The 142085-nt window shown below is 45.5% G+C and overlaps 7 protein-coding genes, 1 long non-coding RNA gene and 1 pseudogene across 8 annotated transcripts; 4 read left to right on the top strand and 5 right to left on the bottom strand.

The window, feature by feature from the left end:
• Positions 1–26025: 26025 nt before the first annotated feature.
• LOC149359029 (uncharacterized) lies at positions 26026–27940 on the bottom strand (annotated as a pseudogene).
• LOC149359028 (uncharacterized) lies at positions 27535–29858 on the top strand. The gene is made up of 2 exons (XM_089571202.1): positions 27535–27672; positions 28260–29858. The coding sequence occupies exon 2, from the start codon at positions 28294–28296 to the stop codon at positions 29416–29418; it is 1125 nt and encodes a 374-aa protein (XP_089427328.1). The 5' UTR covers positions 27535–27672; positions 28260–28293; the 3' UTR covers positions 29419–29858.
• Positions 29859–33441: 3583 nt separating this feature from the next.
• Positions 33442–41796, bottom strand: LOC149359027 (U3 small nucleolar ribonucleoprotein IMP4). The gene is made up of 9 exons (XM_089571201.1): positions 41637–41796; positions 41433–41541; positions 41260–41343; positions 40872–40981; positions 38962–39094; positions 38705–38859; positions 38213–38307; positions 34965–35035; positions 33442–33603 (listed from the first exon to the last, which is right to left on the bottom strand). Exons 1-9 carry the CDS (start codon positions 41637–41639, stop codon positions 33461–33463), a joined length of 903 nt encoding a protein of 300 aa, XP_089427327.1. The 5' UTR covers positions 41640–41796; the 3' UTR covers positions 33442–33460.
• A 250-nt stretch (positions 41797–42046) lies between these two features.
• On the top strand, positions 42047–56765 carry LOC149359026 (G-patch domain and KOW motifs-containing protein-like). Its single transcript, XM_089571200.1, has 10 exons — positions 42047–42226; positions 42410–42588; positions 43574–43808; positions 45527–45698; positions 46872–47004; positions 47465–47627; positions 51598–51694; positions 51876–51945; positions 54706–54791; positions 56487–56765. Exons 1-10 carry the CDS (start codon positions 42069–42071, stop codon positions 56616–56618), a joined length of 1425 nt encoding a protein of 474 aa, XP_089427326.1. The 5' UTR covers positions 42047–42068; the 3' UTR covers positions 56619–56765.
• A 1651-nt stretch (positions 56766–58416) lies between these two features.
• Positions 58417–68025, top strand: Prosalpha5 (proteasome alpha5 subunit). The gene is made up of 8 exons (XM_089571196.1): positions 58417–58508; positions 58828–58923; positions 59004–59130; positions 60244–60311; positions 61412–61578; positions 63027–63129; positions 66776–66862; positions 67872–68025. Exons 2-8 carry the CDS (start codon positions 58828–58830, stop codon positions 67947–67949), a joined length of 726 nt encoding a protein of 241 aa, XP_089427322.1. The 5' UTR covers positions 58417–58508; the 3' UTR covers positions 67950–68025.
• Positions 68026–68200: 175 nt separating this feature from the next.
• Positions 68201–81014, bottom strand: LOC149359024 (nicotinamide phosphoribosyltransferase-like). The gene is made up of 10 exons (XM_089571198.1): positions 80874–81014; positions 79656–79769; positions 78851–79081; positions 76752–76880; positions 74758–74916; positions 72991–73121; positions 72302–72533; positions 71424–71684; positions 70071–70193; positions 68201–68400 (listed from the first exon to the last, which is right to left on the bottom strand). Exons 1-10 carry the CDS (start codon positions 80958–80960, stop codon positions 68293–68295), a joined length of 1575 nt encoding a protein of 524 aa, XP_089427324.1. The 5' UTR covers positions 80961–81014; the 3' UTR covers positions 68201–68292.
• Positions 81015–88482: 7468 nt separating this feature from the next.
• Positions 88483–91071, bottom strand: LOC149359023 (fibroblast growth factor receptor 3-like). The gene has a single exon (XM_089571195.1). The coding sequence runs from the start codon at positions 90821–90823 to the stop codon at positions 90074–90076; it is 750 nt and encodes a 249-aa protein (XP_089427321.1). The 5' UTR covers positions 90824–91071; the 3' UTR covers positions 88483–90073.
• Positions 91072–95439: 4368 nt separating this feature from the next.
• Positions 95440–120227, bottom strand: LOC149359021 (cell adhesion molecule Dscam1-like). The gene is made up of 15 exons (XM_089571194.1): positions 120076–120227; positions 117035–117319; positions 114309–114428; positions 113993–114160; positions 112934–113081; positions 111930–112078; positions 111312–111434; positions 110149–110313; positions 109644–109714; positions 107639–107873; positions 106537–106629; positions 105175–105360; positions 103799–103945; positions 100177–100334; positions 95440–99220 (listed from the first exon to the last, which is right to left on the bottom strand). The coding sequence occupies exons 1-15, from the start codon at positions 120185–120187 to the stop codon at positions 99083–99085; spliced, it is 2298 nt and encodes a 765-aa protein (XP_089427320.1). The 5' UTR covers positions 120188–120227; the 3' UTR covers positions 95440–99082.
• On the top strand, positions 100523–104224 carry LOC149359022 (uncharacterized). Its single transcript, XR_016288748.1, has 3 exons — positions 100523–100648; positions 101053–101122; positions 103808–104224. It is a non-coding gene; the product is annotated as an uncharacterized LOC149359022 (long non-coding RNA).
• Positions 120228–142085: the final 21858 nt, after the last annotated feature.

Genomic DNA, 142085 nt, shown 5'->3' with positions numbered 1-142085 from the left:
CGAAACGCTGCTTGTATCGAAGCGCTTTAGTACGCGCAGCGGTGCAACTATTCGACTCCAGAAATCGCTGTTAAACAAGCACACTTGAAGAGCGGACTAAGTACCTCCCTGACATGTACAAAAAGAACAAAGACGGACCCTGATCCTTAGTTATTTAACCACCAACCCCGAGCTGTACTTTTGATAGGAGATTGTACCAATAGCGCCAATGACGAGTGGCACTCGTCCGGCTCGTTGTTGCGCGGCTCCCACCGCCAAAGACGAGTTACTATGGTCAGTTGCGCTGGTTGTAATTTTCAACACTATGTGGTGGTAGTTGTTCATGAAAAGCGTTTTGCGCCTTCAACGTATGTTTTAAGCCTGACAATAGTCAGTAACGGCAATAATGATCAAAACAAAATGGCAATTTTGGCAATATTTTCAGGAATTAATTAATTTAGCGGTTAAAGGGTTAATGCAGGGAGAGAACTCGAGTCAATTACAGCGAAGAAATCGAAAATTATTGTATTGCGGTATTTAAAAGCAAAATTAAATACTTTTTGAAAACAAGAAATAAATAGCTAGATGAGGTGCTCGTGGGTAGGTGATGCCGGCGGTCATCGCAATCAAAGAAAGCAGAACGTGAAGACAAGTTCTCTTTTCTTTATCTCTTAAAACATAAAACAAATTTTTGTATTGTTTACATTGTATTTAGCAAAGCAGAAGGCAAAACACTAGCGGATGTATCCAAACCAACGACATTCATATGCCGCGTGCGACGCTCTCCCAAATGAACTACGGTGGGGAGTGTCCGTCCACATATTTATCTGGGTCCCCAGTCGCGCTGCAACGGCGTGCGACGCACTAGCGATAGTGGGACCTCATTTCGTGCGGCCATGCGCCCTGTCAGGTGCATTAATCAGGCTGGAAGTTGAAGAGCGAGGGCGTTTTCGGCCTCTTTGGCCCCGCCTTGCGCCGCGCGTTTGATCACGACAAACGGGAACGCGCTTTGCGGTTACTTTCGCCATGTTGGAGGCAATACTGAATGCTAGTACACGGGCGAGAATATGCGCAATCCTGAAATAAGGCTGTTGACCAATGCCGCGTTTCCCGCGCATGGCAGCAAACCGCGAAGCTTAACCGGCAAAGAAGGCGACCTACGCGAAAGTTGGCTGCTGTGCCACGCAAATAATGGTTTATATCGTTTTTTGCACCATCCGTCAACATTCTCATTCATCGTAATATTATGACAGCTGCAAATGTTGACGCGCACATTTTTTTTTCTTCTCTTACAAGTGTATGCACATGTGCCGTTCGACCCATGATCTACGAGGGACATTCTATAAGGTCCGAGTCTAAATTAGGAGCGGGAGCTATGAGACCGAAAATAACTTTTTGTAGTTCTTGTTGAACCCAGCCCTTGTCCAAATGTCACTGCACTTCGCAGATCGCTTTCGAAGTCATCCGACTGTTGAAGGGGGGAGGGGGGCGGGAATCTTTTGCAGTGTTTTTGGAAGCTGCGTTTGCCTGACCGTTTCAGGTCACTTGTCGTCACAGAAACCTGGTCTCTTGAAATATTTATTCCAATGACGAACCTGCAGAAGATTTCAAGATGCAGAGAATATGGAAGGTTGATGTTTGATTCATTAATTTCGCTTTATTGAACACATAAATCATAAATCATCGTAAAACTTCTGATTCTCGCATATGAAGCGTACTGGCCTCATAGACGCCAATCATGGCCCTACGAAAGCCTCTCGGCCGCTGTTTTCTCTTTTGCCGAAAATTTGATCACAGCGCAATGTTTGATGCTGTCCTTCGCTTCAGCTACTGCCACCTAGTGTCATTCAGCACCACCAACGTTATATCAAATGGACATGGACATGATAACGTTGCAGACCAGGCCTCACGTGGCTAAAAAAAGAACCAAAATTACGGGAAGATCATACATCTTATGCGACAATTCTTCTGCGAAAGCAGTTGGGTTTACCGCCGAGAATTAGATTAATGTTTTTTTTAACTCTAATTTACGTTTTTACTCTAAGCCAAGGCTTCACGCACGCGACAGAATCTTAACACGTGAACATTAGAACGTCCGTGGGTACGAAAACCCAGCGTCTGTCTTTCCGTGCAGAGTGCAGTGGAGAGGGGGATAAGTACAGTGACGAGGAGGTTTCCTGAGGTGAGGAAGGAGGAAGCGCTGAGAGTACAGGTGCGTCGCCACTCGCGGCGCTGATACAGGGAGGAGAAGTCAACGAACCCCCAAAGAATTTGAAAAATTGAAATTCTAATTACATTGGAATTAAAATTACACTTGAAAAAATTTGCATTGGAACTAAAATTGTAATTTGTAATTGGGCTCAGAATAGGAAGAATTGGAATTGCAATAAGTAAATTGGAAAACATGCAAAGAAATAATTTGTCAAAGCGAAACTTTAATTGGCAGTGCTGTGAATGAATTCAGTTTAACACAAATCGCCTACAAAATCGGAGCCCACGTGCTAACGCATGCCCTTCTGTATTATTCACATTGATCGCCCGTGATTTTTTTTTTTTGTGAAGTATAGACATGGGTGGCGCATCTGGTGGGTGGAGGCCTCCTTCTCTGAGTATAGAGACAGAAACGCGCCGGCATTTTCGTATTGTGACACTGGTACTGCTTTCTCAGTAAAAGGACGAGAGGCGTTCAACAAGAAGTGGCCCATAAAGAAAAAATATGACTAAAAGAAACTGCGTATCAACAGTGGCCGTGATAGCACTATAACAACAAGGTCTTCATGCATGTCTTCGATGCTCAGTAACATCGGGAACCCAACGCGTTGCCGCAGCAAGCAAACCAGTATTCTGTCACCCAACGTTACTGTACGCTAAGGCGAAAAAATAACGTTACACTGGGTTGAAGAAGGAGACAGAGAACAGCCAGGTGCTGCCAAAAAGAATAGAAAAAAAATTACGAACAAAGTCGTCGCGTAGGAATAGACCAACAAAAAAACAAGATAAGAAACGCCATGGTGACGACAAATATTGCCCTCTCTGAACCGCTCACTCCCAGAAAAAAGAAAGACCGAGATATCGGGTGATTCGACGTGCGTTAAACAATTCATGCATTTTCTTTTGCCCGCTGACGTCCGTATAAACACAAACAGCGCGCGACACATTAGCATACTTGATGGCGCACCTATGGAGAGATGGATCAATGAAAAGTGCATGACGCGGCCTCGAGCTGCGCCACCGTCGCCGCCCGGCGCGCCTATATTTCCCGCTGAGCGCTCATGGGTTATTCAACGCGAAAACGTCATTTCCGCTCGCACGCGGTGGCCGTTGTTCAGAGGCAGCTTTGTCGAAGACGTCGCGTACCCTTCCCCCTCATCCCTTCCGCCCACTAACGCAACACCACCGCCCGGTGTCTAACGTTGGGGGCGCATGCATATGTATGGGCGTAAAGCACATAAAGTCCCTCCCTCTATACCAACCCCTCAATCCCGTTCGGTCCTTTGCCTCTACATTGCCCACACCTGTTGTTATCACCCCCTTCTCTCTAACGTCCGCGCGTGTTATCCCCAAATGCGATGAAACTCTATGCGACTTGCCGTTCGATTCAGCTGGGCCTTTGTGGGTTAAGCTCTTTTCCGCTTCGTCTCAGTCGAGAACCGTGGTTGTAGCGGACACTTCTTCCGACCGATCTGACAAAGTGCATTCCCGCTCCGCGACGGACGCTTGTCGCCAGAGATGTTTGGTTTGCTCTTCTGTGAATGAGCGTCCCAGAGAGGAGTGTTTACTGCGAACAAGTGGATGATTCGGCCGAGACAGCGGGTATAGTACTGGTTAATCCCGTTGTTCGATGACAGTTGCGAAAAACCGCGACCAAATAGAAAAGGAATGAATGAATGAATGAATGAATGAATGAATGAATGAATGAATGAATGAATGAATGAATGAATGAATGAATGAATGAATGAATGAATGAATGAATGAATGAATGAATTGGTGATTGGGTGGTGCCCCTAGTCAAGGGCTCCTACAGAGACTGCAGCAACTCTCCCCCGGCCCACCAAGCGTCGCTAGTCTGAAAATGTTTAGAGAGAGACGACGCTGTGAACTACATTACATCAGTTATAGCTGAGTCTTTTAGGAGCGACGATAGGGTAATATCTCCCCAAATGACGGAGCAACACGGGGCAGCATAACAGAAAGCAGCTTAAACCTGACTAATCTTAAGTGGAAAATGGCGGAAACAAGTATTCCTAAACGCGCAACCACAAAGGTAGACAAAATTCCAATCGAGCTTATCAATGAATTTCTTCCAAGAAGCAAAGAAAGGTTGTTAAAAGCATTGGAAACAGTCCCAACAAATAATCAAATTCCGCACAGCTGGCGACAGAGCATAATGAATTTGATTTATAAAGAGAAAGGAGATAGGATACACATAAAATGCTTCAGACCGATTACGATAACATCAGTTACATGCAGGCTGACAATGCAGGTGGTGAAATTAAAAATTCAGTCATGGGTAGAAAGTAATAAGATACTCTAAGAACTTCAGAACGGGTTCAGAAGGGCTAGGCGCTTAGATGATAGCCTGTTCGTGTTTACCCATGCATAGAAATGGCTAAGGCAGAAAACAAGTCTCTGTATTTAGCTTTCCTGGAGATAAGCGATGCATACGACAACATGAACAGGGAACTCGTGTGAAACATATTAAAATATGACGAAACCTGGCATGAGATAATTGATTTCCTACAGGAAATATACCGAAAATATTAAGTTGAACTTACATGGGAATAAAGTAGTACGACAACTGTTGAGGTACGCAAAGGATTAAGGCAAGGTTGTCCTCTATCATCGCTGCTGCTCATGCTTTATATGATAAACATGGAAGGAAGGCTACAAGAACGTAATCTAGGTTATAATCTGTCGTACAGATTAGGCAGAGAGCTCGTTGAGCAACGGCTCCTCGGTTTAATGTATGCGGACGATATTGTACTGCTAGCAGATAGCTAGAAAGGTTTGCAAACTCTGGTTATAATTTCTGTGGAGACAAAGGAAACGCTCTAAATTTCAGTTTTAGCGCAATTAATTAAGGTCTGATGATCTTCAACGACACAGCTGATAAGGTGCTTACAATACAAAGCCATGAAATAACTAGAGTGGCTGGATGCAAATGGGGTATGGATAAACAAGCAAAGATCTACACGGAGAAACACGAACAGTCTGTTAGGACAAAAGGGCGAAGAGGTGCCAGTATAATGAAGCATTATGGGAGTGCAACAAATATGAAGTACTGGGAAGTATTTGGAAAGGAATAATGGTGCGCGGCTTCCTTTCGGGAATGCGGTTTTGTGCCTAAGAGCAGAAGTTCACTCGAGAGTGGAAATAAATAAGAGAGCTGTTGGAAGATTAGCACTAGGTTCCCACGGCGAAACCACGAACAAGGCAGTGCACGGGGATACAGGTTGGGCATCGTTTAAAGCACGGGAAGCTCAGAGTAATATATTAAGATAGGACACTGACAGGTGGGCATTTGAGGTATTTAGAGAGAGCGTTGACTCCTAATTGCGGAAAAAGACTCGGAAACTAACCAGTAAGTCTGCAGGACACAAGGACGGAGAAGTAAAGGCTTTAAATGGCAGGTAAGAAACGCAGAAGGTCTCCTGCTTGGACATACAGCATGTCTGCAGTATTCAATAAATAAAAGAAATAAAAAACTGGATTAGTTCAATGGAAAAGAAGTAGACTAAAACTATACCAAAATTGAAAAAGGTAGATCAAGAAGGAATTGTTCTATGGAAACCGAAGAGGCAGTGCCCAACTCTTTGAAGCTAAATCAGGGTGTCTTAGAACGTGCAGCTGCAAAAAGAAATATAACCAAGAAGATGATACATGAGCAGTATGTGGTAAATCTGTAGAAACAATTGAACATCTTAGCCTCGAATGTGGTGGGATCCATCCCGATGTTGATGCAGACACAGACACTCTCACTGAGGTTTAGATAACAATGGTCATGTGAATTAATCTGTGGTGGAAGTTAGCAAAAGGCGATTGAAATATTGCTGGCTTAAAAGCAGACAAATGATATTAGGGTAGAAGTGTACGATTAAAAATATATTTAAAGGAAATGGCGAATATATGGAAACATTTATAACACAGTTAAATAAATATAAAGAGAAGATGAATGAAAAAAGGCCGAGCATGGTGGAAACTGCCACCACTCCGTTTCAAAGGGGACGCTGCTATCTTCCATCCATCCATCTATACATTTATGAGGTACTTACACCGATGCAGTATCCATACTACATGGAGGCGTAGAACTAGATGGCTTGCTAATAAATACTAATCGTCAAAGGGAAGAAACTGACAGTAAGACAACTTTAAAACAGAAAGTACAATCCTCAAAAAATACTCACTGGCAAAAGAAAATGCCTGATAAACCGACGTTGGAGCTCTATAGGACGGCTGAATCTAAGATTAAAAAGGAACATTCTTTTTTTTTTGACAATTTCAAAGGAAGGAAGTCTTTACCTTTCTGGGCTAAGGCCGGGTGCTTGCGGACGAAGTGTTACCGGCAAAAATTTGTCCCCACGGATGACGTTTGCTGCTGCTGCATGCAAGACAGGGAAACGATAGAAATTCTTATTCAGTCTAAGACCTTCCACCCTCAGTGCACGATGCCGCCGCAGGAATCCACAAAGCACTAGTGTTTCGGGATAGCCAGAGCATGCTCAGTTTTCACAAAGTAGAAACAGGTAAAAGACTACTAGAGCATTGTAGGAGAAGGTCAAGAGAGTTGTGTAAAAATTGGGAGAAAATTGGCAGTTAATCCGAAGATATTGAGCATGCAAAGGAATTATTGGATAGGCGACATTTGTCCCCACCCCAGTACAAAGTGGGCGCTAATAATTATCTATATCTATCTGAATTGGACAAAGCCTCCTCCCACTGTTAAAAGGAAAAGAATGCGGATTATTATGGCAAGGAAAGTACGCGGCGCAGTAGTGCAAGCTTTGTTCGAGTAATCCTAAAACGCTGCGCATGCATTCTGGTGAGACCACAGTTTTTTTTTTTTTTTGTTTTTTCTATGAGGACAGCCAACCAGTTATATGTGCAGTCGAGAACGCCTACCCGTGCATCGCATCGGGGATAAGGCCGGGACAAAGTTGACGGATTTCAAACCGCGGCGTAGAGTGGCATTAATGCACGGAATGTCTGAAATTCTTTCAGGCAAGAAAAACTATAAACTTTGAATTTCGACGCTACAGGTGAGTGGCAGGTCTGGAAGTTAATGCAGCCTCGTTGAGCACGTTAAAAACTTATGCCATGGCGTTGGTGCAGTGATTTAGAATAGCACGGGTAGGTTGTAAGCACATTGCGCACGACAACGTTATTTCGTCGTCAGTGAATGCGCGCAGCACCGCACGAGTGCGTATGTTTATTTTTGGAAAGCGTACATTTCGACTCGTCTACGGTACCACATAGCGTGGCAATGTTTCGTGTTTTTCTTATTTGTTGTTTTGACCGTTAATATACAGCAATATTCATTAGCAAACGAGGAAGCTAATGCACTGCACAGGAAAAGCATTTACGATAAGCTGCATCGGTTCAACTCTCCAGGATTCTATTGTCTCGCTGATGTGATACGTGCTTGGTTCGTCGGTACGTTTCTAATAACATAACGCTAGACAGGGAGAGACGGGTGTACTGTTAGGGTGCAAAGAAGTTCTGGTTCCCAAACGGTAACTGTCTTATTAAGGGATAAAATGGGAAAAAGTACGTTCAAAAGAAGGTTCTAGAATGTCCTTTTTTTTCTACAGCAATTCACCTTACGGTATATTCTCCACCAGTGGCAGTGTACCTTCGCTATCGGTGCCCTAGCCTATGAATGCTGTCCTAGAAGAACGTGAGCGGCTCTTCATAATCCCGATGGCGCCCTGCTTCGTGGCAAGGGGTGGCACGGGGTCCGGGCTGTAAGGCGAGTAAGGAAAATCAGTCCCTGTCGTCCTTCAGCGACGGTACGCAGAGACTCGTGCACATCCAACGAAAGTGCATCGCTGCTGGTGAGGAGTGTTTGAAAGAGTGATGTGCTCTAAGGGGAGATGACGCCCCAAGTCTTGATTTGAGTTCGACATTTTAGTAATAAACCCAGCAGCCCAGGAGACGGGACCTATTGAAAACTCATTCGCAGTCATGTAATATTATTCACTGCTGGAGCTCACCAACGGAGCTGTATAGGTATACTAAGTGCATGTAGCTTTTACAAATCAGTGAACATTATGCACGGGATAGACTAGTAGTAGTAGTAGTAGTAGTAGTAGTAGTAGTACTAGTAGTAGTAGTAGTAGTAGTAGTAGTAGTAGTAGTAGTAGTAGTAGTAGCAGTAGCAGTAGCAGTAGTAGTAGCAGTAGTAGTAGTAGTAGTAGTAGTAGTAGTAGTAGTAGTAGTAGTAGTAAATGTTTTATTGCACATAATGATACACAGATCAAGGAGCGGGCCTGTCAAAGCCAGCAGTGGCTTGAGGGACTAGGCCCGGCTAAGTCAGCGGACGAGGGTGCAATAATTCAAATCGGCATACAAAAAAAGTGTTGAATGATGGTTAACAGTTGGGACGATTAATGTCAACATGTGGTGAACCGCACACACATATACAAAAAAAACAACATAAAAACAGACAACGCGTACAGATTACAGAAATTAGAACATACACACTACTTTACAAAGATCCAAGCATGCTTTTTAATACATTTTTTGATGTTACCGAAAATACCTCATCTGGCAAATCATTCAAAATTTTCGGCAAATAAGCACAACGCCTAGCTTCGCCGAATCTTGTTGAAGATCGCGGAACAACAAAACGAACACTGTTACGAAGGCTTCGGGGGGCAGTGTAACTTATTTTAAATTCACTAAACCAGAGATGCCGAAAAACCACAGTTTGTACGGACAGATTCCAGAAGCATGGAAGACGAAGTGCAGAAAAGATGTTAGGATTAGCGATTGTTGAAGTATTGTAGGCTATATTTCTTAATATGGTCTTTAATAAAGAATCAACACGGTTTTGCCATCGAGTGGAGCAAAAAGCAAAAACAGTGATCCCATATCTGAGAGTGCTGTAGACTAGAGCATGCGCAATAGTTTTTTTTATTTGAAACGGAACGATAGATTTAATGTGGAAAAATAACCAAGCAGCGCTCCTAAGCTTATTGCAGATATGCGATAGGTGATTGTGCCATGACATATCACTATCGAAGATTACTCCCAGGTATTTCACCGAGTTCGTGTAGGCGACCGGCGTGCATCGACAGGGATGACAGTTGTGGCTATGTAGAAAAACTGGTGCGTTTATTACTGTTAATTTTAAAGGGGATCTGAAGCAAACAAGTTGGGTTTTTGAGGCGTTAACCTTTAAACAGTTATCACTGAACCAGGTCATGGCTTTCTGGACACTATTCTGCAGATTAAGGATGGCCATGTCGTAGGAAAAATGTTTTGAGAGCAAAACTGTGTCATCGGCGTACTGAAATACTAGACATTTTGAGATTACGTGCGTAAAATCATTAATAAATATGGTGAAGAGTAAAGGTGATAGTATAGAGCCCTGAGGTACACCAGCCTTCACAGGAAGTTTACCACTTGCGTTTTTAATCTCGTCTAAAACAACCATTTGCGATCGCTCGGTGAGATAGTTCTTAAGGACATCGTAAAATGGACCCCTAAAACCGCTAGAATAGAGTTTCTGTAGAAGAATTCCGTGATGAACTGTATCCAAGGCTTTAGATATGTCTAGAAACAAAGCAACGGAAAACAAATTTTGATCAAAAGCCGAAAACAGTTCATCCGAGAATTCCTCCAGAAGGGCTACCGTACCACGACCAGTAACGAAACCGAACTGTCGAGTTGACAGAATCGAAAATTTTTCAACAAAGGATGACATGGTTTTTAAAAGAAATTTTTCGATAACATGGGAAAGAAATGGGCAACATCGAAATGGGTCGATAGTTCTTCATGTCATCTTTTTGTCCCCCTTTGAAAAGCGGCTTAACTATCGCAGTTTTAAGCTCTTTCGGGATGCACGCGGTATCGAGAAAGCCGTTTAACATGAAGAGCAAAATATTGGATATCGCTGCAAAGTTCCTCTGTAGTAGACTAGCTTATAAACCGTCAATACCAGGAGGCTTATTGCGCTTAAAGCTGAAAATTATTTCATAAAGTTCATTTTCTGAAATTCTAGGAAGAAAAGCGGACGCTGGGAGTGAATTTTCAAGCGTGGAATGGACGGCCTGACACGAGGATGCGTTTTCGGAAGGAAGTGCAAACAAATGGTTGAATCTATTTGCGACCTCGACCGAATTGCCTGGAAAAAAAGAAACCGGGGAAAGGTTTGCAGCGTTTTTACCACGAAGGTGGTTTATTAGGGGCCATGTTTTTGCAGCATTCCTCGACGAGGAGGAGGAGGAGGAGGAGGAGGAGGAGTAGTAATGTTTATTAATAGTAGTAGTAGTAGTTGTAGTAGTAGTAGTAGTGTTAGTGGTAATAGTATATAGCAGCGGTATAGTAGGAGTAACAGCAGGAGTAATCACAGAAAGAGCGGGAGTTGTGCTGGCAACAGTAATTCGATGGTCGTGGTAGTCATCGCAATTCTCCTAGCCGATTTCGGCGCCATGGCATTGCGTCACTGGCACTACAATCTGAACATAAGGCCGTGTCGTCTCTGTTGCCCACTAGCGTGAGGACATGCCGTAAGCGTCTGGCCAGAAATTAAGTTAAGCTCTTCTTTTTTTACACATCTTGCCTTCTGCAGAACCCTGCTGCATGACTGCCTACGGCACTAGAAGGCGTTATTACGACATCGTGCGAGCGGCGGTCTATGAGTGCTGCGTAGAGTCGCAGAAGCAGAGCTAGACAATTTTATTTTCATACTTGTCCAACTGCATACGATCACTGCTAGCCATAGCAGCAGTTTTGTTTACGCAGACCAACTCTTGCACAACATGTGTTGATTGACCAGGCAAACCTTTCAGCCATTTATATCTCTGCTCTGTTTCACAGGCTTAAATTCAATAAGTGGTCCCCAGCGGCTATTTTATTTTCATCGTCTTTAGGTTGCAGTCGGCATTGTCTTGACTAAAGTAGTAAAGACTTGACTAGAGTAATAACAATATGGCCTAATGCGCGCAGACTTGACTCATTGTGCGTGCGTGCGTGCGTACGTGCATGCGTCATATCAACGGAGCACTGTCCGGTCGTTACTGGCAAAGGGCACTCCTGCTTCGTGCTGTTTAACATTCGCGATCGATGACGTTTAAGACAAAAAAAAAACTGAAAGTCTATATCAACTGACTGTGTTTAATTGTCAAACAAAGAATCATAAGAAAGTGTCTGCAAGCTTCTCGTGGCTGAACGCAAGAGGATAAAAACATGTCTGGCCTAGAGTGGACGTAATGGCGCTACTTTCTCGGGCTCTAACGACGAAAGCGCTGCGTACTCTAAGCGACAATTGCATCTCTCAGGCTTTGTCGGCCCCCGACCTTCAAGACGAAAATGATCATTTCCGCTAAGCCCTAAAATGGGATCTTTCTTTCTCACTTTCCTTCTTTCCTTACTACTTTTCTTCATTCCATTCTAGCTTTATTTTAGTGACCGAAAAATGAAAGAGAGAAATCTTTATTTAGTTATTTCGGAGGTAGAAGCAAATGTAAAAGAGGTGCGTAAAATATAGAAGTCTGAAAACCTCTCAAGGTCGAAACAGAATTCAAAGCCGCTGTTCGCGCAGCTGAAGTGCTCGGCTTACTTATTTTCTTTTTTACCTCCAACGTCCCGGCTTGCAACACTCAAGGCGCTTGCACCGCAGAATGCGTTGTCTCTTACATTTTATCTTTTTCTGTGTCTGTGCTCGTGACGTCATTACACGGTCCTATCTTCTCGTGATGCAGAATTCCGAATGTCGCTAGGCATTCTCGACAACGTCACATACATCTGGAGACGCTTTGAATAACAACAATTTATATTCCTCGTGCTTCTATGTGCACATAAAGTTATTTCTTTTTTGGTGGTTTATTTTTCTCTTCAAAAGAGCACGCCGAAATCCTCTCGCTTCCCGTGAAGGCGCACAAGTTTTCAAGCACTTCGCTTTGGAAGCGGAAAATATGAAACACGAGTGCACTGCTCGCTTGGGAAAGGTGTAGAATATCTCCGCTATATAAGAAAATGTAACAGAACAGGAACCCGAGGATTTGTTTTAAAGCCATTATTTGTTATTGAACCGAACGCAGGGCGTCGGTCGGTCGGTCGGTCGGTCGGTCGGTCGCGTTCAGGAACAGGCGGAGTTAGCATTACATTATTGACTGGAAATATCTACACCTGTGACGCACAGTCTAAAAGAAAAAAAATTAATACAGACACGTAATTATATCATGTGCCGGCAATATGGGAGCATATTAAGATGTTGATACCTTCACCGAAGTGACGTCACTTCCTTCCAGCTAATGGTAGAATTTCATGACCAACGAAGCATTTTTGTCCCATGACGCCTTTAATGCGACAGCATTTTAAAAAAAACGCCTACCTCTGCCACAGGAAACTTGCGTCAAGAAAGTCAAAAGGGGCTTCATTATCACGTGCCTCTTCGTTCGTGGACCTTATTCGGTGGCTCAGTGGTTATGGCGCTCGGCTGCTGACCCGAATGACGCGGGTTCGATCCCAGCCGGTGCGGTCGATCTTCGATGGACGCGAAATTCTGCAGGCCCGTGCACTGTGCGATGTCAGTGCACGTTGAAGAATTCCTGGTGGTCGAAATTTCCCGATCCCTTCACTACGGCGTCCATCATAGCCTGAGTCGCTTTGGGACTTTAAACCCCATAAGCCGAATTAAACCAAACCTAACAGCTCGAGCACATAGGCGATGCTCCCCGACGAATTTTGCGCAGCCATGCCGACGTGTACGCAGACTTAGCGCGCAGGCGGTGCAGAAGAGTGGCTTTCCCTCGTGAGGTACCCCGTGTCTCAGATGAGGATCGTAGATCCGGCCTAAACAGAACAGTGTTGTGACACACAATGCTTAGCAAAAGCATCACCTTTTGGACGTTTCACGTATGGTAAAGGTTCTTGTCCTTGTTCTAGGCACCCAGGTGCGGAGCAAGCCACACCCTCTGCCGTACTTCTTGGGAATGCCAGGACAAACCAGACCAAACGTAAACACACGTAAATACCCGGCACACGAACAGCGGTAGGTGGCCCTGACTGGCGACAACTTGGACCAGCTAGCCCGGATAATCCAACTGTAGCCTGCAAGTCAGCTGCCGCCAGCGCAGCCCTGGACCAGGGGCTGTGATCACGCAGCTGCTGCAAATTTTTTTGGCTAAACAAAAGTTTTCTCTCTCTCAGGAGCGCTCGAGCAGCGGGTTTCGTTGAGCGTTAGTGACAATCGCCGCTCCCTACTGTTTTCTATGCCATTTGTACTGGCACCGCATTGCGCAGCGTAATAACGTCGCCTCTGCACGTTTCATAGCTTCGGCAGCGCTGCACGCAACTCCTGAAATAGTTGTTAAATGCCATGATGAGCGTTTATCTATTTCAAACTCCTTCCGGAACATAGCGTGGTTTCCAGCTGACGTCATGCTGCACTGAATGTGACGTAATTGCTCAGACAACGGCCTGTCGCCTCACTTGACGAGCGCACAGCCACCACAAAAGGAGCTCGAAGAAAATAATAGAAACGGGGCAAGAAAGGCGCCAAATTGAAGTCTTACATAACGAATAACATTAGGTTTCTTTCTTCTTTTCTGCTGAACACGGTTTTTCTCTGGGCTAATGAACTTCGATAAAAATCTCTCTGGCTGCTGTAATCAAGGGTGCCGCGGGGCACCTGTCGTGTTAATTGACCCGAGCTGCAGAAACATGACGCGTAGCCTAATTCATTTGCATCTCGCGACGTGTTCTTAGCGCTAAGTGGGTCTCGTGAAAGCGGAATGAGTTATGACAGGACGGCAAGAACTTGATCGTAGCGAGCACATGGTGGCTTTTCGCGTTTTCGGAAGCGAGATACCCCAGTGACAAGGCCAGGAGCGGAGCTAATGAGAGAGCCAGCTCTTTTGGAGATGACTTATGACCTTCTCGTTTCAATTCCTTATTTGTGTTTAGTTATTTTTTTGCGCTCATAAGGAGAAGTGTTTCCCAGGCTCTTATGAACAACTCAACACGTTATGGTTAGCAAATCCGACAAAAGATCTCGTCATGTTCTAAGTGTAAATAACAGTTCCTTTATTTTCAGCACGAACTTCAAGTTACACACCTCCTTTTGAATCTGCATTTATTCAATTTTCCACTTCTGTAATAACCTGCAAAGGCTGACAGTATGAATGAATGAATGAATGAATGAATGAATGAATGAATGAATGAATGAATGAATGAATGAATGAATGAATGAATGAATGAATGAATGAATGAATGAATGAATGAATGAATGAATGAATGAATGAAAGTGCTCGCCAGTCATCACTGACCACAGTTTAATTGCTTAAATCTACGTCACTGCCTCAAAACTTGCTCGCAATGGAGTCAAAACTAGAGACAATAGGCTTACATGCAAAAGATGTTTAATTTCTTTATACATATTTCTTTAACTTTTGCTTCCATGTCTTGTGTGGATGGCTCACGGACACTTGAAGTTGTGAGCGTCCGCTTTTGAACGCACATTGCGCGTTGCGCGATTGCCAACCGCATCGAATTTTGCCGGCTCTTCAGGTCTTTATGTAAGGAACTGCTAGTCGCGACTTGTCCCAGAATATTGCTGTCCGCCTATCCTATAAGTTTTCATGCTGTAAAAGAATTTTAAAACTGCTGTACATGCTGCTTATTTGGTAATAAACAGTAGTTCTGTTTATTATATATTTCTCTTGCAACAAGAACGCCTTTGCGTGGCAACCAGACGCGATGAAACGTGGCTCTGGGCTTGGAGTAAATGCTGAGATAATGGTTTGCGAAAGCCTCGCGTTAACGGTGTCGGCTTTCTAATTCTGAGTAATTCTCGCTCCATTTCGAAAGGACAGAGACGATGCGTCCTTTTGTTCAGGAAGAAAAGTCGACGCACCAGCCGACGCCGCAATTTCGCAAATGCCTTCATGCCTCGCGCACAATATCGGATTTCGGTCGTTTTGCTGTGCTATTCTGTTGTACAGCGGTGTTTCAAAGCGTATTCTAATAATAATGACAATAGCATCAACAACAGACACAGAACTGTTTCTTAGGCTCTTATGAACAACTCGACACGTTATAGTTTCCAAATCCGACAAAAGATCTCGTCATGTTGTAAGTGCAAATAACAGTTCCTTTATTTTCAGCACGAACTTCAAATTACACAAAGCTGGAAGCCTGCTGAAACAGACGGTACTCGTGAGGCTCCAACTGTTTCTGCAGGCGTCCGCAAAAAAAAATTCGCAGTAATGGCAGCAATTGTATCCACACTGCAGTACTTTTCGTCCTTTCGCGTATATTCACTGCAGTCCCGGTGCAAATAAAGCAACCGCTCCGCAAGCTGCAAGCGACAATAGCAAACCTTCATTAGAATGCAGTTGTCTGTCGTCGTTCTAATTACCATTGTATTGAAATTCCTTTACGATCTGGCAATGCTACCGTTACACCCGCAGCAACTTCGCTGTTACCAAAACTTCTCTTAATCGACTAGAAACAACGTCAGTCTACTAATTTTTTCGCGACCAAAGATCTACTGCTATTCGCTCGTACGAATCGAAAGTTCTCGTTGTCTTGCAAAGAGCTATGCGGGCTCTTCCGCTAATATGTTCTAGTTGTAGAGCACCCAGATTTTTACTGACGAGGAAGGTGATCATGACTGTGGCGGCGGTGTTGGTGGTGGTCTGCGTTGCCATGCCATTTTAGCTGGCTGTCTACGAATTACCCGGCCTGTGCGGTGCTTTATAAAAGTTCCCAAACCACTGCGCATGTGGCTTGGACAATCGCGCACTAGACCTTGGGTCGAACATTTGGGACTCTGAATATTAGCAATGCAAGCAGCGAAGCTAGCTGGTACTGCGTGGTAGTCACCGCTTAGTAGACACGAGCGTACGTCAACCGAGCAGGCCGAACAGTGGAGAGGGATTGCGCGCGGGACAGACTAATCACCTACAATGAAATCACGCTACACTACAGAGAGGAAAGGCTCACATATCCACCACCACACCACACCCTCACGAAGGAACAACAGACTATATGGAGGCAACTCCAGTCCAGAACGTTTCCTTCACCGGCCTATCTGGCACTAATACACCCGAATCAATACAAGCCCGAATGCTCTCTTTGTGGGGCTCCGAGAGCAAACTTTGAACACATACTATTCATATGCCGAGAACTCCAACCACCATCTCGCTGGAACCTCACAGACCTAGACGGTTGGGAGATCGCGGTCTCTAGCTCCGAGCCGGCCTCACAGAAGAGGCTGGTGGAATGGGCGGAGAAGGTTGCCAGAAGTCATGGACTGATGGCCGCCAACCGGGATTAAGAACCAAGCCAACCAAACCTCCCCTACTTCCTTCCCTTACTTGGTTCATCAATAAAGTTTTTACCTACCTACCTACCTACCGAAGAACACGTAAAGACAGAAACGGATGTATACGAATGATTGTCGTCTTCGCACACAGGACAGCCATATGCCTTGATGTTCGCACCGCTTTTTGCTATGTCGCATTGCTAAGAAACTTGCACCGGCCAAAGGTAAAGTTGCCCGAGCGCTTACGAGCAGCACTGACTGTGCCCTCACTGTCCTTCCGGCAACGTCAGCAAGCTCGGTGATCTGATCGCGTTGTGCCGCCCTGTCCCCAAGCGGGACTCGTATCGGCGCGTGATGCTTCTCGGGTAAGCGAGTACCCGCTCCCATCTGATCACGGCGCTTGGTCCCACAGTTCGGGTCTTCCCCGGGGATGGAGGCGGCGACCACGGATCGACACGCCTGCTATATATATCTGTGTCGCTGGCTGTAGCGCGACCTTACACGCCACCACTCGGACGAGGCCCCGCGCGGTCTGGTCGCACGATTGAGGTTGGGGGGAGCCGCATTACGGCGCCGGCTCTGCGTAGTTGCGCGCAGTACTGGCGCAAGCCTGGTCGTGGGATGGAATCCGTCTGCCGTAGCGGCTGCACTCCTGTGGAGGCGGCATGCAAAAAGGGCAGTGCGCTGTGCGATATCAGTCCACGTTAAAGAACCGCACGCTGTCGAAAGCTTGCCACAACAGCGCCTCTTTCTCGCTGCCTCACCGGTCGCGATAAATGTGTGGTGACGGGGCTCGTCTCCCGAGCTGGAGGACTCGGGTTCAGTCCCAACCACGGCAGCTGCGTTTCCATGCAGGTGAAACACCAAAAGAGCCCGTGTGCTGTCCGATGTCGGTGCACGTTGAAGACGCCCAGGTGGCAGAAATTGGTCCGAAGATTACAGTGGTATTTTTTTCAAGGAGGGGGAAGGGGGGGGGGGACGCTGAAATGAAGCAGCAGTTTACGTAACACGTTCTGCTGGGCGAGTTGGTTCATCTTGGTAAAGTAAATGCGCTAAAAGCCTTTACATTACCAGCAGTTTACGGTCTCACTTCTTGGTGGACGCCTAACCGCGTCTTGAGGGAAGAGCTCAAGGTGAGAGTGAAAGAAGAAGAGAGAAATACGCGCCGTAGTGGAGGGCTCCGGCGTATATTTCGACCACCTGGGGTTCTTTGACGCGCACTTACATTGCACAGCACACAGGTGCCTTTTCCATTTCGCCTCTATCGAAACGCGGCCACCGTGGTCGGGATCGAAACCGGGTACTTCTGCTCAGTAGCCGAGCGCTCTAACCACTGAGCCACCGCAGCGGGTAGTCCAGACCTCTCCACTGCGGCACTTCTTTCTCTCTTTCAATCCTACCTTCCTTCCTTCTTCCCCGCCCCGCTGTTTGTGCGTCCACAGAGAAGTGAGACAGTTATTGCGCCTTTCATTCCCCGAAAACCAATTTTCAGGTGTTCATCGAGCAGCCCGCCGCGGTGGCCGAGTGGTTATAGCGCTCGGCTACTGAACAGGAGTACCTGGGTTCGAACCCGGCCGCGGCGGCCGCGTTTCGACGGGCGAAACGGAAAAGACGCCCGTATGCTGTGCGATGTCAGTGCATGCAGCCAGGTGGTCGAAATTATTCCGGAGACCTCTACTATGGCTCCACTTTCTTGTCCCACTCTCTCCTTTGTCCCTTCTCTTATGGGGTGGTTCAGGTGCCCACTGAGATGTGAGAAAGATACTGCACCGTTTCCTTACCTGAAAAAATGGTTTTTGAGGAAAGGAAATGCGCAGTTTCTGTCTGCGATTTCACGCTAGCAGGCCCAAGGGGATCGGTCAAGGGGGAAAGGAAGGAATCGGTCGACGCCATTTGCAGGACGGGCTCCTTTGAAAGGCATTTGCTGCTTCGTTCTTGAGTTACGCCCGATTAAAGTGGGCTATAGCAACCGTTCTTAGCTTAATGGGTTTATTGAAACATTAAATGATTTAACATTATTTTTAGCGAGCAAGTGAGACCCAATTTGTTTCAGAAACTGCGTGTTGAACGAGATTTACACGCTGTCGGCGCCACTGGCGCAATGAAAGCTCTTAGAATACAAAAAAGAAGCCTTCACCCAGCATTTTCGCCGTTTTTTTTTTGTTTTTTTTTAGCGCGAAGCACTACTTCACTTCACTAGCGATCCTGAAAAAGCCGATGGGTCTCTGAAACCTCGGCCGTTGACCTTTGAGATGAAATGACTTGTATACGGTGTGGCTATGGGAAGGTCACGTGGTACGAAAGTTTAAAAGAAATTGTCTTGGATGACAATGTTTTAAGAAGGAAGGGTTACTAGACCCCTTAGAAAAATTCCGTCGGCGACTGTTGTTGAGGTCGACATATAGTCCCAAAAAGATGGCGTCGCAACAGCCATCGTCTAGCCACCGAAGCGGCAAATGGGACGACGGCGTGCACAACAGATACCAGGAGCAGCCAGCTCACCTCTCCTCCCCACCGCATTCAAGCGCATTCCAGTCAAACTTTCTGACCTTCCTGTTTCAAGAAAGTGTTCAGATATAAAGATGATTAAATTGCTATTTTAAGCTGGTCTGATGTAAGAAAGCAGGTTGGCGTATATGAAGGAAGCACTGGGTATTTTCTCCAAACAGGGTGTCGGGTGAAAATTCACTTGGGAATTACTTACAGATGTCCGCATCCAGTTTTTAGACATTTCACTGAATTTCGCCAACCATAGCATGAAAGGGATGTGCCAGAACGTGTTTATTGCCCTTTGACAGCGCTCACTCTAAGATTGTTAAGGGATCGTGTCTTCTTGTTTGCACAGAGCCCTAACAAAATTCTGCAAGCGTCGGATGGGCACTAGCATTCAAGGGCATATCGGCCGACTGCAAGACGCAGGATTCGCCCCGACGTGGTATTAGTTGTCTGTGAAAGCCTTTTAGAAAAAAAATGGAAGTTTCAAATGATCAGCGTATGATGCAGGACACAAAGAAAACAAAGGCGAGACACCTGTCCAGGTCATACCATACTTCCACAGGGTTTCACAATTTTAAATAGGTGGCGTCGAGGTATGATGTTGAAGTTCTATTCTCGGCCCCATGCAAACTCTTAAGAATCAGCACTATAAAAAAACAAAATCAAGCAGATTGCGTCCATCATCATGAAAAGCAGTTCACTGCATAGTGGTGGTGGTGGAAAACATTTATGTACAGATACACTTCAGGAGGTTAGGTATGATCTGACCCAGAGGGGGCCAGCCCTCACAAGTACTAGGCGGAGGTCACTAGCTCGGGACCCCAGTGGCGTCGGCCGCCGCCCGGGCTCGCGCGACCAGGGCCCGTTGGGCCTGCAGGTCAGAACGCCAACATAGTGCGCAACATGCCTATCATCTTCGGTCTTCGACATCGGGCAGACAGGACGTTGCTTCGGCGAGAGGGGGAGGGATACAGACAATGCGTGAAAAAAAAACATATCACGAAGCAACCTTGCCGACCATTGCTAAGCACATGAAACAAAGCGAAAGAAAATATGCTATCCAAAGACAAAGAACACGCGCCTAAAGATAAAACCGGATGCGGAGTCTATGAGGCATATATTGTTAGAAAGATCGGGCAAAGTGTGCCAGCGCACTTTCCATTAACTTACACGACAGAGTTGAATTTCTGGGTGGTCATCTGTAAAGATGTTTAGCGCTGTTGCAAGCTTTGCTTCACTTATGCCTTATATCATCCAGTCCTATCCAGTCTGAATTTTCTGAATAGTTTTACATTTCCGTTCCGAACTTCTAGCTTTACATTTTCAACTGTTTGCGTATTTTTATAGGCTTTTAAACCTCTTGTTATTCACATGCACTGCAATTTCAAATCCATTCTCTTTGTCTTTTCAGTCCCTTTTAAAGCACAAGTTTGTTTTGTGTGTGTTTTGTGTACACCTGTTTTATTCTTAGCGTTTTCATTTTTGTACTCACTCTAGCTCTTAACTTGTTTTTACAGCTTTACTTTTCTTATAGCCGTATTAATTGTTGGTCTTTTGATATTTCAGGTTCATCTTTTCCTGGACACCTTTTGACGCTTCATTGCAACAGTGACTCTTTTTTTTTAATCTTTATCTTGCCTTTCCACTTCCTCTGTTTTCTTTTTTTAATTTTTATGTTTCCTCGGCACTGTTTTTGCATTTCCACGCATTGTACATCTTGATTTTCCCTTTTCGTTCAATGCGCATGCTCACCGACTGATTGTTGCTCGGTGCCTATGTAATCCGCCTAGCATGCGTGAGATGCGGGTTCGATCCCCAGTGCCGCCGGATAACCACCGGTGGTACAATGGGTGCAAGCATTCCATTGCTTAATGCTCGGCTTCTTTGCGGTGAAATGCTTGGGAAATGGGTCTCCGGCTCCTTGAGAAGCCGAAAAATACCTTGTGCCATGGCACTCTTTGGATGCAGATGCCTTTGCACCATAAAAATTCACAATCATCATCCTATGCAATCCAGGTGGTGACTTTTTTCCAGTTGAAAAATTTGAAAGCTAGCGCTGGACCCATCTTGTTCTGTGCCGTCCTTGCGTCTTTTTTTTTTTGCGCTCCGTCTACAATAAACTATTAAACCGCCTTCTTTAGTGTATGTGGGGGACAAGGCCATCAAAATCACACAACCAGGCCGCTTTCACGACACCACATTCCTGTCAGCTGAGGTGTGAGGGGAGGGAAACAGGCTGAGGGTATTTACAGCCTTAAATATTTACAGCAGGCGGGGAAATGACAAAAACAGATAAAACCATCTCACCTAATCAAACAGAAATTTTAAGTCAATGGAAGAACACGGCGGTACAAATATACTATTCCACCGGGCAGCATTTGAACGTGGGAGTTTTCAGTTACGGCTCACCATGACGTCATTTGAGTCACGGAATTGAGCCCCTCACAGATGACGGCAAAAAAAAAAATGACGTGCCAATGCAGCAGCTGAGCTATCAAGCGCGCCACAGCGTTCTCAATTTAATTAATGCGCAGGATTGATGTAAGAATTGCAATACGCAGTCGTTCTCTGCGCTTCATTTCTGCCGCCACGCTGCTGCTTGCTTCACCCGGGGATCGCACCCGCGACCACTTGCGCAGCAACAAAGCGCCACAGCCGCTGGCTTCCGCACAGCGGCTCTAAATGTCGAACCTTCACAATTGCCATGGGTATGTGATGCCAGTTTTTTATTTCTTTTTGCGCGAAACAATGTGACGGGGCATGCGCACAGACGAAGCGCGGTGACGTAATCGAGCAGAATCAGCTAAAGCGACGAACGCGCGAGAGTTGTTCCATACACAACGCCGCACTCCGCCTGTACAGCGCACATACGACGCCGTGTTGGAGGGGAGCGGTCGCGGATGTCCCCGTCCGGTCGACCGCTCCCTTATCTTCCGCCGCGCTGAACCGAACTACGTGCGCTCCGTCACGGAGCGCTCGCACGTGGAGCGCGCGTCGGCCCCCGGCCGCCGCCCCCTTAGCTGATTAGGGACCGCGCGAGCTCCGATTAGCGCCACGCCGTCGCCGCGAGCCTGCCCGACTTTAGCCTGCAGCGTCCCTGATTGCCTCCGCCCCAGAGGGTCCACCGCTGAGGCGTTTAGCCTCGCCGAGCCAGAATGACAGCTCGCCGCAGTCGCCGATCGACGCCGAAGATCGAGGCCACTTGGCTGCATGCTGCCTTCTGGCGCGGCGGGGGCGAGCCCCCAATAGGGCAGGAATAACGTCCGGCCGCCTCTTGTTTACGCACGCGATGTCAGCCAGCCTCTGACGTCGTCCGCGCTGCCCGATTTAGACGCTGCGAGACGCGTGCCCGACCCGATATGCTCGGCAGATTTAACTTTATGTGTACACCCGCAACAAATGCTGTTGCCTCCACTCGAGGTGCTCACCCCTCACTGACACCGTGTTATTGAACTATACTAATATATGGTTCAGTCTTTAAAGAGCCATTTATCGTTATATAGTGAACAAATACAAGAGAATGGATATTATAGTGACAAATAAAACAGTTCTTGTTGCTGCAACTGAAAGAAGGGTGAAAAGGAAATTGCACGGGCCTGCTGTGCCACAACCGCTGCCACGTTCAGACAGAGGAGAGTTGAAAGTTATGAGGGGAAAGAGTGAAAGAACAGACGCGCGTCGCAACAACCGCGTCCGCCGAAGCGGCGACGCTGGCTGTAACAGACACCCCTGTCAATCAATCCCCGTTCCCTCCCCTTCAAAAAAAGTAATAAAACAGCCCAACACGTACTATCAGCTCCAAATGAAACGCAAATACGGCAGCTGGAATGCGAACACAACAACGAAAAAACAATAGAAGCTGGATATGCAGTACAGGCCGGATCCACTAACGATTCCTCGCAAGGGTCTTCATGACATCGACTTGAAAAATCACTTCCTTTCACCTGAAATATTTTATTTTGACTTGTTCCTGCTTCAATAGCTTCGTTCGAACTTCATTCGACTTCGATAGAACTTAGAGGCAGAAGAATGCGATATCCCCCACCGCACAAATCTCTCAGCAGAGAGGAAGCTGTCACTTGGTGACAATTCCAAACAGGCTCTTTCCCAAACCTACATATACTAAACAAAATGCACCCTACGATATACACGAACAAATGTCCCTGGTGCGACGAAAAACCTACACTATACCACATCACATGGGCCTGCCAAAACATAGACGTGGTCCCCAAAATACAAAACCCGAGTGCGGAGCAGTGGAAGACTCTGCTGTCCAGCGACCGCTGCGAAGACCAACAAGGTCTGGTACAGCGAGCTCAACGGGCGGCAGTGGCCAGCGGAGCCCTGGACTGAGGGCAACCGACCACTGATTAGAGGCGGACGACTTCGACAGAGAAGGCTCCTGGGGGTAGAACCAAGACGTCTCTGAAGATGCCCCCAAACCGCAGGAAAAACCATTAGTGTAAATAAAGTTTTCCCTTCCCTTCCCTTCGTCGAAAACTTCTATGCCTTCTCTCAATATAGTGGCAGGAGCATTCACCTGACTGTAGCTTCCTCCCGCCTGACGTTTTGTACAGTCTTTGTCAAAAGTTTAGAGCCCAGGGGGTTTGCTTCTAAGCCTCGCAGTGGGACTCCTGTCACATTCGTGGTAGTCCTACCCATCGGAGGAGGCAGGACCAGAAATCTTCTTACCTTCAGCAAATTTTGAGCGCTGGAGCTGCATTACGAACCAGACAGTGTGCTTCAGAAGCAAACCCCCTGGGCTCCAAACTTTTGACAAAGGCTGTACACTATACTACGTCCTGAGTAATGCGAGAAAAATAGACAGATTATAAACACTTTAAGCTATAGTTAAGAGGGCCAAAGCCGAGCAAAGTTGCCCGCTGCAGGTTTGAGCATGCAGTATCTCCAGAGAAATTAGTATACGAACGAATCCTTTGGTACGCTTTAACCAGCAATGCGACAGTTGTAAATTCGTCTCTGCATACGTTCATAGTTCAACCGTTTGTCATAATTTCAATAGCTTGTGGGTGGCGGTAAGGGACGAGAGAAGTTAGCCTCGACTCGCACGCTCGCACGCTCACTCACTCACTCACTCACTCACTCACTCACTCACTCACTCACTCACTCACTCACTCACTCACTCACTCACTCACTCACTCACTCACTCACTCACTCACTCGTTCAAGTTACAAATAGGACGGGATAGAGTTTCCTTGCTGTTAAACGCTTAAACATCTGGTTCGTGGTGCCGGTCAGAGGGACGCGGTGTGCACGTTTCCAATTTGGTAGTCTGTGTGCCAACTTTCAGGACCAATAAGCAGTGTTCGTAATTCCACGCTGAGAGAGACACGAGTGACATGAGATATGGCCTCATTCACGCACAAGATCCAAATTATTTCTGCGTCAAATTTGAACAGGCATATACAAGATCGTGGCACAACTTTGGTGCCGTTGCTTTAACGAAAAGTAAAAGTACTTTCTCACTCATTTTTTGGGAAGAAGTCGCTGACTGCGTGCTAATGTGGTGATACTCGAATACAGCACGAAATCGTGCACGAATACACCAGCGTTCCATTTCAAAGTGCTTCGCTTGAGCGCCATATTGTGCTGCAGGATCCAACACTGTTAACGCCGCTGCCGTGGCAACAGCTGACCATGTGCGCACTGCAGCCTACCAGTAGCACAAAATGGCGGGTGCTGTATTTTCTGAGACCTCCTACCATATAAGTGGTGTTTTCTCTACTCCCGAGAGCTGCCATTATGCCGCGGTCTTTTTCCTCGGAGTGATTCCGGCTACTGAAGATATTTTTTTTTAATTTTCGGCACCGATTAGTACTAAAATTTTAATACCGAATTGGTTTTATGAACTTGGCAATCATAATTATGTTACACCTGCATTATTTCGTTCGTGATCCGAAGGTTGGCGAGAGTTCAAACTGAAGTTGTAGTGTACCGATCGCATATCGCTCGTCTCTTACAAAGACGTTTACGCTTACGGCAATTTTCTTAGCGATCTTCGAATGCAGAATATTTGTTTTATTGCTCATTAGTCAGTTGTTTGAAATTATTTTATGAAATTTCTCTTCCAACGGAGACACGTGATTTAGCCGTAATTTGGTACGACAAATGCAAACAAAAAAATTCTTGCAGGCTTAATTTCGATCAAGTAGCACTCCCTCCGTGCGGAAATCGTTTTCTTGCGCTGAGCACAATGCCTGTTCGCTCACTGCATGTTCAGTGCTCATATTTAATTCACCACTCAACGCTGTGTGGTCAGCAAGGCCGCAGCAGCAGCCGCGGTTGTATTACCAGCTAATTAAGCGTGTACCTTGACAGCCATTAATTTGACTGGTATGAAGGACTTTCTATAGCAAGGGCTTTTTTCCGGATATCGAGGCGCGCAGGTGCGCGCGTGTAGCACGCCGTTCTGTTAACGCTCATTGAGTTCTTGAAAATTTCAGAAACCACCGGAACTAATCACGTGGTAATAGTACTCTTAATTGCTAGTGGCGGTTGCCGCTAGCCTTATGCATTTCTTTCACCATCACAAATGATGTACCAGTTTTCTTTTCACTTTTGTTAAGCTCTGGGTTAACCTTACCAGCTGGAACGTCCAAAACGTGTCGGAAGATGATATATTCGGCACAGGTCAAGCGGCTCCCTCAACTCGTCACCGTTACCTCGTGCATTAACTATATTTTGTTATTGCTAAACGAACGGAAAGCACACGCCATCATTGTTTTATACAAAAAAAAACTGTCAAGCGAGTAGGCTGGTTACTCACGGCGTCATACGTAATGTGACGCAAACGATTAGAAAATAACTAAAAATGGGACACGTCGAGACCTTGAAACTGAGGCAGCAAGAGTATGCACGAGGAACGGCAAGTAACGTGCAGTCCGGCCAGACTAGTATATTCGACATTCTTTACGTATGCTCAGCTCAAACAATACACAAACAAATTAAAATTAAGACGTAGCACCGAAACGTTGTATTGGATTAGATTGCAAAACTTGTATTTCCTACAGTTAGAAGAGGGTCTTTAGGCCCCACGTCTAAACGACGGCCAGAAGGCCTTGGCTCCTGGCGGCGTCTTCGGCCAGTTGGACGACCTTTGTCTGAATCTCCGGATCGGAGCTGTGCAGAACAGCCTCCCATTGGTCAAGCGACTTTATTTTTTTTCCCTCTTGGGGGGCAAGAGGGCATTTCCAAAGAATATGATTGAGATCCGCTTTGTCGTTACAGAGCTTGCACTAATTTGAATATTGTCCCGGATAATAAAACTACACATAACCGGGTTCTGTAATGTATGAGTTTGGAGACGGCGCCAATAGGTGACCTGTCTCTTTGACAGTTGATCTATCAGCCGGGGGGTACTTAGCTCTATCCAGTCTGCAATATTGTGTGATCTATCTCTAACAAACAAGACGATCCCTGTCTGTGAAGCCCCCTCGGTACGCCCACTGGCTTGGAAAGCAAGACCTCGAACCAGTTCATGAGCTGCTTCATTTCCAGCCAGGGATGCGTGTGCAGGTGTCCAGCCTATGTGAATTTTGCGATTCCGTTCGTCAGGGGGGAGACCCTTCCCCTGGCAAGGTTCATCGCTGTAATCTCACCGACTATCGTTGACGCCCCCGTGCCCGCTATTGCGAGCGCGATGGCGGCTTCTTCCGCAATTTCGGGACTGCCCTACGTGATCGAGGTGGTGGTGGTGGTTGAAACATTTATTGCCAAGCAATGCAGCGGGGGCAAACCCTGCCTCCCCTTACGTGGCATGAGGCAACCCTTAGGGGGTTGTCTTTAAATGGCAGAGGACAGTCCTTGGAGGGCTATCCGCTTCAAGGCGTCGGTATAATTATCCGGCGCTGGTCAGCAGCAGAGCTGGCCAGGAGAGTCTCGCCGACTCGGCGAAGTGTTTCGGCGCTAACTACCGCTGTCACCATTCTCCCCTTCCCGCAAATAGCTGTGTCCACGTAGGCCACGCCTTCTAACGGATAGTTTTGAAACGCCTGCCGAGGGCTTCAGCCCATTTCTCGCTGCGATCCTTGTGGTGGACGGGATGCAAGTTTTTGGGTAGTGGCGGGATCATTAGCCTATCACGCACGCTTTTAATAATGTCCACTTTGTGGTCTCGCTGACTCTTGTAGTTTATTCCTCGCCTCGCTAGGATCTTCCTGCCTGTGACACTTCTCGACAACCTTTCGTACTGCGAGATTTCCACGGCTTTTACAGTTTCATCCAGGGTACTGTGGAGGCCTAGTTCTAGTAGTTTTGCAGTGGGGGTACGAATGGGTAAACCCACATCCTGCTTGACACTTCTGCGGATGATCCCTTCGAGCTTGGTCTTCTCCGCCGCCTTGAAATCCCGGCCGCGGCGGTCGCATTTCGATGGAGGTGAAATGCTACCGTGTACTGTGCAATGACAGTGAACATTAAAGGACCCCTGGTGGTCGAAATTTCCGGATCCCTTCACTACGGCGTTCCTCATAGCCTAAGTCGCTTTGGGACGTTAAATCCTCATACACGTTTCATTGCAATGGTTCCGTTTTCGTCTCCTCTGCAACGCCATCGACATCACTCCATTGCCGATGTTGGCGCCATCTGCCAGATCTTGTATTGTTGTGCATTTGTTCCCGGGTGAGCTCCGCTGCCTGCAAGTACTCTGGCATTCAGCGCATGATTCGGCTTTCAGTTGCTTCACGGTACGCTATATCAGACAAGGTCAAGGACAGACAGTTTAGGCGTCGATAGTTACAGTTGATGCGGCGTTTCCGTAAAATTCTATTGGCTTACGTAACCAGTCAGCAACCGCAATGCCGGTTGCGGGACAGCGGCCTGAAAATTATATTTTGATGTCTTTTTAACGCTGCCCACCTGTCTTGCTATTCTATGTTGCCCTGTTTTTCTTAGCATTTCTAGTCAGAACAAGTACAGCGAGGCTGTTGACATGCCACTAACTTTACTTGTCATTTTGTGTTCAACTACGTGGCCGTCTGTGCAAATCGTTAAGACAATATTACGTAAAACAGCTTTGTGTTGCGAACAAACTTTGCACCGGTAATTTGGCTTTTAGGATTAGAAAAGAAATTGAATCAGGCTTGCGCTTCCGTAATGCTAGTCGTATGTTGCGCACTCGTTGTGGGCGTGGACCTTGCCGAAAGTAGGTTAAATTTCCGCTGTCTGCATCTCGCAGTTTTTCCTGCACACTGATCAGAAGCTGTTCTCCGATTCTGCTACTGCGCGCAAGGCAGTGAGTTGAGTGCTAAATGCGGCGTGTTTTAACTTGCAGACCTGTGCTGCTGTGAAGTCACGGAAGACAAGGCATGCCTGATTACAGGGTCATCGGGGTCATGAGCGGCAGTTCGCTCGACGGCCTCGACATCATCTATGTAACTTTTCAAGTCACGGGCGACACGTGGAAGTACAAAATAGAACACACCATTTGCCAGCCTTACGGTAAATACTGGGCAAACAAGCTCCAGCATGCCGTCTCCATGAATGCACGGGAATATCAGCTGTTCCACACAGAATACGGCCGTTACCTCGGGGACTGCATCAACATCTTCATTCGTGACAAGCAGCTTCAGGGGAAGGTTGACTTGGTGGCCTGCCATGGCCACACTGTGTTCCACCTACCTGGACAGCTGACAACTACGCAAGTTGGGGATGGTGCTGCTGTTGCCGCCGTGACTGGGCTGCCCACTGTCAGCGACTTCAGGTCGGTTGACGTCGCTCTGGAAGGCCAAGGCTCCCCATTCTCTCTGGCCGCAGAGAGGAAGCTCTTTGGCAGTGAATACCAGTATTTCCTCAACATAGGTGGCATGGCCTGCCTGACATATGTTGGCAAAGGCAACGAAGACAGCTTTGCAGTTGATGTCTGTCCTGCCAACCAGCTTTTGAACCTCCTCGCTGAACAGGAAGGTCGAACTTATGATGACGAAGGGAAGATAGCAGCCTCGGGAACTGTCAATGCCAGACTACTTAAGGATCTTGACGGTTTCACCTATTACAAGAAACCACTGCCGAAATCTCTTGGTGTCGACTTTGGCCCTGAAATCCTGTACCCACTGATATCTGCCCGTGACCTGGCAGCACCCGATGCCTTGCGGACATTCACTGCGCACATCTGTAACCAAGTGGTGGCGACAGTGTGTACAGTGAAGAACAAGGTTGGTGCCAAGTATCCAGGGCCCTGCAGGATGTTAGTGACAGGTGGTGGCGCCCGTAACCTGTTGCTCGTTGCCGAACTGACCAATATGCTCAAAGGTCAAGACATAACAGTCACTGTGCCAGAAGATCAACTCGTCAAGTTTAAGGAGGCCCTCATGACGGCTGCCCTCGGCGTACTGCGGGTGAGGGAGGAGGTTAGCTTCTTCAGCAAAGTGTCTGGAGCCAAGCATGATTCCGTGGGCGGCGCACTGTGGTGTGGAGCAACAGCACAAGCCTAGCTCAAATGGATGGGCTGTCGCCAAACAGGCCTCATGTCATTCCCCATTGAGAAGACATTTTATTCTGATGCAATGCCATCTTTTACTCGAGCAATTACTCAACTTTGAATCGTGGGACAATTTAGAAAGAACCATCAGAAATGATTGGCGATGACGCCTGGCATATAAGTGCCTTATGCACTTGTTCGAGCTCAGTTTTGTTCCTGGTGAAATTGTATTTAACAGGTCTTATGGTGATTTACATGGCTGGTGGTTACTGTCACAAAAATTCCAAGTGCCTGCCTTGTACCTCCGCTTGTTGCAGTGCTGGTGGAACTGAGCTATGCAATAGCTGATACCGTACAATATTTTTTACAATGCTGAAGATGGGTTGTCTTGTCTCGCAGTTTTGTACTTTAGTGTGCACAAGTTATACCATAGTAAAAGATTTTTCAACGGCTGTTCTTGTTGTTTTCTCTCCAACTGCAATGCCCGCCTCATTTTTGACACTTGCGGGCAATATGCACTTGAGCTTAGATCAATAAGTTGCCTATAGTGGTGGCTTTTATAGCAGTTTGCTGCTTTTAATTAGGCTTTATCAGGTGCCTTTAAGCCTGCTGAAATTTTGTGACTGGTATTCCTACATGTACGGATGTTAAAACCGTTTATAGAGCAATTTGTGTGTATATCTGCATGCACACAAATGGTAAAATTGCACTCAGAAGCACTTTGTAAACTGAATGACGCCGCATTCACGGCGTTTTGGCCACTGGTTTTGCAGAAAAAAAAATGGTGCAGACTTCATAAAACGTCCTCAAATGTGGTGTGTATCTGCAACAGAGTATTGCCAATGTATAAGCTTGCATTAGAAGCGGAAATTGCATCAAGTAGCATTACCAGGCCCTTGACTGATGGAAAAGAGTTAAAAGCTGAAGACAAGTTTTCAGATTTTATGTTTCCTGCCAAAATCTGCTGCATTCCTGTGTTTTTAAAACTGCATGGAACACCAAGGGCACCTATTAGCGAAAAACAAAAACGCGCTCAATTATTTGCTTGACAGTTTAGTATTCTGCTTGTAAAATTGAGGTACCTATGTGAACTGCTGACTGTCTGTAGGCACTTAAAAGTGGGACAACATGCGTCCCACAGTCTTGCAAAGGGTTAATTATGCACTACAGATCCCAGTGTATAAGAGTGGCATTACAAAATGTACGAACAATAATAAACAATTTGGGAACACGTAAGCAAGTTCAAATTTGTACACATCTAGATTATTTGAGGAGCATGCCAAGATCGCAGAGCAAGAGATGCCATGCTCCCAGATGCTTAACTAGGCAGTTTCTGTAGCAACCACTTATCCACATCATACCTCCATATTGTTTTCAGGGTCTCAATCATACTGCCTCCGATTTATTCCTGTCGTAAAAATTCGTCATGTACACACATCAGCACATTTTAAATGCTTCAACCCTTTGCAGTACCTAGTATGGCCCCTCCCGACAACGCAACACTGCTGTTCCAGACTGCTGTCATGCACCACCCGATAAGCTTCAATGGTTGAATTGCACGCCTTTTCCTATATATACATGATGCACTATCTGTTAAACCACACACTGCCTATATATCGCTGAAAGATGGTTTGTTTTATGTGGTTTAATGCCCCAAAGTGACTCTGGCTTTGAGGAATGCTGTTTCAGAGGTCTCCAGTTCGTTTCAACTAACTCTGGTTCCTTAACGTGCACCGACATTGCACAGTGCTTGGGTCTCTAGCTTTTTGATGAAGGCGAAATGCAAGTGCTGCAGCCACGATCGAACTTGCACCTTTCGGGTCAGCAACTAAGCACCATAACCCCTGAGCCACCACGGTGGCTATCATTGAAAGACTTGGGCACATGAAGAAACACCAAACACAAAGATGCAATGAACTGTTCTTGCACAGCTGTTTTCTTTCACGATGCCCAAAACTGGCGAAACAGTTTCGGACCGGAATGGCAGCAAAGTGGGCAAAAGCTTCGGACCGCAAAGGGTTAACCCATTCACTTCCACGGCAACCTACGACGGCACACCAGAGCCTGGGTTGCAGGAAAGATTGCATATGAGAAAATTTTATTTTACTTTGCTCTCAAAACAATTGCAAATCTAGAGCAAGCAATATTTTTGTTTGCGAAAAACCTTGAATCAGTCAGGTATGTGAACTGCAAAGTGGCATTCCTCTCACTCCCGAAAGATTTCGCTGTTCATTCCTGGGCACTGTGCGCTAAACATTTGCTTTATTTTTTCTGCGACACAGTGATTCGGACGTATTTGACCATCGAAATGGTGCCACTGACAAGCCTCTGGACAATTTGGGATGGAGCTACAGCTGATTTCCTGTGCTCTTATATTGGGGCAACACAGCCATGTCAGTGATCCTTCTGACAAGGCAAGATTTTCTCTCGGTGCAGCACATTCTTTTTCAGTCGCTTCTGGTGGAATATATAGCTGGTGGAAACAATCAAACATCACACTGACAAATATTTCCTTGCACACTCTCGGATTTCCAAGCTGGGGCTCAAGCTACGTCTGCGAGGCTCAGAGTCCAAGGAATAATCCTCACCTTGCGGATCAAGCCACTCACTGCTGTCACTATGATCTAAAGTATTGGGTATTTGTAGTCTGCACCCCCCTCAATGCCAAAAAGCAGCGCATGAATTTCAGCGTCCCTGAAACATCAGTCTTCCCGTGATGCCATGGTCATGTTCAAAAGAAGTGACAAGAAAAGCATTTTTTATCTGCAATATATTTTTAAAACTAGTGAGCAACTAGTGGCATCTGGCGTGAAAACTACCATCTAAAAATTAGTGGTCAAGCATCTGGCACCATTTTTTGTTGCACATTTAAAGCAAGGATGACGAATCAGTCTTTACATTCTTGCTAAAGGAACAGAAAATGTGCATAAACCGGGGCCCTACCAGAGCTATCACAAAATACAGGGGCATCAAACTTGAAAGAAAAAAATGTTTATTGTGTCTATTTCTCACGTATGGGTTGAAGTGTTTCTGCAGACGATATTGCTTATTTCGGCACTTTATTATAGTGCCCACATTTCTGTCCACATGGGCACTTCGTTACTATAAGGGAGTGTCAAGCCTGATGCATTTATGAAATATAAACATAATGTGATTCCTTTGGATTTTTTAAAGATGCATAATATTCGACACAGTGTAGATGTACCACGCTGTATGTGCATGCTCTAGCTGTGGCCTAGCAAATGAAAATTAGCGGAGAAGCTTTACATCAGGATAGACATTTTTAAGTTTGTGTCTTGGGAAGTAGGGTTTGGTGAAACCGGGAGAGCACTTAAAACCTACACACTTTGAGTCCTTGCAGGCAGATCTTCGTGGACTCTCCAAAACTCTTAGGCCTAAAAATTTTATGCCTTGCATTACTGCTAGCAATGCCATTCCATAACTCAAGTCATTGTCCAGGATCAAGTGTGAGCCTGAAAGAGCAAAGCTGACAGACCAGGCCAAGATCGCCATAGGAGCCCTGGACTAAGGGCTCCACCTATCCGCAGCCAAAATTTCCGAGTCAAATAAAATTTAGTTTTTTCTTTTTCTCTCACTCTTTCAAGTCATTGTGTTGGCTTCACAGAAAACTTTGAGAAGTCCAAGTGGTTTCAGCTTTTAGGGATGTGTTTCTTGGTCAGCACTTAGAACTTGGAGTTTGGTGAATGACTGCGTGTATCTCAAACGAAGAGAGCCATCATTAATTTGAAGGAGTATTTAAATTGTAGAAACTCATCTCCTGACCTTCGTACCATTCCAAAAGTGCATTTATTTCGACTCCCCCTCTTGGTCAGCACTTAGATCTCAAACGAAAAGAGCCATCATCAACTTGGAGGAGTATTTAAATTGTAGAAACTCGTCTCGTGACCTTCGTACCTTTGAAAAAGTGCATTTATTTCAACTCCCCCTCTTGGTCAGCACTTAGATCTCAAACGAAAAGAGCCATCATCAACTTGGAGGAGCATTTAAATCGTAGAAACTAGTCTCCTGACCTTCGTACCTTTGAAAAAGTGCATTTATTTCGATTCCCCCTCTTTGTCAAATGCATCTTCGTCACTCAGAAACCTTCGTTTCTTGGCGGTGTTCATGTACGGCCGCAGGCTCCATTCGACATCCAGTGCAGCTGTAGCGTCGAGTGTCCCCAGCTTGATCTCGTACACTGCACGAAAGAGATTACGCAAGTGAACAAGATCTGCCAAAAGGTTTTCATTTACTTCCAAGACAAAAGAAAATATGCAGAATGCATGTATTGCGCACAATAATGCGCCTACTGTATTTGGAGACACAGCAGGACCTTGCTCATTTTAATGTTTTAGTGCGCTGAAAATGCTCCCCTTAATTTAATCGAGAGTTGACTGTAATGGATAAATTTTTTATGAGCATTACAATTTTTGTTTTAAGTACTAACAGTGCATTTGCTGCACATTTTGAATTAGAGGGATAAAATTAAAACGAAACTTTAATATGTAGAAGTGGTGGTGGTAGCAGCATTATCAAGGAAATAAAAATAGAAACAGGAGGTGCCAGTCACCATAACTATCATGTTCATGGCTGGCACCTCAACAATATCCGACGTTCAGCTCAATGTAAGAAGAGTTAAAGGACAGACGAAATGAGTGAAAGAGAGAACGCTATTTATAGACTATATGCTGCGCCCACCTAACAGAAGAATTGCAATCACTAATTTACCAGAGTAAAAGCCTGCATGCATACTGGAAAGCTGGGATCACACTGAACATACTGAAATATGTATGCACGAATGTGTATCAAAGCCAGTGTGCAAAAGACAAATTGGTGTTGTACAAAAACTGCGCATCGATTTAGCACCAAAATGCAATAAATAACTTCCCATACATGTCAAATGACAATCCAATAGCAGTTAATACAGTGACAGCTGTACAGAAGAATTACTCCAGTGTAAGCGGCATAAATCTCGTAGTAAGTCATCACTGGAAACTCCGAATTTAACCTGCTGACCTATGTGCATGCTATTCAGGTAGGCCTAGGAGTAGCCACTATCAAGAAATGCACTGTGTGGCCGTGAGATCGGAAGGACCCAAGTGGGCCTTAACACTGGTGCTTTCACGTGGTGGAGAGAGAGGTATTACTAAGCAGCCACTTTGCCTTAACCACCCAGCAGACTTGGACAAGTCAGGCTCATCATAAGCAGACTGGTTCCAGACGAGTCTAGCTTGTCACGTGTTTTCTGGCAATCTGCATCCAGCTAAGGTAAGTATAGGGCACGTCCAAGGCATTTATATTTTGGTTTGCCAACAGATGACGACATGGATATTAAATAAATATTTCTTTATTGTCCACCAAGTTCACCAAGCGCGCCACACCACAGAAGCTTTCGTAAAAAGATGTTAATGGCGCGTGATGTTACCAGCGCACCACATCTTGGCGTGCTGCCAAGGTCTCATCTGAGAATGACATGAAACTGAGGAACATGTTAAAGAAAGCAAATGCTTAAAGAAGTGTAGGATGGGTTCACTACGCAAGTAAATATGGCACACTCACGCTTGAGCTCGAATCGTGGTCCAACTTCTTCAAGCTTGTAGTCCTTGCCCTCCTTCTTGAAGGTGTGGTGTCTGTTTAGGAGAAAAAAGTAGAATGTTGTACTATCATAGGAACAAGGAAGGCCTGCCACTCTGAAACGAAAGTCTCCAGCTACTGTTTTCCCTTTCTGCAATTCCATGTACACAGTTTAGGCATTTCATGGAAGCAAGTACTTAGGAGGAGAGTTTGCCTGAAAACGGCTTCATATTATTTTGAGCTTGCCTTGCACTCCGATGTATATGGAAAAGTAAGTGCTCAACTGAAATCCCAGCATATTAAGGTGGGGTGAGACTTTGTTTTGTAAAAAAATTTGATTTTAAGATTTTAAACACAAAAGCTTTATCTTTCAGAAACTTTGTTTCAGAAAATATATTGCACATGATCAGTTTCCATTTCAAAAATAATTTTTTAAAATCCTTTTTCTTCATCGTGTTGTCTGGAAAAGTGGATGCACCTCGAAGCGGTCTCTTCGTTTCTGATACTTGCAAAAATTAAATGCTCTGAAGTTCTTAATCAGACACTCAGATTTTTGGTTTTGGTTTGTAATCTGGCCTAGTTCATAGAACATTTTTCAGCCACTCAGGCTCCTCCTGTAGCCCTTCTTTCAAGGAAAGTTTTGATGAATAAAACAGTTTCCAGAGACTTTCAAAAACTCACTGACTGGCTTTTTTCTGAAAGCAACATTTTTGGAGGTTTGTGCACCTTTTTCTCGGGCATAAGCAAACATAATTTTTTGCAGACGTTAATTAATGACATTTATATATAACTGGAACTACAATCAATAGCCTAGGTGCATTTGTATTTTTCTGACTAAAGAAAGAACCATTCATATGTGGAAATTTAATTTGCATTGACAAAGATCAAAAAGCATAACAAATCCAGTTTTTGTTAGAAGCACATAATTTTAGTTCCACTAGTGTAAAGCATCAGTTGCTGCTCTCGTACAAGATTGCAACACTCTGCAGAAAGTAGATTTTAAGAAAAAGGTACATTAGCAGGAAAAATAAAAATACTAAACAAAACTTAAAACTAGTTTTGAACTTTAATGCAAGCTGCGTTTACCATTAAGATTCCTTGCAACTTTTATAGCCATAGCTTTTATTACAGCTTCTGTACAGCCAACTTTTGAAACTCATTTTAAGTCTCATACCACTTTAAGCCCCAGTCATTAGCCAGCTTACTGAGACACACTAAGCCATTTGCTGACGCTATGAACAGTTTTCAGTAAGTTTCATGTCACTTCGGATTTATATCGTACAAGGAAGCCCAGGTCTAAAAAACACGATCAACCCACTGTTGAAAGGAGGGCCCACATTTCAAAGAAGCATTAATAATGTAAAGAGTTTCAAGAGTAAAATATGTGTAAGAAGTAAAAGCAGAAGTGTAGTAGGGCATATGAAAGTAATGCGGTATGATGATTTCCACTCGTCAATTTGGAATTAGGTGGTGAATCCGCACCAGAGCAACTGAATCTACAAGGAGACTGAATGCTGATGACGAGTGAAACACGAACATGCTCCAGCAAGGAGTCTGATGGAAGCTCTCATGCGCGACTGGTGCCAGAAGTTGGACCTAGCATCCGTCTGCACACTTTTGCTTGACAAGCCTGAATGATGACCAGCGATGATGACACAGTCCAGTCATATCTTGCACTTAGCTTGTGAGGTGCGTCACATTTTGCCATGCCAAATGGTCAATGAAAGCCATGGCTGAACACTGGGCATGAGTGCATGCCCTGAGTATGTGTCCTAACCACTTTGAATAGTTGGTTGGTTTGGTTTGGTTTATGGGGTTTAACGTACCAAAGCGACTAAGGTTATGAGAGACGCCGTAGTTGCACACTGTGGCACTGATGCTGCCAGTTATTTTTCAACCGCTTGTGAGAACAAACATATGTTAATGATATCCTAGTTGAAATCAAGAGGAAGAAGTGGACTTGGGCAGGCCATGTAATGCGAAGGCAAGATAACCGCTGGTCCTTAAGGATAACGGAGTGGATTCCAAGAGAAGGCAAGCGTAGCAGGGGGCGGCAGAAAATTAGGTGGGCGGATGAGATTAAGAAATTTGCGGGAATATGGTGGCCGTGGCTGGCACAGGACAGGGTTAATTGGAGAGACATGGGAGAGGCCTTTGCCCTGCAGTGGGCGTAGTCAGGCTGATGATGATGATATTTCGCCGTTTTCATTGGTGCTCGTCTCGGCTCCTTCAACTGCCTCTTGAATTACTAATCGGGGTGAGAAGCATCACTCTTCGTTTCGACGATGCATTCAGAATGTAAAAAAATGTCCAGGGCTAACCAGTGATAGTATCTCAAACCGTGCTATACACAAATGTGGATTGGCCATTCTAGAAGTGAAAGCACTGTATGCTCAGATTTCTGGCTATATCCCTCTTCTTGGCGAATTAAGAGGGAGCACTCTGCTACAGAGTGAGTTGCTGTGAAATGACCAATGGAATTTGCATTCCCCACCGTGGAGCAAGAAATGCTCCTTCAGATCACCAGTGGTACTCGCCTTTAGCAACAAAAATAATCCAGTTTCTCAATCTCACAATTAGCAAAGTGGTAGCGCTTGCCGGCAAAATCAGGAGTGCTGTCACGCACCATATGTACCCAAATCCTCTTCAATCAATTAATATTATCCAGTGAAGGGTAATCTTCAGATCCCTCTAAGGAACACAGCTGCCCACAAAAATTTCCACCCTCTCAGATGATTTACTTGTGCCTTTTCTGCTATGTTCGTCCACACTGTGATTGAACACTGCTTTTAGATCCTCTCAGTTGTACACACTTCTTTTGACTCATTCTGTCATTTGTTGTTATGGTAAGAAATCAGCACACTTTAGTCATTTTAGAAAGCTCAAGTTTGTGAAACAAGCCAACAAAAATTTACTTCACTGAAGCCATACCATAGCCACCATTAAACATGGATGTTTTATCTCAAAAGCATTTTCAGTGCACATGCCTAGCTTGAGATGATTCCATGCAAAATTTTTCAGATTTCAGCACATTCGTGCTGCATCTAAATTTATGGACACTGTACATTTTAGGATTTGACGGTGTCCAGGTCGCACTATAAATGCAGATACAGCAGTGGCAGGAGAGGGAATCTGTACCCAGACCAGTGGCTCAATATGGCTTCCTTGGTTTTTCTCTTCCAGTGCTTAGCACATCCCAGAAGACAGAGTCCAGCAAACGTAATAAAGCCCACCTAAATGAGATGTAGTCATCCTGGTTAGCAAATGTGATGACACGATGGGAATCCTCCTTGGGGACAGGGAACAGGTACTTGAGGATGTTCATCACCTGTAGCAATAGCAGAGACACAATATCCATTAAACAGTGCAGGTGAACATTCACAGATGCAAAAGAAAGCAACACCAACTAAAAGCACAGCAGCATTATTGCCAGATAAGTTGAAACCATAAATAATGACCATTCTCTTTTGTCCAACAAAAATGCAGGTGCTTAAAGTGGAAGTCTTTCAGAAATAAATACAAGCAGTCATTTTGCAACAAGTTCTTAAATACAGACTTTTAGACGTGCACGGACTAAATTGAAACGCTGACTGGACAAATGAAAAACCGCATGCGCATGTCATCAACAAGACTACCACAACTCACTGATCTTTGGGAGGATTAAATGAACTCAGTTTTTGCCCCAACCTCAGTACATGCAGCGTGTGCACAAAGGTCTAGCTCACCCTTTTCCCTAGCCTAGTCTTGAAGTTGTGGAAGATCAGGTGGGGATAGGCTTCAGACATGGTACCAATGTTTGGAATGTCATGCCTCATGACTGTGTTCAGTATGGTGAAGTATGCTGTCGGACCATAGGGCAGGTGGCAGATGACCAAGCCATCTGAAAAGAGCACGAGTAGTTTTTGTCCATTATTTCTGTTTTAGGTTAGCTTTAGAACATCAGAGCTTAGATGTTCCAGCAAAAGCCACTGCAAGTCCTCACCTGGATTTCCTCTGGTCTCGTGAACAACAATGAAGTCTGTAACCTCATTTGCGCGGCATGCTTCAATAAGCTGCTTCATTTCATAGCCACCACGGTTCATCCTCTGAGCATTAGGAAAGATTAGTCGGATTTCCTGAGCAGAGAAAAAAGACACAACATTTACGATCGTGCGAAAAGCTCAAGATGCAATCAGATTCTGCTGGATGCTAACAAGGGAGGCTACAGAGCACCGTGAGTTGAGCTCTAACGATAGCTACCTTAGTGCAATAGGAGACGTAAGCTTAGAGCTTCCAATGGCAGTGAAATCTGCTGTGCTCGATTTTGTTAGAAGCAAAACACCAATGTGATATAACTCTGGGAGAGGTTGTGCGGTTGGAAGCCAAAGCTCACCAGCTTTCCTTTTTACAGCGGGAGCTGTAACAGCTTAATCAAAGAGCCAAACAAAGGCATATAGCGGCGAAGTCAGTGCCACAGTTACGTGCAATGCATTTTACAGGTGGAAAGGAGTTTAAACACTCCTTTTAGAAAAAGAAAGGGGCATAACTGCCTCAGTTAGCAAGTGGGCACCAACTCCACCTCAGAGCACAATTGAGGCATCCATCGACCCAATGAGCCAGTTATGTTTCTTTCCTCAAGACCAAAGGAATGAAGGAAAGGTGTATAACTGCCTCGCTATGTAGGTGGATACCACCACCCCATTAGAGGTACTGGTTAATTTTCCAGAGTATTGGTTTGGTTTGGTTTATGGGGTTTAACGTCCCAAAGCGACTAAGGCTATGAGAGACGCCGTAGTGGAGGGCTCCGGAAATTTGGACCACCTGGGGTTCTTTAACGTGCACTGACATCGCACAGTACACGGGCCTCTAGAATTTCTCCTCCGAAGAAATTCTAGCCGCCGCGGCCGGGATCGAACCCGCGTCTTTCGGGACAGCAGCCGAGCACCGTAACCGCTGAGCCACCGCGGCGGCATTTTCCAGAGTACAGCGATCCACTCATCCTCTCCTTGCCGCCAGATCTGGAAGCTTCATGGCTGGCCCTGAGCTCCCTCATCAGTGGTTCCCTGTGTATCCACATTTGCAACGTCATATCATAAGTGTAAGATTAAACTTCTGCATAGTTGGCACAGCTAACTTTGGAGATATGTGAACAAATACACAGAACAAACGGGGAACAAATTTTTGTAAATCTTTGAAACAATGTCTTGCGCATGTATATAGGTCATAGAGGAAACCCCCGAGGCTTTGGAAGCTTGCTGCTCGATGGAAAGCCTGTGCAAATTATTTGAGCCGCGGCAGCCATACTCAGCAGTGCGGGGTACTCTCCAATCTTAACCAGTGACTCTACACCACCTCACAGCGCGACTGAAGTGTCCACTGACCCAGTGAAGTAGTTATGCACCCTTCCTTTCCTCAAACGCATCTGTGGGCTTAGACTGCAAATAACACAACGCTGGGAACTAGACTAATTTTCTTTTTGCAAGCAAGCCCTGGAGTCCATGAAATCTGCCGGGAACGTGACTGAATCGAAGGCCGCAAACTGAAGAAGGCCAAGTATGCATGTGAGCGTAGAGGTGCCAAAATGGAGCAGTGAGGCGCCCAAACAGGCAGTCGCCCATGAAACGTCAAATCGGGCTTGCCATTCCAGACCCCTGGCCGCTAATGCCAATCAGCTTTCACTGATTAATGTGCTAAGCTCACAATCTTAGGTCTACTTTTTCTGATGCCAAAAAAAAGAAATAATTTCTTGCTTGTCAGCTTATTTACTTCAAGAAATTGGCACAACAATTGCACACATTATTGTCTGGAAATTGATACCACAATACAAAACAGACAACACCATTCAGACACGAACAGAATGATTGGTGATTGCCAGTCTTTGTAGTAGTGAAATCAACGTTCACATGCAATTACCTTGGCGAACTGCTTTAACTTTGAACTGGGATCCCTAGACGTGGTGACGACGATCTTGGGGTCACGCACCCCAGCCCACCGGTACTCGTCATCTTCTTGGTTGACCACACCTGCAAAGCGGCCAGGAACACTGTTTACATCGTGCAAAACGGAGCTTTCGGCACTAGTGCTCAAAATTAAAGTCCATGTCAGCATGCATTCACAAAGCATTAGTACTTGAGAGCCTTCGACAAAAGTTGAAGCAGCTGTGATAAAATTAGCCGAAACGATGAAGAATTCAATATAAGATGTTCACGTTAGTGTTCAAGCCGCAACTGGTTTCAAATAGTACGCACACAAACTTGTAGCCTCGAATAGGTGTCAAGCACTGACGAAGTGCTCAACATACCTTCACCTCCAGGATCATCCCAGTCCAAGGCACGTTGCAGATTCAAGGCTTCCTCTCGAAGTTCATAAGGAATAGGCCGGTTTTCTGAAGAAGAGACAGTAATGAACTCAACACATCGACAGTCATACACCATGCACTACAGCAGTTTACCACAGGACTACGGAAAGACAAACCTTCAAGTGCTTGCTTCAGCCGCTCTTTCTTCTCTTCGATGGTTTTCCTTTTGTCCTCGATCGACTTTCTGTACAAGTACTCTCGCCTCTCGCGAGCAAGCCGTCGCAACTATGAAGTTACAACAAGGCAGAAACGGAAAATAGCTGAATTCGGAACAGGAATTTCAAAAAACTAAATTTCAAGCAATGAATCGACTCACTCACCATGTTGTCGTTAACTCTTCACAGGACCAAGAATCCTCAACACCATCCAGAGGCAGCAACACTTGTTTCTTACCAGCAATGGCAAAACTCACGTTCAACAGCGCCAACAGCGCGTTACACACGCACATGCCATACGCATGCTGCTGTGCACAGTTGGTTGCGATTACGACTTGGCTTGCCTTCCAACGGCCAATCAGTTAGCATTTGTTCAGCTTGTCTTGCCTTGTTCCATAAATATATTACAAAGTAAAATGCAGCAAAATATTATTTTTTAATTATATATTTTGTTTATTTGCTCAGGAAAATGCAACACAGCTCAAATATGCCTGTCCCTTCTTGTAAAAAAAATGCTTTCTCGCAAAAGTTTGGTTGCTTCTGGCTTATTTACGATTTCGAAACATACTCGAAACGCAAGCAGCCGTGGTTCTCAAGATGGCAGCTGCCGTTTCAGCTGAGAAAGCTGGTCTCAGCTTTAAATTCACTAAAAAAGTCGAGAACAAAGTACTAAATTGTGACAGAAGTAAAATAGAAGGTGAGACACGCGAAGACAAGGACTACGTTGTTTCTGTAGATGACAGCGGTGTGAAAAGGTAAGAAAACGTATTGTGACATTTGGTTGAATGTTTTCATCATTGTACGGTCGCAGCTCGTCGGAAAAAATGTTAACATTCCGACAGTGGCACGACCAGGCAGCCTGTCTCGCAAGTAATCATTTATGTATGATACATGATTCACATCTTTAAGTAATTAGTAACAATTTTTCTGTTCTTCAGCTCTCAACCGAAAGCAGAAAAGAAGGAATTGGTAATTCCCCTCATAAAGAACAATGTTTGGAGAATCCCCAAGGAGCAGAAATCTGGGACCAAGGAGAACTCTGAAGAGACGGACAAACCAAATAAAGGCGATGCGGAACTCACTTTGGAGCAGCAAGCGATCAAAGAGATACTTGCTGGTATGTTGCCCTTAAATTTCTTGCACGCGTTTTATCAATACCACGCTTGGAAATAGTCTATTTTTCATTTCTTTATAATAGAAAATTAAATGGTAACAAGCCAGTAAAAGCAACAGCATATGGAAACCTCTCTATCTGTTTGTCTTTGTGCTGTGTTCATAAACATATGTTGCTTGCAGCTGAGGGGCGAGCGACTAATGAAACATATCTCTCTTACTCAAGAGTTAAAAAAGAAAAAGAACTAACTTGTGTGAGCAATTTTTCAGCTGTCTCCTGTTCACTAATCGCCATACGTCGATTCTAGTCGAGAACAGGTAATCTAAGAATAGACTGAAAAGCATGGATTCTATTTGTTCTTGGTGCGCATCATTTTCAGATAATTTTTTTACTTCTGTTTCTTCAACTTTGAGCAAATTTTCCAAAAATTTGGTCTAGCTTGATTTAAATATGCAAAAAAAACCGACTTGGCAGTGTAGTCTGCCAGTGGAAGCAAGTGAATGTACCATTTGAAACCTAGGTGGTATCATATACAGGATGGTCTGCTTATCTCTCACTTAACGCTTTCTAGCATGAAACATTGCGTTACTTGAAAAAGATGACGGTTGATTTGCGTAGTTAGGCCAAACCCAAATTAGGTGTGCTGGCACTGTGTGGCCATTGTTTTGCATTGTTTATCATCTTTCCTGCCACCTAGGTCATGGGGCCTTGCGACGTCGCCACAATCTGCCAGAGGTGTGTGTGTGTGTTCATATGTGCTTGAGTGTACACACACACATTCCAAAAAGTTGGGCATGTTGGTTTTTTTTCCTGGCTGCTATTTATTCTGAGCATGGAAATTAAACGCTTTTGTTGCTAGTAAGCACTTTCATATGTCATGTGTGGTCTCTCTTCTGTGCGCTCATCTTTGTTGCGCTTTAATATCTATTATATACTTGCACAGCAGGAATGAATGACATGGAGGAAAAAATTGTGAATTGTTTTCCAGATGCAGCAGGAAGCGGGGACAGCAAAGCAACCACCCAAGATATGAGCATACCCCTGCTGGTGCAAAACAAGGTTCCCGAGGGTTATGAAACAGACGAGAAGGTTGACGTCTCCCTCCGAGCTGAGGAGCCAACAATGGACGATTATGAGAATGTTCCCATTGAAGAGTATGGCCTGGCCATGCTCAGGGGCATGGGCTGGAATCCTGGGAAACCCATCGGAGCTCGTTGCACTCAGTATGTTTGTCCTATTGATGTTTACATTTAGCATAAAATTTATGTCTGTTGGAATGACCTCTAATTCATAAGTGGCTCAATCTGGCATGAGCAGAAATGAAAGAAGGATGCAGCAATATAGAACTGTGGCTATGTTAGAGCAGGGTGCAAGGAGGTAGATGAAGATAGGAAAGCACGTGTTGTTTTTTTGCACTAGCACCTGTCAGCTGTTACGTTGCTCCTCTGCAGAACGAACTTGCATCACCATACTATCCTACACTACATGGGTTACATGATCTCCCTTATCGTTTCCTCGGTAGTGTTATTTTGGCTGGCATTTCTGGTTATAATTGGTTTTGCAGCATTGCATCAGAGGCCTTTGTTTACATGTGAATTTGGGAAACAAATGCAGCAGTGATCTATAGCATCTGTAGTGGTGGTGTGTCATGTAGAACCATCACGCCTCAAAATTGCCCACTGCCTTTACTAGAGTAATTTCTCACGTGCTCTCGTGGGTCCTGTTCCTGATGACACCGATATGGTAACAAAAGGCATCATTTCTTAATCATTTTATTCCCATGAAATAGACAGTGGGAAAAGAAAAAACAAACTTAGTTGCCTTATTGTGCAAGCTAGCGTGGCCATATTAGCAAAGTAAAGGTAATAAATATTTTAGTTTTGATGTGATCTGGGAAGTTTGTGAACAATGAATCTGTGACAAGGGGCAGTCGGCCTATTTTGCATAACTAGCATAAGTTTGCAAAAACAACTCGCAGGGTTCAGTTATTGATGACAAGTTGCTAAAACGCTTTTGTTTCTTAATCAGTCAAAGATACACATTGTATTTATAGGGATAAAAAACTACTTGCTGTTTTGCTTTATACCAGTGTAATGTTTGTTTTTTGTCGTTCTCTTCATACATTCCTTCTTAACATTGGAAAGCCCAAACTCACATTGTCAATCCTCTCTTTTTTTCCTCTGCTATTACCACTGCCACTTCTCATCGAATAAGACCATTTGCAGAATGCATTTACAGTATGGCTAGTCGTTACTCATTTAGGCAACTATTGTCACCCCGTCTTCCGGTGAAACATGCATCCTCAGCTGGTTGTACCTACGATATTTTGTAGTACACATTATCAACCAGGGGAAGCTCGAAAATTGCTGAGCAGAAATGAGTTTCGTTTCATTTTTTCTTTTATGTACACTACTGTGTCGCACAAGTATTTTTGTTGTCGCAAATTCTCAGCACACTAGGAATACAGTGTTCACCAAAAACATACTTTTTAAACATCTGGAAAATCTCAAAGGCACTGTGAGTGAAACCGTCAGTTTATCCGGCACATTTTGTCTCACTGTTCCCGAGACAACCGCTATGCAAAACAAAAAACAGCTAGCCCCAATCAGTGGCTAGGATTTGTTCATTTGCAATCATTCTTATTTCACACAGGCCTCTCAGAGTGGTTCCCCGCCTTTGTGTTTGAAAGCACTGGCTCCTGGGAGCATGTTTACACCACAGTGTGCTCTTAGGCATCATATATTAACAAGAGTGCAGCATATGTTTCATATTTTGCAAATTCACGATGTTGGGTCACAAAGCTCGTGACAGTGTCTTCAGAATCCTAACAACTCGAAAAATGGAGCATAGTTGCTGCTACCAGGCTTTACTGCAGTTTCAGGCCTTTGTGCTGTACACGTAAGAATGTCAGTGGTCTGAGCATTGTTTTTTTTTTCTGCAGGATTGCAAAGCCCATAGAAGCCGTCATGAGACCGAAGGGATTGGGCCTGGGGGCTGAGGGGAAGATGGGCAAGCCCCCGCCCATTGTGGCTAAGGAGGAAGGGGAGCTTGTACTCAAGACTGGAGCCTACGTTCGCATAGAGCAAGGTCCAAACAAGGACCTTTATGGGCAGGTAAGACTCGTATCTGCTGTGTGTAATTGCAAGCATGCTGGTGTGCTCTTTTTGTAGAGCCTGCTACAAGGTTACTAGCACTTGATCTGAGCAAAATTGAGACAATTGCATCAGAAACTTGATCTTGCTGAATTTAACTTAAGCAGCATGACTTGAAGACACTTTTTTTTAGCTAGAAACTACAATTGCGCTTTCACGTGTTGCTCGTGAGTTGGGTATAATATATCATACGAATTAGCGGCGCACTAGTGCAGAGGTTCTCTAACTGTATCCCGCAGAGCTGTTGAGTTTCTTTGAGTGCTCTTTGGGTTCCCAAAGCACTCAAATCTATGCATGTCTTAGCTTTACCTTTCCTTACCTGCATTATTTCTGGACTGATCATAATGTTGTTGTTTTGAGCAGGCTTTTTCACTATGATTGATTGAACTTGTGCAATTTTTGAAGGGCTGTGTGTCTACATGCTCTTTTTTTTTTCTTTTTTTCATTTTTGAAAGTTGTTGGGGCTTAGATTGAGAAAACCTGCACTGGTGACATGCGATAGTGAGTTCTGCAACTGTATTAGTACTTGTCATCAGAGCGCATCATGTTTTCCACTTTTTCTGCCTGGATTTTATAAACATTGGTTTCATGAGCAGGAGTGGTCGGGCCACATTTCTGATAACACATTTTTAGAAGAGTTGACATTTGCCATTCTTGAAATTTTGTTGTAGCTGGCTCTGTCATAACGTCACTGAGGATTGTTCTGAGAGACCACATTTGGGAGTTTGTTAACAGAACTAAGGCTTCCCATGGATGCAGGACACAGGGTGTAACCCCAGTGAAGGTTTCTTTGTATATTTGTGCTTTGTTGTTGCGTCACATTGAGCAAAGGAGCCCCAAGCCGAGGCACAATGAGCTGTCCATTTCATTTGATGTGTAAAGGAACGTATAAAACGTGCACTTGGGTTTTTTGGCCGCATGAATCAACTACCCGCCTATACAATTAACTGTTTTATTTATCCTTAATCAATAAAGCACCATTTTTAACCTGTAGCAAAATCACTCCTTTATTTTCTCTGCTGTTTTCAGGCTTTCTTTATAGTCTGGCCTCTCATGCCTTGTTTAATAGCAGAGCATGTAAGTGTGCTTGAAGCTGGGGATATGGGCTTACTAGGGATGAATAATTTCTTGCAGGTGGAAGGCCTTGACGACGACAATGGTCGTGTCATTGTGAAACTGGCTCTTGGTGGGAAAACCGTATCTGTCAGTGAACTGTTCATTGCCCTTGTCAGCAAGAAAGATTACCAGAGGGATGGCAAGCTTTTAAGTAAGTGTTGGCTGGAGCTTCCAGTTTTTCCATTGTAACGTGGCAGTTTGCTGTAAACTGTATCTGTTGAAGGCCTTTCAAGTCATCTCTATCAAGAACATTACGGTTTCTGATTTTTTTTTTATATGCCATTTTGCTATTGGTTGCTGTTGGCAAAAACTAAAAAAAAAAAAAGAAAGCTTGACGGACGCGTGAAAGCTCATTTAATGCATTTTTTTTTAATCAAATGAAAGTACTCAAGCAGAAAAATATTGCTGCAGGGCTAGCAGCTTCCTGCATAACTCTGCCATTTAAGTGCAAGCTAGTAAGCGTGTAAAGTGAAGTTCTCCAACCTGCAAAATTATTCTTGCACCTCTAATAGCTTTTCTGTGGCTGTAAGTATAGCATGTTTGTGTGGCAGCCGTGTGACTTGTTTAACATGATTGCATCACCTTGGTGCACTTTGTTTCTCTCACATTAGACAAGGAAAAGTACGACGACTACAAAAGGAAGCATGAGCCCAAGGAGGAAGAAGTCCCGGACAGGAAACGAGACAGAGATGACAAACACTCAGCGCACAAGAAGTCCAGGGTTGAAAAGGAGCAAGATTCATCCAAATCAAGCAGCAAACGAGAGCAATCAAGGTAGGAGCTTGCACTATGTGTGCAAACATCAAACAAAATTACCATATTTACTCGCATAATAGGCGCACTTTTTTTCCAGAAAATCCGGCTCAAAGTTCGGGGTGCGCCTAATACGCGGGGTAAAATTTCCGGAAATTTTTAGACTCGCAAAATTGAACATACCGCATAAACGCACTTGTGCACGGGCTGCAACCCGTTTTCCCGAAGAAAATATTAAAAAAAAAAACGTAAGGGCCGCACCGAAACTTTCCACGACCCACAAAACTTTCCACGACCCACGCGGGAATAGCCTTTGAAATGCACGCGTCGAGGCCTCCGTGATCAGCTCCGGCTGCGCGCAAAGGAGCTTCCAGACGCCGCCCACGAAGGGCGCCCAAGGCCAAGCTTATCATCATCAATGTTTTCTTCCGCCGCGAGCGTTCACTATCTATATCGCCATTAGCATCACCAGCTCCAGGTTTTTGTTTTTTTTTTGCTATCTAGTGCCGGGATCTGCGGTAGCGCGTAGTTCATCGTGGTTTGTGGCTTTGCCGCCGAGCGTTGCTGTTTTAGCTCGACGGGCAAGCACCTGAATAGCTGCACGGCTGGGAGTTTGCTCTCGAACACGGCAAGCGTGCGCGGCAGGTCGGAAACTCGACGTGGCCGAGAAGTGCGGCAGTTGCGTCTGTGGCGTGCCTAAATTTTCGTACGTGACTCCAGGCGCCGAGGTTTTCGCGGGCCTAAGACGGGAACGTTTCCAGCTGGAGATGAAACTTTCCAAACAGACGTTTAAAGTGAGCATCCCTGAAAACTGAGTGCGGCTGTTCTACACGATGTCGTTGTACGTGCTGTGGGTCCGCAGCAGCTGCGGCGGCAGCAGCACTAGTGTGGACCAGTAGTCAGTTCAGCAAAAACTTTGTTAAAATAAAGATTGGGGGTGGGGGGCGGCGAGGCGTCGGCTTGCAATCGTGTAAATACAGTATTGATCACAGTGCCAAGTTCGGGGTGCGCCTATTATGCGCGGAAATAAAAAAATCTGTCTTTTCGCGACCAAACTAGGGGTGCGCCTATTGTGCGAGTGCGCCTATTATGCGAGTAAATACGGTAATTTTGCGATGTGAGTGAAAGTAGAAAAGTGCTGTTGCTCTAACCGTAACTGTACCGGTAAGTAAATGATGGTTGATGCATGAATTAGCAGTGGGAGTAAAAGAATATTGCATATATTGCTCCATGACTGAAAGAGGTGACCAGTGCGGTTTTGACTGGTAGTATAGTAAAAGCTCGTTAAGGGGGGACGAGGGTCTTAAAACTGACCTTTTTATTTATGGCTCGAATCTCATGAAATTTTGCACACGGGTGCCTTTTTCTTTTCTGATTCCAAAAATGTCATAATTGAGCTAGTGGTCTTGGATCAAAAGTTATCTTAAATTCTAGAGTGCCGCCGCGGTGGCTCAGTGGTTATGGTGCTCGGCTGCTGACCCGAAAGACGTGGGTTCGATCCCGGCCGCGGCGGTTGAATTTCTTTGGAGGAGAAATTCTAGAGGCCCGTGTACTGTGCGATGTCGGTGCACGTTAAAGAACCCCAGGTGGTCGAAATTTCCGGAGCCCTCCACTACGGCGTCTCTCATAGCCTTAGTCGCTTTGGGACGTTAAACCCCATAAAGCAACCAAATTCTAGAGTGTAATTAGATAATTTCTTACGCAGCTTTAATGAACTTTCTCATTGCATTTTGTTGCTTTTAATTACATGAATTGATAGGTTAGCAAATTCCCATACTGATGACATTCTTGCTTTTTTGTTTAGGCCAAGTATAAATAGCAATTTACAATTATCTTAACGAGTTGCAGTGTCAAATACTGCGACCTTTTACTCTCGACATAGTATATCAGGATGACATGCCTTTAGGGAAAAACAAAGAGTGTCACCGGGTATGGGAACTCTCTGGATATCAATTTATATAAATAAAAGCAACAAATTGCAATGAGAAAGTTCATTAAAGCTGCGTGAGAAATTACCTAATTACATTCTAGACTTTGTAAGATTTAAGACCACCAGCTCAGTTATGATTACGTATTTGGAATCGGAAGAGAAAATTGCATCCGTTTGCAAAATTTCATGAGATTCTAGCCATAAATAAAAAAGTTAGTTTTAAGACCCTCATCCCCCCTTTATTTGAATTTCAAGGGACCGAAAAAAATTTTCATCAAATGGCCCCATAAAAACAGTTACTAGCAGCACGGTAAATTTATTTGGTGGAAGACTGGGCAATGGTCGCCTGATCTACGATGGGAACACTGCGCCAATGACTGTTTCTCACGTTTCCATCAATGCTTTATGGCATGTTTACTGTCGGGAGCATCAAAGCAGAACTGCTTCATAATCATAAAGGCCTCCTACACCCTTCACGGTGCGATGTGGTGGAGCTCCATTGCTCCCATGTCACACCCTTCATAAGCGGTACCATCGTGTGTGAGGAGGATTCACCGCACGAACAGCGAAAGGAACATGCTGAGCGCATAGCTTCAGCGCATTGGAAGAATGAGACCTTGCGGACGCAAGCAGAGGCAAGGAAGCAGTGATGTAGGGGGAGGGGGAAAAGAGGGAGGGAAGAAAACGCGAGTGACACACCAATCAGCGTCGAAACGTTGCTCAGCTGGGTTAGGTTGGCTGGCTGATGCTGGTTGGTTGAGCCGCTCTTGCTGCGGACTGGCTTGAAGCTCAGAAAAGTGAAACCGAAACTAAGCTTGTGTTCTCGGATATGGGGCTTGCCTTTGATCATGACTATGCAGAATGGAATTCAGGTTTTGTGTAGGGATATTTCGACTGTCTCTTGCTACACCAGTTATACTTGGATGTGGCCACCCTTTGGGAGCCCGTAATGGCAATATTACCGAGTGTCCAATGCCATAGACTTACATGGGCGTTGGCCGGTACCAAGCCTGTAGTTTTATTTATCCGGATTTCCAAATTGATGCTGGTAACATTAACGACCTTACTTAAATTATTAATTATATTTGCTTTGTATTTTTGTTAATGATGTACCGTTGAGTTGATTGTAGTAAAAACTGGACTATGGCTACATAACTCACAGCAAGCAGTGATGTTCCATTTGTGGAGTTCTTCCTTTTTCAGGAAATTTTCAGTCCAAAATTGATCCCAAAGGAAAAAAAGAATCTTTACGTAATTTTAGAAATCGGGAGGGAAGTGAGGGAAATTTTTTTGCCTGAAGATCATGGCCAGAGCAAGGTAGAGACCCGGCTACAAATGACGAAAGGGAAGCGAGGGAACGGCACTATTGACTCAGTGCTGAAAGTCTTTTCTTATGGCAGCCTTCTCAAAGTACAACAGGTGCTACCATTGCTACTGTGCAAAGGTTCCACGTGTTCTGTTTTTAAGAGAACCGCGAAAAAGATTCCCGATACAAGGCTGACATGATGACCTGCACTAAGCTCCACTGTGCTGTCACCTAACCAGTAGTGCATTCACATTATCGTTCAGTAAGCTTCATTGTTCAGTAAATTACACTCTCGCTGACGCTGTGGCTCAGTGGTTATGGCACTCGGCTGGTGACGTGAAAGACGCGGGTTCGATCCCAGCCATGGCAGTTGAATTTCAGTGGGGGTGAAATTCTAGAGGCCCATGTGCTGTGTGATATCACTGCACGTTAAAGAACCCCAGGTGGTCGAAATTTCTGGTGTTTTAGAGTGCTGTGCTGGTTGAAGTACATATCGCCTGTTTATACTGTGGATGATATTTATTTTAGCGTAAAAGTTTTAATATTAGAAGGGAGATTACTGGGGCCATTAGGTAAGTTCCCTGTCAGCAAGTGCTTTTAGCATGTATGACTTGTTTTTCAGCGTCATGACCCTTCACTGCAGCAGTGCTAGTGCTATCTTGGCCACTAGTTATTTGTTGCACGTTTTCCCATTCCTTCAAAATTAGTGCCCGTGTTTTCAGTCAAATTGTACATTTTCTTTTCATCCTCAACAGGTCACCCAAGCGGAAAGAAGAGTTCTGGCTTCGACCCCAGATTAGAGTCCGTTTCATCGATCGGAGATACAAGAATGGGAGGTACTACAACACAAAGGTTAGCAACTCTTTACCATAACTTCCACCTTATTTCCCCAGGATTAACCGTTGTTTGAATCTCATAGCAAAGATGCAAGTAGCACTGGGGGCCTAGTAGTCTTTGCATATCATTGCAATGTCATGTTTTTCGCTGTGCCACTGTTCTCGAAATTTATGTTCTGACATTTTATTTATTACAGATGACAGTGGAAGATGTCACCTCGAGAACCACCTGCATGTGCAACACAGAAGATGGAAAGATCTTGGAAGGTGTGTGTCATTTGTTAACGAAATCATAATTAGCATGCAGTCTGAGCGCTGCTCTGAAAGTTCCTCTTTGCGTGTTCTTTGATTTGGCCTTTGCACCTTGCTTTGCATGCTTCTGTGGGTGTGTGGTGCCTGCTCACCTCCATAATTAGTGCTGCTATCAAAAAGGCTAGAGTACTACAACTAATGCCGTATATTTTGATATTGTGCCGTGACATTGCCTTAAGGAGGGACTCTAGTCTTAGGCCTATTTTTCTTATTTTTTGTCCAGTCCTAATGAAACTGCATCACCTTGCTCAGATTTTTTGATACTGTTTTCAAATCTGAAATAACTTCTTTCAAAAATTATCTAGTTCTTGAGATAGTTAATATCAATTTGCCATTAATTAGTACCGTGGTGAATAAAAAAAGGTCCGATAAAAAATAAATTTGAATCCATGGCTACGTAGTGTGGTGAGTAAAGAGTGCAATAATCAAAGCTGTTTTTACATTTTATTTTCATTGGTAATTTTACAGCTCTTGGAATAGCAACATTCAAGGTGCGAATATCATGCATTGACAAACTTTGCAAAATTATAAATTTTTGAAGCGTAATTGAGCAATTGTGCTTTATTTCACTCACTGTGCCTTTAGCTTCCCTTAGCGAACAATATGGCATCTATCTGTCCTAGATAGATGTTGAGCTATTGATATACGAGGACAGCCAGGTGTCAAAAATTTTCAGGCTGTCAAGTCTGCTCCTGCACAACTTCATCCTGCACGATGACCTGAATTTAATATTTATGGTCGAAGTACTGATTTCCGGGAGGAAAGAATTGGTAGAGTTGGAGAATAGCTGTAGATTCCAGAAGTGTCATTTTTAGAAAATCAATTTTTGGGTCATTTTTTTGGTCCCAAAGACTGGTGTCCCCCCCATAAGATCTGCTATACTATTTATCCAACAGTAGGTGTGTTATGAATTTAAGTAAACTGCCCTTAAATTAAAGGGAACGTGAAGGGTAATGTAATTTACTGAAATATTGATGTACCTTTATTTTATAGCAGACAGATGAAACTTCAAAATAACTAGTCTCTGATGTTGAAGGAAGGGAAGCTTGACTTTAGACACGATATGAGAAAAGTTGCAGTCACAGCAAGCATCCATCTGCATCCTTCAACACGTGTGAACAATTGGTCCGAAGTTCAACCCTCCTGAACTAGCCTTTGCTATGCACTCGGCAGTATGTCAGCAATCGATGTCGCTGGCAGTTTTGTCACGTTGAGTTGGCACTCTGTTGTTATTGTACACTTAGTCGGTGTCTTTATCTTGCCAAATGCGGTGTTCCGGCACAGTGTCTATTGTGTTGTAAATGCAGCACTTCTTGGCTCATCTTTGATGGATGTCTGATGCCATGTTCGCACAGGCGACCCAAGGTAGGGACAGTTTAGAAATGGCCAATATTGGTGCAGAAACGTTGGGAGTCATTCTGCTGTCAGGTGATATTGTGTAAAAAAAAATGAGTGCTTTCCTAATTGTGAATATAGTTTGGTGTTCTTAATTATGGGCAGTGTTTCAAAAAGAAAACAAAGCTTGACCTAAAATTCACAGTAGTATGAAGACAACTGAGGCGATGCCATCATTCTGTTCCATTTAGCGTATGTATGGAAAGTGCATGCAGTCACGTCTGTGATGAATAAAAAATGTCAGCAACGTGCTGTGTTTTTCTCGCAACATATAGCTTGTTTACCTCATCAGAGTTCTGAATCATTAATACTGGCTATTTGACAGTCTGCTGATGCAGTCACACCATGTCAAAGTGTTGGTGTAGATAAAATGAGCTTCTAGTATGTAGGTCCTGGAATACTAAAGATGCAAGAGGATTTTTTTTTTTTTTGTACGAGTTGTGTAGACCGATTTCCTTGTTTGCTAAGGACATCACCTATTGTAATGAACTGTTGTAAGGTAACCACGGGCACATGGTCTGCTGGAAAAAATTGTTTTCGTTCTGAAGCCCTCACTTTCTTTATACATTTACCCAATAGACTTTTTTGCATCAAACAAGGGGAGTTTCATCAACTGTAATGCAGAAAGCATTGTGTTAGGAGAAGGTAAGTGACGCCAACCAAGTATATAAGTATATCCGTCTGCCCGGCGTCGTACATAGGGGAAACGAAGAACTTCGCGGAAAGGATGAACCAACACAAAGCGGACGTCCGTCACATGAATCGTCAACGCAGCGCCGTGGCCGAACACTGTGAAGGGTGTGACCACCCAATTGACTTCGACAGCACCATTGTATTGGAAACGGAAGCTAACCCACGCAGGAGGCTTCTACTCGAGTCGTGGCACATACAGCAAACACGAGAGAATGTTAATCGTTCCCTGGGGACTCTCCCCTCATCCTACGTCCATGGGCTGCGGCCATTGACCCGCAGGTCCTCCACACAGGGGCTTAAAAAACCAAGCTGCGCTCGCCCGTAGTCACACCGTGAAGAAGGGGCCGAGCCGGTCCCGAAACGTCGTGTTTTTCCTGTATTTTACTTGGTTGGCGTCACTTACCTTCTCCTAACATTAAATTTCCCAACCAGACAGACTTCTGTCGAATGTTTTCTTTTGAGAAAGCATTGTACTCCATTCACAGTGGTTGCTCAGGAAGAGGTTATTTGCTTGGAGCATACTATATGTGATGAATGTAATGACTTCTGTGCCCAGTTGAGCTTGTGCTACAAAGTGCATATGCTGTGCAAGATCCTTTCTGATCATTGTTGTCTTATTCTTCACAGATGTCAAAGCCTCCATGTTGGAAACCGTGATCCCACGGAAGCCGCAGGCACATGTGCTTGTGCTGTTGGGAAGCCATTGTGGCCAAGTAAGTGGAGCTGGCAAGGTTTGGTTTGGTTTGGTTTGGTTTATTATGGTTTAAGGCCCCGAAGCAGCTCAGGCTATGAGGGACGCCGTAGTGAAGGGCTCCGGAAATTTCGACCACCTGGGGTTCTTTAACGTGCACTGACATCGCACAGTACACGGGCCTCTAGAATTTCCCCTTCATCGACATTCGGCCGCCGCGGCCGGGATCGAACCTGCGTCTTTCAGGCCAGCAGCCGAGCACTGTAGCCAGTGAGCCACCGCGGCGGGTTGAGCTGGCAAGGAAATCCACCTTCGTCATATTGCATACTCGAACAAGTGTGGTAAGCCAGAAAGTTTTACGAAGGAAAAAAGAAGAGGAAGAAAGCAGCATATTTCTCATGTCTTCCTGCTCGCTCTTGTAGAAAACCATAAGCTAGCTTTTCAATGTTTGCTAGCATTTCCAGGTAGCCTTTTAGGCTAGCTTTACTACTAGCATTCAACACCTGCAAGCATTGGCCAATTTGTGAGCAACAGAACGTCATTGAGAGAGAGGTGCTATCGAGGTGACATAGAGATTTTTGCTGTGGCAGGGCCTGACCCACTTTGGAGCAGTGCAGAAGGGATGGCTGATAGACAACACATGCGCTGACTGTGCTGTTCAAAAATCACTGCATTCCAAAGCGTCTGCTTCATATTTTAAAGCCTGGGCTTATTGGCAGTGCATTCTCACATCTCTCCCGAAACAGCATAGGAACTCGACTTTTAGGGGAACAGTCTCTCGCATGCCATAGGTGAGGCACTGTTGTATTGTTGTTTGTGCAGCCTTTGTGAGAAATATGCAGCCCAGCAAGTTCCCTTTTGAGTCATTCAATTGACTTGCTTTGTATCATCACTGTTCTGTATCTCACAGGCGAGATGTCCTCTGGTCTTCACACCTCTGATGCTTAGGAACTTTCAGGGGGTGTTGCCGAGCCTGGGAGCATGGATTAGAAGCAGATACCTTGGGCTGCATAATTTTGATAAAGGCTGTAACTTATGTGCTCTTCAGTTGCATTAGGAGCAGTAAACACCATACTGCAGACTTCCTCTGAGGTGAACCTGATTTGGCTTTGAAAGTCAGTTTGATTTTAGGAAACCTGAACTGAGGAAGCTGAAGAGCTTGTGAGAGCGCATGGTTACTTAAAAGCACTGAATCATGAATGAGGCAAACACAAATGACAATTTTTTGCAAGGAAATATTTTTAAACTGCGTGGAAGAAAAATAGCTCCAGAAATTGTACGTGGCATCTGCATTTGACCATTTAGTAGTGGCTTTCCTGTGCCACATATTCCTGGCCTGGTTGGTTTAACTTAGTATACTTGTGAACAACGGCACACATACAGATTCACTAGTGTTTTGAAGTGACGCTTGAATATCAGTTTAGGTTAACTGTCATGCTGCTTTGGCTTAGCTGAGCAACCACATTTGCGGCGGAGACTTGTGGTGATCGAAATCTGGCATCTTGCATTGCTGTGTAAATTTTCTTGTCGGGTTTCTTGTATACTATCCTGGCTTAAAAGTCAGGCAGAGGTTTGTTTATCTCAATGGAGTGTCCTTTGATACTGTGTCATTACTGGCAAGTCAGTAACGAGCGCAGTTTAGGCAAAATAATGTGCATGTATGAATGACAATGACCTCCCTGAGCATTCCTAACTAGCATTTTTTTGCATTTTGCAGGTTGGTGTGCTGTTGAAGAGAGACAAGGAGCGATGCAGAGCCACCGTGCAGATGCTTTATGATAAAGCTGTGTTGGATTTTGACTATGACAGTATATCAGAGTACACAGGAGATACTTCTCACCATTACTGATGCATTAAGATGTGGATGAGCATCATCTGTATATAGCTCATAAGTTTGATGATGTGAACATTTATTATTCAGCAATTGTTTGCAATTGCTGTCTACGTATGCATTAAAAAAAAAAGCACGGAAATGAATAAAAGTCATTGCCTTTTACCTGCCATCTTTAAATTGTTTCAAGGGAATTGCACTGTCACAGCCATCTCACTAGCTTTTCAGTGATGCTGCCCATAAAGGCTACTGTCCGAAGTGTGGTGTATTGGTCAATGGATAACCGAAAAATGTCAGGTCGATTTGGGTAATTAGGCCAAATGTGGATATGTGCGCTAGCATGACGAAGTACAACCTACTAGGTGGTACCAGGCTGCCACCTAAATAGCACCAAAGCTTCTGTAGTTTAGCTACTGTGCCAAGAATCATTAGAATCGCATTCCCCTCCTAACCACTGCTAATCATTTTGCTCAGCTATGAGTGCTTAGGGGCGGTGCCACCTAATTAGTGCCAAAGGTTGTCGCCTGGTTACCATTGGCTACACCTTTGGAGGTTTGGTTTGGTTTATTGGGGTTTAACGTCCCGAAGCAACTCGGGCTATGAGGGACGCCGTCGTGAAGGGCTCCAGAAATTTCAACAACACCCAGTGGGCAAGTGAGAAGTGGCACAAGTCGGGTGCTACGGCAGGTGTTGTCATCGGTGGGAGTTCGGTTGGGTTGTGACCTAGGTTGCTCTTACCGAGCAGCCTATCACGATTGAATGGGCTGCCGCCTGAAACGGTGCGCAGGTAAGCAGCCTGCCACGAAACCGGCTTCAGACAAACACAACGCCCAAATGCGGGAATGGCTAGCGCACTAAAAAAAAAAAAAAAAACTTTAGGGCATGCCGCTGCCTCGCGTGCATTCCATTTTGTACAAAGTTACATTCTAGCCTTCATCCTCTTCTACGCATAAAGTGTCGCTGCATTTCTGCTTGGTTTTATGATAGGGAAGCCGCTTCTAGAAAACTAGGCAGCTGTAAGGTGTCAGCAGACAATTTCTGGTCGAGGCTAACAACATTTCGGTCCAACATTTCCAACATTTCGCCGGTTCCTCAGACTTAAACTAATGAGTGTGGAGTAAAGGTAATGTGCTCACTGCATCCTCGCACACAGCTTTGTCATCACAGAAACCAGCTTGGTTGATAGCTGCACCCTCAGAAGTAGTTGACATCATGTACGCGATCTCCATCGCTTGGCAGCGAGAGCTCGAGCGCAGTCATCTTCGCCTTAACCTCATCACAGGGTGTGGAGCACAGCAAGGAGCACCTCAGATTGAAAACTTGATCGCATCATCCCAAGCCATATGAATGAATGAGCATGGGATTCATTCAACGGTGATGTCTTCAACGGTGCTGTCGCAAGCCGTGCAATGAACTCGGTGCTTTGTTCTGCGGTGGTGGTAGGGCTCAGTGAAAAAAAAAAAGTACACTAATGTTACCAGTACAGTACAATGCTACAAAATATATCGCCTAAATTTTGCACTAAGCGAACAGTAAAGAAAGATAAAAATAACTAAGCTCACAACTGCCCACCCACCTGCCGCATTACACAAAGCAGCGAGCTCTGAAATCAATTAGTCTTAGCATGACTTGATTCAAGTAATTGTCTACTACTGGCTAAATTCACATATATCTTTCAAAACAACAGCAGCTCTAAAAATTGATTATTTTTATAATAATTAATTTAGCATAATTTATATACATTGTTAAAAACTAAGCATTTTTAATTAAATCACTTACTTACTACTTCAGTTTTGAGTGCTGAAGGTTTTGGAACGCAGGTGGCGCGGAGTCTCCCACGAGCTTGCAGTGCATTCTGTGCCGGTTGTGTTTTGGAGCCTATTCGTGCTTTAAAAAGCGTCTGCGAACGTAAGCAAGGAACTTTTGACCTAAGGAAAGAATCTTTAGGCTCTGCTGATCACATTGTACTCACAGTTACGGGCTAATAATTGATTGTGAACGGGTTAACGAGCTCCGTTTCAGCCGACGCCAAGAGTTGCATGTCATTGCTGCTGTTGCTTGAATGTGACTTTTGCTTGTAGAGCGTTGTTCCAGAAAACAATAAGCCATTCTAATGACCTGTTTTGCTACGTGCATGCACAAACGTCATGTAGCACCTCGCTTGCAAGTGGTGGTCCCTCGCAGGGCTTGTTTCACCGTGACTGACGCAGTGTTTCCTCGTTTCTAGATGTTCATGACACGTTCGGAATACGACCGGGGGGTCAACACTTTCTCCCCAGAAGGAAGGTTATTTCAGGTCGAATACGCAATCGAAGCCATCAAGGTGAGTGAAGCGCCACACGGCTCAGCGCCGCAGCCCTCAGAGCGCGTCGAAGGAACGTCTAACGTGCCTCTCGTTTTCAGCTCGGCTCCACAGCCATTGGTATACAAACCACGGAAGGCGTGGTTTTGGCCGTCGAGAAGAGGGTGACGTCTCCGCTCATGGAGCCTACCACAATTGAGAAAATCGTCGAGATCGATACCCACATCGGTATGCACAACTGTCGCTTGCTATGTTGCCTTTACAAGGGTCATGTGGTAGTTTCTCGCGCCCCTGATACACGTAGGAAGCCGATGCGGTGTCGACATCATGTGTTCTTGTGCACAAATACCTGTCTTGCAGGTGATCGGGCTTTAGTGGTCACAGGCATGCAGAGTTCGCAAATGAGCTGCAGTCATGCTGCAGGCTTGCAAGCAACTGCGGATGTTTTAAGGCTGAAACTAAAAGCACAATGAATGCACCACCTCTTTGAGCAGTTAAATGTGTAAAAAGTAGAAAAACCAACTTAAAATGCATTCAATGCATCCCCAAATGGAGTTAGCTACGTGCAAGCCAAAGGGTATTAAAATTGAGTCTAAGTGATGCTGAAGATTGATGAGCACTTAAATTGGTTGAAAAACTGAAGCTGTCACTGTTGCCAAACTACTGCCTGGAAGCTGAGAACTCCTGCGGCAATGCATTTTTTAGGCATACAGCAAGGTATTGAAATTTAGCGTTTTTTTGTACATTTGGTGGTTCAGATGGGTATGGCTGAGCTGCAGTGAGACGCAGGAGAACAAGTAAGCACGGAAAGTTTAAAGTTTTACCAATACCTTAGTTCTTTGGGCTTTTGCTTTGTAGTGCAACTTGAAATCCAAAAGACTGCGGAAATACCAGACAGTAGATGTGGGATGAAAACTGCATAAATGCTGCTCACTCTTTAATGTTGTCTGCTGTATGCATTTTTGCAGTCTAAAAAATGGCATCAAGCGTACCAGAAAGTGTTGCTAGTTTAAGATGCTGTTTGTGTGTGGCTGGATGGAACTGTCATATACTAATCACACATAAGTGGTATTTCTTACTGTACTTAATTTGTGTCCATTGTTTAAGTTAGTAATGCAGTGTTCACTGTAGAGCACTCCTGCAGGCTGAAAAGAAAATTCAGGGATGTCACTTGATTTAAATTGTGATTGCGTGGCAAAAATGTTTTTCAGAGTTATGAGATAACCTTCGCTCTTTTCGTGGTAAACAGTGTACACAACCACAGTTAAATATTATTTAATCATAAATGAGCAGCATATTCTGATCCAACTTTGTTACATATTTTTTTTGTTTCTTTCTTAGGGTGTGCAGTGAGTGGCTTGATGGCCGATTCCAGGACCATGGTTGACAGGGCCAGAGTAGAAGCCCAGGTGAGGATTGGAATTCAGACTGTCATGCAAACAGCCACTACGGGAAGTGAGTGCCTGCTACCATGAGATGAAAGAAAACAATGTTATAGAAAATTCATGTCTTTGGATATTTATCATGATCCAATCAGATAATGGTAGATTACAGAGTACCATGAGCAGCAGTACTATTATAGAATTGTTGCGCAGTGGATAGAGATTTGAATGCCTCTAGCTTCTCTCTTCTTAGACCTCCTGTCTGCTGCTGAATGTAGTGGTGCACCAGTTTAGGCACAATTTTTGTATGATTGTTTTCGTTCATCTGTATCATTGACTGGCCAAATGATGTTTCTGATGGTCCTGATGGTTCTTGGCTAAAATTTTATAACTTCACTGCTTCACCATTGCTGCCAGGCTCTTGAAGGACTTGAATTTCTCATCATGTTATGAGGTATCAAGAAATACATGTTTGAAAGAAGAGAAAAAACATAATACAGAAATAATACTCATCTTCCCCCAAGTTCTCGTGAAACTTGGAAAGGAAAATTTTTTTTTTTTCTCAGTAGCTGCTTTATTCATATCGTGGTTCATTTTGATGCCCTAGATCGAATTTCCCTCTTGGCCTTTTGTGGCTCAGAGTTCTTATTACCAAAAACAGTCATTTGATAGGCGCAGTGTCTTATGATAAAAAAATAATGATAGGGTTTTAATGCAGTTGTACTGCATAGGACATTGCAAAGCAGTTGAGGCAACACCGCCTCAAAGGCAACCGCAAGCAAGATCTTATCGTCAGCCGCTATTGGCAGCTGTACGCAGGGAGTGGGATGAGGGGTTGTGCCGGTTCCATGTGTTAATGGAGCAGCTGCACAAGGCCTCTGCCGCTGGCACTCCATCAAAAGTTGAGGCTTCAAACATTCCTCGGGTTTTTCGCCTTTGCTAGTGAAGTAGCGCTTTCATGCTAAAAAAGGAGCCATTTCGTCACTGTCCCACTGATTTGGTGCGAGGAGTCCCCTCCTATCGGAGCCATCAGCCATCTTCCCCACTTACTTGCACCTAAAGTAGCACACTTTCTTGCTTTGCGTTTGTATGCTTCTGTATCTTTGCCGTTCATCTTTTCGTACCAGAACCATTGGTTTCTCTACAACGAGAAGATGCAAGTGGAGAGTGTGGCCCAGGCTGTTTCTAACCTGGCCATTCAATTCGGGGACAGTGATGACGACGGGAATGCTATGAGCAGGCCGTTTGGTGTGGCCATCCTCTTCGCCGGCATCGATGCCAAGGGCCCACAGCTGTGAGTGGCCTGTCTACCTGCTGCAGCTGCCTATGTTGTGTCCGTGCGCATGAAATGATCTTTGTTACTTGTTCCGAGTGCTTCTTTTAGACTCTGAGAATGGGGAGAAAAATGAATAGTCAAGTTTTGAATGCATGCATGTCCACATTTAGGGGTGCTGGATCTGTGGTATGACAAACACTTGCATTGCTCAGCACTCCGAAAAAATTGTCATGTTTGATGCTTTGAGGTGCTTCGTATGGAAGCTACCATTGTCATTAATGTATCGGGGACCTCCTGAGCAGTAGTGGCGGATGCTTGCTTGTATTCTTCCTATAGGTCGTGGCAGTCCTGAGAACCAAGGTTACAAGCATTAAGACAGGCTTTTTTCATGGATATCCTTAATGTAGCAATAAAAGTACATAAGAATCTTGATAATTCAAACCTAGTGGTTTCGCGAATAATGTTTGTGTCATCCGAAATGCCTATAATCCAAAGTGAACAAAATTCATATACAGAAACACAAGGGATGCATTCACGCAGATCTGTTCACGGATGAAGGAATTTATACTTGCTCACTACTCGTGGCATGAACCTTGCGACTGACGATTGTGACGTCGGCAATGTATGGGTCACGGGCCACCACTCACGCAAGACATCGGTGGTGTGCGTGCTGCGGGCCACCGCTCACAGTGTGTATCGTGTGACTGGCGATCGCGGCACTGCTAATGTGCACCGTGCTGTCATGTGCCACAGTTCAGTGTTCGCAGTGCGTATCGCGCGTCTGGTAGTTCCGATGTCGGCGATGTGGTGGCTGCGTTTAGCACTCGAAGACGTAGTCACAGCTCGTGCATTTGTATCATCCGTAGTGGCTCGGGAAAGTGTTTGGAGGAGGAGGAGAAGAAAAAGCTTTTATTGAATATGATGTGTTGATGTCTTCCTTTCCGAATGGAACATTCGAAATTCTGCACATTGTATATAGCACAATGCGCTCTGGCCATGGAATTTCGCAAATTTGTGTCATCCCGAAATTCTTATCAACAATGGTCATATCACAGAGTTTCATCTGTAGTACCTGCGCCAGCTCATAATGCTAGCTCATTCCCATGTTGTGCCACCGCATTGCTGCACTCTACTTTTAAGGCATTAGCTCTTGAAATATACAGGTTCCTAAATAATCATGATTGAATTCATATACCATACTTGAAAGAGAGTGCGTGCCTTTGTTGGTCTTGAAGCGAAACAAAAGTCTGGAGGGCATTTATTGAACGATAAAAGCTCCAGGGACCCTAGAAGGGTCAAGAACCACGAAGGGCCACGTTAGAACTGCTGAGGTAGAGCAGTAAAGACAAAGAAACAGTCTTGAGTTGCCCAGCATTCATAATTTTGTGGCGCATTCTTCAAAGTTAAGTTTAACTGTTGTTTCCTCCATGCGTACAGTATCTGATGTGTAGTTATTTTGTGTACAGGTACCACATGGATCCCTCGGGTACTTACGTCCAGTATGATGCCAAGGCGATTGGCTCGGGCTCTGAAGGTGCCCAGCAGGCACTGCAGGAGAAATACCACAAGGTAGGCCACATGCTTAATTCAGAATTGATTGGATGACTGACGAGCTTCACCAAGTATATAATTGCTTTCTGTGAACCTTCGAAAAAAAAAAAAAAATTGGTGATGCCTTATATCCTTTTAAAGATGACATGTTTGACGATTCCTGGTACAGTAAAAACTCATAAGGTGTACTTATTAAGTGGTACAGTAAACCCTCGTTAACTCGAACTCTTATGTCTCGAAATATCGGTTAAGTCGAAAGTTTTCTACGCCACGCCTTCACCCCCCATACGTGCTATGTATTTGCTACCCTTTATCTCGAAGTATTTTTCGGGCTTAGTACGGATATCTCGAAGTTTTGACCGGGAGGATTGAAGGCAAAGGCCAATTCCGAAAGGTGAAACGGGCTCCGAGCGAGCACTTGGTTCCTGCTAGGTGCCGAACACGGTGACAATCGAAGTGCGAATACAAAATTCCCGCGGACGCAGCGGTTTTCTGTCAACTGCGTCAAGCGGCATTGGGAGAAGTCACGTGCGCGCGAGGAAAGCCTCATGGGCTTATCGGGCGAACTGTCTCCAGTCCGCTGCCCTTCGCGTGTGTGTGTGCACAAGCGCACGAGTGGTTCTGTTTCGTCGAGCTACGCGTTGGCTTCAACTACGCATTGACTTCAACAGCGCTTTTTGAAGAGTATGTTTGTGCTCTTGACGGCAAAATGGCGAAGGACAGTCGGAAAGTGTTGTTCATCGTGGACAACTGTCCCGGTCACGGGAAAATTGACAACTTGGAGGCAATCGCGCTGGAGTTCCTGCCGGCCAATATGACGTCCGTGCTGCAGCCGATGGACCAAGGAATCATTGAGATTGCTCGCAAGTTCCATAGGAAGAGTCTGCTGCACCGAATTTTGTGTTCTTACGACAGCGGTAAGAATTACGAGATTTGCTGGGTGCAGTCCACCTCATCGCCGAAGCCTGGCGTCAAGTCCGTGCATTGACAACTGCGAATTGTTTCAAGCACGCAGGGTTTTCTTAGGCCGAGATATCGCTCGAACCGGACACTGACGAGTTCAGTGGTTGCGATGAACTTTGCGACGAAGTTCGCAAGGCAACTGGCTGCGCCAGCGATGCTGAAGATGACGAGGTCACTTTTGAAGAATACGCTCTATACGAGCTAGACGTGCCCGTCACCGGAATGCTGTCCGACGCCGATGTCGTTGAAATGGCAGTGAACGACGGAGATAATCACGTTGAAGAAGAGCCTCGGGAGGTGTGGACAGCTGCCAAAACAAGGAACATGTTACGTTTGCTTTGCAACAAAATTGAGTGCAGCGGCGGCGACGAACGGCTCATGCGATGCATTCACGAGCTCAAAGACTCTTTTCTCGGGCCAAATGCAAACGCAAAGCAGGCAAGCATCACTCAGTTCTTCTTTCCAAAATAAAAAAATTCAGTTCTTTCTGCGAATTCTTTTGCGTTTATTGCAAACGCTCTCACTGTGCAGTGGAGCGTTTGTCAGCAGTACTGGTTGTTACGGGCTTTTTCAGTGACCCGGGCACTGAGATTTTCGGCATTTTGCTTAACTCGAAACTCCACTTATCTCAATTTTTCCCGGATTTTACAACTTCGAGTTAACGAGGGTTTACTGTAGTTCTGATTTTGACGTACTAGCATGAAATCCCTGACTCCGCCTACAACTTAATGGCTTATCACAGATGATGCAGTTTGTACATACCTGTCATCGCATATGATGCACAGGGGCCTGTCGTAAAGCAGCCATAAAGTACAGTCAGGCCGGAATGAAACGCGAACACGCATATGTCGTACATTTCTGCTTTGCAGCAAGATATTCCTTTACAACCTATTTTCGATTATTCATTTCAGTAGGCCCTTTACCGAGACACATGAATCAGGCTAGTTGTACGCTTCAGCTGAAAGCAGGCAGGTAAAATATTTTGTTTTCTTGATATGCTCTGTTCGCGTTTCATTCCGGCCTGACTGTACGTCATGCATTTGCAAGGAAACTTCACTGGTGCTCCTAACGCATAGATATGGCAACGCATCTGGCAAGCATGCTTGCTGCTGCTAGCATGCCCGGAGAGAGCAATTTTCCTTAGCAGCAGACGACAGCATACCTCACTGCGGCTTCAAAACCTCCATTTTGTCTACTGCTTTTTACCATGTAGTGTTTCATGTGCCACGCCTAGTGAAAAAATGCAGGTTCCAGCTTGCCTGAATTGAACTATCCGTGTTGAGGAAAGTGCACATTATGGGTAAATCAGCCCAGAAGGGCCGCCTGAAGAGTTCCAAGCACATCAAGCAGTAGCAGCAACACCACGGAAAGTTTCACGCGCATGAGGGTGGCCCAGGTTGTTCTTAGCGTAATTTAAAAAAAAAAATTGCTTCAACGTTAACAAGCAAATTCACGTGGAACACATGACAGAGCTATAATAGTGCTTCTCACTGAACCATATGTGATGCAGTCGGTAGTCATAGCAGCTTCCCCATTGTGCTGATATGTACGAAGTTTCTGTGTATCTTGGCAATCACAAGTATGGTCTGTTGTTGGGAAACCAAAAAAATAAAATAGATAGCTAGCGAGCAGGAAAATTGAAAGTGAAAGGTATGGTAGCTGGAGATCAAGAACTTGTTTCAAAAACCGAACTGCACAGATTAATTTGTCTTTGCTGAAGTCTGCAGATGTCTCCCTAAGGATACTGAGATTAAAAATGACCCTTGTTTGCACCGGACACTGAGAAAAAGGCTGAGATGGTGCCCATAAGAAAGAAATCGGAGGCAAGCTCTCAAACATTCCTACCTAAACAAATCTCTAATCTGTGTGGTCAAATCAACACATTTTTTTTCTCCTCTTTGACTATTGCTTCGTTGTGCCCTTGAAATCGTGTAATCCTTAAATTTTAGTCAAATATTCTGTGAAAACTCTGTCGGTCAGGCCGTACTGTTGCTTTGTGCATAGTGTTTCCCTGAGTTATGCCTTAATCAGGTTTCACTGTATTTCAAGGTGAAAATTTCAAACTGTTGCGACACTTAGTATGGAATTTTGTACATGCCTGGAAAAAAAATAACCATTTGTGCTTTGTGTTGGAAACAAGACTAATTTTCTGTAAAAAAAATGGCAAGAGGAGCCCAAAAGGGTTGAATTGGGCTAAACTGTGAATACGGGATATGCCTGAATTGTTGTTGTACTGCTTCATATCTTCATTGCAAATTTGTTGATAAAACTTCACAGTTGTGCCTTGCATTAGTGAGCGATTTAGTTCCAGAGATATAGTTTGTCGCACGCAAGTTTGGGGGCTTCTACATGTTCTCAAGAAGCCACATTGATTTGTTTATACGATGAGTGATGTGAGCACAGAATTAAAGCAGAATCTTATTGTGGCTTCTGTATTAAAAGCCCAGGATGTTATGTCATGAACTGGAAAAAGAGATGCTTGGATATTTTTAATTGTATATGAGCATGTAGCAAGTTGTGTTTCTGGTAGTGTTCACTACTTATGTGTACTTCAGTTAGGGTCAGAATATTTTCTTTAGTTGTATTTCTTGTGTTTGGTGTAAAATATCCAGGGACATGTGGTAGAAAGATGAGGTTGTTGAACTTTTCCTTATTGCATTGCGTGATTGGCTTGTTAACATGAATGCTCCTTGATCTCTAGGCAATGACATTGAACGAGGCAACTACTAATGCACTTACCATACTCAAGCAGGTCATGGAGGAGAAACTGAACTCCACAAATGTAGAGGTAAGTGTGTTTTTCTTTTTGCATGTGACGTGGTGTTTTTCCACTGGTTGTACACGGAGAGGATAACTGTGACGGGTCAGAGGTTTTAGTATTACCTCAAGATCTCACTCCAGTGGCATGTTTTATGGTGCTGAGTAATGCATCTTTTTTTTTTTTTAAACTTGTATCCTTGCAGCTAACAAATTAGTTATCCAGAAATGGAATTTTCAGTCTTTTTTTTTCATTCCTGGAGTTATCATTTACCATATTGAAAACTACTGTCACTCTGTCTCTCGTTCCTTCTCTCTTCTCTTCCCTTTTTATCCCCTCATTCCCTTCCCCAGTGCAGGGTAGCGAACTGGAAACCTTTCTGGTTAACATCCCTGCCTTTCCCCCTCTCTTTATCTCTCTCTCTCTCTCTGTGATACAAAAATTTAAGATAGCAGAGCTGCATCTGTCTCTTCTTAAATATACTATGTACAAAAACGGCACATTTCGGTCGCAGACTTTGTGGTAATGGTATGCTTACTTGGCATCATTTGCATGTTTTTCAAAAGATAAGAAAAAAGTAAAAATGGAAGCTAGGATAGTTGGGACACCGAATGTCGAACAACACTGAGGCTTCGAATCTGCTTAGAACTTCAGTAAGGTTTGGTAGAATCATATTGCAGCAACATGTGGTGCTTTGCACCTTACTATAATTTCGCATATATATATCTTGCTTTGCAGCCTGTTGTATCAGCACTTGGTAGTTTCATTTCTGTCTGAATCACGTGTTCAGCGTGGTCATCCAGTTCTGCCATGTACACACGAATTTTTAAGGTGTTACCACGGATATTTTTTATTTTTTTTGGCTGTTACGGCAAGCTAACTTGGTAGGAAAATTTAAGGCACTCCTTACACTTACCCTTCTGTTGACCATACCTAGTAATCCTTGTTCAAGGCCAGTTTCTTTGCTTGGTTTTGTTTGCATTGGCTCATAAACCAAAATGTGATCCCGAAATAAATCTGGCTTCGTGCTGTCTTTCAGGTTGCTAATGTTACAAAGGAGAAAGGATACCACATGTTTGCTAAAGAAGAGGTTGAGGCAGTCATCAACACCATTTGAGAGATTCCTTGTGCCTGCTTTTTTTTTTTTTTCATGATGCTGTTGGCTTCTTGAAATAAAACTTTTTTTACTCAGAGTAACATAAGTGTCCTATTGTTCTCATCATTTTTGGAAAACTGCTTGCTCAAGTGAAAGCATTCTACAGAAATACTGTGTAGCAGCACAGGGAAGTAACTGTTTAAACATATACAGTTTGTTGACAAGTGTCGCTGCCACGTTTCATAGTTTGCGGACTAGTGACAACAAGGCTTGGCAATGGTTCTTTTGTTGTTAACTTGTACATTCATAGTAGTATAATGTGCACTGCAGTGGGAGTTGTATGAAACAGCTGTGGATTGTTGTACTATGTGTTGAGTAGCTCATGTAAAGGTTCTTGGGAACGTCTCCTGATGTCTTCAAAAGACTGGTCCTCAAGGAGATGGCCATCTCGAAACACCTGCACAAGGCAGTCCTGGAAGAAAAGGCAAGGTATTTGCACAGTTCAGTCTAGTCATGATGTGGCACTTGCAATGATGAGTAAATGAAAATCTGCTAGTTGTGGAAGTGCTGGACCATAACTTTTAAGCTTTGCTGTGGCCTGAAAAATGCCTGCAGCACAGAATTTTCCAGATCAAAGGTGCCTGTTGGATATGGATGAAACCTTGCAAGCATCAAGTTGTAGCAACAACTTCTGCACACACAATCTTTGATGAGCACCGCATAGAAACTCCATTCGAGCTCCAGAGTTGCACATTTTAAAATTTTATTGTGCTGTTGCGGACTTGTGTCCTTGCTAGTATGTATATCACTGTCTACCTGCTTGTAATGAACTAAAATACAGTAAAATCTTGATTATACGAATTTCAGGGTGATACAAATGCATAAAATTCCCCAGCTGGAGTGCACTGTGTGCAATATGCAGAATTTCGAATGATCCGAACACTCCCACACCACTGCGGTTGATACTAATGCAAGAGCTGCAAATGCACCCTCGAGGACCAAGCACTACCCGCACACCATTGTTGCTGGAATCGCCAGTCACACGGCCCGCGTATCGTTGATGTCACGAGTGAGTGTGGGCGTGCGACCTGCACATCGCCGACATCGCGATCTCCAGTCTTGGTGTACGCACGAGTAGTGAGCTGTGGCCAAGCGGCTGTAAATATATTGCGTCAGCCGTAAATAGATCTACGTGAATGCATTTCCCATTCTTTTGCAGACGGATTTTATTCATTTTGGATTGTGTGAAACTTCGATTGATGCGATTTTTTTCGCGGCCCCGTGCAATTTGGATCATGATTCTAGTATATATCAAATGATTCCCTGTATTGGCAAAGTGCTGTGAAATGTGGCAATTCTATTGAACGGGATGTTGTATGCATGGAGCTGCATTTTACATGTACTGCTGCCTTGAGATCTGGCTGCTTGGATATCTTTAGTTCCATGCATTCTCACAATTCTAATGAAATGACAGAAAAAACCATTTTTACAACTATTTTAGCATTGAATAAACCTTGCTTTCTATTGACCAACGTCTTTATGGTGGCCTTCACCAGTCTCGTGGCTGTCACCTGTTATGAACTGCAAGTCATGTGATCTTACACACTTCTGGTAATTATGGAGATGGGGAACCTTATTATTGGGTCTTTGTGGGGATCGCACAAACATTCAAAAAATAACTTCTCCTAAAGAAGTCCAAATTTTCGAGCTTCTTAAAAGGAAGCAGTCGATGATATTATGCACTTTACGGTGCTTTCGCGTGATAGCATCGCTCTGGATGTCTGCCTGCATCATGCACATAGATGACAGTACGGTAGGTGTGTCCACAAACTCTGCCTTTGACGCCTGCTGTGTTCGGCACGTTGCGATGAGTGCATGTGACGGGATAGAGCGCAGGCTCTGCAGCGAACGTGCCATAGTGGGAACTGCGCTGCGCCTGCCCTATAGAGGGCATGAAGCGGGTAGACATATTAAACGAACAGGATTTGTCCAAACTTTGAACGCAGTAGCCAGGGAATCATGTTACCCGGGAACATATTAACCCGGAACGTATCAGCAAGGTTTTACTGCATTTGCGAGCTGCACACTGAAAACTATGAGACAGTAAAGTTTCACGCTCAGGAATAAGATCGAAGACGGTACCTCATCAGGGTTTCCTTGGCCTTGCTCCACTGTGATGTAGCTACTGCCAGATCTCTGTAGAGCGAGCTTGCCTTTCTTGGAGCTCAGTGCAGTGTCTGTCGCAGGATCCCTGTGTACTTCCCTCTGTTTGAATGAGAAATATGAAAAATATTGCATGTTCTTTTTATAGTAAACCATTCTATCACTCTGTCCTTGTACCTGCATAAGTACAAACGGAGCAGTGCTTCTCGGTGGCATTTAAATTGATTAATGTTTAAGTTTTAGACACATTTATGTTGAAAATCAAGGAAAGATAGTAAAAAGGTGTGCTAGGACACTGGACGAAGGTTTGTCCCATTTGCAGTGCAGTTCGAGGCGCTTGAAGCGAAGTGATAGCATATCTTCTAATTTTCAAAGGGAGACAGAAAGTGGGGGTTTCTTTTCTCATTATTCTGAGAGAGTTGCTACCTTTGTAAAAATGTTTGCTGAACTTCATAACTTTATTTAAAGGGCACTGCTGTTTGCCATCCTGCATCTGTAAAACAATATCGCTACAAAGCGCTGTGGCCTTTCCTTACACTGCAGTGTGCTAGAATTAAAGACTGGTCGCAGTTGTGTTTTGAATCTTCATGTGCCATGACTGCAGCACTACATTCTGACACCTATGGCAACCCGCGAATCCTTTTAATGCTCTTGGCGTTAAAATGCATGCCTTCGGTCTTGAAGTCCGCCTTTACACCCGTGCTTTGCTTGCTTCAATTCAACCTTCTGCTCATGATATAATCTTCGATTCAAGACACCATTTGATTTGGTGAGACGCACCTCTCCGACTCATTTGTCACACGCACCTTGTGACCACGTACAGATTGCTTGAGTTACGGACCCCCAAACCAAAGAGAGGAAGTGCATGTCCAGCACCCAGGCCTACTTTTCCCTCTTTCACCAACTCGTGTCCCTATCGCGAACCAGAACGAAGCATGAACAGTGCCTACCGCAAAGGGCGTCTACTCTGCACGAAATGCTACACAAACACGCAAGAATGAATGGATGGTGGTTTTGAGTTGCATTGGAGGTGGCACAATAGAAAAAAAAATAAAATTGGGCCCGGTCGCCTGGGATGGAGGCCCCCTAAGTTATGTCCAGTGACAATGGTGTGAAAGCTGGGCCTTGAGAGGCACGTAATCTCAGTGAAGTCCTTTCAGCACCAAGGAGCTGGAGTTCTGTTTGCCCAAGAGTCATACCTAGCAGCACTTGGCTAATTAGCTGTAACTTGACCACCTTTATTCCTATATGGGTCGAGCGTTGAGATTGTGCCGGCTTTCGTTGGCACACGATCTTGTTAAGATAGGCAAAGCAGGCCCCTTGCGCGGTTACCTCTTTTCCGTCGACGACCGCTGCGCTGCACTGGAAGGAGAAGCGCTGTGCGGGCCCCCGTTGCTCTCGCATGAGCGAGCCGTCGCTCGCCAGCAGCACGTTGCACGCGCTCCAGCCGTGTGCCTTGGCGTTAGCAAGCACGGCCTCGGCCATTTCCAGCGTCACGCCGTCGCTGTGCATCAGGCGCACATACGGGGGAAGCTCACGGAAGCCCAGTGAGTTCACAGCCACCGAGTAGTGCCGGCCGAGTGTCTCCAAGACCTTTAAGCAGAGGAGACGACGGAGAAAGTGCTGAGTAGCCGTGAAACAACGTGTGTCAACATTAGAAAGATTTTGCATAGCGTGATCCATTCCCGCGAGAAGGCGCCATCTGCGCATGCGTCGTTGAACATGCGCATGTGCAGATTGCCCTGCAGGTGAATATGCAGACCATGAGGACCTTGGCGCTGGCGATTGATTGGCTTAGGGCAATGAAACAATTTTAAACTATGAATTCGCGGACTGCCGATTGTGTGGAAGAAGTAAGCACAGCCATACTGGTACCCCGGACCAGGAAGAATTTTTAACTACGAAGTTTCTGAAAAAACTGTTAGCTTTTCTTTGTAGCCGTATGGCTGTGCTTGGGTGGATGCCAATGAGCAATTGCTCTCTTATTACAAAACTACACCACCTTGGGGATTCCCCTAAACATTTGACAATTAAGCATTATCTCGGACATTTTAACAAAGGGTATAATTTAGTCGCCAAAATGTGCACCGTGCTTGAAAGCTTTTTTCTAATGCGGCGACCGGCAGCATTCTCCCTGGTTTCCAGTGCACGCTGTTCAAGCAGAATGAACACCCATGTTTTCTGAATAGCTTAGAGGATATAAGTCTTGCCTCTACGGCAACCTCTGGCGGGTCTCCGGACTGCAGCCTGACGATAAGCATGCCTCCATGGAGCTCTGCGCGGGCCTCGACGAGATGCCGCAGGTCCTGGCCCCAGACGTGCTCGCAGCAGTTTGCCGCGTGGTAAGCGTCACTGGCCACAGAGGCAGGTCCGCTGGGGAAGGCGTGCATCGCTTGACGGCACGCCACGTACTGTCCCGCAGGGCCCCACGGGGTCATGGTGCTACATGCACAAGCCATGGATGGGGATTTTCGTGTTGTCGTTGCCAGCATGGATCCACTGAGCGAAATGGTCAGAGGCTACGACGAAGCTGAAGCGCGAAGTTTTCTCTGTGCGCACATACCCCCAGGCAGTCACGAAGGCGCAGGGGTCAGCATGACTCGTAGTATTGTACATAATGAGCAACCTAGCGTATAGAAAAGCACAGCAGTAATGTGTCGTGTTTCTGTCGTCTGTGTTGTAATCTCTCTGCGCTGTGGTAATTAACACGTTTTGGCGGGCTAGTTGTGGTAATTACCACAGTTCAAGCTGTGGTAATTAGCCTCGCACCAACGAGCCCCTGAAAACTCTCACAGTTTAGTCTTCAATGAACTGTTATGGAGTTTAACGTCGCTTTGGAACGTTAAACCCGAAGAAACAAACACAAACTTCTGACCCAACATCTAGTAGCGTTCCTCACCTATGATCTGTTGATGGGTAGGAGTATCCCGCCATGGGATGGCCGTAGTAGCGGTGGACGAGCTGAACGCCAGCTATGTTGTCGGTGCTCAGGAAGTTGACCAGATGCGCCGCTCCTCCTAAGGCCGCTGACTGCGTATTTAAATGCGTTATATTAATTTCGTTATGAGAAATGGAAAGAAAGGCACAGTAGCTTCTCTCTCGGCGTACGCCTCAACCGCGCCGGGGGTAAGTGATGACGGAAGTAGCGAACGAAGGAAAAGAGAAAGACGGGATTAGTGGAGGGCTCCAGATAAATTTGAACCTACCGGCGTTTTCTGACATGCATTCACATCGGCAACCGCAAGGGAAAATGAAAATGAAAATTGGTTTTTGAGGAAAGGAAATGGCGTAGTATTGTCTCGCATCTCGGCGGACACCTGAACCCTGGCGATGTCCTCCGAGATGTGAGACAGACACTGATGCGTGGCGGTGTGCTTGTAGAAATTTCCGGAGCCCTCCTCTACGGCGTCCCTCATAGCCCAGCTGAGTCGCTTTGGGACGTTAAAACCCATAAAGCATAAAACAAACCATGTGCTCCGTGGGCTGTCGCTGTTCCGCCGTTCTGTTCGTCAACTCAAAGGCCGCGCCGCTTTCTACGCAAGGTTTTGCACTGAAGGGTGCCTAATGGTAATAAAAATTGGCAGCGGCTTAGCTCAGCTAGGCCAGGATATACGTAGCGAAAGCAGTTTCGTCTACTGACATTTCGGTAGCGACACGTCGTCGTTCAGCTGCTTGGCGGCGTCTCTTCGCGAGACGTTGCTCTCGTTCTTCAGGCGTCTCGGCCACCCGCTAAGCCCTTCTCGCCTCGTTTTCACGCTCTCGGCGGGCCTTGCACCATGCGACGACTTCTGGATCGGAAGAAAATTTCACGCGGCCTGTACTGCTGCCGTGACAAGCACGGCCGCTCTCTTCCACTGTGCGCGTCTTAGGAGCGAGCGCATCGATTCCGTCTGCGCGGCGCGACTCTGCGCATGCGCAGTGCTGTGCAGCGGCTGCGGCGCCATGGTTGCCATGGTAACCGCGCATGCGCAGTAATGGCCTTTGGCAGGCACCGCGAAATGCGCTTCTGCTAGCCTAGTGTAGCTTCCGCTACAAAATAGAGCAGATACTCTCTTGTAAAAGACGATACGTTTTGGTAGTGTGGTGGGATGTACCGACAGTACTAAAATTTGACGGCAGATCGTTCTGCCGGTTTTACTGTTTCATCTAATTTTGCGCGGATAACTCAGCCGATTCAAAATTTGAATGGCGCGCTTAAACAGTCATATGCTCTTTGTCAAAATAAGACAAAATTTGGTGTTTTGCACGACAACTTCTCAGTTCGAGTTGGTCACGAGTTGGTCAACTGTCGGTCCTGACGTCGTCACGTATGTAGTAATTTCAGGAAGGGAAAAATCGTGCTGAGTCGTTGCGTACTGTCGTTACCGCTAGACGATAAACAAAAATGCCGTCAGTTAATGATGTTAAATGTGCAATGTTTCCAGGCGCGATCACAATACAGCCAAGCTCTTGTCGAGCCTTGCCTGAAAACGGTTGATTGCTGATCATCACCTAATAAAGCAAAAAGAGAAAAGAAGCTACGGGCCGTTGGTTAAGCTCGTGTGCATCCTGGTTGAGCCGTGTGCTCTTATCGCATCAGGGCAGCACCATGCATATTTTTTTCTTTGGGTGTTGGGGGTCGGGGAGAGAGGACGTACGGGGGGTTAGGGTTAAACCTCGGGCTTACTTCGACGGAGGAAGCACCGCCGAAGCCGAAGTCGTGCAGCTGATACGGGATGCTAGCGGCCGATCCGCAGGTGTCCACCAGGTACTTCGCCATGAGCTCCTTGTGGTGCCACGCGTTTGTCGCCACCGAGGTCGGGTACCACGTCTGCGTCAACAGCGACTGCACATACAATGGGCTTATTTTCGCCATAGCCATCAGAGTCGACATCATCGTGAGCTACCGGATTGACTCTATGGAGGTCAACCACGCCTCATGGTTCCTTCCGATTATATATGTTTTGCGCCATCCGTGGCCACGTTATTCCCACGAATCTGCAAAGCTCACCACTCCATTTGATTCCTGGTCGCTCGTGGTTACGTTTTTATTCACTTGGAACCCACTCTAGCCGACCACTAGCTGCCAATTCTGCGCGTTAAATGTTCTGCTCGTGGTCACTTTCCTAAATGTTGCTGACCAGCAATGACGAGATGAATAAAATGGGAGGGAGCGCATTTGGCAGCTTTTCTTAAAATCACGAATGACAGTTTACATATATATCCCTCAAGAGAAAAGCATACAACAGCTGTATCTTACCGGTACTCACCTATGGGGCAGAAACGTGGAGGCTAGCGAAAAGGGTCCAGCTTAAGTTAAAGGTGCCCTGCGACGTAGATAAAGCATGGGGTCTTTATTCTTTGTATGCAGAGTAAGGGACATTGTGAGTCCCGAACGCGCAATGAGATCACCGAAATCATAATATTTGATATTTTAATCTTCGCTAGAAATGCTTGCTTCGAGCCGATGGTGTCGCAACGCGGCGGCCATTTGCGGCAGCGGAAATGAGGCGGCATCCAGATAGGGCGCTGCCTTTCTCATTGGTTGGGCGTCCAGTTTGCATATTGTTCCTTTATACTTGCGAAATGAATCCAAAATATTATGTCTCTGAGTACTGAAAGCTTTTCGCATGCCACAAAAACTGGAAAGAAGCAGGGAAAGCGAATGAAAACTAACAAGAATACAGCTAGGGGCGACACTTTCCATTCCGCTTCAAACCTTCGTGGCAGCCAGCGCTGTTCAAAAAACCTTGGCTCAAACCAGAAAGCGCGCGCGTCGAGACCGGCCGTGACCATACCAAGACGGCAGCGAAAAAAAAAGCCAGTCGACAAGAAAGGCCGGACAGGAGACCGGAGTCGAGTTTGGGGGGGAGGAGGGCTACTGCCCACCGCCTTCCAGTCCGACTAAAAAAGAAACTTCGGGGAGCTTCCTTTGTTGTTTGTCACCCCTGCCCTGAGTACGGCGTCGCGTACACGGGGGGAAGACGCCGTCAAAATGAGCGGATGTCTACAGCCCCGACAAAGCAACAACTGCATGCACGCTTCCGCTGCGTGTACGCCAGGCGCGGTTCTGATTGGTAGCGCCCAATCTCGGTACTGGGTGAGTGAAATGGGCGAGTGAAGTGCGTTTTCGTCTGAGCTTTTCATTTCGAATTTTCAGAGTGGAATAACTTTCGTTTGCATGCTCCGATTTCAATAATTCTTTTTGCTCTGGTCTCTGGAAAGCATGATGAATCTATTTAATGATATTAACTGGTACCGAGGAAATCATCGCGGTGCCCCTTTAAGGACAACGCAGGGAGCTATGGAAAGCAAAGTTATAGGTGTGACGTTAAGATACAGGAAGAGGACAGAGTGGGTGAGGGAACAAACGCGGGTTAATGACATCCTAGTTGAAATCAAGAGGAAGAAATGGGCTTGGGCAGGGCATGTAATGCGAAGGCAAGATAACCGCTGGTCCTTAAGGGTAACGGAGTGGATTCCAAGAGAAGGGGAGCGTAGCAGGGGGCGTCAGAAAGTTAGGTGGGCGGGTGAGATTAAGAAGTTAGCGGAGATACGGTGGCCGCAACTGGCGAAGGACAGGGTTAATTGGAGAGACATGGGAGAGGTCTTTGCACTGCATTTGGCGCAGTCAGGCTAATAACGATGATTATAAATGAGTGAAGAAGTCGCGGAGCCCACCTGAACCCAGCCGGGGAGCCAGGGTACTTCCGGGTCCGTGTTCTCGACCGTGAAGAGGACGTTGCGAGTGGGAACGAGGCTGCCTTCGGGCACCGCCTTGATCGAGAGCGGCAGGTACCCGTCGTGCTGCTACTGTCGCAAACACATGGGGAGAAAGCTCGCGTGGCTATCACAACACAGAAGGCAACGACAGGCATCACCACGTCAGCATACGATTAATCGAAAAAAAAAAAAGAACGGCTAAGATCTCAAGATTGGTCGTGTATGCGCCTCGCAAGAAAACTAACTTCGGGATTGGCAGGTACTACTGCATCGTCTGCTTTCCTGTTGGCAGATATGAAGGAAGCCAACAGACACCGAAACGAAGGAGCATAAGGGAGTGTTCCTATTTTTTTTTTAATTTTTGGTGTCGATCAGTGAGACATCACTACCGTGATTATTGTATTGCTGAAAGATAATTGATTTGAAAGTACGATAAAATCGACCACATGCCACCAATGTGAGCCGAACCCGCGACCTCCGAATTCCGCGTCCGATGCTCTACTAGTGCTGTTGGCAGCTTTGATTTGCCAACTTGAAGAGCAACCGCGATACTCGTACTGGCTATCTTCTCGATGACTTTAGCTGGATCTTTTTTATCCTACCATGAAGTTAGAAAACTTCGAATCAAGATCCCTGCGGCCAATAGTAAGGATAGTAAGGAGAGGATCGATGGCGCGGGGAGGGCGCGCGGTGGGTGGGGCCTCATTAGTTTCATTTCTATTTCACAAGAAAATTTATCCTTTACAATTTTTGTCCTGAAATGCAGCTTTCTTTTATAAAAATAATCTCATATTTAGACTGCGGAGAATATGACTCCTACAATCGCCTGTTTACACTGATTTCCTTCATTTCTGTCCCCAATCCACCAACTGTTTTTTAGGGATGTCCACCTTGGATACATTCAATTTACCTGAACCTTTGGGCTTTGGGAATGCTAATTATGCTGGCTTCGTCATCTGGATGGATACTGCGACATTCTAAAAACTTGTCTATCTCTTCAGATTTACCGAACAAAAAGCAGCAACCCCCCACCTTCTAGTCTTGGGAATACTTCCCTTTACATCTGCGCGTTATAAGACACCACAATTTTGGTTCAAACAAGAGGGCTCCGCCTCTTGAATTATCATGGAACAATTTCTTTATTATTTCACTTTTGCCGATTCTGCACTGACCCACGTGCAGCTTCTTTACCATTTAATTTGTCTTCTTCCAATCCTCTGCCTTTTTGACTTTACGTTTAATGCTCTTTGTTACAGCATGATGGTTTTCCGCATACTTACTATTTATATTTCTTCTTCCTCCGCTCTGAGTCAACGCTTCATCTGTACAAATATTAAGAATCCTAGAGGCCCATACATTTTCGCTCATGTTCCTCAGATTGTCTCGTGACGGTGCGCTACCCATAGGCATGTCCTCAGCCATTCTTTATATCCGACTTTGCTGTGCCTCTCCCGCAGCTGAAACGATGCCCAGCCCACGTCCCCTTGCATAGCTTTATTTGTGGTTTTGCCGTGAGCCCGGAATGCTGATGTGCGTTCAGCTCTCTTTTTGACTTCTAATCTCGATGCGCTTCTGACTTTACGCACAACACTTCACTCCCCGAAGTATGTCATTCCTTTCAAAATACCTCTTAGCACCTCATGTGTAATGTACCCTTGCTGTGTTTCTCTTAACATTGTAGCCTTGATAACTATATATTGCAACAGATGAGTCCTGGAACCCTCTTTTAGAATGAGGTCATATTTACTTAAAACTGCTTTTTTTACTTCACAGTACTGCAGTCTGCGGCGCTGCTTAGGGAGGAGAGGTTACGCCGACATCGTCGTTACTGATTTTTCGAACATACAGATGGCACTTTCAACGACAGGTGTAGGTAAACAGTTCCGTCGCTAGACAGTATTCAGAAAGAAGGATTATTGAAACAGCTTGGCCCTTGCACGATACAGGCGCCCCACTTTTGAATGGTTGAGACGCGAACACAACTAGAAAGACGAACATGATTTACAGTGTCTAGCTCCTAACGACTTAATTCAATGTTAAAAATAACCCCTAGATACCTCGACGATATGCATCCAACCGGACTCGTTGAAGAGCTCCTGGTTAAAGTGCATCCTGAAGAATTCTTTGGCTTCGTTGATCTTCTTCGCGGTAACCACCGGTCCAACCATCCACTTCTTCAGGATGTACTGGAGCCCGAAGAACAGCGTTTTGTTGAACTTCCCTCCAATGCACTCGAAGTACGAATATAAGCACGTGGTCTGTTCAGGATATAGCAAGTAGTGGCAGACCTGATGATGGAATAAAGAGCAATCAAATGAGCCACGTCCACTACGCTCTGTCGAAAGAGCAAGGATTAATGACGCTCCGCTGTGTGTCAAATCATGAACAACGGGGCAGCGAAAATATATTTTAGTCTGCATCACCTTCTCAAAGGTGAAAGCTCGGCACACGTTAGCTTTCCTTATAGCAATATTTGAATTGCTATTTTGTCCCAAAAAAGGGTGACAGACGACGATCGTCGCTCTAGGTTAATCAATGTAATGCTAGAACAGTTAAACCTTCTCTTGAACGCTTTGCCTTGCTGTTCAGTTTTGAAAACATATTGACTCTAATTCGCTTCAAACAGACACTGCACTTCACTTGATTTTGCATGCCTTTTCGGACGTCACATTAATAAGGTATTTTTTCTCAAAATTCCATCCGCCTCAAGCGAACGGCATGAATTCATTCTCGTAAAGATGAAAGCAAGACCAGAGATAAAAATATTAAGCTTTGTCTTCCCTTTTCTGCATTGTGCGTGTACATTTCTGCCCCAAAAAGGCGTCAGAGCTTCGCTGCTGGCGCTTAGTGCATGTCTCATACCCTCGAGGAATCGGTGCAGAGGATGACATTGTCTGAATAGCCAGCAGCATCTTCGGACTTGGGAAGTCCAAAGTCTGTGCCGATGGTGATGACATCCGCCCCTGAGAATGGATTCTGTGTGAAGGTGATAAACGGTTACAAAATTATTCAAATAGGTAACTCCATGGAATCCGCCTTTTTCACAAGATGTGGCGCCCTCTGGGGAGTGGCGAAAATTCGTCGGCTGGCTGAAAACAAAGGCACATGGGAGGCGCAGGCCTTATCCGGTTCCACAAGGAGCCAGCTGCGCCTGCAATGTGGCGAGTGTGTGCTTGACAGCTGCTGCCATCTGTCGCATGCGCCCGCCACTAGCATGAGCTGCGCATGCGCAGTAAGAGCTGGCGGTTTTGTTTTCAACCAGTGTGGCTGGAGGAGGAGAGGCGCGCATGCTGAGAGCGTGGGAAAAAGGCGAGGCCGTGGGAAAAAGGCGGATTTTGAATCGACAGACTTGGTTGGCCGCCCTGTAGTGAAAAGGAAAGTGTTTTGGAATGTATAGACATGGTTGGAGGCTCTATAGTGAAAAGGAAGTTCTTGTAAGCGATTCGCTCTCTTTTAGGAATCGAGGCATTTTAATCTCGTTAGACATGTCGGTTTTCACTGCATTTCGTTTTATTACTACAGAGCCTCTTTGTTGAATTCTTCCAAAGAACAGAAAGTGCATGCGTGCGTACGTGCACGCGCGTGCGTGAATAAATGTGGCAAAAAAATTGTGCAAAACTTGCTTTCCCCCCAGTCTCGACGCGACCACAACATATATATTCGCATTTGAAGACAGCGTTGACCCAGAGACGCTTGCTGGCTACGTGCCTTCTCGCCTTCCGCACTTATTACCTGTCACAGCCGCGTTTTTTGCTTTCAACTGAATAATTATTACAACAGGTGAGAAGCCGGTTCTTTTGGAATTTATCGGTAAACGCTAGTCCAAATTCACTGAAAACAAACTTCAGTTATTGTTATATTCAGAATGACTAGACGTGCTGCGGGGCTCTAAACTGTCTTCGTTAGATGCTGAGTTTGGGTTATCGACAGAGAAGAAGGGATATCTGGACCGGCCGCAACAGTTTTCGCGCTGGGAATGTTGACTGGTTGTAAACAGACCGTGATGGTTGCTTTTAGATGCGAGCCTATGTGCTCGAAGCGTATCCCGCTCTACGGACGTGCACTGTATCAAATACTTACCGTTATCACGCTGTTGCAGTCTTCGTTCGTAGGCTGGGCCTGCGCGATAGCGGGTGCCTCGCGCCTGAACACGCTTCCGCAGCCCATATCCGCTTCCGGGACCCCGGTTCCTCAGCCCCGCGGCAAATGAACGGACTTCAGTGGCCGCTACTCCGGCGCCCACGGCGCACGGGGAGATCGAACGTGGCTCGATACGCCGCGCGGCCAACACCGATCAAAGCCCGACCGACGGTCGAAGTGGCCGGCGCCGTGTTGCTGCGTGGTGGGCCGGTGGGCCCACCACGACTCCAAGGCTGCAGCGCTCACTCAGTACGCTTGCTTCTTGGGGCACATTCTTTTTTTATTTATTCTATCCCTCACTCGCAAGGAAACGGATAGGTTCGCAAAGAGTCTGCCTTTTGATTGGTCCGATGAAAACCTGGCATGGACTCTGTTCCAGCCTTTGTAGTTGATTGATTTTTGCAACGCTGGACGTGAGAAGCGACGTAGATGGGAATTAATTCTGCCGACTTCCGAGGGCCTTTATCGCACATCGAAACCTGATTTCATTGGTGTGCTTGTATCTTGCCTCCGTCGAAGTGCAGGGATCAGGACCAGAACTCGGCCCCGCGACTTCGTGATCGGCAGCAGAATGCCACAGCCACTGAATCACCCCGGGAAGCGTTTCCGCGTTCGTACGCTGTGAGGTTACAAAGATGAAATGTTCGTGCGTTTTAGTGAACGCTTACCAGTGGTGAGACAACTAAGGGTATATGGGATGTGGGGGACCTAGTTGTGCTCACGATGAGTGTTTGAACACATTTGGATCAGATACTGTGATGGAGAGGCCGATGCTTGGATCCGTTGTTTTTATTTTTTTCAGCGGGTTTATCCAGCGATACCGTCACCTATCTGTTGTCGCTCGAATTCTATAGTGATTAACGAGTCGACAACAAAAACAAAACTTGTGTTAAAGCTGTTATGAAATACCAAACAGCTGTTCATCGCGGCTTGGACGTTTGTAAATTATTCCGCGAAGAGAATAAACCAAGAGGGCTGCCTTTTTTAGAAATACTTTGGCTGAGTAAAAAAAAAGCAACAGTCAGTTATTTCCCACATGAGCGAAGGCAGCACAACGCGGTGTCTTATAGAGACTATTTAGTTTGTATTTTCAGTTTGCTATATACTAGTTAAACAGTGTTGCGCATCGCGGTCCCGGGTTTTTTGTTGTTGCAGTTGTTATCCTCTTTCCCTCGGCGAGTGTAGCAATGCTGATACAGATCGTATTTCTTGTGCATTTGTTACTGTTGTAGCTGTGGACATCGGGACAAGTGCAACTGTTAGTCGTCTCGCTGTTTGCCAGAAGGATGAAGGCCGATAAACCGCATCGATGATCTCAAGGCCATCGGTTCACGAGACCAAGCGGGCTGGTAGAACGCTCGATCTCGCATCGTGGTCTCGTTCGCTTGGCACCTGCTTTGATGCCACATAGACCCGAGATCGAAGTGTGGCACTCATATTTCGCAAAATATTTATAATGGCGATGACTTATGGATGTCGTATATCTCTTGATAATATTGTCACGAAGTTCACGAAGACGAATGGCGCTCCGTCAGGCCATTCGTCTGCGGATGATAGGGTGTCGAATGACGATAGTCACAATTGCAGAGCCGTAGGAGTTCTTCCACGACATCGGCAATGAACTGGCGCCCACGATCGCTGATTACGACACGAGGAGCTCCGTGGCGAAGGATCACCGAGTGTAGCAAAAAGGACGAGACGTCTGTTGCTTTGGCGGACACAAGAGCAGCTGTCTCCACGTAGCGAGTCAAGTAGTCGACGCAAACTATAATCCAGCGTTGGCCCGTGGTAGACTTGGGAAGCGGTCCAAGCAAGTCGACCCCGATCTTCTCAAAAGGGGAGTAAGGTGGTTTGATCGGTTTCAACAAGCCGGCGGGCGAGGCAGTGCGATGCTTAAAGCGTTGACACTGCAGACAGCCTGCAACGTACTGCTGAGTTGACTTGTAAAGGCCAGGCCAGTAAAAGCGTTGCCGCGTCCTGTGTAACGTGCGAGAAAACCCTTGATGTCCAGCAGAAATATCATCGTGCATGGCATGCAGGACAATGCCACGAAGACTGGCAGGGACAACCAAAAGCAGACGTGCACCCTCCACGGAATAGTTCTTCTTATAGAGCACGCCCTCTGATATGACGAACGGCGTTACAGGAGCAGACGTACGGGCTTGATCAAACAACGGCTGGAGACTACGATCCTTGAGTTGTTCTTGCTTAAAAGTCGCAAGGCTAGGAAACTCGGTAGAGACAGAAGATAAACAGTCATCGAAGTCCTCTTCACAACTTGCCGTGTCTGGCAGAGGGAAACGAGACAAACAGTCGGCATCAGCATGGTGGCGACCGCTCTTATACGCCACCGTAAAGTCATATTCTTGGAGGCGTAAGGCCCAGCGAGCGAGTCGACCGGAAGGATCGCGGAGGCCAACAAGCCAACACAACGAGTGATGGTCTGTAACAATCTTGAAGTGACGTCCATGTAGATATGGTCGAAACTTTTGCACAGCAAAGACGACAGCGAGACACTCGACTTCCGTCACGGTGTAGTTGCCTTCCGATTTGGTCAAAGTGCGACTTGCGTATGCGACCACGACCACGTGCTGGGCGCCGTTGTGAAGTTGGATAAGCACTGCGCCGACGCCCACACCACTGGCGTCGGTATGGAGCTCTATCGGCGCCGCCGGGTCGAAGTGGCGCAAAACAGGCGCAGAAGTGAGCAAAAACTTCAGCTGCTGGAAGGCAGACTCACAGGCAGGCGACCACACAAACGGGGCGTCTTTATGAAGGAGGGAAGTCAAAGGGCGAGTGAGCTCGGCGAAACCTTGGATGAAGCGGCGGAAATATGAGCAGAGGCCCATAAAGCTTCTAAGGTGTTTCAAAGAGCGTGGCTGTGGGAACTCCCGCACGGCAGCGATCTTCTGTGGGTCTGGCCGGATACCATCCTTGTCGACAAGAAACCCGAGGACAAGGGTTTGCCGTTCACCAAAGTGGCATTTCTTGGAGTTTAAGACCAGTCCAGCTCTTGCGAAGCAAGTCAGCACCATACCTAGTCTTTCGTTATGCTCGCGGAAGGTCTTTCCATAAATAATCACGTCGTCGAGGTAGCACATACAGACCTCCCACTTAAGCCCACGCAATATTGTGTCCATAAATCTCTCAAAAGTAGCGGGGGCATTGCATAACCCAAAGGGCATGACATTAAATTCATACAGTCCATCGGGCGTGATAAAAGCTGTCTTCTCCCTGTCCGACGGATGCATGGGGATCTGCCAATATCCAGAGCGCAGGTCAACCGACGAGAAGTACGATGCAGATTGAAGACTGTCCATGGCATCATCAATACGCGGGAGCGGGTAGACGTCCTTCTTCGTCACAGCATTTAACCGACGATAGTCTACGCAAAAACGCCAGGAATTATCCTTCTTGCGTACCAGTATAACAGGAGCAGCCCATGGACTTGACGACTCCCGGATGACGCCTTGCTGTAGCATATCCTGCACTTGCTCGTTGATTAGCTTCCGTTCAGCCTGGGACACACGATAAGGCTTCTGTCTGATCGGATGAGCAGTACCGGTGTTGATGTGATGCTGCGTGCGAGTAACTGGCAGCGAAGGTGGAATGGCTGGCTGAGCGAAGTCAAATACCGACGCATACTGGGTAAGAACAGTCTGTAAAGCAAGCCGTTCGGACGACGGAAGCGACTTGCTGATCATGCGCATGATATTGACGGAAAAGTCTTCTGCTCGACTGGAAGGCTCGCACTCAGGCACAGATTGGATAGTAAGAATGTCGTAAGCATGAAACCGAGCGAGTGTAAGCCCCGATGGGATCAAAACAGGCTCCGACGAAGCATTCACTGTCCATAGTTGTGCGTAACCGTCGACAACGGCAACAATGGCCCGGGGCACCAGAACATTCTGTTTCGCGGCGTTGTGCACATCTGGCTCAACAAGCAAATGGAAGGTGCCTTTGCGGTTGTCCGAAGAGCGAACAGAGACGAACATTGCTGCCATGGCTGGCAAACGCACATCTTGCGTGACACTAAAGACACCATCACTGCAGTCGGATGAATCCTGCACAAAAGTAGATAGCATATTGCGCTGGAGAGAAATTTCTCCTGCTCCGCAATCCAAAGTGGCCCCGCATTGACGTAAAAAATCAATACCTAATATGACATCATGCGTAGCATGGAGTAATACGACAAATTTTGCTCGAAACTTCTCTCCAGCAATGGTGACTGATACGAAGCAGATGCCAACTGGGCGCAAAGTTTCACCCCCAACACCACGAAAACTGGCACTCTGGTCCCATGGAAACATCACTTTGCGTCCAAGGCGCTTTTTGAAAGAAAAACTCATCACCGACACAGCGGCACCGGTGTCCACTAATGCAAGAATGTTTAAGCCACCAACACACACAGACACTTTGTTCTTTAACATGATGACCGGCAGAGGAATTGTTGATGACGACCGTTCCGCGACCTCACCTCTATCGGCCGCAGGAGCTAGTTTTCCGGCGGTGGTGGGGAAGAACGACGACGAGGCGATGGTGAACGGCCACGTCGCGAAGGCGGTGGTGTGCGGCTGCGGTCGGAAACGGGAGAATTGGGGCGGAAGGGTCGGTCTTGGCGTGGCTGCCAGTCACGAGGAGGGTTCCAGGACTGGGGACCACGGAAAGCCAGGGACGGCCGGGCCGACGATTGTGTGAAGAAGCGGGGTGGTTGGTCGCGACGCCGACAGTAACGGGAAGTATGCCCAGGACGACCACAACGGTAGCAAACTACGGCCGCACGTGGAGCGTAAGTACCGGGGAAGTCGCTCGGAGGGGGGTAGGAGTTCCGAGGCGCAGAATAGTGCTCTTCCTCAGAGCGGGGATAGGACTGGTACGTTGGAGGTGCAGAGACGCGACCTTGGTCGGTATTAGTGCGTGGACCAGGGTAGGCCTGTCTGGCCCAGTTGACTTGTGGCTCAGGGAGTGGAGGCTGTTGCGAGCATGCGTTGTATACGGGAGCAGCGGCGGGGCGTTGAAATTGCTGGCTCAGCTCTTCTTGGACGATGCGTCGGACGATTGAAGCAAGGTCGTCACTGCCCGCAAAGTCCACGCTGGCGACGATGGGCACGTTGGAAAGGCGGCCAAACTTGGGGGAAATGCGGCGAGTCTTGAGGGCCTCAAACGTTCGGCAATGACGAATGACGTCAGACGAATTGGCGAGGTCGTCCTTCGTTATCAGGAAATGATAGACGTCTTCAGCAATACCCTTTAAGAGGTGGCCGACTTTGTCGTCTTCAGTCATGGTGCGATTTACAGTGGAGCACAGCTTTAGGACTTCCTCAATGTACGTTGTACAAGTCTCGTTAGGTCGTTGAGCTCGTTGGGCAAGTGTTTGTTCGGCTTTCTTTTTTTTCGATATCGTGTCACCGAAACACGCCTTGAGCTCGTCGACAAAACTGTCCCATGTAGCTAGTGCGTCCTCATGGTTCTCGAACCATAAAAGTGCCGTTCCCGCAAGAAAGAAAACAACGTTCATAAGCTGCATCGATTTGTCCCAGCGGTTGTATTTGCTCACACGCTGGTAGTGCTTGAGCCACTCCTCGACGTCCTCGTCCGCAGCGCCAGAAAACATGCGGGGCTCGCGCTGAGGCGGCCAGAACCTGACCTGTTCGGAGCTGTCCCGGCTGGTTTGTGGACCCGGCTCAGAGGTGCTGGCAGGTGGTGGATTTGTGCCGTTGCGGGTAGCCATAATGGGAAATTCGGGTGGTAGCCCGGCCAAGCGTCGGCTGCTGCGAACGGAGATAGGGTCCAGGACGTCAAAACCCCACCTCCACCAAGTGTCACGAAGTTTCGAGGACGGGAACGGGTTTATTTACAAGTCGGGATCGGGGACGTCACTGGACGGTCAGCGTCAGGCGGGCTCCACCACGGTCTCGCGCACACCGAGTTCTTCTTCTTCTTTCCGCTGCACTGCAGTGCGCCAGCGCCGCAGCGCGGCGTAACAATATTTAAAATGCGATACCATGGGTATTCGCTTGAAGCGTTCAGTGGAGACAGGCATATTGCACTGTGCAGTGTTGAAGGAACTGTATGTGTTTTAGGTAAAATTTGTCTGGTAAGCGTTGTGCTCGTATAAGGATTTGCTCAACTCGAGCATACAATGGAGTTTTCTTTTCTTTCAGAGTAAAGATAAGCACTGTAAAGATAAGCAACTTACAGATAAATCTGTAAGTTGAATCAGGCTTCGATGAAAGAGAAAAAATTAGGTAAAGGCTCGACACTAACGAATTCTGGGTAACTGTTCTTGTGCATATGTTTGCAAACGGCATGTGGTATTATTACCTAGCACGCAATGCAATGGAGTTGACTGGCCACTATACATGGAAGTGCTTGCGGTGCGATAGTGCTCAAACAATACTGCACCTGTATCGACGCAGCTTAGCGGCTCAAGAAGCTGCAAATGCCCTTTAGTCTACCTGATTGTATCAGCGCTCATTCGAGAAAATTATTCATTTCATAAACGTCTTTAATTTTCATTATAGAAACCTCTGCAGTAATGCACGCACTACGGAATCAGGGTGTAGATGAGCCTTATGTAAAAATACCGGAAGACGTCTGTAACGGCTGCACAGCCACCATAGTCCTCCATAAAGTCAGCAATAAAATTCCAGTAAGGAAAGGTGTCAGACAGGGAGACACGATCTCGCCAATGCTGTTCACCGCCTTTCTACAGAAGGTCTTCAAAGGCCTGGACTGGGAACAGCTGTGGATAAGAGTTAATGGAGAATGCCTCAGTAATTTGCTATTCGCTTATGACATTGCTTCGCTAAGTAACTCAGGAGATGAAATGCAAAGCATGATCAATGACTTAGACAGGCAGAGCACAGTGGTTGGTCTAAAAAATAATATGTAGAAAACCAAAGTGACGTCGAACAGTCTAGAAAGGGCACTTGACAATTGGTAGCAAGGTGCTGGACAAAACCAAAGTAATGTTCAACAATCTCGCAAGGGAACAACAGTTCGCAATTAGTAGCGAGGTGCTGGAAGAGGTAAGGGAATACGTCTACTTAGGGCAGGTCGTGAACACTGATCCTGATCATGAGAGGAAATAACTAGGAGAATAGAAATGGGGTGGAGCGCGTTTGGCAGGTTCTTTCAGATCATGATTGACATGCAATTTACCAATATTCCTCTAGAGAGAGAGAGAAAAAAAAACGTTACAGCTGTATCTTACCGGTATTCGCCTATGGGGCAGAAACTTGGAGGCTTACGAAGAGGTTTCAGCTTAAGTTAAGAACAAGGCAGCGAGCTGTGGAAAGAAAAATGATAGGTGTGACGTTAAAGATCGGAAGCGGGCGGAGTGGGTGAGGGAACAAACTCGGGTTAGTGACATTATCGTCGAAATCAAGAGGAAGAAATGGGCTTGGGCAGGGCATGTAATGTGAAGGCAAGATAACCGCTGGTCCTTAAGACATGGGATAGGCCTTTGTCCTGCAGTGGGCGTACCAGGCTGATGATGATGATCATCATCATTTTCGAAGCAACAAGAAGACAAATGCGACAGAAATAGTTCATCTTACTGTTTTTATTCTTTGGAGAAGAAAAGATACGAAAGATGTGGTGTGAAAATGGTTACATGGGCGTGCTTTTCTTCTTGATAATTTTTTTTTAGTACATGGTGAAATGCGATTGTAAGTTGAAAATAAAGCCTTAGCTGAAACTAGGACTTCTAGCAAAGCTGTTGTTCTAAGTCACCGCAAATCCAAACTTCTGTCCCTGAGTAAACAAGAGTAAAGAGTAAACGTTATTTCAAGGAGTCGCAGCAAAAAGAGCTTGACGGAGTGACTGATTCATATTGCTCTGTCTTGCTGTTATATATTGTTTCTATTTCGGCCCTTTGTTTTTAGAGGTTGCTCTACTTAAAGAACGCCGTCCACGAATAAAGCTGGTCGCAATAACAACGTGTGACCATATGACCTTCATTAAAATTATGTTAAAAAATTTTCGATACTTGTGTTACCTAAGGTTAAAAGCATGTTATTATAAATACAAGAGTGAATTTATGATGTGGAAGGCTACAAATAATTTCGAAAACTTGTGAAGTATATTGTATGACTTGAACGAATTTTTAAGCGTATTTCGACGAGACGCAAGACAGGGCAGAGGACAGACGCAGGATGAACAATACACGAAGCATCCGTACTACATGTGTTCCTAACTCTGTTCCGCGTCTTGTAGAAATGCCTTGACAAAATGCATTCAAATTACAGCGATTAAACGGTCCATGATGCTCCATTAACAAATGCATTGCATGATTGCCTGCGCTATTTTAAATTCGAAAATGAAATTTGATATTTAGATTATGAAAAAAAAAATTCTTTCACAATGCGTTGAAATGTTCAGTTTAAACGGCATTACTCTTTACTCTTCGAAAAGAAAAAAAACTGTGTGCTTCGCATCCGCGACTTCGCTTCGCATTTACTTGAATCTTTAAGCTTCAACCCTGCAACCCAGCAGCCTCAAGGTTGTGGCTGTTAATACACAAGTATTTTTGGAACTTGCTTAATTGGAATAGTTCTTTCTTCTTAGAATCATTTTGTCTTCTAACAAGTATGCTGAAGTTTCTAATAACTGGCATCTGTAGAGAAGTATTCATCAGCAACTGTATAAAATGAAGTCTGGACTTCATTTTAGACAGAATGAAATACATGTTAAACAAGTGAATTTACAGTTTATTGTACAAGATGATACAGTCTACTACATTTTCGAACATTTCTCTAGAAGTACGGACTAAAGATAGGTTCTGTGGGGCAGACTATAGTCTGCAGCAACCCTGTAGCTTTATTTATCTATAAGAATTGAACCAACGAGGAAACATTGGTGAAGTAAACTTTAAATATATTTTGCATGCAGTCGATGACTTTAGTTTACTGCACTGCGGGGGCATGGGACATGTGGAACTCCTCTATTTTTCACTATCACGAAGATGCCGCGGAAAGAAACGCCAGATTAGAGCAACAGTGCTCGCGTGCTGTGGGAAATTTCTGACGTGCGAGTTGCTCGGTAGAAATTAAAGGACCTCTTCCCAATTATACTTCGACGCTGTTCTCAACCGCATTTTAACCAGGCACTGTAATTCGCTCAGTGTAGTGTTGAAGTCACAGGCTTGGAAACGGCTTCGGCAGTACGACGATTTCTATCGTCTTGCGCGAAGATCCCGATGGGGAACTAGCTAATATGGAATAGAACCCAGAATCGGCCAGTGTAACATTAGTCAGCGTCAATATGTTAGGGTCGGTGACTTCCATGTGCGCCGCGTCCTTGACCAGCTTCGCGTACGGCGCTCCGTTCCTGTCGAAGTAGCTTCCGTTGACGTGGTAGTGCTTGATCCATCGCACAAACGCCGTCAGGTGACTGTAGACGTCGCAGTTGATGCTCACGTTCTCACCTTCCGTCACGGTGACGTTGACGAACGGGCATACGATGGTGGGCATCGGGTCAAAGCGTTCGTGGACTTCTACTGTGTACGTCCACTGTATGGAGCCCAGACGGTTGGAGACCACGCACGTGTACTCGCCACTGTCGTTGCGGACGAGGTTGGTGAGGTGCAGGGTGTACATCCGATCGCTGCCGCTGTTTTCCCGGTTGGGAGTGGAGAAGGTCAAGGGCTGTCCATCCTTGAACCACACGACCCGAGGTTCGGGCACGCCTTTGGCACGGCAGTTGAGTCTCACGCTTCCGCCGGTGGGCTCGACCTTGATGGCGTTCTCCATTTTCGCAGGGTTGAGGAATCTAGGAGCGGATGCTCGCTGGCTTTGGTAGAAGGACTCGATCAAGTTGTCCTCCGTGCCGGTAGCGAAGCCGATGGCGAATACGGTAGCAACAAGAACGATGCGAAGCTGCTTCATGGTCGCTTTTACACGACGCAGACACGACAACTATGAGATGAAGCCCGCAGAAAGTTATGACTGAAGTTAACAAGTTTGCAGGGCGCACGAGGCAAACAGAGAACGCTCGCGTTCTTGTCCCGCTTCGCTGGTGGATGAAGTAACTTTTGCTGCTCGGCGAAGACCGAGATGTAGAGGGGGGTCCAGTGACTCCTCGGCGGCCGCTTTAGCGCGTCGACGCTTGGCGTCTATCAAAAGGAGTGACGAAATTCAGCCAAGGTCGAGTATTAAAGACCCGCCGTATCTTGCTGGCCGCCGAGTGCGTCAGTGAACTCTTTCGCAGGAAGCGCGAGGGAGATCTCGTTATGTCGCATCCGGTATTGAAGCGGCGAAAGGCAAGAGAATGAAAAACATGCTCGGCTGAATGAACTTGATTGCGTGACGTCTGTGGAAGCATACTATAGGCGAAGGCGAGAAATTCGCGCAGTCTTTGTGCGTCACGGGCGGACGTAACGGATGATGAGATGTTTCATTGCAGAATGTGGCTGAATTTCTCGAAAGATATTTGACAGATAGTCTCTACGCCGATAGTACGAATACGCAGGAAATGTTGAATGTGCACAAAAAAGAACAACAATGCACGGACTGCCACAGTGTATTTTCAAAGTTTTGCACTATTTATTCAGCAAAGCGCAGCCTACTTTTTCGCGACAGTGGTTCGTTCGAACCCTGCCTCCATCAATCTGTTGTCCAGCATGGTTTTCCGAAATTTTACGGCGTCAAGGAACGGGATGACCTGCGATGTACAAGCACGACTATGACCGATGATGAAGAGGATGACATGTTTAGCATAGCCGAAGCCTCTTAATTGTTAATAGCATGTGACCGTTTTCATTATTGTATCTTGCGTGATCCTTAATATGACGTATTTGAGCGACCCTATGCTAAAAGGTACTGTTGCTTTAAACCAACTTCTGACGAAGACCTGGATGTGTATTTTCGAGGCCGCTGGCAACGGTTGCAAGAAACTCTCTTTTATGCCCTTCTCTATGAAATCCACTTTCGAGCTGACACGTAGGGCAGGAGCATTCTTCACTAATGGAGCATTCCACCGGTCGATCCGGAGCATCGCTCTGGATTTGCGAAGGGATTTAAAATTTGTCGCGGTGTCTTGAAATCCAAATCACGGTTAGTAGAAAAGACAGCCTCCTAGCAAAAATATGCCTACAAAATATGCCTACCAAAAGTTTTCTGCTGCGACGGGAATGACGGCCGGCCAGTTGATGACGGAGGATCGTCTGACACAAAGAAACGGATCCATGCACGCAGCTTACATCGGCGTTAAGGTACATGGATACACAGAGGTTAAGCTCATGGTTCATCCATCTTACGGTCTTCATGATATGGCACCGAGTGACTGTTTCCCGCTTCCTGTAGAAAAAATAAAATCCATGCATGGTATGAGGTTGTCCATATTTGAAGTTGTGCACGCCTACAAGAGAGAGACAAATGTGTCGTATAGAATGCAACTGTACTGCCATCACCGTAGTTACCAGCAAACGCGCGCCTACATATTTGCTTCGAGAGCAAGGTCGTGCAAAAAAACACAAAGAAACAAAAAGCTTTCTTGGAGCCACATGGGAGGCACTCTGTTTTATTCATTTTTTACAAATATGCCGCTTTTAGCTGCCACTTGCGCCAGCATCAGTTACTTGAACCCAAGTGCTCTTATGTGCTGAACCCAAATCAGTTGCCACTGTACATATGTACTGACCACTGTCTTCCGTTCGAGCGCATGGAATATGTATAACGCTGTCTGTTAGTTGGCTGCGGTCCTTTTTCAATGCTCTAACGCGTTTACCTGCTGAGTCACTTCCTTCGACGGGGCACAGGAACCACTCGAAGTACGGAGTCAAGTCACTACTTGCAGTGCACACCAGAGTTATATTTTGACCCGCAGTGACAGTGACGTTCGGCGTGATGTATGTGATCACAGGAGGAGACCTATTGCGCACAATCACTTGCACTGTGAAATTTCTTCTTATCATGCCTTTACTATTCGAAACAATGCACTGATAGTGACCACTGTCTCTTGGCTGCACTTTCTTGAGGCGCAGTACGAAGCCGTGCTGCCTGGACTTCTTTGACTTCCTTTTTGTTGACTTGGATGAGCTTTCAGGTGGCAGTTCTGTTCCGTTTCTTATCCATTTGACAGTAGGGAAAGGATTTCCAGTAGCATTGCAGTCAAGACGTACGTTTTCCCCAGGCACGGCAGCCCAGAACCTTTGAACGTCCTTGTTTTTCTTAACGAACTTGGGTTTCGATGACTTGCAGTTTTTTCGCACATCAGAAGTACTTGTACAAAAGTTCAAGGCGACGAAACATGCCACGCTTGCTAGGGTGAGCAGGAGTTTCCAATGAGCGGACATAACGCCGTTCTGCGATTGTGCTTGCCGACAGAGTTAAAACGTAGTCATACAAGACGTAGAGACGGTTGACTGTGTGGATTTTCACCCTCTAGCTGACAGAATTCAGAGAATACAGCCTCAGAAAAGCATTGTTCGCACAGATGTGTGCGCCAGATGCAGCACGCTATGTGGCTTCGCCTTTGTCCCAGGTAGCGCAGAAGCGGGAATCCACCTCTCTCTTTCTGCGCACAGATGTTCGTAAGGCATCTGACATTTAGGTCTTGACTGCTGAACGATCCAGTCCGTTTTGTTCCCATTTTGTTTCAACCTATCGAATGCGGAAGTAGGCACTATTGTATGTTGAATAAGTGTGGTCGTTTTAGGCATATAATTTAAAACAAAATGTGAATGTCAAGGTTGAGGAGCTTCATAGCTGCTGCTTAGGAAGCAAATTCGAAGTTTTCGAGGTTGACCTTGAGGAGAAGTAAGTGAACGACAAAAATAGATGCTTTGCTGGTGGAGACATGTTAATTCGATGGAGCAGTAGTTACCTTTCTCTATAGGCAGGGCTTAAAATCAGGGGCATCTCAGGGGTCTCAGACCCTTTGCAAGTGTCGACAAGGGATCGAGATCTTGAGTACTAATTGTCTCGACTGCATGCCGAAAAAGCCCTTTTTTATTCTTTTTGTCAGTGGTAGTCAGAACATTTATTCGAAAATTTTGCTGTGATTTTTAGAACGAATCCTTAACAGGTCCTCAAAAACCCGAGACATAGAAAAGTAGCAAGTCGGCAGCAGTACACAAAGGTTGCAAGAAAAAAGGGAAATTCCCTCTCGTGATCCGGATCAGCGGCCACTACCTGCCCTAAGTAGACGTATTTCCTAACCACTTCCAGAACGTCGCTACCAAACTGTAAAGTGCTGTTCTTTTGCGAGACTGTTGAACGTTGCTTTGGTTTTCTGCATATTAATTTTTAGATCTATCGTTCTGCTCTGCCTGTTTTCATTTATCATGCTTTGCAATTCAACCCTTGAGTATACAGGCAAACGCAAATATTTTAACGCGATGACGTGTCACTCGTGTTGCAAAAAACCCGCGGTCGTCGTCGACGTCGTTGATCGTGCTATCTGGGGTGGTATTCTCCCGGCGTCGCCTTTTGCGACATGTCGCATTCGCTCTTCGCTGATTGGCTCGAGCCGCGGTGACGGCGGCGTGACGACACGGACCCGCCTTCCTGCTACTTCATCGTGACGTCTCCCCAATTTACTACGCTTAGTCGAACAACGGAATGCGCTGAAGCGATTCGCGCGGGCGACGGGCTACCGTTAGCGTACGAACGCAATCGGCAGTGTCGGCTTTTGCGCCCTTGACGCGAAAACATGGCGACGTCCTTTCAAGCGAGAGCCGCCCGCTTCAGCCAATTCAGCAGTCCTTGCGATTCCGGTCGGCATGTTTACCGGCAACTACTGGTGTTGTTACTTTTCGCTATGACTTACCTTGCTTCGACGATAAAGTTTAAGCTGCAATTCAGCCTAGTTTTTTAGATACGCTCTCGATTCTGGAGCGCGCAAGCTTAATGGGACCTCCAGCTACACTGCTACCGTCTGCAACTGCCCGAAACGCAGCCGAAACCTAGCACAACCGTCCGGAACGAAAGAAAAATAGTTTTGGAGCTTTTTCGCGGTGTTTTATAGACTTAAATGAAGTAAAGCGAGCTTATATTAAATTTGCAAATGTTTTTTTGAACATTAGACGTCATGTGATGGCAAATATTCTTGCTATAAAAGATACGAAACTACTGCTGCTAGTGGATCAGCAGTGGTAAATTGAATTAAATTGAGTGGTAAGTGAATGAATGCACCGCAGACGAAAGTGCCGGCGGCTTTTTCCGTTTCTTCGAGCATCTGTAAGCACTTTCTTAGGCCCCGCCCATATGCGACATGTCGCAAAAGGCGACACCGGCAGAATACCACCCCTGTACCATCCATGTGTAGTTTTTACGTTGTGCGTATAAATAAAGGGGAGGGGTGTGCAGTATGGTTCTTCACTGAAAATTTTTTCCCTATACTGGGGCGACCGTCCCCAAGCTCCTCTTAAATATATCGTTGCAAAATTTGCCATGTCGTGCTGACCGAAGCCGGGGTGTGGTGAAGGCAGCTTAACATTTCTGGCAGGAATGCGTGGACGAAAAGGCGAGACAGGTAAAAGAGAGCGAAAACCAACCACTGATTGAGTACCAGATCCGTTCTTTATTGACATTAAGACATACAAATATACCACATCATTCATGAAGCAAACCTTGACTTTGCGGACAGAAGAAAAAATATTAGCTGAATAAAGCTTCAGCACAGCACGCTGGACCTCACGTAACTATCCAGAACAAAAAGAGTTGGCAGATTACTTGATTAGAAAAGAGAAGCAAAAACATTTGCTTATGCTGACTTGGCTAGCTGTTCAAGCTGAAGGCTAGGTTTAACAGAAATGTCTCTTTATTAAAGCGATATTGAGAGTGAAATTATTTGAAAGGTAAAAAGCGCCCCCCCAAAAATATAGCTTCCAGACATTTCTTGATCATAAAGCTAGCCCGGAAAACGCAGTTTTCTGTTGTGTAAAAACAACATATAACCATGCGACATCAGAAGGTCGCTTTTTGCTAGCACCCCGTTGCATCACGAGTTCTGTAACATCATTGTTGATGCTAAATAAATTTTAATTTAAATTTGAATTTGAAGACCTCATTGGTGAATGTTCTCTGTGCAGCAAAAATTAGAAGGCGCTGAGCAGGCATTAAGGCTCCACAGTAATGCTGGCTTAATGCCTTGCGTGTCATTCCCATGATTTGTAAGCTAAACGACATCAGAAGGTCGCGTTTCTCGTTGGTAGCTTAGGAAGCTGCTCTGCACTTTAACGTTTGGAAGCGTTGCGTCTTCCTTTTCTGCCCGACTCCGATCGCAGTATGTTTTGCTGGTTCCTGGCTCGCGTCTCGGGCTCAAAAAGTAAGATAGCTGTCTGGTTAGCTGTATAATACAGCCAGATTTTCATTTAATTTAGTCACAACCCATTCAGAAGTTTATCAAGGCACTGAAAAAGATTAAATATTTGCAGCGTTTGACATTTAAATCCGAGATCTTCGAACTGCAAAAGGTGTGAATAATGCCCTCGATGTTAGGCCAACATGAAATGTACGTGGTATTAAGTCTTAGTCATTGTTTTATATCTCAGACTAATAAAGACGAGGATAAAGAAACGACTTGAGTGATTGAGCTATAAGCAGTTTCGCGTAGAAAGCATAGCTCTTACCTAGTGTACAGCACTAATGATTTATCGTTGCCTAGGTGGTCTATTAAGGAATTTTATGGCTTCAAGCGATGTTTAATGATCGCTTTGCTCTGCGCGTGATGCGTTTTCTAATGAATGATAGTGAATTAGAGAAAGTAAAATGCCTTTAACTACAGTTTTAATGGTCACTCCATATAGGTAGCGATTGGCTACATGCGCAGGTTTGGCTACATAGCTCAGAAGCCTTACAATGTTTCTTTAGTTGACTACATCTATCATTGCAAGGAAAGAGAGAAACAGAAGTTGACGTGGCATCAGCAGGCAGTACTGTCTACGTCAAAGCTAAGCAGTAAAGTTCTGCATCGACGTCCGATTTCAGTCTCTAAGTAATCTCGAGGTGCCTTGTTACGTGCATTATTACAGCCATTGTGGTAGCTTAGTGTTGGGGCGCTTAAATACACATTATAAATGCAACCCAGCTGTTTGCTGAGCTTAGGACAGGTAGTCCTTAGAAAAACTTGCGTACGGACACTGAAGTTCTTATAAAATCTGTACATTCGAGCGCTTGAAGCTAGCTTAAATGTTCATCCAGCTTGTGTGTCGTAGAAAATGACTAGCCCTACGTTCTAAAAAGTAGTAAAAACGCGATACTTCAAATGGAGCCACACAAGAATTAAGCATGCTCATTGTGGGATCGTTGAAAGGGTAAGTGGTTACCTCTGTTTTACGGAAGCCCTGAATATTTTTTCATCGCTAAGCGCTTGGAAGTTTTCAGTTGCATATAAAACTCGCCTCATGCTGTTCCTAAAAATCCATGGTGCTTTGAAGACTAACGAAGGATGTGCAAGCTTGTTAAGAATATTTGATTGCAGCTGCATGTTAGGTGCTGTAGTCATGCTTCTACTCCGCGCCTTTTAAACATAAATGTCGCAGTACCTGGTCATTACTGCGCGAGGTCGCTGTATACATCACTTTTTTGAGGTTCTGTGATGCCTAATGTGTTACGCTACCTCGTCTACATCAAATGAGACCTGTAAAAGTACCGTTCATGGTACTTATAAGCCGGCCGTGTGATAATTTTCTCGTTTCAAGTCGAATCCAACAAGCAAGCAACGAAATTGAAAGCTGGAATTATGAGACAACAACGCTTTGTCTTTGCAGACACAGCGATTGACGAGTTGCAAGCAAGTCGACTACACTTCGCTTCAACTTGTTCACCAAAACAGTTAAGTTAATCAAGCATGAGTGATGTTTTTTTAAACTGCGGGAGTGGGTCCGCACAGCTTACTTAGAGTACGCACAGACCTCAGTTATAAGCAAGACATCAGAGCACGAATACACACCCGAGCACACAGGACATACGGCAGCATATGAAGCTATAGTTTGCACGTCCCCAGCCTTCAGTTGTATTAAAACGCGATGACGAATGAGTGCAGATCTGGTCACATCTGCTTGGAACGCAGCATGCACAGTGGTAGTCAGATGACATTCCTCCCTCTATTTCCTAAATTGCAATATTTTACTGATAAGCATAAGCTCGATGCCGTTTCGCGGCCTATCCAAAATATATCATGACCAACAGGTCACTAAATATAAATGTCTTTTAAGTCATACAAGTCCAACTTTATATTCCTCTTAAGTAGTATTTCACATCCTTTTTGGCTTCGCTAGCAAGCGGCAAGTTGATTGGTTTGGTTTGGTTTTATGGGGTTTAACGTCCTAAAGCAACTAAAGCTATGAGAGACGCCGTAGTGGAGGGCTCCGGGAATTTCGACCACCTGGGGTTCTTTAACGTGCACTGACATCGCACAGTACACGGGCCTCTAGAATTTCTCCTCCAAAGAAATTCAACCGCCGCGGCCGGGATCGAACCCGCGTCTTTCGGGTCAGCAGCTGAGCACCATAACCACTGAGCCACCGCGGCGGCTCAAGCGGCAAGTTGAGACGGCACGCCACGTTCAATGCGTGTGACGCCGCCGGAGCAGCAGTTATAAAGACTTCGACGATCTGGACCTTGTAGGATACTATGCTGCTTTTTTATTTGTTTTTTTTTTGATAATGAACATGTTTTCTATGTTCTCGTTTTAGAAAATCGCTAATGATGCGTTAGTATTCTCGTGACCTCACGAAAGGTATGCGAGTACAAGAAGGGGTTGCAAAACGTCAAAAAGAACTGACAAGCTTGTTTCACGACTCTTAAGCAGCCTCGGATATCTATCACTCTGCAGGTGTACAGCTGCTCCAGGTAACACCGGTGACAGGAATATATGCGGTGAAGAGAACACCGAACGACAGGTGCAGGGGCTGTTGTTTGACCTTGTAACAATTTCAAGGCTCTAGAAGCGTACTGCCTTTCGAATTTTCCTAGCCGCCACAACTGACCGTACGGTTGCTTCTATCTCTTTAATTTATCTTCACTACTTATTGTCGCTCCTTCATCTTGTGCTTGCTTGCAGTGTTCCTGCCAGCTCTGTGCTCCAGGCAGATGTGACCGAGTCTGCACTCGTAATAAAATCGGCCCGGCAATTTACACGAGAGTCAGGTGATCGCGGTGATGAACGCATGCAGCGAGATGCAGAATGGGACGAGAAGTTCATTTCGGCGGCTCGTCGAAGGGCGGCTCTTCTAGCTTGGAGCAGGACGGACCGTCGAGCAGGACGTGGCCAGCGGGCAGTCTCTGCAGCTCCCCTGGCGTCTTCTTCTTGAGCAGCGTGTAGCAGTCCTCGACAACCTGCAGCGTGTACGCAGTCAGCATGACCGTTTGCTTACCAGTAAGCCTAACGCTGTTATTGGTGGGACACAGCAAAGTGAGAACAGGGAGAAGCGCAGAGTCGCAGACAGCAAAGTAATCGGTACAACGCGAACAAACAGAAAGAAAGCAGAGCAGACGAGAGAACGAACGCGAGTTAACGATACGTTAGCTGATGTTAATTTAATAGTAAGGAAACTCTGACTTATTATGTCATGCTTATACGCATCAGTCAATCGGTGGCCAGTTGGGGTGACAGAGGGAGTAGCAAGAGGAAGGAAACTTTGCTGGATACGAGAAACCAAGTGGAAGGGTGAAACTAGAAAAAAAAAATGCTAATATAACCAAGGTTCCGCGGCTGACTGGCAACAGCAACGGAAGAGGGCAGTGTGTAGCAGTGGACTGCGCTCCGGATCGGTGGTGATGGTGATTACGAAAATCTGTTGAGTACAATAAGTGTATAAAGGCTTGTAGGGCTTTAGGACGCAACACTTTTATTTATTATAAGCCAGGCCCATAAAGGAAGGACAACAGAAACTATAGTTCAGTGAGTTGGTGAATATTACCCGGTTTCGTCACTATGTAATGCCGCCGCGGTGGCTCAGTGGTTATGGTGCTCGGCTGCTGACCCGAAAGACGCGGGTTCGATCCCGGCCGCGGCGGTTGAATTTCTTTGGAGGAGAAATTCTAGAGGCCCGTGTACTGTGCGATGTCAGTGCACGTTAAAGAACCCCAGGTGGTCAAAATTTCCGGAGCCCTCCACTACGGCGTCTCTCACAGCCTTAGTCGCTTTGGGACGTTAAACCCCATAAACCAAACCAAATCATCACTATGTAATGAATGCTGGCCTCAGCTGCAGCACAGTTGACTTACCAGAAGGTAGCCTATTCGATTGGGAAACAAAAAGCAGATGTCAGTGACGCCAAAGTAACACCAACCTTATTCGTAACTGGTTCGATGACGTCATCCATGTCCCAGGGAACGTCGTAAGCCTCCTCGACTCTTCTCCGAATGGTGGTCCGTGCGATGGTCGCGTACTCCTGGTCTGGCCACATCTGCTTACGCAACGTCGCGCTCTGGTAGATGATGGGAGGGTCTGAAAATGAGCGCCAGAAACAATAATCACGCTTTATCACGATCGCTGCGGCGTCGGTTTGCAGAAGTCTGAGCAAGGAGATGAACACAAGCGTTCATGATTATGCGTTTGTGATCCTTGCGAGCGCTGACGCGTACCTTGTAGGTGTAACTCACAGCGCAGCTTTCGGCAGCGAGCGTCGGTAGTGTGACAAACCAATGTCTAGCGAAGCGCAGCTAGGGCGCCAGGAATTGTCTGAAGGATATTGCATTCTTGACGGAGCACAAATCTCGGGAAACAACACACTCCGCTGTTGTAGCAAGCCAGCTCATTCGGTAAGATGAATCCCACTGATAAATCCTTCCATAAAGCGTCAGAAGCGTCCCTAACGCATTTTGCTGAAAGTAGCGCTGTTTCCCCCGGGCCGCCGATAAGATGAACATCAAAAGAAAGTACTATCCGGCGAAGGTGGCGCCCGCACCCCCCCTGCAACGCTCAAGCCTGCTGCTAGGGCACGCCGCAGCGGAATTGCTGTACCGCTTGTCTGCTCCGTTTAACTCTTTGTGGCACGAGGGGTAAAATTTAATGCAATTTTCTTTGTTTGCTTTCAGCGCCTGGAGGCAAGCACAGGGTACATTTTAACTTAGTTTGGTGCTACCAACTCATGAATGAAAGGCTTTTTTAGAGTTCCTAGAGTTGTAATTTGAAGAGCAATATCAAGATAAGTTTGCGCTTGCAGTGCCCGGAGTTGGGCGCATACGAATTTTCGCCCGGACGCCGGCAGCGCTGATTCTTCTCGGACATGCCTGGTAAGTTTCTCCATTTACCAGTTTTGTCATCTGTATATCTACGTTCCAGGAAAAAAAAAAGACCTATATATTCACTGGCACTAACCTACTAGACTTACACGTGAATCGGTGCGCGCCAGCAGACAACCTACATGTGATTTCGATTGCTGTTGGGGCGCCAGCTATTAAGGGGTAACACATCCAGGCAGCGAAAGAATGTTGGCGCATTAGCGAAGCACAAAAACGGTCCGCTGCCTAGGCACTAACCACCGCCCCCGCTTTGCTCATCAAGGGGCCGCTGTTGCTCCATTACTTGGAAGGAAGCACACACCAACTGCGAGTGTGAAATATGCCGCGTCCCTCTCTGCTTCGGGTGCTTCACAACTTTTCACAAGCTATCTCAGGGCATGCGGAGTGATGACGAAGACATTAAAAGTCTGCAGGTAACCTGGTGTGCTTGTAATGATACTTACAATGCCCTTTTTATCGTCAGTTTTTATCGCAATTTTCAGAAAATTTTGAAGGCATAAACTTTGTGTAGACAGGGCATGACGTTTCTGGTACGTGGCGAGTTACCGAGAGTGCTACCCCGGCGAGTAGAAAAAAAGAAAGACAGTGGTGTACTTGTCGTGACATGTCAAACATTTTGTACAAACATTTTGAATATTAGAAAACTATAAGGTATTGTTATGAAAATACTGCAGGTAGTTGTCCGGTCTTCGGATGTGTTGCAAAATCTTTCTTTTAAAGTTTTTCCATCGCTCGCATCGAGCAGTTAAGACAGCTGCCATAGCAAACCAATGGGGAACGCTTTTGACGCTAGCAAAAGCGTTAACAACAAAATATAGAAGTCTGCCAATGGGAGATTTGTGCATATATTGATTGCTGCAGTGAAACCTTACAATAGATGAAAAAGTTGCGTTCATGAACTCGTTCCCGTTCAAAAAGCATTTGTCCAGAATTATCGAGCATCTCGCTGGGCCCATATGATAAATCAACAATCCCACTTGTCTACGCCTCTGTAGCCATGCGGATACAGTTTGTTTTTGCTTACGAAGTCGACTGTTGCCTTGGCCGCATGATAGCTGCATCCATTCGGTGCATCAGTTCATTTTTCGACTGGGAATTTTGGAAAAAAGGAAAACCAGTGAATTGTTGTCAGATGTGCGGATGGTTTTTAAATTTAGATCGCTGGCACCATCGACCTAGAGCAAGAGCATCTCAAAATGGATTGTGGGCGACAGGATATTTGTGTTACACCTGGAATACAAAAAGTCGCGAACACTGCCGCAGTGGCTCAGTGGTTATGGTGCTCGACTGCTGACCCGAAAGACGCGGGTTCGATCTCGGCCGCGGCGGTCTAATTTCGGCAGAGGTGAAATTGTAGAGGCTCGTGTACTGTGTGATGTCAATGCACGTTAAAGAACCCCAGGTGGTCGAAATTTCCGGAGCCCTTCACTACGGCGTCCCTCATAGCCTGAGTCGCTTTGGGACGTTAAATTCCCACAAACCAAACCAAACTAAACCAAAAATTCAGGGGTCACTTTGACTGTATAAAGTGCGTGGAGGCGAAAGCGTTTTCCGCACCACTTTGACTGCCTCTGTGGCACCGGTGACGTCCCACATAATTGAGTACTAATTACCAAGTCATGACAAATCACTAATTAGTGGTTAATTACTGATTAATTCCTGAATACTAATTTTACTGCTAATTAATGACGCTTAAGCTTGGCCTTTAGGAGTGGTACGCGACAGCGTGTTGTAGCTCTGCCAGGGAGTCCACGGAACGCCACCACCCGTTCGGCGCGATGCCTTGCCCTTTGAACGCAACGCTTTTTGAGGAAAGGAAATGGCGCAGTCATCTCGGGGGACACCTGAACCGCACCGTAGAGGAAGGGAGGAAGTGGGAGAGAAAGAAGACAAAGAGGGCCCGTAATGAAGAAAATGAAAATTGTATTTGAGGAAAGGAAATTACGCAGTAACTGTCTCACATATCTCGGTGGACACCCGTCAAAATTCAGGGGGGGGGGGGGCACTTTTTTGACCTAAAGTGTGGTCACTGATGAGTTGTTAAGATGGTAAGCTTCGCCTCTGAGTGGAACGCTACAGTGTCTTGCAACGCTGCCAGGGAGTCCAAAGAACGCCATCGCCCATTCGGTTCTACGCCTCGCTCGTCGGTAAGTTGGTTTTTGAGGAAAGGAAATGTATCTGTCTCTCATACCTCGGTGGACACCTAAACCTCGCCGGAAGGGAAGGGAGGAGGATGAGAGTGAGCGAAGACACCGTATTCACTAGGCGCGCCTTTGTTCATGCCAAACGATCGAGCTGGCATGGCGGAGTGGATAGCATGCTCGTCTCGCACGCCGAAGACCGGGGTTCGATTCCCGAGCTCGACCAATTTGCTACTCGTTTTTATTTATTTATATGGCCTGACTAGAAAAGTTAATTAGGCTAATTGAGTAATTAAGCAATTAACTAAGCTCAGTCCCACTTACTTGGAGCATCACTATACGATCCCTTCAATTGGTTGCTAAATTCGCGCACTGTGACGTCACGACCGTTTCGACCAATTGAAAAGCGTGACATTTCTGTCGACAACTGCTGCTTACAACGATGAGACATTAAATGCTTTCGCCTTAAAAAGTCGCATTTAGCAGGGTAGCGAAACCTTATGTCTTTGCCCTTAGTCCGGCTTACCTTTTTCAGGGGATGTGATTTTCCTGTAGAATATCCAAGCCACGGCAATGGAAGAGAAAATGATCACCAAGGACGCCAACACGGGGCCGATGACTCGGGCGTTTAGCAGGTAGCTGGCGTCCTTATCCGTCCTTTGTGGCAAGGGCTCTGCGTATGGTGTCGACAGTTAAAGAGAGCATTATCGTTTGCAGCGGAAACAGAACGCTAAAAGCTGCACCCACGACTATTTCAGGGGATTTGTCTTAGCTTCCATCGCCCTTTTTGGCTTCGTCCTTGTTTTCATGAAGAACAATTCAACCGGAAAAGCTGTGCTAACATCGGCCTTTTCAAAAGGCCGACATTTTCAAAGGTTAATTCAACTGTACTTCTCTGAAATGGATTTTCGTACACCCCTCTGGCTTCCGTACTCCCGTAAACCTTTACGTACCGTCGCACCCCATCAAGCTGCAACACCCACACACACTTGCGCTCCTGCACTCTTAAAAGGCACACAGGTGCATTAACAGTAAAACGGGTACTCTTTCCAAAAACAAGAAAAATTAAGGCTGCAGAATAGGCGCCCTCCATGATGTAACACCCTTAAGGATGCAAATATTTTTACTGTGTAGTTATTTCTTTTTCCTTCGTTTTATCTGCAAAGGTGATAAAGTAAACAAAAAAAAAGGAAGATACAATTCTCCGTTTGTTCTCGCAAAGATTTTTCTTTTGATGCACTATTTGTCTTACTTCTTATACATAGGAGATCGTATTTGCATATCATTGGTCGTAGGCTGGTAAGGTACCAGGACACAAGCAGACACGACCTTTCAACTTTTTCTGCAACAGCCAAAGAACTTTGAGCGGATCTTTTCCCCTTGAACAGGCAATTTGTTTTTTACCACACACAGACAGAAATATTTTCTGGACAAAAGAAAGTAGTCTAGTTGACTACCAGCTTCTCGCTAACGTTGTAAACGAAAATTAGTTTGAACGCCGAAAAGCTTTAAAAATAAATACAAGCAGCAGACACCACGATGCGCATATTGCACACCTCTCCGACTGTGCGTAGTTCTGTACACGTGCTGACTGCGTCGTTTTTTTTTTTCGCTCGTTTGAGCGTAATGCTCTTTGATATGCGCCCCGAAATCAGAGAGGAGGCCTTCGCTTTCTTTGTTTAACAAGACGAAACCCAATTAAGAACATCCGCTGATGTATACTGAACTGTAAACTGCTGAACTAGCACTCAGCACTCTTTTTGTGCGCAAAAAAGAATTCTGAGAATGAACCAACTAGCCCCACAACGTATATTACTGGAACTAACACTCGAAAATCGCTGAAGTTCTATTGCGCGCATCGTGAACACTATTTACGCTGCAGTGAGCGAAGTGTCGACTCACGCTCTCCGGTGGTCTCGAAGAGGACGGGGTCGGAGGGGTCCCCGCGGCCGTACATGTTGTACGCGGACAGGACCACCTCGTAGGGCGTCATGCGGCTCAGGCTGTCCAGAGAGAGCGTGTGCGCGTGCGACGGGAAGTAGACGGAGCGCCAGTAGCCGCCCCGCTCCCGGTAGTCCAGCACGTACTCTGTGCAGGGCGATGCAGAGAAACTCGCTGCATTACGCCAGCGTCTTTGTCCGAATTGTGTGTGTGTGTGAGGGGAGATGGGAGCCAGCGCTTGTGCTTGTAATTTCAGCCCCTCGACAGTTGTACTCACCCGAAACAAGAACAAGAGTAAGATATCTTTAAAACGGGGTAATGAAATGAGAAAGGGAAATCACCAATAGTTTTTGGGGATTATGTGCAAATAGTTTTATCGGTGCGCCAAAGTGGAATCTGTAGCGTGCCGAAATCTAGAGCATCTTCGTTAGGGTGCTACATCACAAAATGATTAGACTACTAATCATGCATTCAGTTTCCACGATCTGATAGTTATGCATATGCGCGTCAGTGTCGCCGATGCAGTTAAAACATGAAAAAGTTTCTGCATTGAGCTGGCTAATGTATCAGTAGAGCTAGACTATTTCAGTAGGCTAGTGATCATTATGGGCGCGTTTGTACATACGAGACGTGACCTATGCGTGGATGATTAGCTCTATACGGAATTAATGTGTACTAACATGAATGTTACAGCGCCAAAACAAGCGAAACACGTAATGCACAAGTAAAAAACTCAGGTTAAATGAAAACATGGCAAATGTTGCTTGTAGCGGAGTTAACAAGTCTGGAGTAAGCGCCGGGCTGCGCTCCCCAGGAAGCTGTGAAGCAGCGTCAAAATGTTGTGCTAAGTGACGTTCCCTTACTCCCCTTTTACACCTTTTGTGTTCATAGTGTACTTGTTACCCGCCGTTAAAGAAATTATAGAAAGCTGAACATTTATTTAGAGGAGACTGAACCGCAAGATAATCTCTTGGTACCCGTCATTTGCAAACTCTTTACGCATGGGCGCGCATGTTCGCAGACCGTAATTTTTCAGATCAAAGTTGAACTAACGACATCAGTGATAAGGGCGTCTTGTTCTGCTGTAAAGCTCTAGTTCAAATGGTTCCTATAGATTTAAAACATGCCTAAGACTGTTCTTATGATCAAGGTTAATGTTAAAAAATTATGGTAAATGATGGCATTATAATCAAGCTGTAGTAGTAAAAACCGTTGTGCTAAAAAAAAAAGGAGCGAAATATGCCACTTCGTATTATACTTCTTCCGGATTCGGCGGCGCAGGCGAGATTTGCTGGAAATACTGAAAGCAGGAAAAAGACTTACGAGTTACACTTCTCCGTTTTCGCTCCTTTATGGTAAATGTTGCCGAACAGCACGTGACGCTGTTGACGGCGAAGGCAGGCGCTCCTGGGAGATCTGGGAAGAGATAGCACGGTGCAGGAACACATTACGTTCCTTCTAAAGTAAACAGAGGCAAAATCTATTTACTGGGCGTAGGTTACGAGGAATTGTGTCATATTGTTTACACGTAGCGGATATCACTGGCATCATGCTGCTAAACGATGCCGCCCCATTCCGCACGAGACCGAAACTCGCTATTCACGCTGAATTGAAACGCTTTTCAGAGGTGCGCTTAAAAGCAGGTATGTTTTTTGAAGTGTTGAAACAGTTATATTCTTTGCTTTTGTTGTATTTGCTGCAATCAAGAAATTATTGATGGCATAGTATCAGCAAGGTATATTTCACGAAAATACGAGTCACTTGCCTTTTAGCCAGAAAAAATTGTATTATGCTCGTATGCGTAAAAATGCTGTACATATAGTCCCTGTGGTTGATGTTCGTATATAGGTTACGCTATGCTTTAGGTTTGCCTGCGTTCTATAAAAAACTAACCTCTTGAATTTATGCATCGTATCCTATCATTACTTGCCTCTTCTAGGTCGTCTTCGAATAGATACTACGCCGGTAAAAATTCCCCATGATGAACCGAAGAAATGAAGTTCTGCTTTTCTCTAGCAGATTTGTAGAACAGCGTTATTTCGTCATATTAACTCCTTCACCAACTTTTTGGGCAGAAGTAGGAGGCATGGGTGATTTACCTTTGCTTGCACATTGTTTCATGAAATGCAGATGACGTAAAATCAGGGCTCTATTCTTCGGCAAGCATAGAATTTTAATAATGCACCATTTTCGCATGGTACAGACTGCACTTTTTTAATATAAGTGCTAGCAGTTTTAAAATCAACTAAAGCTTTAGAACAGTAATGTGCAGGTTTCTGATGAAAGTTAAATGCTTCCTTGGACTGTCATGCTCACACTTGTCTTTTGTGCAGTAAACGTACGGCAGCTTGCACACGTGGGAAGTCTCATATCCGGCCAAAGCCCTCTCGCCTTGAAAATATCATTAAAGCGAGCTTAGACTTGCCTTCCTCAAGCGTGGTAAAATCTAGCTGATGAGAAGAAGGGCTTGGTCCAGCTGAGTTGAATGTCTGCACAACGGCCGAGTATCGGGTGCTCGGACGGAGTACTCGGATGAAGGCTTGGGTAGCTTCGGCCCCCGACACAGTCTGGTACGTGTACGGCAGCATCGGGGAGTCGTAGACGCGATGTCCGATGTTGTAACCCTGTATCTTGCCGTTCTGGTGTTCTTTGGGGGGAGCCTTGACATTCAGAAACAAACAAACGCTAGCGTGTATCGCCTCCTTTGGCCTTACACTTCCAAACAGTTATCGTAGACCACACTCTAATCACATCTTAAAAGCGGTACTATTGAGGGTGTTCTTTTTAGCATTTACAGATTTTTATTTTAAGAATGTGAGGGATACGTCGGCGCCGTCTGTTGAGTTGGATTGTACAGCACAGTGGCCATTATCTACTTGTATGTATCAATAATTAATGATTAATTGACTAAAATTACCGAATAAACCTTTAACTTTTTGATTTTAGGGGGCAAGGATATATTGCAAACTTGATGTCCGTCAACATCGAAGGTGAGCTACCTTTTTACCTTTTCTTAATAGGGAATGTGTTTCGAAATATATCGAACGTCAAAAAACAAAGAATATCGAACGTCGAACGTTTTGACATTCGATACTTCGGAACACATTGCCGACTAAGAGAATTTTAAAACAGGGCTCACCTTCGATGCGGACGGCCATCAATTTCACAATATAACCTTGCCCCCTAAAATATAAATAAGTTGTTTATTAGTTAATTTAGGTTAATTATTCGTCTAATAATTGATTAATATAAGGTACATATTAAGGTCTATATAAGGCCTACCTTGCTCTGCAGTCCAGGTCAACAAACCACACCCATGTATTTCTCTCACTTTTTAAAATAAAAATTTCTAAAGATTAAAAAATCACTCTATATAACGATTTTGACCAATGGACTGAGTTGAAAGGTTACACGTCTCTCTTAGTGATCAGCTTTACACTACAAGCTGTTAAGTTACCAATGGAGCTACCAATGTAGTGGACTGGCATTGTACGGATTTATTAATGCGATACCATTACAAGCCCCATGAGGCCAAAATGCGCCGTTGGTCATAAATTCTCCCATTGGCTAGAGCGAAGTGACGTCACTCCATCGGAAGAGACGCCACATCTGGTAAAGGCATCAACATCTGTTAATGCTAACGCATTGACAACGAATAATGGAATTAAGTGGAACTGTGAATTTTTTTGCATGTTGTGGCATTCTCTGCATTTGTACGTTGCAGCATGCCTTCATATTAAAGTATGCCGCCACCGTGGCTCAGTGGTTATGGCGCTCGGCTGCTGACCCGAAAGACGCGGGTTCGACCCCGGCCGCGGCGGCCGAATTTCGATGGAGGCGAAATTATGGAGGCCTGTGTACTGTGCGATGTCAGTGCACGTTAAAGAACCCCAGGTGGTCGAAATTTCCGGAAATTTCCGGAAATTTCACTACGGCGTCCCTCATAGCCTGAGTTGCTTTGGGACGTTAAACCCCCATAAACCATATATTAAACTATAGTGTTATTCTAAATTTCTTCTAAAAACTTGGCACTGACATCAAATCTTTTCGATAACCAGTGCGAATGTTAGGTGTTCGCGACAGGCTGTCGGACGTTACTAAATAACTCGGTGGCGTAATGGAACCTCCATTATTGCTCTTTTTTGTGTGGTACTGAATGATCCAGAATTCTGCCCTTCCGTAGGTTTTATTCAGACGTACTTAAGCCCAATGGTTTACTGTTGTGGCGCGGTTTCTGGGAAGAATGAAGACCCGATGGTCCTCAGTAAAATTATTCTCTTTCGTGCTTATTGTGTGTATTTCTGGAATGCAAAATGCATTATAAAACTCGACGTTTCTAAACAAAAAATAAGATCCAAACTTGACTACCGCTTATCAGTTCTGTGCCAAGAATGGTAAAAAGACTTCTTGAAGCACTTTTTGGGGCTTACCTTCCATTGAAGTTTGACGTGCGTGCTTCCTATTCCAACAACTCGGATGTCCAGTGGAGGTGCAGTTGGAGCTGCATTCACAAGAAGCGACACAAAACTCTTTTTACTTCACCTTTAAAGAAACGTTATGTGGGCATAAAGTTCTGAAACATATCAAAGTAACACGTAGTGCAGTTTCGTAGTGGTTTAGTCGCGAGAGGTGCCATTGCACGGTTTGTACGTTAGCTTGAAAGGCATATTACCCACACAAAAAGAAAAAGGACGAGAAGCCGAAATTGATCAAACCCTCAGACGAGTGCATGCGTCAGGTTACATTAGTAATTCTGTGTTTTGGTTTCATTCCACACTAGTGCTACAACTTCTACGAGTCTCCTGAGTAGTGACACTAAACGAGCTTGAGGATGTGTCTGCAGTTTTTCGAAGAAAATAAGCACAAGCTACACAAACATTGGAAGAAACGACATGGACTCTTATCAGTACGTCCATAATATCAGTGCTGTTTCACCTTCTTCACTCGTTGAGAAGTGGATTGACGTGGACGGAGCGCTCATGCCGACCCTGTTCTCAGACAACAGGTAGCCTCCATAGGCGGTACCAGGCAGGAGGTCGCTGAGGTAGACGGAGGTCTCCGATCCAGACACAGTGATCAGTGTAAGCTTCCGACTTTGGGCTGTGCGGGGCAAGAAAAGATTTTTTCGGTCATTATGCCGACCTTAACGCAACAACCTACACACTTATATTATTGCTAAGCCTGGTTTACTCATCACGTTTCGAGATTTCGTGGCAGCAATTACTCATTACGTTTTGAGATTTCGTGGGGTCTGCTACCACCTGAGATCACAGCGCCATGTGTGGCAGCAACTACTCATCACGTTTCGAGATTTCGTGGGGTCTGCTACCACCTGAGATTACAGCGCCATCTGTGGCAGCAACTACTCATTACGTTTTGAGATTTCGTGGGGTCTGCTACCACCTGAGATCACAGCGCCATCTGTGGCAGCAAATACTCATCACGTTTCGAGATTTCGTGGGGTCTGCTACCACCTGAGATCACAGCGCCATCTGTGGCAGCAACTACTCATTACGTCTTGAGATTTCGTGGGGTCTGCTACAACCTGAGATCACAGCGCCATCTGTGGTAGCAACTACTCATCACGTTTCGAGATTTCGTGGGGTCTGATCCCACCCTGAGATCACAACGCCATCTGGGGCAGCAACTAGAAAACAGCACATCTCGCACTGAGACTTGTAGCGCCATCCACAATAGCATTGTAGAAACAACCACCTGCCGCGTGCCAGTGATGACGTCACGGTCCAATATGGTGAATTCTAGTTAACCAAACAGCTAACGCTCTTTACTTCAACGCCTTGCAGACGGTGACGGCCTTCTTTTTTTTTTTCTTGCTACCAAAACAGCACTTAGGCTATTCTGTTACTTCGTTACGGCGTTACTTCACTTGGTGGCATGAGCAAGGCGTTAACTGATGCAGCGCAGCTCACCGTTGACTCGTTGCTCCTTAAAGGAATGAATTTTGGAGGACAGGACGGGAAGTATCGAGACAACTCTATGTTGCTGATGTAATAATCTTTTATATAAACAGTATCTAGTATCAATAGTATTATTCTTTAAATCAGAAGCTCTGGAAATGCGAAATACGTGCAACTTACAGTTTTCCTTCCAGAAGCGAACGTGAAATGTGGACACTTCGGAGTAAGGAGCCTGCCACGTCAGCCGTACAGTACGGCTTCTGATGTCCGATATTCTAATGCCGACCGGAGGCGACGGTGGCTCTGTCGCAAAAGAAGGAAAATTATTGTGAAGGAGGTGCACAATTGTATGACCTTACATTATTCCGCGAAAACAGTGGTAGCAATTACGGTGAAGAGCTGTGAGCATCACGTGGGTTGTTTCATTTTTTTTTACGTGGTCTTCTCTATGTTCAGTCCAAAAATTAAAGATATCGCACTGCTACGTGCTTAAGCTTCACAACCGTTTACTTTCCTATGAGAGAATGTGCAAGGATATTATAGAGAATTGTCAACGAATGGTCACGCGAGGAAATGTTGACATATTCAGTGGGTCGCATTTATGACTGAGATTAGTAGAAGACAACTCGGATTAGAATTTTCGGCATCCTACTGTATCTAATGAATTCACTGGACTAGCAGCACGGTTTCAGTTTTTTCGTAGGATTCGAAGCAAGCAAGCGAAGAGACATGGTTGCGTGCTATACGTGCAACATATTAGAAATTTGGGCAGACGTGGAGGGAGTGGTAGCAAAGTACCTAGTACGTAGAGCTTCGTGAGAGAGGTCACGTTGCCAAACTTGTTGGAAACCTTGCAGACGTAGGCACCCGTGTCAGCGGTGGAGCTATTCTGAATGAGGAGCTCAGAGATGACGCCGCCTGGAAGGTTGCGTTCGATGATGTCGAACCTGAAGAAATCGCACAATCAGCTGAAGTATTTTGAAACGCTGGTTGTTTCTCAGGCGGCAAATCGATGCGAACACTTCGTATTGTTTTTCGCACATCCATAAAAAAAAAAGCTTAGATGATATAACTTTCTATTATTTCCTAACAATTGCAGCTTGGCGTTAAGTGATTGCATGAAGTATTGACCTCAGTCACCAGTATTTTTCTTAAGTAAGGCTTTTTGACGGGCTAGTTGGTACATATGCATATTTGAAAGGCTGTGCGCTAAAAAGACGTTCACAGGAAAAAGGAAAGAGACGACAGGAAAGAAGCGCAACTTTCAACTTTAATGACGACAAAAAAAGCCAGGCGCGCTTATATATCCGCTGATAACCAGAGAGTATTTTTCTTGAACTGTACTATTAGGACAAAAAATATTGGAAGTGTCCTATTCGAACTCCAACGCCAGTGGTTCATACGTAGTAATGGTCGCGCGAATAGATAGTTAAGCACAAAACATTTTGGTAAACATCTTTGAAATGGCTTGCATACCTCGCGACGAGACTATATTTTTCACTTCTTCGATCTAAAGGTGTGCAATGAGACTGGCAGGTTTTTTTGAATGTAACTGCTTCAAAAGTGGATTCTATAAGGAACTGCTTGTTGTAAAAGAGGGTTAACGCGTTTGTATACATCAGTTCAGAACGTGAGGCGCGATTTAATCCGTACGATTACTTTTACCGCGAGTAATGTGCTGCAATGGTTATTGGGCCAGGAGAGTTCATGGCTTTGGTAAAGGATGTTCAGAGACAAGCTTAGTCGTTTGCTGCACACTGTCCGGTATGTACCACGTGTTGCTGAAAAAAAAAAATGCCTACCCGTCGCGCAGCGTTGCTTCGTACGGCCTCTGGTCCTTAAACCAGCGAACCGACAGAGGTCGGTCTCCCGTCGCCTCGCACTTCAGGCGAACACTGTGGCTTCTCCTGACTGTCGTCTCCTCCACTCTTTCTAGAATTCTCGGCGGAGCTAGAACAAGAAAAGAAAAAAGGAATGGTAATGAAGAAACCGCTGCTTAATAGCAATTACTTTCTCCATGCAAGGGCTTGCCACCGCGAACGAACGCAGAAATGAAGAACCGATTTAAACAGGGACGCATGAGCAGGAAAAGCGTGGTAGATAAAGCGGCCTACTGGGGCGGTTACATTTAAATATTGGCACTCGACCGTCACTATACCCGAGCCGCAGCAGTATTAGAGCCCTGCGTACCGAAGTCACGGCATTTGGTTATGCTTGTCCATGTTAGTGCATAAATTTCTCGGGTGCGCATATTTCGCATTCTGAACACAATACGCCTCAAAGGTCAACCGTTCGCCCCTGTTAGTAGAGAGATGAAGTAATAAAAAATGGCATATAATTGTGAAAGCTTAAAAATGGGCAGGTCGTATATTAACATTCAAGTCACGCGCCTGGCATATGCAAGTGTGGCGTTGATTATAGAAGAAGAAAAAGAAAGGCTTGCTACTTATTTCAATAGTACAAGGTGAAAAAATTCCAGCAGCTTTACTTATAGGCACCCCCCCCCCCCCCCTCCCTTTTTTGTATTTACATTGCACAGTTTTCTCTCTGTCTCCTAAGCTGGTGTCGAGAAAATTTTTCTGAACATTCATTACATTGAAAGATTATACATGCTGTAGAGGAGATCCAGCGTCGCAAACTGGATTTACATTATTAGCAGAGCTAACACGAGAGCCGGGTGGATGAAAGCAAGCGTCCGCCTGCTTCACACGCGTCATCCCTTTCGGGAAGCTGGGATGCATTACTTCCGGTGTAGGCTTCGTTACCTCTACAAGAACTTTAAGATCTGACCCACATTGCTCACCTGAAAGGCACAAACCTGCGAACGTGCTTAAAAAGGTGGTGTAACACTATTTGCTTACTACTTATGACGAGGTTGATGATCTTGGAAAGCCCATTTCCGAGTCCATTGCTGACGTCACACCGGTAGTGGCCAGCATCTTCGGCTTTCACCGAGCGGATCTGCAAACTTCCGTTCGGCGCCATGTTGAATCTGTCACCCATCCGGACGAGTTCGAAGTCTCTGTCGTCTGGTGGGGAAACAGGCCCGAAGAAGGAAGCGGTGAAAGGGATTTAGCATAAAGAGCGCAAATGGGATCGTTTTTACTTATAGGTACACTGTGGCTCATTCAGAAAAGCAGTTTGCTAGTGCCAGACATGCGTATTAAGTTTACATACCTCTCTCTTTGCTCCATTGAACAACTGGAACGGGATAACCGAAGGCATTGCAGTGAATGACGACGCTGGAACCAGTTGACGCTGAAGCATCCTCCGGCTCTTTAATCCACACGGGTTTCACTGCAAGAAAATGAAGACGAGCTAAAGAGAATGTTTGCTAAATGCACTTTTCGAGAATGGAGACTGAACCCTTTAGAGTAGCAACTTTCAGGCAAATTAACTGTGGAAGTTCTGCTGCTGAAAGATTTACCTTCACTTGTGAGCTTGTACCAAAACCTACAGCGATTTCCACGTGTAGACGTGGCCGGGATTGCCGGCTGCTTTTCTCGTCAGCAAGGTACTCTCGTTTATTGAAAATAAGTTGTGCTAAGGTGCGGTTAGCATCTATCTGATGTAGGTAGAGTCTCGTGTTTTACGTGCAGATCAGCTGCGGTACAGCTCCAAAGGTTGTGTGGTTTCTTGGAACAGTGTTGAAGCAGCAGCAAGGTGAAGGCGATGATCATGTTGCGGAGCACGAAAAGAATAGCAGCCGATTTGCGCATTTAGGCCAAATGCGAATATGTGCGGTAGCACGATGTGTTCAGCAATTCCGCTCTGCAGAAAATCCGGCCTTGTCGTCTTCGTCCTCAGCGGTGTTGTGAGCGGAAAAGCAGGTGGCTTGCCCGCCACCTAGGTCACGTGACTTAGCAGGAATTAGCACCGTGCATCGCTACTTGCGGTCACTTTGAAGAGCAAACACAGCTTTTTATGGACTCCGTCATTTTGGGCAAAATTTGGTGATACTGTAACGCCAAGCGAAATCTGTTGGCTCTGTTGGCTCTGGGAAATCTGTTGACAGTATGGCTTTCAGGCCGGTAAATCAACAGAATCTGCTCTGTTAGATATTAAGAACTCTATAATTAACAATTTTGAAACTAAGCTTTTTTCTGTTGGAATTTTTCTTGATCTGCGCAAAGCTTTCGATTCTGTGCAACATACAATACTGCTCCATAAATTAAAGACTTACGGGATACGTGGAGTGGCAAATTCACTTTTGGAAAGCTATCTAACCGCACGGATACAGTACACTCAGATTCATGATTTAAAATCCAGTTTTGGTATGATAAAATTCGGTGTCCCTCAGGGTTCAATTTTGGGACCACTTTTATTTATTCTCTATATTAATGACATTGTAAACATTCCATTAACTCCTAATATCATGATGTATGCCGACGATACTAATGTCTTTTTTTCCGGCTCCAGTCTCCAAGTAATTGCACACCAATGTAATGCCTGGCTTGAGGAGTTAACGGTTTGGCTCTATGTTAATCAACTTCAATTAAACGTAAACAAAACAAAGTTTATGCTCTTCCATCCAAAAAACAAACCATTAGATCATCACATCAAACTATTTTTTAATGACTTTATTATCGAGCAAGTTCATAGTTGCCGGTTCCTTGGTGTGTTTTTTCGTAGCGATTTGGGTTGGACTGATCATATAAACTACATTAGACTAAAAATGGCCAGATCTATTTATGTTATTTATCGTGTTAGACATCTCCTCCCACTACAAGTTAAAAACAGTTATATTTTGCTCTTGTTCATTCTCACCTGGTGTATTGCAACCTAGTTTGGGGTACATGCAACAAAACTGATTCATACAAATTGCTTTCTCTCCGGAAAATAGCTCTACGTTTATTAAGTTCAAGTTCATCTGTTGAAGCAAATCTTTTCGAAACATTTCATGTTCGCAATTTCTTTCATTCATACAATTTTAGTTTGGCTCTTCACATTTTTTATAAAGTCAAGCATGACTTTAGCTTTTTTTCTAATACTTATAATTCAAGAAACGTTGCGTATGGTCTACGTTCCGTTGCCCTATCTACGGTAAGACCCAGAACAAATTATGGTAAACAAACAACCGATTATCAAATTATAACATTGTGTAATGCCTACCAGTCTCTTATTCAGATTGCTTTAAGAAGTTATAGTGTGTCTGTATGCAAGAAAAAACTGACGATTATTTTCCCCCCCGGTTAAATTTAGGTAATTCTGTATACATAGTTTTTTTTGAGTGTGTTTGTGTTCTGCTTTTTTTGAATGTGCATATTATGAAATGTTTTGTTTATTGTAAACTGATATTTATTATTGTCTATCATTAACTATTTTCTATTGTGATCATGTTTGCTCATTGTTTTTTATCTTTTGTCCATTCGGCCCCCGTTTCCATGATGTGTGATCGGGGTGTAGGCCTTGTCAAGAGGCATGCTTGGTCTACCTCCTTTAGCCTCACCTCGAGGGCATATTGTGTATAATATGGCCAAATAAACATACTACTACTACTACTACTACTACTATAGATTGCTTACGAATGGCAGTAATGTGAAACGTCAGCTACTTTTTGCTTTCCAAAAGGAAAGCCTAGTTGAGTCGATATGTAAACAGTACGGGCCCTAGTGGTCTCAATACGTACGCTCGTGTTCCAAATCGCACTATGTTGGCGTACAGCTGTGCACTGAAACGCTCTAACCTAAGCATAGCCTTTTCTGGAGCATAGGGTTTCATTGATCTCGGCTGTCAGAACGCTGCTTCGTTTACTTGTGACGTCATTCGTATCTACAGTAACCGTTGTTATCACACAGTGACGTAATCATACCGTCTCCTACGCTGTTTCGCGAGATATATAAAGCTTTCCAGAGTCGGTTCTTGTAGCGGAACATTAATCCTAGCCTGCCGCTCTCACTCACCGTCCACGTAGAGCTTGACAGTGTAGCTGTCCGATCCGGCCGGGTTGCGGACGGAGCAGGTGTAGTTGCCGATGTGGTCCCGCGTGATCTGTCGCACCACGAGTATGGACTTGCCCTGGAGGCTGACCACGTCGCCCAGCTTGTCCTCGGCGCGGATCTCGCGGCCGTTGTGGTACCACGAGAAGTGGACCGGTGCGGAGCCCCTCTTGAGCGAGCACATGAGGTCCACACCGTCGCCCAGCTTCAAGTTAGAGTCCACGTACATCTTGTGCATCTCGGGAGCCTCTGCGATTGGTGTGCAGGACGGCGAACAGTATACTGCTTGTTTAGTTTCAGCGTGCAATGATACTTTAGCCATAATGAACGGCAGGTCTACTAGAGAATATAAAAGAGGCATTTCTTCTGCCTGCGTTAGCAGTATTGACCTCACGAGAAAATTTGTTTTGGGCTTTATTACCGGAGGGTCGTTGTAGGCGGGACATAGAAATGAGAGAGGGAATGGTGTGAGGGGAGGCGGCGCTTTGCAATAGCGCCTCTAACGGCAGCTAGATGAACTAGCGCTCGCGTCGGAGTAACCAGGATGCATTTCAAAGGCGAATGCTAAAAGCATACTGCTGGCGCAGAAATACCGCATCACATTGTAAGATCACCTGTTAGTTTATTTTTCTTGACACTCTTCTTGCGCATGATTTTTTTATAAGAAGCGTAATAATTTTTCCGCCAAAATTTAAAATGGGTAAAGGTGTGGTTAAAAGCGAACTCCGTTAGTTTGGAGAAAGAAAATACTTGGCTGTTACGTTATACAACTGAGAAAAAAACATCCACTGCCTATTTATACAAATGTAGATAGGTAGAAAGAGTCTTTGGTCACTGACCATACAAAAATAATGGGTTGACGCTTCGAAACCCGCACAGGTTCATTGTTCTCAACCTGACAAGAGGGAATTCCGTCAGAACCGGAAATCTTGGTATGTATCTTGCAGTCACCGTTCCTCTGTACTTTACACTTATCATAATACGTCATCGCGGTAAATACTACCGAAAGTAATAATACGCAGAAAGTAACACTAAGGAACACAATGAGCTTTGGTAACATTGTCTTTGCCATTTTCATTTAGACAGGCTTTTTCATCAGTAAAAATGTAGATTTTTTCCCCTAAATTACAAGTGTCATGTGTATCTTCAGAAAAGAAAATCATTCAGAGATTCTTCGGCTACTTCAGAAGAATGGCCTGAGGGGCGAGTTGGTGCATGATGAAATGAACGGCGGCGCAACAAGGACGCTAACAAGAAAGGGGACACCACATGCGCACACTGCCAACTGTTTATTACATGGAAAGGTGGCATATTTAAACATACAGCTCAGGCATGACACTCATCGCATTATCGCTCCGAACCCAACACGTGGTACGTTGCTACGATTGTTTGACACTGCTTTTGCTACGAGATGGCCTCCTCTAGTTTCTGTTATCAGAATTTTAGTTTTTTTCTGCAGGGGCTAAAATTTCTTGTCTGTTATCCTGATGTTTCTGCTTTTTTCCACGTGTTGGGTTCGGAGCGATAATGCGATGAGTGTCATGCCTGAGCTTTACGTTTAAATATGCCACCTTTCCTTGTAATAAACAGTTGGTAGTGTGCGCATGTGGTGACCCCTTTCTTGTTAGCGTCCTTGTTGCGCCGCCGTTCATTTCATTTCTTCATTCTTCGGGTGTTTATCTAAATGCAATTTTCAAACTTTGTAGCACTTTGTACAGCATTGGTACATGCCTGTAAGGAATTGGTATTTGTGAAGCCTGGATGTGCTGTGTAGGGAGAGAATTGTTTTGTTTTGAATCGAAATAAGGAATGGTTTAAAAAGACGACAATTTGCAGTTTTCGTTACGGTCCAGTGCAAAGTTGCGACTAAAGCCAGGAGCCTCAGGCCCTCTACAGCTGAATAAAAAAAAAAAGTTAAGCTGGTAAAGATCCTAATTAACCTGCAGGCGAACGCGGAGATTTTTAGTTACGACGTACGACACCGCCGACGTGGGCACCATTGACTCAACAGAAAGCTCTTTATAGGCAAGGCTGCAGAGCACTGTCATTTTTTTTTTAGCGACTACAGACACAAGCACATGCAAGTGGCGTCCTCTGGTGTGGCAGAACGGAGACAATTATCGAACAGCACCTGAGCGAATGCGACGTCTAACAGTTAAAAGCCGTACGACACTTCTTTCACTGTGTTCCCCGTTTCGCAGTTTATAGCATTTTAATCAGATTACTATAAATAAACTGAGTCCTCTCGGGCATCTGAATTTCTTGCGGAATCAAGTATGCTCTTGTACTTCTATAAATTGTAAAAATATCTTTAGAGCACTTCGTACGCCCGTGAAGTGCGGAAAAAAAAAAATCAGGCATAGTTTCCTGCAGAGACGTTTCGGCACCGAAGGCCACGGATCGATAAACATGGCGCCTAGCTTTCGTTTGTAGAGCTCGGTCTGTTGGCGCTGACTGGGCAGGGCTGTTGGCAACGTTTGTGTTAAATTCCAGGTATTACGCCTGCAATTTATGCGAAATGACCGCATTGTATTCATTCAGTTATAAGAGCAAAATGCAATCAAGCGAAAGACTGCGTAGTTTTTGTAGTGAATGTATATGCCGGGTTCTTTGTTAATAACGAATCAAGAAGGCTTGTAGTGCATGTTTAGAGTTATAATTGTTGAATGATTCGTACAAAAACTACAGTTAACGGTATCGGGGAAACACCAGAAAACTAATGAGGGTACAGCTGCAACTACTGGTAAAACATTCTTTTTTCTGCCTCGCAGTGCCTACTACGACACATGCGGGTTTTTTTCTATGCCGAGGTTTTCTTTCACGAGAGAATAACAACATAACGAGAACCATTGCGATCTTGTCACTGTGCGGCTGTTTCAGATTAACAGCATGCGCTTAGCCGCGCATTTAAAAAGTTCAGTACTTAATGAATGAACGGAGATCAAGCATGCCTAAAATGTTAATCCGGGATGCTATGTTTAGGTGACGTCAGCGAAATGACTCACCCAGAGCGTGACATATGTCATCCAGGACGCCTACGAAGAGCAGCACGGTCAGTTGTAGCACGACCGAACGTTTCGACACCGGGCGCGTGGCTTCACGCACCACCACACCCATAACGCCGCCGTCGCCAGCACACAGTCCACACGCCTCCGCAAAACCATCCAGCGACGCCGGATGCAGCAGCAGCCGCCGGGGGACCGCGTCTTCCCTCTTTCCTTATTTTCCCGTCGGCGTCTGCTCGCCTCCTTCCCTGCTGCTTCCTCGGGAAGAAGACGCTGCCGCGAGACTGATGCTACTGCTGCTACGGCTGCTGCTGCTGTCTGCGGGCTTGTTTTGGAGCGTTCCCTCCCGGCTTGCGGGAAAGCGTGACTCACAGGCGGCGGGATGAAAAAGCAGTAGAGGGGGAGGAGGAAGAGCGGGCTGCGGTGCTCGCGGCGGCATTCCGGGTTCGCTGGACTTCGATCCGGGGCGATGCCGGGTTGCGGGCTCGGCTTGCCTCGGCTCTGGCTTGGCTCAGCATGGCCCGCGTAGATTGGCACTGGTGGTAGGGAAGGCGGGAAAAGAGAATGCGGTTGCGCGTTTAGGCCTTTGTTCTGGAAGGAACGTACTTGCATTTTTGTGGCAAACGAGTTGGTGAGTGCTGTTACTGTGGCTTCAGTAAATAGTGTCCAATGTTGGTCCGTTGAAAGAGGGATGAAAGCCTAAGTTAGACTGTTAGTTAAATGGCCAACACGTAAAGCAATGAAACTAGATGCACCGTAGCAAATGAGGGAGAAGAGCCCATGACAGGCAGACAGGAAATGTAGAGAGGAAGACACCATAATCGGAATTTCTGTACAAGAACATTTTTTCATGGGGAAGTAGTATATAAAAGCAATTTTTCATGTATTGTAAGAATTCACTATAACAGTTAATATAACTACAGATCTCCCATCTGCAGGCTTGCATTTTTTGTTAACTTTTTTGTCGGAGATGTTCCTCGTTGGTTTTGTATAGCAGTCTTAACTACTCGAAGCGAGCGATGGACAAACTTTAAAAGAGAGCTTTTGCCACGCATCGCAAGAATGGACCGTTGCCTTCAATACTTTCATAACAGTACCTAACAATCTTCCACAGTTGCCTCACAATTAAAACCGCTATCCAAGAATGCTAAACTTGCCGGCAGACAAGTAGACCAATATATTATTTATATCACATCACATCAAATTGGATTAGATAGATTGCGTAACAATGATGCAAAAAGTAGCACACAACTATCGTGGACGTTCTGCGGCGTGCAATGCTGTTACTGAGCACGAGGTCTTAGGTTCGATTTTGGCCGTGGTGAGCGTGCCTCGATGCAAGCGAAGTGCATTGAACAAGAGCTTGTGTACTGATATTTAGGTGCAGGTTACGGAATTAAATTATGTAGGGAACCGCGCTAATCTGATTACAGGGCGAAGGACGAAAAATATACAAATGAACTAAAGTATAGAGAGGAAGCATCGCTTGAAATAACTGCTACCAAGGCAAGAATGTGGTTAATTTCATCATGGATAACCAACTAGCACTATTCTTGAATTAACAGAAGTCGGGGTGGCCGAAATCAATCGGGAGGCCTTTCACGTCACAGCATCACATGGTTTATCTGCAGTTTTTGCACGAAAGAAAAAATGTTTGATCAGCAATCGACAAGAAACTAAAGGCGGGGCGCGGGAAAAATCCTTCACTGTCGCTTTTCCTTTCCGTTGCTGCGTGGACGTCTGGTGGATGGTGGCCTTTGGAGGGCAGAAGTGGGTGGAGGGAGGGCGTTTTGTAGAACAGAGGTGGATGGATGGTGGTCGGTGGAAGTGTTCGAGGTACAGTCTTTGTCAAAAGTAACCAGGCTGCATGGTTTGCTTCTAGCTCGTACACTGGAGCCCTTACAGCTTCTCTGAAGCTGAAATGGTCGTTAAAGGGAAGGACTGGGGGTCTTCTCACCTTACAACACGTTTTCATCTTTAGGAAAGCCACAAGGGCTCCACTATACAAGCTAGAAGCGAACCATGCAGCCTGGTTACTTTTGACAAACACGGTTACATGGCGGCTTAAAGTGGGAGTGGGAGATTTTTACCGGTGGGCTGCCGGAGGTGCACTAATCGTAGGGAGCTTCCGAAGGGGGCAGGCTGCACACACTGAGACTACAGCTTTTTCGCCTAGGAAGGAGAATACTAATAACCCAGTAAAATCTAATCCAGATAGGTAGCCATAAAATACGGCCTCATGAGCGAGTTTACGCGCCCATACCTGTTCAACGTGTATTCATCTCTGGTGAATTGTTATTTAATAGATCTACTATGCAGGCGCTTTCATTCCATCGGATTGAATTGTGTATTAATTCCAGCCTTATAGTGATGCATGCGTTTGTGTAACGATTGCCCGACCAGCGTTGCTTTACGTATTCCCGTAACTGAAATCCTTACCTGGGGTCCAGGCAGATTTGTGTGCCTTTAGTCAGGAGCCTTGGGGCTCTTTCTAATCCAATGAATGAAGCTTGCCATGAAAACTTTCTTGCTTCGTCTCCCCACTCCCTCCATTAATTCGCTCTCACTGCAAACTCGCAGAGCTCGCTTCAAGATGACTGTAATCACCGTAGCGGGATTCCCGGGCACGTCCTTTGGAACGTGAACATGAGCTCCTGCATTGTGCGAACATGGCATTATGACCTGTACTGGCGGTGAACTTAGTTTATCACCGATGAATTTTGGCCCATAAATGAACACCGAGGGCAAATACAAGTTGGCCTGTATCGGTAGGGTATATCGCGTTGTGATCGTAAAGCGAGCAATCGTGCAGAAAACGTAGACCAAAAAACGAAATACAGGTGTCGCCATCCCCGACCGATTTCGTAAGTAAAATGCGTGCGTCGACACCGACCTCAGGGCGCGGATCAGAGAGGCTGCTTTAAACCGCCATTTACCTAAAAAAACTGTGGAAAACCTTTCTATTTTGGTACGAATTTGTGCACGACACGATTTGAAACGACTGACGAGAACATTCTTAAATAGAATTTTCTTATGTATAAAACCGCTTTTGGCTGCCGGAGATACGTCACATAATCAAGCCGGAAGAGCCAAAGAATCAATTTTCGCCAAGCAACGCTATCTTTTTTGGGGCTGTAGAAAACTTTTGATTCTACGAACCATTTTCAGTGTGTTGAATAAAGGCAAAATCTTCACAAAAATGGTCCTGCCGCATTCCTAATGATTAGCAATGTTTGACTTAAAATGAGTAATGTTGATTTTTGTGCTTGGATGTGTCACCAGTTTCAGCTCCACACGTTTAATCCAGCTAAACGTAGTTTGCATCACTCATTCACTTCTGATTACGAGCTGTAAATCTCCGCTATTTGCGGCTAAACTCTAGCACATTACGGAAACACAGCGGCGAACTGTTTTACTTTAAATGAGGGTGCGACAAATCGGGAAGCCTTAATTCGCCGTGCTCTACAGAAAAGTGCAAACCAGTTGTGAAGTTATTTTCTAGACGGGTCGTGAAATCACACGTATTGGTAAACAATGTACAGGGTTGCAGGGACGTTTTTGTTCACTAATAGCTGTTACACCAATAGAGTAGTGTTGCGTATTAAGAATAAATTTTGTCCTCTCTGAGACGACGCAAATGCATTTTGTCAAGTAAATTGTACATGTAGAAAAAAGGCTAAAACTATTAACAGTCAAGGAGTTGGCGAAAAGATTATTCTGGCACGAATTTTCGCTCTGTTCAATTAGCTATTTTGTTTAGAATCCATGCATGTGAAGCACTTTGTTTCCATTTTAATTGGTATCCTAATATGGAGTTCGCATTCTTCGATGTTGTATTCCCCTCCTGCTTTGGCCTACCACGCCTAGCAGTATTTTATAAATAAAAGCTAAAGAAATAAAAAATAGCCTTATTCATCTAAAAAGATCTTGTTGTGCAGCACATAAAAGCAGTTCAAAGGAGAGCCTTCCACTCCAAGCAACCAAAGAAATCCGCCGCTGCGCCCTGCCTGGGCAGAAGCAGAGAGGCAAGTGAATAACACGGACGCGAATGAAACCAGATAGGGAGCCGAGGGAAACAAGGGAGGGAACTGGAAAGGAAAGAAAAAGGGAGGAGAGAAACGGGAGCAGCGCCGGTAAGGTGCCGTCATCTGCCGGCGAGGCCCTGAGTTATGGTTTCCAGCGGGCGTGGCCGCGGCGTGGCGCGGGAGAGATAGAGGCGATACGAAGCGGTGAATGGGAGCGGAAGCGATGCAGCGGTGAACGCGCAGATAAGAGACACGAGTGGTGCTGTGGTAGGCTTCGCGAATGGGCTTCTGCTGCGCTTGGCCGACTCCTTTTGCGCCCCTCTGTGGTTACGCGTCGTGAAAAGCGTACAAAACGCTTCATGGCTTATTGTGTCTGCGCGAGTCTCCGCTTGTGCCTGGAAGCTCTTGTTCTATTCATGAAATACAAGAATTTGGTCAAATAGTTGGTTTTGTAAAGTTTTTTTTTCATTGCAGGCCAACCTAACACTGTTGTTTTCTAAGCTTTTCACTTTCTACCTTATATCTGATTGCGATTATTGTTGAATTGTTTTCCTGGTTGGAAGCTTTAAGGCTTCCTGACCCATCACTTCTATTTTTTTTTTAGTCATACAGTAGACGACCGAATCACTCGTTTGGCTGCAGGGACAGCAGTTACTTGTTTGCATGGAAGAATATGCGCACTCAGAATCACTTTACCGCAAGGGCTAGTGCTTTGTTGTTAACAATTATTATTTTTGATCCAATGTTTCATTTCTTGGCTTCTCAAACTAAACTCTGTAAAAGACAATGGCTTGCGAACGCAACTAAGTTCCTGTTTCCATAGGAAATTGAGACCTGACTGGCAGTACAGAAAAGTCAATTTCAGGAAAAGAAACAAAAAGTGAATCGCTATGACGAACAGGTTCGATCGACAATTATGAACCTCCTACAATTGTGATCTTTGCTCGTGAGCCTGCTTGAAAGCTTCAACGAGAGCTGTAATTACGTTTATAGAAAATACTGGAAAAATCTCACATAGTAGACCCAAGTTAGTTAGGCCTTATAAAGGCGACTACAGATGCAAACTTATTTTAGTACTGCGGAGGACAATAACTGTGCCGATGTAGCTTTTGTGACAATACGCAGAGTTATTTTGCTGCAGGTAGAGCTTCACAAAACAAAATTAGGGCCACTTCCGTGCAATATCTGAAGCCTGCATTTACCACATTTCATCCAACGACCCGAATGACTACGCTAACAATTTAAATCGTAGAGCGACTGCCCGGGCAGGCGGTGGTCCTGGGTTCAAACTCCGGACCAGGATGGATTCTTTCTCAGGTATGAAGCTTTTCTGAAAGCTGTATATGTTCCGTATGGCTGTGCAGTTATCTTTCCATAGGTAGTTAGATTATTTACATGGGATATAGTCATCGAGGGGCAGAAAAGTGATAAATAAACTGCGCTTTCACTGTGTCACGGAAATGTATAAAAAGGCCCTCCGTTTCCAGAGACATACCGTACGGGGAACTCTTTATGTAAGGAAGTTGTCATGGATTCTCGGGCATTTTCAGAAATTTTAGTGATTATCAGGGAGCTAAAAGAACGTAATTGTTCTCTTTCTTTCCCTATTGCTGGCTTTTCTAAACTGCTGCAGGAAAACATATGCAGAAATAAGTTATTTTTGGTCTATTTAAGGGGAGTTTCGGTTATGGCATGAAAAATCACACTTCGCTTCTTGGGTTACTAACTGTTGCGCTGAGAACATGTGCTGACCGATCTCAACGAGGGCTATCATGAGTCGAAAAAAAAAAGAATTCGAATAGCGCAATACTCGGAACACAAAATGTTCTGTATTATAATTTCACCTCGATTTATTATGGACAGTTTATTGTAATTATGATATGGATTATGACACGGTGATCTCAAGTCCGAAATGATCGCTGTTACGGGGGAATCTCTCCCGCTGGGTGAATAGTGCTAGCCTTTCGATGAGATCGCACGCGAATGAGTGCAGATGCATAGTAGATTTATTGAAATCTTCGTAATTGAATTGGGATCAAAACGCTGCATAAGCCTCCCTAAAATTTCTCTTAATAACTTCAAGCGTCTAGCCACTCTTGAAGTTATGAGCGCTACGGTGATCTTAAGTGGAGTTTCTTGCAAGAAAAAGGCATAATTGTAGAGCTTTTCAGCCACGTTGACACGTATTACTTCCGCGAGACCCCCCCCCTTTTTCCGCACTTCAACAAGGTTAATACTTTTAATACTTGTGCCCCGACGTTGTTATCCGCTCTTATTCCTTCGTTCCTGCCGCGAATAAAAAATATCGCAAAGTAACGACATGAAGAGAGGAGATAACAAAATGTAGGTCACTCCCCGTACTCGCTGGAACCCGCCGCCAAATTTAGTGCTTCACAGCTTTTGCTTTTACACACAGGCTCGATGAGTATGGGCTCGTCCACATCGACAGGACGTGCATCCGAAAGCACGACCACCGCTGCTTACGTCAGCGACACTGCACGGGTCGCGCCTCCCAGAGCCTTTGCTCGAGACAGGCGCTCGTTTTCAGGTGCACGAGAGGCTGGCTAAGCGATAAGAGTTTATGCCGCGCAAAACAATCACCTCCGCAGCACAGCCCAAGTCATCATGGCAGTCGACATGTTTTGGCTCCTTATTGAAAAAAATCTCTGCCTCTCCCGTAACCGAGAGTAGAGTAAGCATGAAATGTTTACGGGCCTAATGTCATCGCGGTGGACACCCGAACCGCACCGTACAGGAAGGGAGGAACGCCACCACCCGTTCAGCGCGATGCCTTGCCATTTGAACGCAACGTTTTTTGAGGAAAGGAAATGGCGCAGTAATTCTCTGCCATCTCGGTGGACACCCGAACCGCACCCTAATGGAAGGGAGGAACGCCACCACCCGTTCGGCGCGATGCCTTGCCCTTTGAACGCAGCGCTTCTCCCCCGGATCACGTATGACAACGAAGTGTAACGTAGCATTTATGTGCTTTTTGCACGCGTTATTAGAAATCGGAAATTATAATTCCGTGCATTATCAAACCCACAGCTCCACTGATATCTTGATAAACATTGAGAAGGCACTGGCAGCAGTTATTTTTTGTCTCGTTTGGAGACCAACCGGCGCTTGCATGCCGGTCGCGAAGGAGGGCTTAGAGAGTCTCGTTAAATCTCGTACGGTGCCCGGATGTTCTCGTTTCAGAGCCCGGATGACTGGAATTCAGTGCCCGGATGAGTGGATTTCAGTGCCCGGATAACTGGAATTCAGTGCCCGGATGAGTGGATTTCAGTGCCCGGATGAGTGGATTTCAGTGCCCGGATGATGGCTCTCGGTCTCGGCGTGACGTCACCACACTGCCGACAACGGGAGCTAAAAGCATTTCATGCTTAAAAAACGGGGCACTTTGGCTCTCTAAAGAGCTGCAAGGCGAAAGCCTTTCTTGGCGCACTGTTTGGCATTGACTGCGAGACTGTTTCGGCTGTACTAGTGCTTTATTTGACTAAACACTTTGAATACATTGCAACTACACTCTTTGACTGCCGACTTTGACTGCTTCTTTAGCACGACTCTCTCTCTGCTTCGATGAGTTTGGTTGTATCCATGGGTCTCTTCGTGGTTAAGAGGTATGTAATGTGGTCACCCATGGACGCCTTACGCCCCTCTCGGAGCGGACTACAACTATTTTATTAGTTGTCGTGTGCTCCAAAAGGGGGCGTTAGACATCCGTGGGTGACCTCATTATCAAGAAGAACAGCGCGAAAGGACAAGGACCACAGGAAGATACACAAAGACAAGCGCTGGAGCAGTGACCTTGCGATGGCTGGAAACCACCAAACAGCTGCAGAACATGTCTCGGAATGCGTTTTTCTCTAACTGGAAAAGCCAGGATTCGAGATTGGCAGATTGCGAAGGCGACGTAGGTGACAAGAACACAAGGGTGGATTGACAAACAGGTAATAGGGTCCGATGTACTAGAAATGAAGCTCGTTAGGACTGATGTTTGGGCGAGTTGGTATGCCATGTTCAAGAAGAACAGCGCGCTGTTCTTCTTGAACATGGCATACCAACTCGCCCAAGCATCTGACCTCATTAGTTCGGATCCGCGCACTTTGACGTCATAACCATTTCGACGAAACGAAAAGCGTGACACATCTGCTGATAACCTTCTGTCGACAACAATGAGGCACTGAAGGCTTCCACCTTAAAAGCTGTTTGTTGGTGGATTGGTAGATGACGTCACAAGGTCACGGGACAACAGCTGGAAAATTTGACTGAAATCCAAGGGGAGAGCGTGCGAACAGGAAATGGCGATAGAGAAGCAGGTTAAAACTGGTTCTCGGCACCCAACGCGTCCTGGAAGAGCGTCTGGCAGCGTCACTTGCCACGGACCCACAATGTACTACATACTCTTTAGCTGCATGATTGTTTCTCCTAATAAAAATTTGCGACTGAAATATTAAGGCGGAAGCCTTTAATGCCTCATCGCTGTAAGCAGAAGTTGTCGACAGAAAATGTCACGCTTTTCAATTGGTCGAAACGGTCGTGACGTCACAGCGAGCGAATTTCAAACGGGGTCAATTGTACTTTGGCTACTAACCATGCAACCAATTAAAGGGATTGTATAGTGATTCTCCAAGTTAGTGGGACTTACTTAACCAATTAGCCTAATTAACCTTCCTAGTCAGACCAGATAAATAAAAAATCTCTGCCTCTCCCGTAACCGAGAGTAGAGTAAGCATGAAATGTTTACGGGCCTAATGTCATCGCGGTGGACACCCGAACCGCACCGTACAGGAAGGGAGGAACGCCACCACCCGTTCAGCGCGATGCCTTGCCATTTGAACGCAAGGTTTTTTGAGGAAAGGAAATGGCGCAGTAATTCTCTGCCATCTCGGTGGACACCCGAACCGCACCCTAATGGAAGGGAGGAACGCCACCACCCGTTCGGCGCGATGCCTTGCCCTTTGAACGCAGCGCTTCTCCCCCGGATCACGTATGACAACGAAGTGTAACGTGGCATTTATGTGCTTTTTGCACGCGTTATTAGAAATCGGAAATTATAATTCCGTGCATTATCAAACCCACAGCTCCACTGATATCTTGATAAACATTGAGAAGGCACTGGCAGCAGTTATTTTTTGTCTCGTTTGGAGACCAACCGGCGCTTGCATGCCGGTCGCGTAGGAGGGCTTAGAGAGTCTCGTTAAATCTCGTTAAGTCTCGTACGGTGCCCGGATGTTCTCGTTTCAGAGCCCGGATGACTGGAATTCAGTGCCCGGATAACTGGAATTCAGTGCCCGGATAACTAGAATTCAGTGCCCGGATGAGTGGATTTCAGTGCCCGGATGAGTGGATTTCAGTGCCCGGATGATGGCTCTCGGTCTCGGCGTGACGTCACCACACTGCCGACAACGGGAGCTAAAAGCATTTCATGCTTAATATTAAAAGGGCAAGTAAAGGCATATAAAGTGGTTCTTGATATTAAGATAGATGCACCCTGTCTCTGTCGAGTATATACGAAAAAAAAATGAAGGAACAAAATTGTAATAACTTCTGTTTGCTTCCTTCCTTCTCTCTTTTTTTTCCTTTGCACGAGACAGAGCAACCGATGACCGAACGACCGCGCGGCGCGCGACAGCGAATACGACTGTCAGCCGTGGAGAAATATGCCCCTAATACACAGCGCAGTATTGGTGGCCCACCATTCTCCTCCTCCTCTTCATCGTTTTCCTTCTTCCCCACTCAGTTCGCTCGATGGTCCTATACGTCACGGGGGGGCGATAATTTGAATGTATGGCCGGCGACCATGAACGATTCCTCGCGAGCACTCATTTCGGTTGGTTCGATGTACCTATATATACGTTTCAAACCCGCGCCCCGAAACCGTTCACCAACCGTGAAAGCCACGAGCTTTCGAAAAACTTATCAAGGACCTGTGCGCGTACTGCGCTACGAAAGGGGAAAAGGACGGGAGTGGATGCGCAAGGCGACGATGGAGGCGAGGACTTTTAAAATTACGTTTTGAGACTCTTCCTCGCCTCTCTCTTCTCCACCCCGGGTCGGATCGTCGCCCGCGCACTGCGGTCTGTGGCGGCTGCCAGTCGCCGTCCAATGTCGTCGTATCCACTCTGCTCATTTTCTCTTCGGAGCCACTGAGCCGACACGAAATTGGGAATCGAATCGCGCCGGGAGTTCGAACGAACGCGGAGCGTTAAACTTCCGCGGTTCAATCTTCCGAAGTTATATTTTCTTTCACATTTTTTTTTCTCTAGAGCCTTGTTCGCCGCTTCTCTCTTTCCCTATTTTCTTCCCCCGAATTATACCTTTTCTTTAATTCTTCCTTTTTCTTATCGGGAGCAACGAGTCATTGTCCGCCAAGCGACACCACTCTCTGTGTTCATGCGTATTTTATACTTGTCTCGAAGCGGCTTTCGCGAAGTGCCTCTTATTTTTTTTTGTCAAGTTACTAAATTTTCTGTTCTTTTCATTTCTTGACTTCTTCGCCTTCTTGCCGTCGGTTTGTGCACGTTTGGTCGGGACATCGAATTACCGCTTTCGGGGGTGACATTGGTCTTTGCTTGGAGGAGTTTTCTGATTGAAGTGGGGAGAAAAGGAAAGTGGATCACGAGGCGAAGAAGACGAGAAGTGTGAAACGGGAAGAACGAAGCAGACGCCCAATTTCATATATACGGACACTGAATGTACGGAGTGTTGTGATAATGTCGCCGAGAGCCATGCCTAGAGAGGCCTGGACGACGGCAAAATGGAAGTCGAGAAAAAAAGAACGAAAGGAAGAAAGGGGCGGATGTGGAGGAAAACAAAACTTTAGATTGGATTAGCCTAACCCATCTGAACCGTGTATAGCGGTCGTGACATCTGCCGCGTAGCCGCCAGTTGTGTATATATACTTGACCAGTGTTTGTCGACTGGAAGAATTGAAAGAGACAACGCTAAGGGGAGGAACAGTTTAAAGCAAGCTCTAGAAGACACGCAGCCTGCTAGTGTACAAAATAAAGAAAACTACCGAAACCCAAGGCTGAATTCAATTGAACTGCGTTTCGAAGGAGCGGTAGGAAAAAGCCAGAAAAAGTGGAGGGCGCGATAAGGCAGGCTGCCGGAAACCAGAAGGAAATGAACTCAGTGATGAAAGTTACGAGTCGCACTAGGACAAGAAAGCGCGTAGAACAGCGTACAAGACGCGCGTGGAGTTGAAAGGCAGAGAAGAGAAGGAAGAGAAAAGTGACCAGGGCTATACAGCATGGTTGACAAGCGGCAAAGAGCAGCGCAGGAAGGGAACTCGCTAGGCGACGCTCGCGCACGAAGGAAATGGCAGTTAAAGGTGGAGCGTGCGTGGCTCTGCTCTGGTGTCTTCCGTTGTCTCCTTCCGTTGTCTCAGCAGCAGCAGCGGCAGCAGCAGCGACAGTTGGAAAAGGAGAAGAGCTCGTGGAACACGGAACACTACTCGGACGGACATCTCTCAGGAGGAATTTGGCTCCATAAATAACGGAGCCCCCGGAAAACACGGAGAACCGAACACGGGGAATTCTCTTTCACGACAGAGTGAGGGACGTGGGTGTGGGGACGAGGCTCAAAAGGGAGAAGTCGGCCGTTTAGGGACTAGAGAGTGCGAGGTGAGGGGGGTGGGGCTCGTTTAACTCAATCCAAACAAAAGAGGGAACGCCTTGGCGGCTCGGCGTGGGAAAGAAGAAAAGACAAGCACAAAAAAAAGTGGTGCGCAACGAAAGAAGTGAAAAAAGAGACGACGCCAATTTGTCTTTGCGAAGGCGCGTTGAAATGCGCATGTAGGATTGCTGCTGCTCCTCCAGCTTTCCCAACGCTCGTGCTGAGCCGCCCTCCCGGCTGCCTTGTTTTTCTTTGGGGAGCGGGAATTTTATTTCGCGAGACGTGATTATGCTCTCGCTCCATTCTCGTGCTCCGCGCAACTCGGCTTATACGCCCCTTTTTTTGTTTCTTCTATCCCACCCCACCTTCCTTTTTCTTTCTCTAACAGTTCCCTGTTACGCGCTCTTCCCCATTTTCTATCTTTTTTTCCCTTTCTTCCTTGTTTTTGACACTGCACAGCAGAATCAGCAGCAGCAGAGGCAGCAGCTTTGTCGCCTCTGTCGTCTTGGAGACGGACGCGAAGAAAATCGATGTCGCCGCCGCCGACGCGCGTTTGCAGCCGCCTCCCCCATTCCTCCCCCGACTCTCGTAAAGCCGCAAAACGATGCCGTTTGCGCGTGGTATCTCGCACGCATCCCGAGCCCAGCATGGGCCCGGAGGCTGCGGCGAAATACCCTGCAGGACTATCCTGTGCTCAGGCCATAAGACGGCAGGGGGCGAGAGAGAGAAAAAGAGAGGAAGGAAGAAGTTAAAGCCCCAGGGGTGCAGAAGGTATACCCAGAGAAGACACGGGAAGGTGCCGTGAGGCGTAAGAATCAAAACCTACACGGACGCCATAAAACCGAATTCAAGGCAGAAGGGAAGAAGGTTGAGAGTAAGGCGATCTTAAAGAAAGTCCTAGGGAAGAACTGACGAAGTTTGCACGCTTAAGGTACGAGTGAGGAACCTGACGCGTCACGTAAAAGTAAATGCGGTGGAGGGAAGAAAGAAACAGGGGAAAGCGAAGGTTTCGAACTCTTTTTTTCTCTCTCGCTTTCTTTCTCACGAGCGAACGAAGAAAGCGGAAGAAGAACAATTTCCCTTCCGGGAGCGCTTACCTGTTGAGCGACGCCGACGCTCTCGGCTGGCCGCGTGCATTAGCATCCGCCAGCGCAATCCGATTTCCCGGTTTTCCCTGGGGAAGAGATAAGGTGGGGGGGATTCAGCTAACGGGATCTAGGGACAGGAGGACACGCCCACTATCGCTGCTGCTTGGCTATTCGAGCGCGGAGCATCCCCTCTCGTTCCTCTCTCTGCTTCCCCCCTTCCCCTCTCAGCTTGTTTAGTGTGGCTCACGTGTGAGCAGACTTGGCGACTCCGTTTCGCACTTTGATTAAAGCTGGCGGTGCTTTGTTTATGTTGCGGCACTTGGGCCGATCAGGTTCCGCAAGCAGGTAGAGTGCGTTTGTGTAATTCGATTGGGCGTATGCCTGTTTTTGTATTTCTTGTCGTGAGTGTTTGAAGAAGGACGGTAGATTGTAGTTCACTGCATGGTTATATGCAGACGCGACCATATGGATCTAAATCAACGGCCCTGTCAATTATGAAGTTGCAAAGATGTGTCCAATGTTTCGTTTGCTATAAGCAGGTAACAGGGAAATTTCTGACACGTGACAATTCGAATAACGTAAAAAAAAAAGTGCGGTGATTTGAGAGTTTTTATCTGGTTAATACATAGAATGGTAAGCAGAGAAGCGTTTTGTAAAGCTTGTCTTCCGGTCTCCTAAACGTGATTTGAGAGGCCGCAGTGATGTTAGAATAAGCTGTCTATTCATCATGTTAGAATAAATGAGAAATCGAATAGTTTCTAGGCAAGTCAACAAGGCTAATTATGTATATATTTTTTTATTTGACGATGGCTTGGTTTCCAAGAAAAGTGACAGTAATCGAGAGGTCTTATGTATTTTCTCAGGCACCCTTGCTAAAATAACTTCATTGGAGTGTTTTATGCCGACTAGTTAAGCTAAAAATGTTTACTTTCGTATTAATTCTGACTGCACACAAAAGCAAAGCTGCTGCGAAGGACCTTAATTTTTCTCTTAAAAACCTATTATTGAACTTTTTATTTCGGTTCAAAACAGTGCAGGCCATCGTTTATTGAAGGCTCAATCGTGCTTATTCCGTCGTTTTACTGTGCGAGTTTTTTTTTCAAGAAAACAGTATAAAAAGAAAGAGAGTTGTGCTTTATTTATTTCAGTTGGTACAATCTGAAGGCAGCCATTTTTACCAGTGCGCATTTGTGACCATTACCTTATTACTCAAGCTTTGTCAGAAACCGTTCATTTGTAGCTCTAGTGCACAAATCAATTTACTCTGCTTTTCTCAAAACAATATGGCATTTCAGAAACTACATCTGGCGTCCTGATTATCATGTCGATAATTATCCTGACTGCTCGGACTTGTGAACTAACGCGCTACATCCCGAAAGTTTTCGTGAAAACAGCAATTCTTTAACTTAACTGACTCTATCCAGCTTCAACTTCAAGAGTTCTGGTATCACTGTAATCAGACAGGGCACAGCTTCAGTACCATGCGAACTATCAAAATATTTTTCTTCGTTATCATTTGCAGTCTCCCCGCCGCGGTGGCTCAGTGGCTACGGCGCTCGGCTGCTGACCCGAAAGATGCGGGTTCGATCCCGGCCGCGGTGGCTGAATTTCGATGAAGGCGAAATTCTAGAGTCCCGTGTGCTGTGCGATGTCAGTGCACGTTAAAGAACCCCAGGTGGTCGAAATTTTCGGAGCCCTTCACTACGGCGTCCCTCATAGCCTGAGTTGCTTTGGGACGTTAAATCCCAATAAACCAAACCAAACCAAACCATTTGCAGTCTCAACATGATGTATTTCGTCCCTATTTGACCACTCGGAGAAGGCTTTTATTCCTGCTCGTTGCCGAACTAATAAGCCTCTACCTGAACTCATTTCCAAAAAGCAGTCGCTAATGGGAGCACGTTTTGAATTTAGTTGCAACTGCTCCTGACTTGCCCACATTTGAAAGCATGCTACCTAACTTATTTTGGTTATAATTATTTGCACATATTCACGTTTCTAAACTTCACTCTATCGTTAACACGTAATTTTCCAGTCACTCGTTGCTAGTATTTAGTTCTGGCATATTTTTGTCTTTTCATATGGTCAGTGCGTATATAGATGCTTACATCGCCATTGCAACGTGCCCGCTCTCCTCAATCCTACTTGGAGCAAAATAAATGAAGTGGGGAGCAATTTGGAGGGAAGTTTGTCAACTGGAGGCATGCATGCCGGCGATCCGACGCTCTCCACACCCATGTGAGTCAATAAATCGATGGCGGCACTAACGAGCCAAGCACGCGAACGAGGGATGCAGCTGCTCTGATTCTTTTTCTTTTTTTTTCGATGCCAGCAGTCACGCGCGTTATTTGAGGATCTTCATGCAGTTCGGTCGAAGGTTTGAAAAGACATTTTATTTGGTTTAACAAATATGGCAAGGAGCTGTGAATATTTTAGTCCTTCAGAGCAGCCGTCAAAAACTGCTCGTTTATTTCAAGTAGGTTAACTATTACAGCCGAAAGTTAAAGCGACGAAAGCGATTCTTCTTAATCCTTCGTAATTAGCTTTGACAATCAAAACAATTGATTTGCGAAGAGGGAGCTTGCATTACAATGTAGTGTGAAACTGTATGTATGTGACCCATCTAAACCTTTGGGACATCGTGCGGCTTATGGAAGCGTGCACTTCGTTAAGTGGATCTGCGAGCAAAGGATGAACAAAGACATCAAATCCATACGTCTCTGTATACAATGCTTCCCGGGTGATATATCCTCCAGTGACTTCTACCAGCTCTATTATTATGTTATCCTTAGCTTTAGCAGGGGCGCTTTCGAGGTTTGAGCGAATGGTGGTCAACCTGCTAGATGAAGCAATGTCTTTATACGCAGAAAAGCAAACAAAGGAAGGGGTATGAGGGGCTCGTTATAAATATGACAGAAGCCAATAGCCACAGAAACCAAGGGGCACAGGGGATTTTTTTTTAATTAATTTATTTATTTTGTGGTGTTGATCAGTTTAGAATATTACTGAATATGTTATCGCTTAAAGCTAATTGATTAGAAAAGCAGAAGAAAAAACAACCACATGCCGCCGGTGGGATCCGAACCCACGACCTCCGAATTACGCGTCCGGTGCTCTACCTCTGAGCTACGGCGACGGCTGTCAATTCTTCTGCTTTCGGGGGTATTTATGTATGCCAAAGCTTAGGCCTGCTACAAATCTCGGCCCTCCATGTGATTCTTTGCAGTTCTTGAGCGCAAGTGATCTGTTCGCTGCAGACTTCAGTTTTCCCACTGCTTCTACATATTGTAATGTGTTTTGTGAAACCTTTTTTTTTTTTTTTCGTGGGAGATATTGACGCGTAGGGTACGAATTTTAAAGCGAACAGAGATTTCCAGACCTTTGCCACGCTTGAGCACCAAATGCCATCATTATCATCACCATCATCATCATCATCATCATCAGAAGCAGCAGCAGCGTACCTACGCCCACTATCCGCTATCTGCGGCCACCTTATCCCCAAAAACATCCGAATATTGAGCACACACCTGACCTTCTGCCGCCCCTCTTGCCCATTTCTTCCTGATTTCGACTAAAATATAATTAACTCGTATTTGTTCGTTGACCCGCTCTGATGTCTTCCTGTCTGTTAAGGTTACGCCAATCAATTTTCTTTGCATATCTCGCTGCGTTGTCCTCAATTTAAATTATACCTTTTTCGGTTACAACGACCATTCTGCGCCTTAGGAAAATACCTGTAAGAGATAGCTTTTGTAGGCCTTTCTCTTGAGGGGTATTGGTAAACTGCCATTCATGATATGAGAGTTTACCGAATCCATGCACCGAATCCAGTTTTGATTCTCTGAGTTATTCCACTCCCGTGGGATGGGTCTATATGAAAAAAAAAAACTAAGTAGAAACAATTCATACTTTTTTAAAGTACACTGACCTAGAAAAGAGGGAAGGTCAGTAACATATAAACGGTTGTCAGTGTTTTCATTCGCTCTACAGGCAAGCTGCGCACTCAGAAGGGCAGACCTTTGGGCCAATTGGTCACCCATGTTTAAGGAAGGGATGCGCGATTTCAGGTTGTCCCGTTTGCATTTTTTTTTTCACATCCTGTCTAAAGTCTCGCATCGCTACCTTCAGCAGGCACATTCAGAGTACGTACGAGAGGCGCTTACAGTTGTGCATCAATGTGCAGGAAAACATACACACTTGCGACCATCCGACGCTAGCCATGTCACGGAACTGCGTCCTTAAACAGTCATGTATTTCTGCACTCAGGATCACGAGGAGCACTGAGAGGGAAAGCCCTCGCAAAAGCCCTCGGCAGTAAACACTTGATCAGCGGCGAAATGGCTCGCGGCGGTACAAGGAGAGGGGCTTACGTTTCGTAGACGATGCGAAGTGCCTCCAAGCTTCCTAAGAAGCCAGCTTGTCGTTGCGACGTCGAAGCCAAACTCCCACTCCGCTCGGCGGTTCTTCCTCTGTTTTAAAACTGGCTGCCTGCACCTTTGTTTTCCGAGTTTTCTCTTCGTGAGAAACTCTGCTGGAGGCCAATGTTCGGCTCGGGTCGTAAGCTCGAGATAATGCCTTTGCCTCACGAGAAGACGCCATTTAGCGCTTTGCAAGAAGAAGCTTCGCTTAGGCAACGTGGAAAAAAAAAAGCCTTTAGAGCCAAATAAAGAAATTCGCTAGTAGCGCCATCTGACGTCTGAGTCTTGAGGTCTTGGCGAGTCCCGACGAAGAAAGAAAGCTAATGCTCTTTGCATGCACTCGACCGCATCTGTGCTGTGCTTTGCAGATTAAGCCCGCCGTCTGAACATAGCACGAAAAAACGAGTTTTCGTCTGTATTCGCAGTTACTTTCTGTGAGGCTCACTAGAAAAAATAAAGTTGGCTTTCTAACGCACTATCTGCATTACGTAGTTTCTGCTCTTCTTCTTTAAAATTTAGCCGGAGAGGACATAGAGCTCACATTTAGACTTGGATGACGTCTTCATTTTTCTTTCAACAGACATTGAAAGCAGTACAAACGTGAAATTGGCTTCTTTTTTCTTCCGGTGGTAAATAAGTACGTATACCGGACTGAATAAAGACGTCCGTTCGCCAAGAAGCGCTGACAGCTCGCACAAAGAAGGCCATGCAGTTACGCTTGAAGAACTTAGCGCCTCTTGAGGAAAAGGAGAGGATCAGATAAAAAAAGCGTCAAGTTAAAAAATTTATTCTTCTCTTTTCTTACAAGAGTGGCTCAGGACACGAAGCTTGTTTCTTGAAAAAAAAAAAAAAAGCATTTCGTTAGAAATGATAAGTAGCATTGAAGGAATACGAAGCGTGGTGTAGTTGAGACAAAAAGAAGTGCACACTGTGGAAGCCCCGCGTCTGTGCTATAGAAAAAAAAAGAGAAACGACGCAAAGCGGATTCCAAAAGGCTACAGAAATTGCGGGGGAAGTGGAAGCGGCCCATTTCATGTTTTTCTGACAGCGTTGTCCTTTGAGGAACGTGCACGACGCCCAGTGCAAGGTTTCTTTTCGAGAACAGAAATAAAGTACGAAATAACAGACCACGATCACCATTGCGCACCGTCATAGAAAAGCCACAAACACATTAGAAAAAGAATGAAAAGGACTAGAGTCTCATCGAAACGAAAAAGTGCAGCATATTGAAAAGAACAAAAAAGAGCGGTTCAAGATGGGGCTCCAAGTTGAAAACTTGAGATTGGCAAGATCCTCGGGCACAGCGCATGTATGGGCCACGCTTGAAGGAAAGCGCTCCGCACTTCCGGCGCTTCTTGTGCGAGTGTAGAGGCGTCCGTGTGGAGGTTTGCTTGGACATAGAGAAGTGCGCCATACAGCAATGACGCCACTGTAAAGTGTGTCTGTGGTTGCCTGTTTGTTGTTTCTTTATCTAACTTTTTCCTTCACATAGCACTCTAGGAATAGAAACAGCGAATCTATAAAGGGGACAAGAGCCGTTCAGACGTTGTCTCTGCGGCCCTTGTAACTTTTCTTTCCCCTCTGATATCTTTCGTTCGTTCTTTCCGTCTCCTCCAGTCTTTATATGCCAAAACGAGAAGACAGGGAAAAAATATCAGTGAGCAGAATTTGTTCCCGGGGTCCTTTTGAATTCGACTCTAAACCATGTTGTTTCTCCTGCCGCTTATATTGTTGTTTTTTTCTTTTCCTTCACCTTGCTCTGTCAGAGCCCGCTCTTATCGGTAGCAAGTCAGACGTTTCTTCTTCAAACTCGGGTGGCGACGGCCCTCTCAGCATTGTAAAAAAGAAACTTCTTTGTGGAGGGGACGATGGATGCGATGTCGTTATTCAGACGGGGCAACCGCAAATGACTCTGTTTCTATTCGGATGCTTTCTTCTTTTCTGCAGTCGGGCGGAGCACGATCGTCGAGCTGCCACTCGAATGTGTTTGCCTGACGAGGGAATGTGGCCCTTTAGCAGCGGTTCCTCTGAATTCACGCGATATCTGTCTCTTTTAGGAGTTGATTTCCCAGGGGATCCTCTCCAGGCGTGCCTCGTTTGCATGAGGGGAGAATTTCAAGCTGGATTGATTCAAGAAGCTGAATGCTCTGGTGTTAACGAGCGAAGTCGATGCTTACGCACAGAGTTACTGGTGCGGCGACTCCTAATATATTCTAAATCGAGACCAAAACGATGGAGTTCGAAAGCCGAGGCCTACATGTAAATGAATGTGCGTTACATCGCAGTGCGTTTAAATTCTACGCACTTTGTCGTTAATGTATGTATCAAATGGGGCCTTTTTGTGGAGCTAACTAGGGCTATCCTTAAAATTTTTGTAACGATTAATTAGACTCAATATTTAAGACTACATCAAGCAGAAATCAACGTCATGACCAGACAAAAATGTTGCAAGTTCGAGCGGCGGTATTAATTGAGCTCAACCTGCATTACAACTTCTGTGCATAACATGAAGGTGCCATCTCTATGATCCCCATGTTGAAGTAAAATCGCATGGTGCTGTCGTCTCAACATGCTTGACATAGTCAGTGGCTATTCTGTTAGAACAGCCTAGCTATTTCAGTGAGTTAATTTTAATCACAACCTTATGGGAAATACGCCTGTCTTTGCGGTCGCCACCGACAGAAGTTGGTCTAATGAAGTGCTCCGTATTATCGCTATCTGGAGCACCGGCTATTCGCTATGGAAAATGGTTGCTGGAAAAGCGGACTTCATGAACTTTTCATGCAAAGCAGTACCTGTATATGTCCCTGCCATAAGACAACTTTTTGCCTGATGGCATGTCTCGTGAAGCTACTTGCCGTGGCGTAGTTGTGCACAATGGTGGACACGATACCAGTCGTGCAAAAACCTACTACGTTACCAATGAACAAGAAAGTTTTCAGTAGCATAAGCTGCGAAGAGGTGTCGTGAAAGAACTGATGTCTTTAAGTGCGACAAGAACGTCAACCAAAAATGAAACAACACGACGTTTCGGAACCCGCTCGGTGCCTTTAAGACGGGCGAGTTGCAGTTTTCCCTTTTTATGCCCTCATATAGTCAGCCGCCGGTTCACTCACCGTAGACTGCGTATGTAAGAGAGAGGAAGGGCTCCGACGGAGCGGTTAATATTACCCGGCGTCGAATGTTTCCCTTTGAAACTAAATGTCTGCATTTTTTAGTCGGGCAGAAATTGTTATCTAAAAATAGTTGCCATTTTTGTGTTCGGTAATTCACGTTCCGTCTGTCTAAAGCTTTTTAATGCTCCCCTGGGCCATGCCCTGGGGTGTAGGTTGAGTGGAAACGGTGGACGCCTTTTATTCTTCTGAAACACGTTAGAAACAGTTCTTTGACGATAATGGAGGTATATGGCCCAACATTCTTACGGAGCACAATTTTAGCAAACAGGAGAAGCACGTTTAAATCCTGTAACATTCACTGTATACGTGTTCTAATAACATGGGAGTCATATAACCGGTCATGGTAGCACTGTACCTTTTAGTCTCTGCAGGTATTGGGTTGTGTTAGGCTATAGCTTCTACCACAACCATATTTATAGCGGTAGAAACTTTGTATCTCGTTAAACAACTGTGTGAAACAAACAGTCTTGTCTGCAACGCTGCGCAGAAACTCCGCCCCCAGGAAATATTAACTGTGGTGGCATCGTCATTATATCTGCAAAACAACAGGACAAGCTGTGCCTTTTTAAATACTAAAGTTCAAGAAATGCACGGAGGTTTATCGGTTGAGGCAACTAGATTTTCAGCCTTCGTCCTATGTGCTTAATGAACATGTACCATTCAGGTTTTGAGGTGCCCTCCGGGGAGTTAACAGTTTGTATGACAAGTTACAGAGGTGCTCAGTGCAGCTAGAGGCCGGAAACGCTAGCCATTCGTTATACCGTTGCCGACAGGCTTATTTTGGACGCTCTGCAAGTTTTGCTGCTCTTGCAGCAAATGACGGCAGTTGGTTTAACTATTCAACCAGCTTCGAAATGCTTAACTAACAGGAAACCTCTCCATATGCTCTTCAGTCTACCCTGGAACAAGACTTCTGCACTTTTTTGTCAGGCTTGAAACAATTAACGCTACCACGCACAAAACGATTACACCAGTGCGTCAATTATGAATATAGTTGTATTTTTTTAGTTTCTCATAACACACGTGTTAATTATTTTAACCGAAGAGATATGGACCTCACATAGCAGGAAGGAACTTCGATATGTTAAAAAAAAAAAAACCAGCGTCAATGAAAGGCCTTTATTGTTTTGTAATTTAAGTGCAAGCTGATATGTTTGGAATGCTAAGCGCTTCATTTTGTGAAAAAGTAGCTAAGTTGTTAAAAAAGTGGAAACGTGCGTACAAAAACACTTAGAGCACGCATCACAAGACACAATTTTCTTGCATAGAACACGTACAAAGACTCAAGTATTTACGTTTAACCTTCTCCGAACAATGGAAGCAGGCTAAATACACCGCGCACGCTTGAACAATATCAACAGGCTATCGATATGTTTACAGTACAGACACCCAATAATTAGATTCGTAACAGTTCGGCTATATATAGCTTCATAATTCGGCATATTTACACGGAGATGTACTTCATTTAAATTAACGGGTCAGTGAAGTTCTTAATTCTGTTCGGAGGTTTAAAGTGTATTATGAAAACAGCTCTCTCACTCCGCGCACGTAGGTTTGTTGTGAAGTTTTTGTGTACTAACTACCACTTATAGGTTCGTGCGCAAAATTCATAGACATTACCAGTGGTATCCGTTATTGTCGTGTAGAGAAATATCGTGCACACAAGTTAAGCTTGAGAGT

The sequence above is a fragment of the Amblyomma mixtum genome, chromosome 2 (assembly GCF_055824585.1).
Source record: "Amblyomma mixtum isolate Tamu chromosome 2, ASM5582458v1, whole genome shotgun sequence".
NCBI lineage: Eukaryota > Metazoa > Arthropoda > Arachnida > Ixodida > Ixodidae > Amblyomma > Amblyomma mixtum.
Note: the sequence above shows the minus strand (reverse complement) of the source record. Positions and strands in the feature narration are given on the sequence as shown.

Coding starts and splice junctions, on each gene's coding strand:
- LOC149359028 (XM_089571202.1), top strand. CDS start 28,294: ATGCCTGATTACAGGGTCATCGGGGTCATGAGCGGCAGTTCGCTCGAC.
- LOC149359027 (XM_089571201.1), bottom strand. Junction 40,982..41,259: donor GGATGATCCTGGAGGTGAAG/GTATGTTGAGCA, acceptor GCCGCTTTGCAG/GTGTGGTCAACCAAGAAGAT. Junction 38,308..38,704: donor AGACTAGGCTAGGGAAAAGG/GTGAGCTAGACC, acceptor CTATTGCTACAG/GTGATGAACATCCTCAAGTA.
- LOC149359026 (XM_089571200.1), top strand. CDS start 42,069: ATGGCAGCTGCCGTTTCAGCTGAGAAAGCTGGTCTCAGCTTTAAATTC. Junction 45,699..46,871: donor ACAAGGACCTTTATGGGCAG/GTAAGACTCGTA, acceptor AATTTCTTGCAG/GTGGAAGGCCTTGACGACGA. Junction 51,695..51,875: donor GGAGGTACTACAACACAAAG/GTTAGCAACTCT, acceptor TATTTATTACAG/ATGACAGTGGAAGATGTCAC.
- Prosalpha5 (XM_089571196.1), top strand. CDS start 58,828: ATGTTCATGACACGTTCGGAATACGACCGGGGGGTCAACACTTTCTCC. Junction 58,924..59,003: donor ACGCAATCGAAGCCATCAAG/GTGAGTGAAGCG, acceptor TCTCGTTTTCAG/CTCGGCTCCACAGCCATTGG. Junction 60,312..61,411: donor GGGCCAGAGTAGAAGCCCAG/GTGAGGATTGGA, acceptor TTTTCGTACCAG/AACCATTGGTTTCTCTACAA.
- LOC149359024 (XM_089571198.1), bottom strand. CDS start 80,960: ATGGGCTGCGGAAGCGTGTTCAGGCGCGAGGCACCCGCTATCGCGCAG. Junction 76,881..78,850: donor GTTGGATGCATATCGTCGAG/GTATCTAGGGGT, acceptor TTGCGACAGTAG/CAGCACGACGGGTACCTGCC. Junction 73,122..74,757: donor GCGGTGCTTCCTCCGTCGAA/GTAAGCCCGAGG, acceptor TTAAATACGCAG/TCAGCGGCCTTAGGAGGAGC.
- LOC149359023 (XM_089571195.1), bottom strand. CDS start 90,823: ATGAAGCAGCTTCGCATCGTTCTTGTTGCTACCGTATTCGCCATCGGC.
- LOC149359021 (XM_089571194.1), bottom strand. CDS start 120,187: ATGGGTGTGGTGGTGCGTGAAGCCACGCGCCCGGTGTCGAAACGTTCG. Junction 100,335..103,798: donor AATCACATCCCCTGAAAAAG/GTAAGCCGGACT, acceptor GCTCATTTTCAG/ACCCTCCCATCATCTACCAG. Junction 99,221..100,176: donor TCGAACCAGTTACGAATAAG/GTTGGTGTTACT, acceptor TACACGCTGCAG/GTTGTCGAGGACTGCTACAC.